Here is a 144,179-nt window from a genome sequence, read left to right as displayed (position 1 = left end):
TCGACAAGAATTATCCTTCTTTTTACCAAATTTATTATATAGAACTACATAAATCAACCATGCTTCAATACCCTCTAATACAATCATCATCAAAAGATCCAATGAAGATTATCCAACCATACATCAAAACTTCCAACTTGATAATTTAAGAAGTGATATAATTCATTCTAAGCACTCTCCTGACATCTCTGTCTGATCAGATCTTACACACACAACTCAGACTAATAACACTGTAAACCTACCATTGTAATCAAGGCTTTCCCTGTCACATCTAAGTTTGAAATTATAAAAGCCATAATCAAAGCCTTCTAAGATAATTAATAACACAATTTATTATACGTCAGTGCCTCTGCATTGCCTAATTAATTACCTGAATTCATCTATTTATGATGATCATCAAATTATTCAGAAAAATTGTACTTTCTCGCTTAATTAACTGCAAAATCAGAATCATGACCGTATGTTTAACACACAAGAAATATGAAAGTTTGTAAGTGGGACTCTTAGCTGCAATCTTTTCTGTTGAATAGGGTTAATTATATTTTCCATTAAGTTTTCATAGCATAAAAAGATGTGCAAGAATAGTTAATTTCCTTTCAGACTTGAGACTTATTTGGATTGAAGATAAAACTGGTCCTGTTAACAAGAAGAGATCTGACTGAAACCAAATGTGTACAATTATTCTCAATCTCATTATAATATAACTTCAAAATTTAAATGTACAAGAAATATAAAAAATAATAAGATAAAGATTTTGAGAAAGCTTAAGAATACTATACAAAGCGACACTTAAGTGATCATATATAGAGATGGATTATGATTACTATAGAATGATTAAGCAAATATCTGAAGAGTCTACTGATCTTTGAGAAATTTAAGAATACTATACAAAGCGACATTTAAGTGATCATATATATAGAGAGATGGATGATGATTACTATAGAATGATTAAGCAAATACCTGAAGAGTCTACTGACCTTTGAGAAGCTTAAGAATACTATACAAAGCGACACTTAAGTGATCATATATAGAGAGAGAGATGGATGATGATTACTATAGAATGATTAAGCAAATACGGGAAGAGTCTACTGACCTTTGAGTAAGCTCTGATCACTTGTTCTTGCTTTGAATTTGAACAAATCAAGATATTATTTATGGCATGTTTCTATTCATCATGCGTGAATGAATTTATCTTTAATGTTTATTGGGTATTGATTGGGTTCTAGTATGAACTCCAAAGCTCTAACTCAAATGAATTGTTGTAGTTTTAATAAAATTCTTCATTTTTAGTCGTGTCTTTTGTATTTTAAAAATATGTAAAGATTTATGGAATTTTTTATTTTAATAATTTGTTGGTATAGGAGTGAATTCTTTGATGCTATGCTAAGTATGTATCATAATAGAACCATTTTCATTAAATAAATTATTTGAGTTGAATTTTAAGGTCCAATTTCAAGGTTAAGTATGTGAGATTAAACATTTTTATGTACATCTATTTTTGTGTATTTTTAGGGTAATATTTTTGTATTTTTAACGATATTGGGAGATTCTTATTGGTTCATATTTGTTGTGGTGGTTAAGGGAATATTGTTAATAAAGATAGGTCATTATACACATTTTACGATCTCTTATAACAAGCATAATTATAACAACATATTTTTATCTCAAATTTTTTATGTATATTTTTTCTTAAATAATTTTATGATATTTGATCTTGACTATGATTATATGACAACATTTGATTTGTCAAAAGTCATCCTTAGATTATCTAATAAAAAAATATTTTTGTCATCTTGTTATACATTCAAGAACTTGGTTAGGATTTATGAACCATTTTCTTTGTCTTAATTGATTTTGGAGTTCCTTAAAGCTTACAACAATGTAATAATTCTTGGTTATGGATGCTAGGATAGAATACAAGCCTTATTATTATGCTCTATCCTTTCACATGAGTTATTTGTTATGTTGAAATTTTATTAAAAAAATATGGTTATATTATATATCTTAATGGTCTCATACCTCCTTGATAATTGAGTTGTGCTCTTTCACCTATATGGAGCTTTATTAGTTTGGAATAGTCATAGAAAATGTATTAATTTAATGATGATTTTCTAATTCTAATGGTAGTGTCTAATGTGTTTGTTCATATTTGATATCATAAATCTTGATTTAGTTGGAAAAATGGCACTAAGGACTTCATATATACTCTAGTTGATTACTATTATTCCTAAAAGAGTAATATGGCATCTCAAGTGGTGGTAATAAGGTTGTTTCTTTTTAAAGTATAGAAGGATTTCTAAATTATTTATTGTTATGGATAACATATCAACATGTGTCAACCTATAATATTAGGTGACATAGATTTATATCTAAATAGTATAATGAAATGTTTGTTTGTCAACCTATAGGTTCTCACTAAGTTTAATGAATTTAAATCTTTTGTAAAAAAGACACCAAATTATAAGATAAGGGTGTTGATATTTGACAATGGTGGCAAATATTGTTCCAAGGAATTTGATGAATTATATAAGCATGCAATCATTTCTTAAAGGTAGGAGTTGATGATTGAACTTCACAAGCTAAGAATCATCTATGAGAAAAACACCTACCACAAAAAAGAGATCAAGCAAGAATAATTTGTTCAATTTATAACCTAGGATTTATGTATTGATTGCACAAAAAGATTATGATTACAATGAATGAATGAGTGAAACCCTGGATGCAAACTCTAATGCAAGATTTAATTAGCTAGTGCCAAGTGTCACAATCATAATGAATGAGTCAACTTAAGCTATTATTAGCCTAAATAAATAAAAGAAAAAAAGCATATAAGTTTAACTTGTGAATAAAGTAATTAAATGACTTAATTAATTAAACAATTAGATATTTTTTTGTAATTACTCCAACACCCCCCCCCCCCCCCTTAATATGAATTTAGGGAGAAGCTAAAAAACTAAGGATGAATGCAAAGATGCATCATGAATGGGTCTCAACATTAAAGGCCTAATTAGGTACCCATGTACAAACCAATGCAACTCTCACAAATGGAGAAAAAGGAGAAAAACCCAATGGGAAAAAACTCCTCTCCAAAAGAGAGAAAAATAAATTTATACAAAATAGTACATGTGACTAACAATGAAGTGTTAAACACATCGAATATTGAGAGGGGGAGTGAATTAGTATTCTCAAAAAACTTAAACCCTTAAGCACAAATTAAATTCCAAACCCTTAGATAGATTAATAACAATGAAAGATATAGAAATGAACACTAATGCACAAGAGTATACAATATTTATGTGAAAAAACTCAATAAGGGAAAAACCATGGTGAGAGTTATCTCGCAATATATGAACAAAATTACAATTTTGTCTCAAGGCCCACTACCTAAGAAAGCACACTACTCCCTAAAGGACTTGTTGAGTAAGATACACGGACCTACTATCTCAAAGTAGGCTACATGAAAATTTGAATTACAATGAACAAGCTTTCAGCTCACAACTTCCTCAATCAATTATCAAACAATTCTACTCTAAAATTTCCACCACACACTTTTACCACTTCATTCTTCACAACTCACAACTCCAAAGTCTTGCAACTAACTTGACAAGTAAGAAAAATAACAAATTAGGCTGACCAAAATAGGAGACAAGCAATGACCCCAACAAGTTGACTTCAAAACATATTGTAGTGAAAGCGGTACAAGCCAAGAGAGAGAGTACACCTAAAACAACTTCTTACATTTTTCCATACATCCCCAAACATCAAACATACCAATGCACATCTTCCAAAGTCAAAAGCAGGGCAACGTGTAGATAAAATGTGTAGCAGTTTACCAATCGGCCCAAAAAAACACCATCCAAATGAATTTACATAATGTGGTTCACATTGAGACATAGTAGGTCCCAAGGACAACACGCCATAACCACTAATGCTAGCGCAAACCACTAGAAATACATATCACAAGCAAGAGAATAAGCTCTATCTACTAAACAAACCACAGAACACCTTAAAAAATCAGCTCTAGACAATATGCAACACCAAAAAGATCAACCACTGTCACATGGACCGCATAGATACATTCCTTGAATATTCATCAACATTTCCATGCCGAAATAAGCTACTGCATACAAACAAATACAACTTCATTTATACCCAAACGGCCAGAAAAACATAGTCATGAGATAGCACATTATCAAACATACATACGATACACTTTAATGCCTAAAATATAAACTAAGACATTGCACAAACAACATATAAGAACATTCACCAAGTTGTAGTAGGAGAAACAACAATGTAAATAAATGCAGAGCATTTTTCAAACTAGCCCTGACAAACAACCAAACTACCAACATATTGCATTTACCAAAAAAACATTTGTGGGAACACTACTAAGTTGAAAGAATAGGAGTTCAACATCCACAACACATACAAGCTAAATCCCAAACTACAAGTGCATATCTTGAAGAATAGAAGAATCCATAGCATTCTCCCAAAGAGTCTTCAAAACACCAACCTATATTTTCACACTTCATCAATCTACAAAGACCAAAACATCCTTGTAGCACCATTTTCTCACTCAAGAGCAACAAGAGAGATATAACAACTTGTAGCATGCACAAGTCCATAAACGTTATATGAAAACTTCATCATAATGCTTCTAATCCTCATCTTAATACTTCTAAGTCTCATCTTAATATGATATCATCATGATAACACCTTTGCTAACAACAAACAAGGCATGACATCCAATCATGAATTTCATCACCATCACTATTTTTCAACATAACACATATTCATTATCATTATAATCATCATAAAAGCGCAAGCATCAATGACACCACAACATAATGAGTGCATACATCGACGCTAAATTGAGAGTTGACATCCAATGATGGACTTCATCATAGATTAGCAACATCTCTATACACTACTACACATGAGACATCAATGAAAACACAACATTGAGTATTGACATTAATGAAAACACCTCATCATCATGTGGTACATCAATGACAACAATCTCCCACTTAGTCACTGATGGCAACCCTCACTTATAAAACAATAATCTACACTCTTTCCTTAGCATTAATTTGCACTATCTCCCCCTTTGACATGAAACACAAATGGCAAAGGTCTCTATTGACTGTCAGTGGTAACTAATTAATTACCTACTCCCCCTAAGAGGTAGCCCACATCAATCTAAGAGAAAAATATATACCTTGAATTTATCTCCCTAGATAGATACATCATCTTATGCATCTAGTTAGAAGGAGGGGCAATAACTCCTAGCTTCTACCTGAGATACTCAAATGTATCTTTTGAAGGTGCCTTTGTGAAAATAGTTGCAATCTAATATTTTGTGGGAACATATTTCAATTTGACTTCTTGTTTTGCAACTTTCTCTCTCAAAAAGTGACACCAAATAGAAATATGATTGGTCCTTGAATGCATCACCATATTTTTTGAAATATTTATAGAAGTTGTATTATCACACAAAATAGGAATAGGCTCATAATATACCACCTTGATATCCTTCAATTTTTTCTTCATCCACAACACTTGGGTGCAACAAGATGCTATAATAATGTACTCAACTTCTATTGTTGATAATGACACTGAGTCTCACTTCTTACTGAACCAAGAGATGAATCTATTTCCCAAGAAAAATGCACTATCATTGGTACTTATCCTATCACCCACACAACCAACAGAATCAGTATCAATATAGGAATTTGAAAAGAATTCATCATTTCTTTTATGCCACAAACCATAGCCTAAAGTGTCCTTCAAATATCTGAATATCCTTTTGATAGCCTTCTCATGAGTTTTTTTAGGATTGGCTTGATTTCTTGCAACCAAACATATATAATGTATATTATCACATTTGGAAGCAATCAAATACATAAGTCCTCCAAGCATATACCTATAAAGTGTCTAATCAAATTGAGGTGACTCATCATCCTTGCTCAAATTAAAACGATTAGCCATGGGAGTACTCATTGGTTTCAAATCCTCCATACCAAACTTGTTTAACATACTTAGCTTGAAAAATAAAGATACCATCATTTAACTGAGCAATTTGAAGTCTAAGGAATAAAGACAATTCATCAATCATAGGTATCTCAAATTCTTTTTATTCTCTTCTATGAACTTTTTATAGAAACCATCAACTCCACCAAAGATGATATCATCAACATATACAACAACTATCAAAAAACATTCTTCCTCGACCTTAATATATAAAGATTTTATGCTAACAACAATATTCATCTGAGTCTATCCCCTTGGAGTGCACTCATCATCCTCATTAAGAAGAAGGATGGATCTCTTCGTCTTTGTATAAACTACTAACAACTGAACAAATTCATGATTAAAAATTGGTATCCACTCCTTAGTATTGGTGATTTTTCTATCAAATCAAGGGAGCCAGCTATTCTCTAAGATTTATCTTAAGTTGGGTTATGATCATCTAAGGCTTGTTGAGTCAAATACCCATAAGAAAAATTTTAGGACACGATATGGTCACTATAATTTCACAATTTTACCCTTTGGTTTTACAAATGTCTCCACAATGTTCATGAGCCTCATGAATGGGGTATTCCACACCTTAATGTTAGATTGATTTGTCATATGTATTATAGTTTTGAGGAGACATCAAATTTATGCCAAGTTGGCTAAGTGCTCTTTCTTTCAAACAAAGATTCATTGCCCAAAGCCTATTTTAATGTTGTCCAAAATACTGAAATGAACATTGTATCCCTCCTTGATATTATTTTACAAAGAATTCCACATAATTTGATAATATCATCTAAGAAAATGAGATCCACTACTAGTGTTGTATAGGTGGTCTTGATTGACGAGAAGTGTGCAAACTTGGTTAACTTGTCTAGTATCATCATGGTGGCATCATGGCAGATAGAAGACATAGGTAAACCAACTTTAATGTCTATGGAAATGGTATCCCATTTCCACTCTAGTATATCTTGAGGATACAATAGTCCAGATGGGTGTTGATGATCTACCTTAAACCTTTAACACTCTAATCACCTAGCTATAAACTTAGCTATGTATTGACATATTCTAGCCCAGTGATATAACCATTGAAGATCTGCATGTATCTTGTTAACCCCTAGATGCATTGCATAAGGTTCTCAATGAGCCTTAGTCAAAATTGAAGTATGAATATCCCCATTAGAAGGAACATAAATACACACTCTGTGACATTATAGTCTATTAAACTGAAGCTTGTATATCCTAAAAACTTGCCCTTGAAGGCTTTGTGTGCCTAAATCTACTATTGCAGCTATTTAAAATACTCATCCTATGGTAACTACTAGATAATGTGAGATCACAAATCCATGCTCATGGGCATGGCCATCATCTCATGTCGTCATATACTCAACACATATGTGACTACGTTATATTTCCCTTTGATGTAATGAACATCAAAGCCATACTTACGTAAGAATTACATCCATCTTCACTAATGAGCATTAGTACTAGGCAAGGAAAAGAAGTATTTATTTGGTTTTGTGTAGTATTTTCCAATAACTTCCTTGAGAGAAAACATGGAGGGAGTCTTTTGTAGTTCAAGCGAATTTGTTGTAATATTTTTGAAATATTGAAAAGGTTGATTTATGAAATGATATCAAATGTTTCTTTGTAAAGTTCTAAACAGATTTGTGTTATGCCCTGCATAACGCACCCCAACTTTTTGATTCTCGAGTTGTGGGACCCCTCTGCTTTGCTTCATTTTCTTTTGTTTGTTTTTTTCCCTTTTGTTTTTATTTCCCCTTGGTGTTTTTTGTCTTGTTACTTTGGAGTTTTGGAGTCCTGAAACCCCGAAGTGTGCTTTTGTCTTTCCTTTTCTGTGCACTCTGAAATCCTAGGATCCTGGGATCTTGAAGTGCGTATGTTTGCCTTGCTTCTTTTTATTGTGGGCTTCGGATTTTCGGGTTCCCAAAACCTTGAAGTGTTTTTGTTTTCTTCTTTTTGGAATTTTGGGATTCCGGAATCCCGAAATTTTGAGGTTCCCCTTTTGTTCGTGTGATTGTGGACCTTGAAGTCTTAGAATCCCAGAACTCCAAAGTCCTCTGTGTTGTTTTGTTTTCTTTGGTTGGTGGCTTTGGAGTCTCAGGTTCTCAAGATCCCAACCCCCCCTTTTTTCATTTGCTTGTCTAAGCCCCGGGACCCCGGAATCCCAAAATACTGGGTTCTCTTTGTTGTTTTCCTTTTTTTCGTCTCTTTGGAGTTTTTGAACTCTAGAGTCTCGAAGTTAGTTCCTTTCCTCCTCCAAAACTCTAGGATCCCAGAACCCTGAGGTGTGTCATGTCTCAATTTGGCAAGTTTATGTGGCACGCTTTGTCTCCTCCCTCCTCCTTGTCTTGGTTGGTTTTCTCTTCCCCCCTTTGTGTTTTAGGTGGGTTTTCCTGTTTTTCTCCTTGTCTTGGTTTTGTTTTGTTTCTTTTTCATTTCTAGTTGAGGGTTTTTTAATAAGTCGCTTTTCGGCACAGTTGGGTCTCCCTTTTTCTTTGGTTCTTTGCCCCTCCACAACACTCGTTTGAATTTTTACTCCGGAACCTAGGTTCTTGGGATTCCAGAGAGGTGTCTTTCTCTATGTTTTCCTCCTTTGGAACCTCAAGATCCTGGGATTCCGAAGTGTATTTTGGTTTTACCTTTGTCCCACTTCAGAACCTCGGGTTTCGGAGTCTCGAACCGCCTTCTAAACTAGCCCATTCAGGCTTTTGGGACACCAAGTTCCTGGAATTTCGAAGCTTGGTCTTAAGCTATTGTACTCCCTATTGGCCCTCCAGGATCTTGGGATCCTGAGATGGAGGAATTTCTAGTAATCCCCACTTCGAAACACCTGGATTTCAAGATCCCAAAGTCACACTTAAGATTTGCGAATTTTTCATGTCTCTGGAACCCCACAACTCCGAAATCCTGAAGTCATGTTGCGTTTTTGTGAAGAGGTTATTTTGAACCCGAAACCCCTGGATTTTGGAGTTCATTTCTTTTAAAAGGAATTTCTAAGGCACTGATTATACACTTTGTTTTGGAAATTTAAAGAGTTCTTGTGGAAGCAGTAGCAACCCCAAGGAAGGGAACTGGGAATGAGATCAAGCTCAAGAAAAATCCCATCATCCACTTCCGTAAATTGCTATGTTGGAAACTACCATAGCTACAGGAAGAACAAGAAGTGAATAAATGGGCGACTCTTAATGAACTCTCAGTTGTCATGAAGAAGAAGGCGTGATCTTGGTATGAGAAGAAATTTTGAAAGGGGATCAAGTGTACACTTGTTGAGCATGCACATCATTGCAAAGCGACTGCAGCACATGTAGGAGTTGCAACAAGTGTCGCACTTGGGGTAGGCTCAATGTTCTCTTGTGTCTTGTATGATTTAATTGAGGTTCAAAAGCAATGACATGCATGTCAACTGCGACCTCTATCATTTTGTAACTAGGTCATAGGCATAGTTCATTCCTAGAATATAGGGGTCAAGACACTATAAATGTAATAAATCAGGCCATTTTAAGGGTCCAAAAATTGAAGATTGGAGGCCATGGTTAGAAACTTTGAAACTAGACTTTTTAAAATTAGGATCTTATAATTAGAAGTAGCTTAGGAGCTGGAAATTTTTTGGAAATTGGCTGATGGCCATTCCAGATAGTTTTCCATTGCATTTTTCATATTAATGTAGTTGAAAGCAATTTGATGTAAGAAAAATCACACATTCAGTGTGAAAAAATTGTTGAATAATTGTCCTCATTTGAAGGTAAATATATGAACTTTAATTCAATTTCCTATTTACTTCAGTTGTTTTCTTTCATATGATGAATATTTGATGTCCTCTTGTGTGATTTAGCTTCTTGAATCTGGAGAGAGTTATGTTTGTATTGCTTCAATTTACGTATGTATATGGTTATGGATATTAATGTCAATATGTTTTAGTCTTTCTTTCCATCGAATCTAGCTTCATTAGTATGTTAAATTGTTGATTTGCATGCTGATGTATGTTCATGTTTGAAGTTCCTCCAGGTTTAGTTGATATTGTCAGATGAAATGAATGTTGAATTTTCATCATCTCCTTGCATTCCTTCCTCTTTTTCTATTTCTTTCTCGCTTGTTAGTTTAGTTTTCTAACTTATGCAGATATATCAGAATGTTCCTATAATGGTGGAAAAATTGTGAATGATAGATAAAGAAGAAAACTACCCTTTCCCTCAAAGAGAGATGAGAGTTTCACTATTGATTACCCTTCAAACACTTTTCACCATATTACATTAGGAAGAGCTTACGATAATTCATGAGATTCAATCTCTCCACATGAAGATGGTAGATTCAATTCTAAATGAATTAGGAATGTTAAGTTGATCCCCTCTTCCTTGTTTGAAAAGGAAAGGAAATTGATTGAATTATGTAGTGCAAAAGTGACAAAGAATTGATTATAACTTGAGATCGGAATATGGGATGAAGTTGTACACCTGGATTTGGTAGTAATATGTCAAGATGAAGTCACCCTGTGAATTTGAGGAAAAGATGCCTGGATTGTGGTGGGAATGTACACGGTCCTCCGAAAAATCTGCGAAACGAAAAGGGTTTTTCCGCCTCTGCAAATGAAGCCCAAATATGAAAGTACAACTATGCACCTACAACCTACACACAAAAAAGAGAGGAAAATGGGTTGGGATTGGAGGTTTGCCTTTAGGTCAAACCCAAGTTTTGGAATTAACCAAGTAATGAAAGAAAGTACTTGCAAGTAGTTGTAAATGAAAAACTGAATTGTAAATCACCTCAAGGGAGGTTGTAGCAGTAATGTTGATAGATATGATTGGGTGGAATTGAATGTTGAAATCAATCTCCTCTTCAATGGTTGAATCTTTGACTTGAATGAAACACCTAGCCTTGAAGGGAGACTTGAGAATGCTCAATGCTGGAAAAGAATGCTTGAATGCTTGATCGCTTATGAAACATGAATCTATTCAACTTTGACCTATCCAACCTATGAAAATGAGAGGACAAATCCCGCCTTAAATACATGTTAGTGGATCTGAATTTCGTCACGGGCTGACATCGGGGGAGTTTCCCGCCCGATGCACAACCAACAATGCAACCCTAAGAAGGGTCCTGCCCCAAAATAGGGCAGGGATAGGGGCACCATGACCCTATCCTACCCCTTTATCCAAGGCAGAGTGTGGACGAGGTGATGCAAAGGCCAAGGAAGAAGTTGTTTCTCCAGGCTGAGCAATCTTCGGTCTCTGATCAGACTAGAGGATTCGAACTCGCATGCGTGAGGACCCTAATGCAGTCAAAAATTGCTAGGGTCGCAATTTTATTACACTACAGTTCCTAATCAGCGGGCCCCTTAATTGGTATAGTTACATCAAGCTACTGAGTTACCCAACATCGTCATGACCTGACTACAAAGACCTTGTAGTTGTTAGTCTTTTGAGATTGATTGTTATCCAGGAGAGGTGGTGTGTGAATTCATGTTCTACCTGCCTGTTGGTGATTGTGTCAAAACACCTATCAACATTTTTTTCCATTAAAATTAATAGTGTACTTGTTGTAGAGCAATGATATTTTGTTGCACTAAGTTGTTGGTTTAAACATTATGAAAAACATTAAATTTTAATTAAAATTTATAGAAATGTTATTCTTGTTGTCCTCATTTTTGGCTGTCACAAAAAGAGGATAACCCCTATAAATTTTGTCTAATTTGTAGTCTGTGTTCTCTAAGCACGCTTTTTAAGGTCTCATACATGATTTGGGACCCTCGATTCTTGATTCGAAAGTTCTAGTCCTTTTTTGGGTCTTTTAAGTTAGTTTTTATGTTTTGGTGTAAACCGGGTTCACAAACCTGAATTACACCTCTTTTATGCACACGTGTAAATCAGGGTTACAAACCCGAATTATGCTTCCCCTTCAAAATTTTAGTCTGGTGCAAATCAGGTTTGTAACCCTGATTTACACCACTTCATAGCCAAGTCCTGTGTTTTGGTGCAAGGCGGGTTTACAACCCTGACTTACATCAAGTCTTCCCATTTTGGTGCAAGGCGAGGTTATAACCCTAACCTGCACCAAGTCCGCCCATGCTGATGTAGATCGGGGTCATATCCCCGACCTACACCAAGTCCATTGAAAATGGTATAGATCAAGGTCGTAACCCCGACCTACACCGAGGCCTTACCCAATAGTGTAAATAGGGGCCACATCCCCAATCTAGACCGAGTTATTCCCAACGGTGCAAGTCGGAGTTATAACCCCGACCTACACCATTTCTTTTGCATTTTTCCAAAATTCCAAGTGTTAGTGCAAATCAGGGTTGTAACCCTGACTTGTGCCATGATTCTTTCTTAGGTGTAAATCGGGGTTATAACCCTAATTTTCACCAGAGACCATTTTTGTCTTTTGCATAAGTGCATTTTGGACTTATAAGCTCGATATGCACTTATATGATTGTTGACCCTTCCCAAATGCAAATCGGACTTATAAGTCTGAAATACACTTTATGACCCCCTTTTGGTTGTTTTTGTCCAACTTTGAGAATTCTTCAAATCCATTTCTACAACTCCACTCTAGATGCCAGATTCAGCACATTGGGACCAAATGATTGTGAAATATAGGTTATCTTGCAACAATATGAAGACTCCATTGGTGACGAATGTTGGAAATAAGATGAGGCTCCATACACTTAGTCATTTTTATGCATCTCTAGTCTAGTGTCATTTTGTAATCTCAATCGACACCACAAGTGTCATTTTGTATTCAAGTTTTTGCATCCAGAACTTGCACGTGTCCTTAAGTCAAATTGCACTCTACCTTTAACTTGGACACAAATTAGTTGTAACTGTCCTAGTTTCATGTTGCACCTCTCCTCTATATATATGAGGTTGCTCTTTGTAATAGGTAGCTAGGATTAGGAATTTTTTAAACCTATATGCCAAAACTCTGCCAAAGTGAAAAGAAAAAGTGAAACTTTGTGTTCCTATTGTCATTTACAAAATTGATCAAATAAGAAGAAAGATTTTGGCATCCAGACTTTGTGTTGGATTCATTTGTGGTTTATGGTGAGAGTGTTCTTATGTCATTCTTCTTGTTAATTCTTGTTTTTCTCAAGTAAAGGTGTTGTTGAGGAAATATTGTTAAAGAGTAGAAATAATTGTTGGTTTGTGGACTTTGTGTCATATTTCAACTTTTGTTTATTAGGATTAATAGAAGGAGATAATAACTTGGAGACTTTGTGCTTTTCTTTGTTATTTGAATTACACAATTATGGGTTACAAAAGTCATTTGTAAAAAGTTGATAGGATCATAGTGGTTGCAAGACTTTGATCTTGAACACTATTTTCTTGTCCCAGAGAAGCAATGGGGGACTTTGTGCCTTCATGGAAACTTTGCTTCTTTACTTATTTGTATTTGATCATTCCTACATTTTGGGTTAATTTGTAACATCGAAAGTGTAAGAATTATTGCTGCTCTATATTGTACATTCTTTCCTGAAGAAAGAGAAGAGAATAACATCATATCTGAAAAAATAGGATAGGATGATGCACCACCCAGGTTTAGATTAGAAATCGAAAGTTGTATCTTGTTCTAGAAAGATAGAGTAGTAAGTTAAAGGGGGGGGGTCTTACCTTATAAATTAGGAGAGATTCAATCTCACACACTATGCTTCAAACCTCAATTTTGTTAACTCATATGGCTTGCAAAATTTTCAACCATCAATTCTAAAATGATTATCATACAAATTCACATATAAATATTTTGTGCAGTTTTAATTTTGTCCCATAAATATTATGGTTTAATTATTTACTCATACATTTTTGAAATTAATTATGTAGTAAATGTTAGAATCAAGGAACACTGAGAGGGGGGTGAATCAATGTTGTGCAGTTTTTTAACATTCTTAATATGTCCTTTAAACCACTTAATGCAAATGAATAAAAGTAGAGTGCAGAAACATAAAGCAAATAACCACAACACCATAACACCAAGATTTTAAAGTGGAAACCCGGTTAAGGGAAAAAACACGGTGGGATTGAGACCCACAATATTAATTTACCTTGTTAGAAGTATAATAATATTGCATGAGGGGAATGTACATGCATTCAAGCACACTGCCTAGAGCTCACTACTCAAATTACAATAAGGGATACAACCCAGAAGGCTCACTGCCTTACAAAATGATTACAAATAATAATTGGAATGTCTGAACTGACAAACAACATCTAAAAATGCCAGAAACAGTTCTGGTTAAGCACAAAATACTTTATCTTATTTTGCTCTAGTACATTGCTTTGTTTTGCTATTTTGCGTTATAACGGAGCACAAATCCTTCACTTGCGCATGTGAAGCTGTGCACAATCTCTCATACACACTTTCCACACAACTACCAACATAAAAAATGATCATATCAATTGATCTTATATATCCGCAACATCAATTTAGGTCTTCTTCATGTCGACCCAAAAATGAATAGCACACAAATGAAACGTGTTACCCAAGTCCGCTCAATCCAATCCTGAAAAATCATGTGGACCAAAAAAAATTGTCCACATACTTCCCACATGTTGGCTTAACATCCTCGAACACACAAATAATCACCAAAATTACTCCACAAGATCCGCACAATGAATCTCCACACGTTACTACTGATGAACGTTGTTCTAACCAAAAACCTGTCTACCGGATCCTCCAATTACACATTCAAGAGTATAAATAAAAGGCCATAAACCTAGAATAAGGCATATTACATGTCCAAAATGCTTCTCCAAGATCCACAACATAAAATATTAAACACAAATTATCTACCAACTAGAATATTGTACACTGTCGTATACACTATTCAATCTCACCGGACCTCATTGGACCTCAATCTTTCTTCCCATATGAATAAATTATGAATTGTGGATTGAATATCTGACTCTAGTTGTCGAACAACAATGCAGTGTCTCTTGCCAACAATCTCCCCTTTTGGCATTGATGGCAACACTTAGTGAAAAATAACTGTTGGGAAAAATGGTGTCTCAACCTTGCATTTATGCGAGGTTACTATTTATAGTAAGTTTTCATTTGAGCACGAAATGGTGCAAAACTCTCCCCGAAGCTTCTGGTTGGCTAGATAAGCATTCCGGTAAAGTTGCGTCGCAAGGTCACAGCTAGTTTTGAAGATATTAATGTTTTCATCTTGGAGGGGTACAATAAAATATTTAAACTTAATTTTGGAGACTTTAGAGGCTCCGAAACACCCTGAAAAGTGGCCGTAACCAGCGAAGCGAGTTATGAGGTGATAGAGCACTTCGCGAGCTTTCCGGCGCTTCAAACGGTTCGTCAATCGGACACCCGGTTCTCAAGTTATGGCCTCTGGAAGTTTGTACTCCTGAAATAGGAAAAATAATTTGTATCGAATACACAAATGAGCTGTAAAAGGGAGCAACACGTGTTGATGTGTGCTTTAACATGTCATAGGGCATCTAGAAGGGAGATAAGGTCGGCTACACCTTATTGGGTGGTTTTAGCCCATGGTTTTGTAATACCGTTTGACGGTTTCTTGTATTGTATCTCCTATTTATGAGGTGTGTGAGATAGAGGTTGTGTGTAAGAGTCTTATGGCTATTGAGTTGCCTCTGAATCTCTGATTAGTGGTACTCCTGCGAAGAGCTTGCTCTGCAAGTATTTTGTAATCTGTTTTTGATTGCTGAATAAAATATTGAGCTGCTTTTGGAGGGTGGGGTTTTTCTCCCGAAAGGGTTTTCCCCATGTAAATCATGGTGTTGTGGTATGAATGCTATTATATCTATTTCTATTTTCTGTAACTGTTGTAATGATCTGAAAATTTTTTGCATTACCCTCCTCTCAAGGTTAGTGTAGGAAGTTGTTTCCGCTACTTAACTTCCTTACAATAACTAAGTGTCGGACCAAAACCAAAATATTGTATATTGCAACCAAAAATCTATCGAACTCCAAAAATCAACAACTCCCCCTAAGATAAATATTTTTCACTCCTCTACACTCCCACTTTAACATCAATGGAAAAGGTAGGGTCCCAAAAATAAAAAAATTCAAGACAAAAATATTATTTACATATGTACACACGGTCCTTACATACAAAAATTTGAAGATGTCTGCATAAGAATTCTTCAATGTACCCAAGTGGCTATCCCAACCCTTCTTCAGATTCTCCAACACCATTATAGGTCCACTGAAAAGGTAGGCTTGTGCTTCCGCAGTCTTTAGCTCCTCCAGATCACTATTAGCCAGAGCATCTTGAGTATCCTTGAGAGCATTGAGCATAATTATCTAACTTAGGAGTAATGCAACTGTGAAGTTCTCCAAATCTTCTGATTATTCTCTCCCTATCATGATTCAAGCTTCTAATTTTCTCAAGCAATGATATCCCTTGATCTTCATGACTACTCAAAGAAACTGACAAAGGATCAACCGACTGACATACACAGGCTAACTCATCCTCATGCTCCTTATATTTCTTCTCAATGTCTTAAGTGAACCTTTTCAAAGATAGGCATGATTTGTACATTTTCCACCTTCGGATAATGCATCCCCCATGCTCTTCACACAAGCATCTAATTTGACTCTGTGTTTTGCAATCATCTTTTTCAATGTTCAGAGCCTCTTAGTATTAAACTCATTCCACACTTTCCCCATAGCAGATTTCCCAAAAGATTCAAAGTGATTGTCCATATAGTTGATTAGACTCTTCAACTACCTGAATGGTGTGTCTGAAGTATCCTTCTAAAATGAAGGCATTAATTTCTCCAAAATACTGGATGCCTAGGTTAGCAACATGTTGTCCTTAGTTGTGACTTCAAAATATCCTCACTGGCCTTTGCTTGAGAAAATGATGCTAATTGAAGCTTTTGAATGGGGGACAGAGAGGCGAGATTAATCGAACCTTGAATAAACTCTGGATCATCTATGACTTGCTTTCCCTTCACTGGCTCTATAGTGTCTCTTGCTTTTGAAATGGATTCTTGCTTTACCTCAACCTGCACTTTATCTGCACCCTTCTCTGTAGGATTCTCAACCTCATCTGCTTTGACTACTTCATTTGCATCAACTTTACCCTTCTCTTCTACATCCTCAACTCTAAAATCTTCCAGCATATTTAATCCACTTTAATCATCATTCAGTACTTCCAAAACAGAAGTGTCATCCTTTGTCTATTCATTTTCCTAAGATGGCATGTTTTGTGCTTTTGTATGAGTATCATCTTGTCCTTTTGCCGGATTAACTTCATACTGATTTTCAAGTAACACTTTTGTCAAAATTTTCTCTATTTCTTTAATAACTTCATCAATTTTTCCAATCATTATTTTATTCACTCTATTCTTATTCCTGAACCCATGCTTAGCTAGCTTAAGTATTCTTGCAATCTCCTCTTTAGAAATCATAGAGCATAAAGTAACTAATACATATTCTTTCAATCTCTCATCTTCTTTATTTTTCATATGTCTCCTAGAATCCAAAATTTCATATAACCTCTTGGGTATGCCTAACATTAGTTCAATAGATCTTCACTATATACATTCAAGTAATCTATAGTTGCTTCTTCTAAAGTTCTTTAGTCGTTCTCATCAAAATCTTCATACCATTTTGATAATGGCTTCAAGAAGTTCAACAGTAAATTTATCTTGCTTAATGACATCATCAATTTTGGATGATTTGATTTTCTTACCAAATTTAACTCCACCGGATGGCTTCTCCTTAGAGATCTTGGTGGCCCTAGATAATTTGGCTTTAACCTCCTTGATTGCTTCATCAAATTCAATTTCCTCATCATCTACAGTCACAAATCTAACTGACTTTCTCTTCTTCTCATCACCACCAAATGGCTTGACTGAATATTTTGGTTTACTTGCGAGCTTTCTTGAAGGCTTCTGTGAACCGGAGGAGGGAGAAACACTTCTTGATTGCCTTGGCTTAGATGTAGATGCTTCCAATTTAGCCTTCTTCTCCACTTTAACAGTCTGCTCCTCAAACAAGATATTCTTCTCTCTTGCTTCCCAAATTGCTTCCTTAGTTATTCGCATGCTCTCTGCAAGAGCCTCAACTTCTTTCCTGACTTTCTTATGTATCATCGGTCTCTTGAATTGTTGATATAGCTTTAAACTATTTTCTACATTAGTCCCAAATCTTTCCCCCTTGGGATCAACCGGTTTGCTTAGCATATGTTGTGGATAAATATCCAATATTTGTTCTTCCACCTCATATCTCATAGGCATAATCCATATTGTTTGGGGCTCAACAACTTCCATTAAGCATTGATCGGTATCCACCATAAAAAAAATTATGTCTTGATATTTTTCCACTATGGACTTAGGGATTCTTTCCCTCTCATGTATTTCCTTCTCAAAATTCTTGAAGTAACCCCAGAGGTTTTCATTTCAGACTTTGTAGTCACGGGAGTTGTATAAATATTCTCGGATCTACACACCTACTGGTTTGTCAAATGCCCACTGCACTTCTCCAACACCCGGAATCTCAATCATAAAGTAGAAAAGCAAACATAGAAGCAAAGTTACATACTTGAAATGATGTTTCTTGTTCTCTTTGATCTTCTTCAAATTATTTATAAGCTCACTCCAGAGCAATTCACAAAGATCGTATTTCTTGTTTTCCCTCATCATTTCATAGGTGGCATATATGGCAGTACCAGAGATGGAATTCTCCCTGCTGGAGAAATAAATCTTGTATTTGACTACCATAGACGTAAATCTGATGGCATGCTCTAGGATGTCATTGATAGTTATCGCATGTTTGTCAAATTTTGAATCAGTTGCATTTGTCACAATATCATTCTTTGCAGCCTTCAAAGATGGCAACTCTTCGGATGCACATAGACTTGTCACAACTTGATTAACAGTCTATGTGATCTTGTGGGGCTTGTTCAACCACATAAATTTATCATGTATACTAATCAATATATATCAAATCCATTTGGGTTCATAGAACATCGTAAATCTGACAAACTGTGAGAAACCCTTATCTTCTAACCCTTGAAATTTTGGCTTTAACATTGAAATCTTATCAGACCGCTGATTGTTGTACAGATTCAACATGTGTGTGCTTCCCATTTCTTCAATGGGACAATGTATGTAAGCCCAAATGTCTTCAATATGCAAAACTCCATGTGGAACTGACAAAAACACACTCTTGGATCATCTTCCATGGAGATAAATGGATGATGCTTGAAATTCGATCATGCATTCTCAGTGATATCAACAACAAGAAGGGTAGCAGTACTAGATGCATCCATTTCTAAAATCACAAATTTCAAACTTGAAAAAGTTCTACCAATAAATACCTTGATCACTGGGTTAGGGTTTCTTGTCAAATCACTTGAGAGATATCCTTTCACGCTTCAGTCGCTGAAAACCTTGCTTGCAGAACTCTCCAAATTTCTTCTCTTCAAACGCAAAGTGAGAAATGAAGTGGTGAAATTGCTTTTTATCTTTCGTAAACCTAACTTTTCATTGTAATAAATGCACTTTTCCCTAATACTTCTGGATACTCTGCATCCTTCAAAAATCTTCTAAGGGCCTTCAAATTTGCTCGAATTCTTCTGGAAATCCATCAAGAACATATGTGATCATCACATAAACCTCTGCAACCTACCGGAATCAGGCACAGATCTCAAACAGGGGGTTTAAATGATCTTCATGATAGCTTCCCCCAAGGTCGGATGCCTTAGTTCAGTTACCAGATGTAGTTCCAGCACCAGAATCAGGTGCAGTCCCACTTCCTTCCTCTAAATCACTCTTCTTGACCCGTGTCTTCTTCATCTATTCTCTGATCTCTTCAAAAAAAAAATTCCCTTCTCATCTGGCTTCACATTCTTTTTCGTGTCTTCCAGACCTCTCCTATTCAGATTTCTGCTTCTACCAAACTTTGCAATGTGACCGGATTTGTTACAAGCATAACAAACAACATTTCCTTCAATAGGTCTGAAGTTCATCTGATTTCTTCTTGATCTGCAATGATTAACAACATTTCCAAACATACCACATGCATAGCATCCAACATTTCTCCTATTTGGAAAGTTATTTATCACACTTTTGCATTCATTTTCCTTATCATCATACTTATTGCATTTGAAACATTGACTCGAGAAAGATGGACCAGTATTATTCATCTTATTTCTGCATTGACTAGCCATATGGCCAAATTTATTGCAAACAAAATAGTTACCATTGAGCTTATGAGAATTAGGTTGTGTTGGCAATTTGGAGGAATTGATTATGTGTTGCATTGATGTTTTATCATTATTGGCAACATTGGTTGTTTTGGTTGTTTATCGATTTCTGGTTGGTTCCAGTAGAGTGGTTGGTTTATGATATTAATCTGGTATGCTTTGGTTTGTGGAATTGATTTGGATCTGTCATTCATGCTATTCAGATATGTATCACGATTAGTTGGTCAGGATTTCATCACTCAGGAGATATCATTTGTTCTAGTAAGCCTTTTGGTCACTGCTAAGGGTTTTACCGGCAGAGCCTTGTTGAAGATCTTTTGATGCATGTGATAAGTGGTGTTGGTGCGACTTCTAGATGGCTTTCAGGATGTTGTTGGTGTTGGCATTTGACATTATAAAAGATAATGGAAGATTGTTGGCATTTCAATAAGGATATTGAGAAGGTTGTTGATGATTATGGATATAACTGATTAAGGATGTTTACTGTCTTGATATTATTGTTTTGTCATTGATGTCAAGAAATTGATTTTCTAATTCAGTATAATGTTGTCATATCTTGAGAAGTATGATTTGAAGAGTATAAAGATGTCGGTAAAAGACACAGGAAAGAATATGATGAATAAGGGGATGAATAAAGTATTCAATGGGTAACTATTACCGAGTTAGACAATGATGAGATCATGATGTTTAGATTGTTTTAACATCATACATATGTTGTAAATTGTAGGGTTAATACTATACTATGTTACCGAGCAAAGAACCTAGTCGGTAAACCCTAAGGTTGTCGCTATCGGTTAATGAAGACAGAATGTCTACCGAGTGAAGTTTAGTATTTACCGAGTTATTACTGAGTTGTAACCAAGCTATAACAGAATACATTAAATGGTTACATGTGTTATTTAATGAAGGAAGCTGATGAGCTGGAACTGATTAAATGATTGGTATGTCGTACATGAGGTTTGTTAATGAATCTATGGCAAAGGAAAATCGGCATGAAGATCTACAGCTCAGATTGAACCGCAATACCCTAGCACAAGTTCCAAGATGTGTATGCAAGTTCCTAGGCGGGGTAAAACATTTTTCCGATCGAAGGATACATTGAACCTGGACAAGATTGAAGATATGATCGCTATGATTGATCATGGGAAATGTGGTCAAGGAGATTAAGTGGTTAGCTAATTGTTTATAAATAGGGAACTATTGATAAATAGTGTATGCAGGCAAATGTATGCACAAGGATGCTACATAGTGATTACCGAGCACAGAAGCTTGAAGACCTGTTTGAATAATAGAGTATAGAAGCCCAGCAGATGGACAAGATTAGTTCTATGTCTAGATTGTATTGAACAAATAAGAATCTGCTTTAGCATTTTAGATGTGAAGTTGCAGATAGATTTTTATTACTGTTATTTTGTGAAAGTGACAAAAAATCTCTTAACCGAGTGGACTTAACAGTCTTATTTGTAAAACCCTCTAGCAAGGTGACAATCTAATTGAGTGTTTGAAACCCTTTAACAAGGTCACTTCTAACAAGGTGAAGATCCTAACAGATCTGAGGGAAATCCCTTAACTGGGTCACATCTAGCAATGTGTTTGTAATCTTTAACAGGATTTGCTTTTAACCGAGCATACTCTAGAAGAGTATATTTCTTAGTGGGTCTGAAATCCCACAGTGGTTTTTCCCTATTTGGGTTTCCATGTTAAATCTGGTGTTATGAGGTTTATGATGTTTATATGCTTTTGAGTTTGTATGTTTAGCAATTTTGGTTATATTACTAAAGTATATGTTACCGAGGTTGAATCTGATGTTTTTATGGAAGATTAAGTTTGTATGATTCACCCCCCCCCCCCTTCTCATCTTGTTGGCTATTGGATCTGTACTTACATTAAGTATCAGAACTATCAATTGGTATCAAAGCATAGGACTCCGGGAAGAAAAATTTAAAGGTACTTGAGGCAAAGATCCAAAGATGTATAAGAGGGATGCACCGAAGCTAAACAAGTCAAGTTTCTCTACATGGTAGAAAAGGATGAAGTTGCACCTATCAGGAGTTGGAGAATATGTTGTATATTATCTGGAGAATGATTTCATCACACTGAGCACCTATCCATTGACTATGGAAGAGATAAAGGCAAAGCAAGAACATATCCAAGCAATGATTGAAATAACATCTGCATTGACTAACTCAGAGTTTAATGATCTAGAAGGCTGCAATGATGCAAAGGCTATGTGGAATAAGCTCATATCAGTATATGGAGGAGATGAACATGTTCAAAGAGAAAAAGTAGATAGTCTAAGAGGACAACTTGAATCTATGAGGATGAATGAAGGTGAGAACATAACTCAGTACAGTACAAGACTAAAGGAGATTGTCAATCAAATCAAAGGAGCAGGTGGAATTATTGAAGAAAATGATATAACAAGTAAGTTGTTAAGAACCCTTCTACTGGCTTATGCAATCCGAGTCTCTGCAATCAATGAATTGAGGTATGTACCTAATATGCCAGTTTCTTTAGATGCTACTATTGGTAAGCTACATGCATTTGAGTTAAGTAACTTTGATAATAGTGGATCTTCGGTAAATAAAGTTGAATCTGCATTTAGTTCTTTTCATCTTGATGAATCTAATGATTACAATGAAAGAAAGTATAAGTACTTTGAAGGAGATCACAGTGGAGCAAGTGAAAGATTTCATAAGAACATGGAAGAAGTACACAAATTGTATGAGGAAATCAGAAAGCAGGAAGAGTTTGAAGCACTATTAGCCAAAAGGTTACCGAGAGGCAAAGGTAAGTATAAAGGAAAACTACCTTTGAAATGTTTCAATTGTGATAAGATAGGACATATGGCTTCTAACTATCCTGACAAAGATTCTACTGAAAAGAGAGATTACCGAGATGATAGACAGAAAGACAATCATTATAGAGGACATTGAGACTTCAGAAGAAGAGATAGAAAGACATGCTTAATAGCTGATGAGGAATCCAATGATGACAAATCAGATGAAACTGATACAGAGGAAGTAGTTTATGTGGCTATCAAAGATGGATTAGATGAAGAAAGGTATGAAGAAAAAGCCTTAATATCTCACATAAATACTAATGATTCTTGGATCATAGATAGTGGATGCTCACATCATATGACAGGTGATAAACACAAGTTTGTTATGTTAGAAGATTATGATGGAGGCTATGTAAGATTTGGTAATGATGCACCATGTCCAGTGAAAGGTGAAGGATCTATAACACTTCTTGACAATGCAAAATGCAATGATGTTTATTGGGTTGAAGGTTTGAAATACAATTTGTTGAGTGTAGCACAGCTAAACAATACAGGTTACCGAATAGAATTTCAAAAAGGAGTTGTCAAAGTTCATGACAAGAATGGAAAGTTAGCTGCTACTGGGACACAAACAAAAGGTAACACATTTCACCTTGACTCAACTCGGAACAAGTGTCTGTATGCAAAGATAGATGATACCTGGTTATGGCATAAAATGTTTTGTCATGTAAATTTTGATAATCTGATCAAAATAAGTAAAAAGCACCAAGTAAGAGGTCTACCGAGTCTTGAAAAACCTAAGAATGCTATGTGTCGAGGATGCTAGATGGGTAAGATGACAAGATCAAGCTTTACAAGTAAGTCTTACACTTCTAAGGGAATTTTAGATCTTGTGCACATTGATCTTTATGGTCCTATGAAAGTTCAAAGTCATTATGGTGATAAATATTTCATATTATTTGTGGATGACTATTCAAGGATGATGTCAGTAATGTTTTTAAAAGAAAAATCAGAAGCTTTTCAAATGTTTAAATGGTATAACGCAAGAGTTGAAAATGAAACAGGAAGACAACTGAAATTTCTTAGATCAAATAGAGGAGGAGAGTTCACATCTGATGAGTTCAACTTATTCTGCAATGATCATGGTATTAAAAGACAAGTCTCTGCACCGAGAACTCCATAGCAGAATGGAATAGCTGAGAGAAGAAACAGATCTATTGTGGATTGTGCTAGAACCCTGATGATTGAAAAGAAAGTGCCACAAACATTTTGGAGAGAAGCAATAAGCACTACAGTTTACACTCTGAATCGAGTACAACTGAAGAAAGGTACTTTGAAGACACCATATGAAATCTGGTATGACAAGAAACCTAATGTAAGTTATTTTAAAATCTTTGGAAGTAGATGCTATGTACACAAAGATGATAGAAATGGCAAGTTTGATCAGAAAACTGAAGAAGGAACATTTCTAGGTTATTCTTCTAGAAGCAAAGCATTTAAGTGTCTGATCAAATCATCTAACAAAATAGTAGAAAGTGCAAATGTGAAAATTGATGAATTTGCGGAAAAAAATGATGAAGGAAATTTCAAAGAACCAGAAGATTATGATGAATTTGTCTATGTTCAACCGACAAGTCCTACCGAGAGAACTGTTGAAGAAAATGAAGAAAATATCCAGTTACTGAGTGATGAAGAAGATCATACAGAGCCTACCAAGCTTGTATTAGCCAAGTATGTCAGAAGACATCATGCACCAAGTCAGATTATAGGAGATAAGGTTGATCCAGTGATGACAAGGAACAAACTGAGACAGAACACATGTTTGATATCTGAATTTGAACCGAGAATAGTGAAAGAGGCATTTAACAGTGAAGATTGGATAAATGCTATGACAGAAGAGATTGATTGAATCAAGAAGAATGACACATGGACACTAATCCCAAGACCAAAGGACAAAAATGTAACCGGTACAAAGTGGATTTTCAAAAACAAGCTAAATGAAAAAGGAGAGGTCATTCGTAATAAAGCACGACTAGTTTGCAAAGATTATGCTCAAGAAGAAGGAATTGATTATGGTGAAACTTTTGCACCTGTGGCTAGACTTGAAAGAGTAAGATCATTGCTAGCATATGCTGCTTTCAAAAACTTCAAGGTATATCAAATGGATGTCAAATCTACATTTCTAAATGGAATATTAGAAGAGGTTTTTATTGAACAACTTGAAGGATTTGTTGAAGACAATAATAAAGATCAGGTATGTAAATTGAATAAAGCATTATATGGTCTGAAACAAGCACCTAGAGCATGGTATGAAAGATTGCACTCTTATTTGATTAAGATTGGTTTTATAAGGACAAGTGAGAACATCAATATATACATGATGAATGATGAAAATGGAATACTGATCTCAGCCATATTTGTTGATGATATTATATTTTGTGGAAATGACTCTCTATGCAAGAACTTTGGAAATTAAATGAGCAAAGAATTTGAGATGTCATTAATCGGTGAGATAAAGTATTTTATAGGTTTACAGATACTGCAAATGAAAAATGAGATTTTCATTACTCAATCCAAATACATAAAGGAAATCTTGAAGAAATTTGGAATGGAGGATTCAAAACCAGTAAGTACTCCTATGACTACCAACTGTAAATTATCAAAGAATGATGAAGTTGCATCTGTTGATGAGACACTTTACCGATCCATGATTGGAAAGCTACAATATGTTGTTCACAGTAGACCAGACATAGCACATGCAGTAGATATAGTTGCAAGATTCTCTACAGATCCTAAGGAAACACACATGACAGCAATCAAAAGAATTTTTAGATACTTGAAAGGCACAAAGGATTATGGTTTAGTATATCAGAAAGGAAATGATTTTGGTTTAAAAGTTTATACTGATGTTGATTGGGCAGGCAAAATTGATGACAGAAAAAGCACAAGTGGAGGAGCTTTCTTTTTAGGAGAAAGACTAGTGAGTTGGCTTAGCAAAAAACAAGGATGTGTTTCACAGTCAACAATAGAAGTTGAATACATTGTTGCAGCATTGAATTGTACCAACATTGCATGGATCAAACAATTGTTGGAAGGAATAAATGAGAAAGTTACCGAACCAGTAACTATATTCTGTGACAATACTAGTGCCATTAACATTTCAAAGAATCCTAGTATGCACTCTAAGACAAAGCACATCTCTATCAAATATCATTATCTTAGAGAAGAAGCTCAAGAGAAGAAAGTGGTGTTGGAATATGTTAGCACAAAGGAACAAATAGCAGATATCTTCACCAAGCCACTACCAAGGGACACTTTTGAATATCTCAGAAGTAAGTTAGGGGTCCTACCCCTATCTTCTACTCACTGACCGAGTTCGGTGAAAGCATCAATTCAATGACTCTATCGAATATCTTTTTAGAGTTGATATCGATTTACACACTTTAGGATGTTTTCTAAAGGTGTACAGGAAATAATACAAGAAACAATACAAGGAACGGGAATTGAAGACAAAATGCTCTGACTGAGACTCAGTTGATACACAACAGCAGGAAATCACTTCATACAGGAAGAAATTATGTTTTAGTTCTTTACTTTTTGGCATTGTTGTTAAAGGGGGAGAAGACTGATTGAAAAGACTGGAGAAAATTTGTTGACAGCAAGAGAGCAATTCAGCATTTCAGAATCACAGCAATCTGAATCCTTTTAAGGTCAAATCAATGGGTTTTTCCATCAATGCCAAAGGGGGAGATTGTTGGCATTTGACATTATAAAAGACAATGGAAGATTGTTATATTGAGAAGGTTGTTGATGATTATGGATATAACTGATTAAGGATGTTTACTGTCTTGATATTATTATTTTGTCATTGATGTCAAGAAATTGATTTTCTAATTCAGTATAATGTTGTCACATCTTGAGAAGTATGATTTGAAGAGTATAAAGATGTTGGTAAAAGACACAGGAAAGAATATGATGAATAAGGTATTCAATGGGTAACTATTACCGAGTTAGACAATGATGAGATCATGATGTTTAGATTGTTTTAACATCATACATATGTTGTAAATTGTAAGGTTAATACTATACTATGTTACCGAGCAAAGAACCTAGTCGGTAAACCCTAAAGAACCTAGTCGGTAAACCCTAAGGTTATCGCTATCAGTTAATGAAGGCAGAATGTCTACCGAGTGAAGTTTAGTATTTACCAAGTTATTATCGAGTTGTAACCGAGCTATAACAGAATACATTAAATGGTTACATGTGTTATTTAATGAAGGAAGCTGATGAGATGGAACTGATTAAATGATTGGTATGTCGTGCATGAAGTTTGTTAATAAATCTATGGCAAAGGAAATTCGGCATGAAGATCTACAGCTCAGATTGAACCGCAATACCCTAGCACAAGTTCCAAGAAATGTACACAAGTTCCTAGGAGGGGTAAAACATTTTTCCGATCGAAGGATACATTGAACCTGGACAAGATTGAAGATCTGATGGCTATGATTGATCAAGGAGATTAAGCAGTTAGCTAATTGTTTATAAATAGGGAACTATTGATAAACAGTGTATGTGGGCAAATGTATGCACAAGGATGCTACATAGTGATTACAGAGCACAGAAGCTTGAAGACCTGTTTGAATAACAGAGTATAGAAGGCCAACAGATGGACAAGACTAGTTCTATGTCTAGATTGTATTGAACAAATAAGAATCTGCTTTAGCATTTTAGATGTGAAGTTGCAGATAGATTTTTATTACTGTTATTTTGTGAAAGTGATAGAAAATCTCTTAATCGAGTGGACTTAACAGTCTTATTTGTAAAACCCTCTAGCAAGGTGACATTCTGATTGAGTGTTTGAAATCCTTTAACAAGGTCACTTCTAACAAGGTGAAGATCCTAACAGATCTGAGGGAAATCCCTTAATCGGGTCACATCTAGCAATGTGTTTGTAATCTTTAACAGGATTTTCTTTTAACTGAGCATACTCTAGAAGAGTATATTTCTTAGTGGGTCTGAAATCCCACAGTGGTTTTTCCCTATTTGGGTTTCCATGTTAAATCTGGTGTTATGAGGTTTATGATGTTTATATGCTTTTGAGTTTGCATGTTTAGCAGTTTTGGTTATATTACTAAAGTATATGTTACCGAGGTTGAACCTGATGTTTTTATGGAAGATTAAGTTTGTATGATTCACCCCCCCCCCTCTCATCTTGTTGGCTATTGGATTTGTACTTACATTAAGTATCAGAACTATCAGTTGGTTATCTTGTCTGTGCTCCAGTTCATCGATGGTGTTGGATTTGGTTTATGATGACCTATTTTGGGTCCGGTGTTATCTAGGTTATGGATCGGTTTATGTAACGTGTTGGAGGATGTTCCTGATGTGTTACCGACTGGATTTAATGATTGGCTTACAGTATTTTTGACCTAAGATGACTTGGTTGATCATTGGATTGTGGTTTTATGTTATGAATTTATTGTATTATCTTTTTGGTGGCCCACCTAAATGTTTAGGTCCCGGGTTGGTATAAATATGATGTAAGATCTCTTTGTAGATAGAAGGTAAAGGTTATGGGATTATCTATGTGCAAATAATGTTGTAATCATATGCAGAAGGTTTGGTCAATCATAGGTGATCGAATTGGGTTTGTGGAAGAGTTTTAAGACCTTCGGTATTGAGCTTAACCGGAACTGTACTCGGGCATAGGAGATGTTAAACTTGCAGTTCAATTTTCATTTTAGATTGTAGTCTGGATTTATTTTATAGTTAGTGAGGCTCCTTTTTCTGATGAGCAGTGCGCTCTAGGTTGTTGGCCTTCCTGCATGTGTAGGCCCCTCATATTGTAATCACATACTTACTGAAGAAGTATTATTTGACTGTGGGTAGGCTTCCCACCATGGTTTTTCCCTTTACCGAGTTTTCCACGTACAAATATTAGTGGCATGCGTTATGGATGGATGGTAACTGTTCTATGATTTATGTTTATGTTTAATTGCTATATCTGTCATTTTGGTATTTGGTTTATGCATTCCAGTATTGAGTTTATGTGTTCCAGTAATAAGGATTTGAATGCTTAACGTTTTTTAATCTGGTGACAACTGATTCTCCCCCCCCCCCCCCCCCCTCCTCAGTTTTCCTCTAGTTATTTGAGTTGTCTAACAGGTTGCCTTACCGAAGGCCTTCTAGAATTGTTCTTTTGTTGTGATGATTTAGAGCTTTCCCCTTTCTCAAATCCAAGACCTTGAGTATCATGAGGATTCTTCTAGCTTGCAATAATTTCATCAAGTCTGGTTGAGCTAATTCTAAACTTCTCCTTATACTCATTTTCTACTTCAAGATTAAATTTAAGAAGTACCTGCTTTCCAAGATCTTCCTCATGTTCTTTGGCTTCTTGTAAGTCAAGCTTCAGTTGTCCATTCTCATTCTCAAGTCTGCAACATTATTCAATTTTAGATCTTTGGGAATCCTAATAGTTCCTTTGTACGGACTAGGGAAAAAACAAAATTGTTCCTGTGCAAAACTCTAGGACTGCTACATAACTACTTTCACCAAAATAGCAACTTTCACAAATTTTAATGAAAATTGGTGCCATAAAAATAAAAATGAAAAAGACTCAATCAAATTTCATTTCCCATTGGTCTCACACAATAAAAAGACCATATAGGTTCGTACCACATTAAAGAACAACATTGAAAAACCCAGATTTGCAAAAACAGAGATGTCTTTATTGAATTTCACTTCAAAAATGTAAGTTCCACACCCGTCTCCAATCACCTCCAACCCTACAATTCGATTTTGAAGACATATTTAATCTTTTTCCAACCTACAATCATTAATAACAAAACATGACAAAATGTACTCAAACCAACCCCATGAGACTTATTACATATAAAATAGTCTAAATAAACCTTATTACATCTAGAAAAACTTAAAACACCTAAAAACCCAACTTGTATGATCATATTTACAAAAATTGACTAAGTGCTCCTGCACCACTCATCTTAATACTTCTAAACTTTCCCATCTTAATATGATATCATCATGATAACACTTCTGCTAACAACAAACAAGGCATGACATCCAATCATGAATTTCATCATCACTATTCTTCAATATAACACAATCATTATCATTATAATCATCATAAAAGTGCAATCATCAATGACACCAGAACATAATGAGTGTAGACATCAACGCTAAATTAAGATTTGACATCCAACGATGGACTTCATTATATATTAACAACATCTCTATACACTACTACACATGAGACATCAATGACAACACAACATTGAGTATTGACATCGATGACACCTCATCATCATGTGAGACATCAATGACAATAATCTCCCACTTAGTCATTGATGGCAACACTCACTTATATAACAATCATCTACACTCTTTCCTTAGCATTAATTTGCACTCTCTCCCCCTTTGACATCAAGGACAAATGGAAAAGGTCTCTACTGATTGTCAGCAGTAACTAATTAATTACCTACTCCCCCTGAAAGGTAGCCCACATCAAACTAAGTGAAAAATATGTATCTTGAATTTCTCTCAATCGATAGATACATCATCTTATGCATCTAGTTAGAAGGAGGGCCAATAACTCCTAGCTTCTACTTGAGATACTCAAATGTATCTTTTGAAAGTGCCTTTGTGAAAATAGCTACAATCTAATCTTATGTGGTAACATATTCCAATCTGACTTCTTGTTTTGCAACCTTCTCTCTCAAAAAATGATACCAAATAGAAATATGCTTGGTCCTTGAATCCATCACCATATTTTTTGAAATTATATTTATAGAACTTGTATTATCACACAAAATATGAATTAATTTGTTGTAATATTTTGGAAATATTAAAAAGGTTGATTTAGGAAATGATATCAAATGTTTCTTTGTAAAGTTCTAAAAAGATTTGTTCCATTGAAATTAATAGTGTACGTGTTGTCGAACAATGATATTTTGTTGTACTAATTTGATGGTTTAAACATTATGGAAAACATTAAATTTTAATTAAAATTGCTAGAAATGTTATTCTGAAATGATTATACGTACAAATTTATATATAAATATTTTGTGTAGTTTTAATTTTGTCCCAGAAATATTATGATTTAATTATTTACTTACATGTGTGAAATTAATTATGTAGTAAATTTGTTCTTTATAATTGCAAGAATTGTATTATTTAAATGAAGTGTTGGAAATATTTGACAGGGTAAATCATTCACAAACCATTTTTTGTTATAGGATTCAACTCTTACCTGGTAAACTCCTTCATTGAACTTGCACATGAAAATGAAAATAAATAAGATAGTAGAAGGAAATAAAATCTTAAACAAGAGGGAAATTGTTGAAATGGATTGTATAAAAAAGATCAAGCATTTCTCACTCGAGAGATTATTTATTCTTAAATACATCCATCTTTTACTTGGAAGAACAAAGGAAGACAAAAATGCCTTGTAGGAAACTTTCTTGTTGAGCATTTAAGGATATTTAGAGCAAATAGAAGAGCCCGAAAAATCAAGGGTAGAGATAGAGTCAATCGAAGGGCCCTCATGAATAGCCTTTATCATTAGCATTAAAGTCTTCAAATAATCTGAAATATTTTATTTTATTTAGTTTTTCTTAATGAATTGACGGTAGTCTCTATTAGTAAACACTGATAAATTTAATTATTTAAAAAAAATAAGTGGATAAGTTTGGGTATTTAAATTATTTAATTATTTCTCCAATTATTGGAATATTATTTATAAACAATTTGAAAGTGAATTAATTATTAATAAGGTAAATGATTAATCGGTGTCTTATTTAGTTATATATAACATCTATTAATTATGTATAAATGTTATTTATTATTCAATAAAATGAGTGCGATTCAAAATTGCTAATGAACTTGTGTTCTAAATTATAATATATAGTATATAAATGTCAAATGATTTTTATCATAAAGATATTGTTAATTGTTAATTATTATTTAAATAAATAATTTTGGAGTTTACTTTTAGTAGGAAATATAGTTCTCTTAAGTTATTTTAAATTAAGTATATTTGTTAGTTTTAACCTAATTAATTTAGGCTTTAACTTAATTGGGTTACTTAAGAAGTGAGTCTATAACAATATTTAATATTAATTTTAGTGTGTTTATTTAAGTATAAGATTGATCTCATCATTGTGATCGAAAAACCCAATTTCGTACAGCTGGCCTTGGGAATTAAGAATTTAATATTCACTTAAAGGTAATCTAATGTTACCCAACCTCCTTAGGTATTCTACCATCACTAGGGTATGAGAACAAAAGATCTCATGTCTGCATTGATTGAAACTCCCTTTTCCTTCCTATTGGGTGGTGTGCTAATGGCAACACCTACTTAGAGCCACTAAGTTCACATTTATTAATGAATTGTTTTATTCCATTGTAATATTACATTGTTAATTTTTTAAAAATTCAAAAAAATTGGGGTTTGTGTTATGTTCACTTTATAATAGTGAGCATGACAAGTGAAGCGTGTGATAATTCTCTAGGCCCCCAACCAAAATAACTTCTTACTACTAATATTACTCTTGTAGATTACCATCTAGAAATTTTTATTCATGGTCACTATTGAGGTCACCAAGTTCTTTAAACTATGAAAGTTAAATATTATTTCGAGAAGATTCCTCTCAACATTCGCATATACTCTAGTAGCATGTATAGCTCCATTAATCCACAAGTCACCAAACAAGCTAAATTCTTTAAGTATCTGCACTCCATCTTTGATGTTATGATTTCTAAAGGAGGAACTTTATCGAGTAAAGGTAAATGCTAAAATGTTTGAATTACTATGGAGGAATATATTCTTTGTTTGGATACATTTATCCTACTAGTTGGTAGTCTGATGTAGTTCTTGGGGCTCACTGATTGTGTACCCTCAAACCTATGGGATTATTCTAAACTTTGGATGCAATTCTACACTAATGGGTAGAAGTACATATTCAAGGGTTTTCACTTTAGGTCTCCTAGCATTATTAGCTCACATCAAATGGATTAACTTCTAAAGAAAACTCTCATGCGATCATTACTCAACTATGTTCCATTAAGTTTCACCCACTTTATTGTGGTCAATCTACAAAATATAAACTAATTTTAGATAAGCATGTTATAGTGTTTTATGATCTTTCTATGTTACTACCTCATTGTTTAGTAGACCATCTATTTCAAAACAATTTAGGGAGTGTTCCCCCTAACCTTCTCCTTTATAAGTGTGCAATCCTTCCTAAACCAAAATTAAAAGGTTGATCTAAGAACTCCTAAAGACCAAGGTCATTTGCCCCAACCCTCACACATCCTCAAAACTATTTTTTGTCATTCTAAAAAAAGTTGGATTTTAGTAACATTGCATTGACTTATGCTAGTTATTTCTTAGTTATTTGATGAGCTTCATGGTGTACATTTTTTCTTTATGCTATGACTATCACCAAATTCCTCTCAACATAGAAAATAGTTTGCAAGCAATCTTTCACATTCATGAGGATCATGTAAACTTCTTTAATAGAATGTTCCTATAATTTATAAGCTATAAATCCCACCTACCTATGATGCTCATTCTAGCTTCCATGTCTCTTACTTCAAGAACATTCTTGGCCAATAGGTCACCATTTGCATTGTACCTTATAAGATCAATGCTAAAGGATTTATTATTCTCCAATTGTAAGAAATCCTAGATACAGTCTTACACTCGCTTTGCTATTGCATGATCACTAGTCATAATCTAGTGTAATGGTATGCACCTTGAAGATGTTACTTAGGAACCATTTCACTAATTTTCCAATAGTTTTGTTGCCTAACACTGAGGGAAAAGAGTTTTAGGGGAGATGTTAAGGCCCATTAGTCCTAAATTTCTTTATTGTAATAAAGTCTTTTCTTGCATATGATTTGTAAGTCATCTCTTGAGTTATTGTGAATAATCCCATATGCCTAAGAAATACTAGTTAGCTTGAATAGAATTATTATAAATATAATCATAGACTATTATTTAAGCATAATTAAATCATATTATACTGAGAATTGCACCTTTGAAGAGACCCATGATATTTGTATCAAAAAATTTCTATTCAATACAATAATATTTTGTGTTTTAGCTAATCTATTCTAGAAGGATCATTACACTTTAATAAAATATGAAAACATGTGGAACAATCAAATTATCAATATAAACAATATAATCTCCAAATAATTTATTTTTAATTCAAACAATAACTAATTTTTTATATTTAAACATTTAAATAATTTTAAAATTACAAAACTATTAAAACATATTTTTGTATGTAATTTCTTTTGGTTGAGTTACTACTAAAGATAAAGATGACAATGATAAAGAAGGCAATGACAATTGTGACCCTCCATAGACATTTCGGACCTCACTGATGTAGGGGACAAATCTGATGACTAAGACCCACCTCCTCCTCCCACTGCTCTTGCTCTTGCTCTTGCTCTTGCCTTCTAGCAGCTTGTTATTAATTGTGTTGTTTTCTTCTATACTATATACTCATTTGAACTTTCAAAATATGACTATTTCTATCAAATTTTCTTTAAATGCATCAATCACTTCATCTTACATCTCCTTGAACTATCTTTCATCTTAATGATGTACAACAAAATCTAATCCGAAACTTTGATGATTATAACTTTTACATAAAATTAAAACCAGAAACCACAAACAATATTCATATAGATCGTAGAAATCTAATAACATCATATCACTATATTTAAACACTATACTGAATATATGAAACCCACTCTTTGACTTCTCTCCTTTATCCTCCAATTGCTTGTCTTTTCGACTACTTTTGAAGATGAATATATTTGTGACTAATTTAATCATTTAGTATTTTATTTTGCTGAAGCAATTCTATGCTGCTGTATGTGTAAGCAAAACAGAAACATCAATAGCAGAGTTTTTCTGTGTAAACAAAACAGAAACATCAATAGCAGAGTTTTTCCCTACTTCTGTAGATATAGCCAATGATAAAACCACGTAAATATTATGTTCCCAATTCTTTTTGTTTTGTCTTGTATGTTTAATTCTGATTTTGCAAGCTATTTATGTGCATTTCGTATTCAACAACTTTCATCTACTAGTAGTTAGATGAGTGTATATAATCAACAACGCTATTATGATCTTGAAGGCCTATTCAAATAGTGGTCCATAGAAAAACATAAAGCCTTAAACAACGGGCATGCCCCAGAATAACAAACAAGGCGTCAGAATTTACTTTTCAAAAAAGAAAAATCGTACACCTGCCATGGTTTGTCCATTTTGCAAAGTGCCCAGCAGCCCCCTTAATCAGCTGCAATTGCATATGATGTGGTGGCCATGAAAAGCTGTTTCTATTGCTCTTATTATGGAGACAATGAAGGCCCTACAATCATGTGCTTTCTGAATGCATCCTCCTGTCTTTTCTCACAACTATATCACCAACACCCTTGTCTGCTACAAACCCAGGTACCTGGATAGAACCTATGTACACTAGATTAAGCTTGGGTGGTGTCTTAAATGACAACTGTTTTTTTCCTCCTCACTGTGAATTGGCATTTGGGACAGATGAGATCTGAGTTGATTGGTTCATTCATGATAGACTGATTGACATTAATTTATATGGGGACTCATGGTTTCATATAAAATGATATATTTGACCCAATGTACTCACTGTTTATAAACAGATAATGAAATCATTTAATAAATTTGAAGTCATAGATATCATGTTCAGGAAAATGATATTTAAATTGGTTGACAATAAAATTGTGTATTTTTTATTATTATTTTATCTTAATGATGGATTGTAGAGTAATCATACTCAGAAACATATGAAACTAATCAACCTAAATAATAAGTCCATGAAAATGATATTTTAGTTGATTGATAATGAAATCGTGTACTTTTCTCTGACTATCTTATCTTAATGATAGATTATAGTATACAATCTAAAACATCAATAAAAATGTTTACATAAATATCCAAAACTAATCCTATACTAAATTTAAAACCACATATATCATGCCCATGTGAATACTGAGAATAGACTGGATTTACTGCTTTGAGATGGTGGGTTTGTAGTACTGTATACAATTATGTAGTGGGGTGGACGATATAATAAGCTCTGGACCACTTTTGTCACAATTATTGTTTCATCCAATTCAATCTAACTTACTTAAAACTAATGTGCAATTGAATGCATAATTTATTAATGTTAAAGAATCACTAGATATGGACATATATTTAATGTCATCCACAAACAGAAGCTAACAATTATCCGTTTGACATAAGTCTGTGAGTTAGGTGAATCATGGGAGCGCTTAGATTCTCCAGCAGAAACAGCAGTGAAGTGGAAAGGCAAAAAGGTGAAAATCTACTGGAAATAATGTGAGTACAATACATGATAAAACTATAATCAGGGAGAAATGAAAAGCATTACTTATTGAGAGAAAAGTAAGTATTAGAAGATTCCAGGCTAGTTGATTGTTATTATATTATATTATTTAATGGAAAGACACACAGTATAGATTGAGTTGAGCTACAAGATATGACAATAATGAGAGCAAAAATAATGGCATGCAACTCCAATAATATCAAGAAAATATTATAAAGAAGCTTCTCCTTCCTGCAAAAGATATGACAAAAAAAGAATAGGAATCCAAAACTTTTAAATGTGTCAGAGTAGAGGACAGTCACCTTTTGCCTCTGCTATGGAGAATTTGATTGCAGTATAAACACTTTAAATCTGTAGAGTGGAATCCAACACACTTTTTCACTCATTTTAAATTCTAGTCTCAATGAAACTTGAAATGGCGTGGGCAATTATTGAAGGAATATTTAGAAAATAAAACCTGAAAGATCTGGTTTTTTCAAGCCAGTTTATTTCTCCACTCCACTCTCTTGATATGGGGAGATTTGTATCATTTGCCTTTCTTAAGGCAATAATTACTTGCAATTTCATAAGCAAGTAGTTCAAGCTTTATAAAATTCATGTACTATAGTAACCTAATAATAATATTATTATTTATGTTTATTATTATATAAATGTAAATGTTCTTGTATTTTCTAGTATCATATTAAAACAAGAATTGTTCATGTATTTATAAAATACTAATAATGGTTATTTAATATCTATTTGGTGGTCGATGAGGAGAATGTAGTGTTGTCTTACTCTAAATGTGTAGTGATTTGTGACCAACAATGCATTAGAATAAGATGTCGAAAATTTATTCTATTCAATGACAACATATAAACAAAGTGCCTCCCCTTTTTCTTTTTGTCTTGCTATAAACACTACGAGGATAAATAGATTGCAAGGGAGGAAATAATATAAGCAAATCCCTCTCGTGATGTACAAATGTGTGACCTATGCTCTACACTTTCAGTTGTTTTCACTATTTTTTAATGACTCTAATGATGTGAGCATTGTAAGCACTCCCTAAGGTGTTATGAGTTTCACTCTACATTAAGTTTGACCAACAAATATGATAATTACAATCCTAAATATCGTACATCGTCAATTTTGTTATTAAGATATGTTCCCTACAATTTTAGTTGTCCTCTATCAATCAATTGGAGTTGTTGTATTTGAAATTGTACTATAATAGATTGTATCCCTTTAAAATTTCACACTTTATTTGGGTCCCTACTTTAGTTTTCTTTTTTCCTAGACTATTTCAAGTCAATTTGGGTCCTATCTTACATCAAATCTTTACTATTAATCCCACAATTTAGCTACACCAAATACTTAAACTAGAAATTGATACAACATCACAAACCCCAACACTCATGACTCCCTTTCGAAGGCCCTTTTCTGATGGGACCAAGGCACCCTCCAATCATGTTTGGCCGAAATTTCTCAAAATTGTAGCTAGTGCAAGTGTTGGCCTTCATAATTTGAATTGTGGTCTCAATTTTTGCACTTGACCATTTTATTTGGCCTAAACTCAAAAATACCTTGTGAACCCTATATAAAGCACATCTTCCATCATTCACAAAGTTAAGTTCTAAGATCAAGCATTATCCAATTCAATTCAATCAAGAGAATTCAAGAAGAAGCAAACTACAACATTCTACATTCAAGTATGATTTCATGTTTATTATGTTTTCTGATCATGTTCTTGCATTAACATTTGAAGGACTTGTCTATAAAGCATTGCATCACCACCATTTCCATCTCTAAGGTATAATCATTTCAATTCAGCATTTTCGTCATTGTTTAACCTCTAGTCAATAGAGGATAAGTTCTCTTTTTTATGAATCATAAGTATTGTTGAGATGGGAACACTAACACAGAGTTTGACTTAGGCAAACCCCTACGCAACATAACCAGTTTTCCCCATTTTTGTGTGTATAGATTTAGATCCAACAATAGCGAGGGTTACAGAAATGTAGAGTAGATAGTCATTAATTCTAGATTTTGAATAGGCAAAAACACCAAGAGTAAGATACCCAACAATCATGCCCAACACTTTTTAACTATATTTTTGGGAGATGGACCTACAAAACCTCCTGATTGCAATACATCCCCTCTTTGTCAATTTGGAATAGAGCACCCTCCAACTATGTCTAGCACTTTTAACTCTAGATTGCAGCTACAAGTTCCTTTAAGTGTCCTCCCTTTAGATCTGACTTATTGCATTGGTTTTCTATTTTGTGATTTACTATTTATGTTGAAAGTCATCATTTTCCTTTCATTTGACCTAGTTCATTCACACACACTTCATTATTTCAAATGCATTGCAACAAAGGAAAATAATTCAAGTTCCTAGCTCTCCAATTAAGACTAAAGTTGGGCCTATTCATGTTCCAACTTTATGTAATAGATATTTGAGATCTTAGTTTGCATCCATACGTCTAGGATAATCATGTCTTCACCTAGGTCCACATAATACTTATCACTTAAGTTTACTTAGTGACCACTTTAGGAACATTCCCACTATGAGTGGAAGTTCCACCTTTAGTGGACTTATCACAATGTCACTTATCCACCTTATGTGGGTGATACATCATTTGCTTAGAACTATGACACTTTTCAACATCTTGTCTAATTCTTCATTTCAACTTGCCTTTATATGCAAGGCCTCTTATGTACATTCTCGTGTCCATTCTAGCAATATTCATCAATCTAGCATTGTTGAAGCAATATTTCTTGCCATTCTCTCTTTGGAAGTTATTTTGGCCTTTAGAGATCTTGTGGGTGTTGTAGAGTCACCAAATACTTGAAAATGGTATCAAAGCACTCTATATTTGAGGATTCCTCTTGAGAGGTTATTTTTGCTTGAAACTATTGTTGGGTGCAATTTTAGGCTGAACGGGCATCACCATTGCGTCTAAGAGGTCATTCCAATGAATTTATGCTACAAATATACCTATGCCCAAGTAAATTTGTTTTTGAAGAAAAAAAAACTCAAAGAGGTCATTCGACCCCTCCCAAGCTTATAGGTTACAAAAAAAAATTCTTTTTTTTCAATCTTTTTTTTTGGGGAAAAAATTATATTGTCTAAGCAATCTTTCTTGCCATTCTCTCTTATAGAATTTATATTGGTCTTTAGAATCTTTCTTGCCATTCTCTCTTATAGAATTTATATTGGTCTTTAGAAATATTGGAGGTGTTGTAGAGTCACCAAATACTCTAACATGGTATTAGAGTGCTCCAGATTTAGAGATTCCTATTGAGAGGTGTATTTTGGCTTGAAGCTATTGTTGGATGCAATTTGAAGTTAAATGGACATCATCATTATGTTCGGGAGGTCATTTTGATGAATTTAAACTACAAATATGCCTATGTCTGAGTAAAGTTGTTTCTAAAGCCCAAAAAAAATAAACATTCTGTCTTCCCAAGCTTGCAAGGTTAAAAAAAAAAAAAAAAAAAATCTTGTCTTTTTTCCGCAATCTATTGTTATGGGCAAAAATTATATTGTTCGAGCAAAAATCTCTTTGTATTAGCCCGTAGTCAGATCTAGCCCTTTTATAAGGGACGTCGAAGGTTTTATTACGGACTTTATATTGTCTTGGCACAGCTTCAGTATTGCAAGCATTGTCATATTTTTATTCATAGGTTTCACTTTTGTTTTGGATCTTCATTCTGATCTACCCACACTCGTATCTTTTGTTGGTAATTCAACTTTTAAATCATGTTCGCTTCATCTATGAAGCCCACGTAATACTTTTTTCTGGCGAAGTTATTTCCTTGAGCGACTTTGCTTGGCGCTCTTCATGTTGTGAATTAACCCGATCTGCTAAGTTAAGCAGCCCGTATCTCCATTAGTGGCCTGTATTATTTGTTGTTCGAGTGATCTATATGCTTAATCTAGATTTTCATAGTGGAACTCATTTTTTTTTTGGGGCTATCATCGTTGTATTTCCTCTAGAAGGCATTCCTTCTGGAAGATTCGTCCATTCATTATCGGCCCTAATGCCTATTGCATTGAGTCAACACCTTTTTCAAGATTTGCATCAAATTTTGGCTTGACAACTCCACTTGTACGTTGGTCAGCTTTCTATTTTAGCAAGAAGTTTATGTATTTGGCAAGCCGTGGTGATTTGCTCGGGTTCTTTGTTGTTCTTCTCAGCACTTATATTATTTATGTTTGATCAACCCACTGTATTGGCTTAAGTGTTGGGCGAGCCCATTTTTTGGGGCAGCATTATCTTGCTGGAGGATTTTCTTTTGTGGTTGTATTGTTCTTTGGCTCGTTGATTGGTGGCCTATTTTATTTTCATCTTCGACGAGGCCTGTATGCAATCTTTTGCTTCGACACAGTTTTATATGCCTAATGCATCCTTAAATTGATTGGACAGTTTGTATCCTTCGTGCACAAGTCATAGATTGATTTGTGCCCTTATTTTCATGGGTGCATTCACTCAAAGTACCAATGCACATTGTTTGGAGTTTTGTGGCTATAGAGGTGTCACATTGACCTAATCGACCCCTCTAATAGGCTATGAACTATTCCTATAGACCCATATATCCATTTTGCAAGAGGGCATTATTTTGAAGTTTACAAACTACTTGCTGAGGTTGGCCTGAGAGGCTTCCATTTTGGGGAGTCATGGTACTTGGTTCATTGGTCTGATTCATTGGTAGATTAAAATTGTAGGTTTTGTTTGATTTGCCTCTCATTGGATCACTGGCACATTACCTTGACAGCCAAGGGTTTCTATTGGTGTTTGGAGCCTGTACTTATTTATCCCACATTTACAATGTGGGGTCTTCTACAGTTATTTATTAGTTGATCAAGGTGAGATTATCAAAATAGACATTGTTTGTGGGCTTTTGACTTCTGGTTAATATTTTTTGACATAGGTTACTTGTCGGTCTATTTTTCTTGCTTTCGGATGGTTAATGGTGGCACCGCACTAAAAGCACCCACCATAAGCTCCTTTATTTTGCCCCTCTAACGAGTCCATGGTCATGTGAGTGACAACTTGTTACTCCATGGGATATGTGGGTGAATTAATACATGCATCTGATATTCTAGGCAAAAATATTAATTAGTTGTTATTGATGAAAATAGTAATTACATTTGCTTCATAAAATAAAACTGTTGACAAATTCAAATGCATTTGATCGATAATTCATAATTTTTTACAATTTGACCATCCTATGGTGAGCAATATATTTTCCAATTTCAATATGACCAATACAAACTATTCATCAATTGACAAATATTCACCACTAAAATAATCCCTGATGAGAAACCATAAATTTTCAATGATTTGTACTCAATGATACCCCAAATTACATTAAAGAAAGATTAGGATTTCAACTAATAAATTTCAAATTTAAATGATTAGGCCAAATGGAAAAATTAGATTTCCTCAATGTACACACTATTAATATGCTATTAGGCCCATCAATCAATGCTAAGTAGAAAAACCTCTCAAACTTCTCACTTAAAATAAATATAAATTACATTCATCAACAACAAATTTCCTAACCCCATGCAACTAATTTTACATTTGACTCAAATATAACAAAAACCCGAAAAAATTCCTTAACTTACACATAACACTATGACCCAAATTATAAATTGAACTCACAAGGATGCAAGACAAAAAAACAAGGTGCTTCTTATATTAATTTTTCTAAAATACATTACAATGTTGCAACATAACTATTCAAACACTAGTACCCAAAACGACGTCTACTAAGGCTTCAATTTGGAGAATAATGCATTAATATCCTTCAAATAAATGTGTTCACTCTTGATATCCTTGAAATCCTCAATCATTGCCTTGGGGTCGTCAGCATTAATGGTGTCTTTTGTTTTGAGTATGCAAGGCAAAGAAGAGACTGAAAACCGTTGAAATGGTGACCAACCCTCAACAACCACATTAATAAAAATGGTCTTCATCGTCCAATACCACATGTACATATAAAATTCAAACCCTTACGTTCAACAATGTTTCTTGATACGAAACCACTTTTGGAGAAGTTGCACAATCCAAACTAACACTATTACATATAAATACAAACCCTTTAGTTCAACAATGTTTCTTGATAGGAAACCACTTTTGGAGAAGTTGCACAATCAAATCTAGCACTGCTACATATAAATTCAAACCCTTCAAGTTCAACTATGTTTCTTGATAGGAAACCACTTTTGGAGAAATTGCACAATCAAATCTTGCATCAATGGTGCTTATGTCATGTCAAGAGGTAGGTGAGATGAACGGTGTAAATAGATGAGAATGTCAAATTTTGGGGGTCGGGGATGGTGCATGATGCATGCCATAGGTTGGGAGTTGAGTCGAAGGAAGGCATATGGAAAAGCTCGAAACTGTAATAATGGTTAACGAGAGAGCAGGGTTTGATGGACAGGTATCAAGATGGCAAAGTCTGAAACCTCGACAAAATGCCCACACATATTTGAACACAAAAACTTCTTCACTGTTCACTTGAGACCTAAGAGGTTAGGTTCCATCAATATTATTTGTTCACCAAAAGAGACGGGAAATGCGCTTCTGGTCCACAAACTTGAATTTATCGAAAATGAGACATTACATTTATAGATTATAAAGACCGTTTATGCAAAAACTAAAAACTTATTTCTACACATTTTTATGAGAAAACTAACCTCCTGGGTTATAGTGCATAATAATGGCTAACTACCTTACATAGCCAAAGTTCTTACAAAAAGATTGGCTACCTACTTTACATAGCCAAAGTTCTCCGAAAAAAACCATAAAATTGGCAAGCTTGCAAGTAAATGCATAGATTCATTCTTCTCCTATAAACTAGGTAACAACATAAACATTCTTGTTTTATCTAATTATGAACACAATAAAATGAGCATGAGACAAGGATTAACAGCAAAATGGGATTTATGATTGTATAATTATTTAAGAAGAAAGAATGAACTAATATATATTAAGTGGAGACAGAAACAATGCGCTACTCTATATCTCGATTCTCAATCAATCACAATTAGGTTGCATTTTTGTTTTTCTTTGAGAGCGTCAGCAGATTTAACTGCTGGTGTTTCTCAAGGTAAATCTGTCATCAACATATAGGATCTAAAAATGGCCAAATGTTGACGATGTTAGTGAAACACCTCCATAATGGAATCAAGAAGAAAGCTGCAGTCAATTTTGGTCAGAGGAAAGCATCGCTCCAAAGATACCTCACTTCTTGTCTTCTGGTACTAAATGGCTCCATTTTGTCTTATTGAATAATTGTGACAAAGTACATAGCGGAAAGCCAACCGTATTGGTAATTATTCATATAAATGTTTCTATCAGACAGAATGATGTTGAGAGCTGCAATTTAACTGCAACTAATGGGTATTTTTGTAGGCCAGCCAAATTTTTCTAGTAGTGCCAGAACCACACCATTTGACCACCCAAAACCCGTCTGCACCAATAGGATGAGAATGAAGATAACAACATAAATGTTCTATTCCATAAAAATATATGACAAGACACCTTGTTCAATTTGAAAAAATGGAAAACTAACATATATAGGGAAAATTTTGTATTCCATAAAAATATAAGATAAGGTCACCTCATTCAATTTGTGCAAATGGAAAATTAACATACCTGAGGTGTATATTCTCCACCATTTCCAATACTTCCACAAGCTTCTACATCATACTTTTCGTGCATTTGTTTTGTACTTTTAAAAGCTGCATAATTGGTCCTAAGCCACCTCCGAGCTATGTCTTCTGCTAGTTCTTTTCCTTCTTTGGAGGAATGTTTTTCTATACCTTCAATAATAATATGCTGTACTGGGGCCCATCCATTTGGAAAGTCCCTGCAGATAAAATAGTTAAATATACAACAACAAAAAAAAATAGTTTGATAGTTAACATTGACAATATCTAGTTTGCTGAAGGCTGCAATATCTAATGGAGTTGACAAAAGAAACCCACCACTGTTGCCCTGTATTCAACAACGATGTTGAGATTCCTGCCGGTTGAAGAAGTCCAGAGGTTCGGAATTTCTGAATCACCTTTTCTACTCTTGTAGGATCTTCAACATTTTAAATAATTAAAATCAGATCAATCTCAAACTGGTCAGAGAAATTTTAATTTACAAACTTTCCATGAATTCTAGCACCATCAATATGTCTCATGTTTGTAACTCAAAATTCCCATTACATTTAGTTGATATTCAAACGGCATATTATAATCCTGTTACTTTATCAACTCAGAAATCGCCCCTAAAATTGAAACATTGTAAGATGAAAATCAAAATTAGACCTCAGATATCACTACAGTAATTTAATTAGCATTAGTTGATTGGTTTCTCATGTTCTTCAATGATAGCCTTTTTGTTTATGTTAAAGTTAACAGTGTAGATTTTAAAAAAACAAATAAAATTGTGTTATTTGATTGATTCAAAATAATGCAGAAAAGCACGGCAAATATTTTTATTTTTAGCTTACAACCTGATATTACAAGTGTCTAATAGATTCTTTATTAGTTACAAGTCTGCAAAGCACTTTTCCACATTAGCATATATCCATAAAATTCAAGCAAACTCATACACCTTAGCAAGGTGGATGAATTGTAATTCCTTCTCGTTATGGCCTACTAGTTCATAAGTTAATCAGTCATTCAAAAAATGATGCTTGCAGACACCATGAACTGTGTGGGTGTGAGTGAATGTGTGTGTGTGTGTGCCTGTGCATGCGAGCATGAGAGAGAGAGAGAGAGAGAGAGAGAGAGAGAGAGAGAGAACCTGAATGAAAAACCTCTACCCATAATGGGAAAAAGTTGGAAGCAAAACTGTTTTTGTTTTGATTTTTTGTATCCCATGTGTAGATTTCCTGCATGGAATTAGGTCCATGATGCATAAGCAGCACAGTACATAACTCATAAAACTAAGATTAAGAGTGTTTTTTACTTTATTCTTAATGCTTTAACATATGCACTCTGCAAACCTCAGACTGCCGTTCAGTGATTTGAATGTTTTCACATTTGTGTTGGTCAAGCCAATAATCAAGCCACTGGCCCATGTCATTGTTCCAAAAGATAGCATCAATTGCAAGTTGCCGAGCAATAGAAGCTTGAGTGAAATCTTTAGCAACTGAATTTTTACCAAGAGCTTTGGCAAAAAAAGCTATATTCAACTCCATCTAGAGCACAGAAAAGATTAATAAAAACTAAGAGCATATCAGATTCTAAATAAAATGCCTTCTCTAGGAATGTAGACAATTTAAGATTGAAATACTAATTAGACTAGAAACATATCAAGATGATAAAGAAATAACTGAAGTGATGTTAAAATTCTGTGTTAATATTTAAGCTAGTTATTACATTCTTGTCATAAATTAATAAAATTGCATGTTCTTTGAACTCTATCAGATGTCTTTTCAAGAAAGGAAATACTTTGAAGTGGTGTGCTCAAACAAATATACCTGCAATAAATAAGTATTCAGATCTACAGGTATGATAGAAGTGGTATGCAATGTTGTAAGATTCTTCTGATTACTGCAAAATGATCAATATTTTCTCATTGAGATAAATCATGAGATACAACAGTAATTCAAAAATATTAGATCAAAGTAAAATTGAAATTAGTCACATGAAACCTTGCGAAAGTTAGTTGAATTTTGAAAAAAAGAAAAACTGAGAACAGATATATTTTATTATTTTTAATCTTTTGGACATAATATTATTTTTCCAATAAGGACAAGCGCCCAAATCTATGCAAACGTCTATGAAATAGAAGATCAGTATCTTTCACAACATACACCACTTAACATCTGAATCAAAGACTAGTACTTGTTTGAGATGGCACCATTAGATAGTACTAATATTGAGACACTATGGGTCTATCATCCTTCCAGATTGTGACTATGGGTCTATCATCCTTCCAAATTATGTTCTACTGTGAACTGAATCTAGTCCACAACTCTCATACTTCCAAGTATTTTCTCTTTCCAACTAAGTTTTTTCCACATCTCTCATCCTTCCATGCCATGCTCTACCACTAATTGATATTAATCCACATTAGATAAGAAATGGATTTTCAAATTCTAGTGTTTCTGTCATGATACAATTTCCAATTAAATTTATGTCATGATACAATTTCAAACTAAATTTCAATCCTCCAAAAGGTCTTGGCATAAGAAAATATTGAAAAAAAAAACAGGTTATTATTTTCCCCTCTATCACAGAGTCTGCACAAAGAATTTGTAACACCATCTCTACATGAAAAACTATACCAAGCCTTGATACTTGAAAGACAAATGAGACTTCCAAATAGATTGACATCTTATTGGCTGGATTTTATGATCCCTGTATAACCATGGAGCAAGTTTAAAAGTGTCTCAAATCATAGAGATCCTTCACAAAATATAATAGAAAGCTTTTCCATTACTCCATCTTCAATCTCTCCAAAAAGGACCTGATGCTTGGAGCTGCATTTTAGTAGACACCTTTCAAGTATTACACTACAAAGTTATTGGTATGAATATTTATCTGTTGTATTTAACTTTTGGGATCTATTCATATTGTTACTGTTACAGTGCCATTTTCTAAGCTCACAATTCAAAAGATATACCTGAAAACAAGTGTAGGCCCAGAAATATAATGCAGGAAAGACTGACAAATGAAATGGACAGGAATTAAACAACATGAAAAATGTTCGATGAAGCTCTTAAATTCATCCATTGATCAAAATATGATACAGTGTATGTATTTATCAATATGAAATGACTGTTTAATCTTCTAGATGACTATAGAACTTCTAGTGTGTCTAGGAAATATAGTTTATATAATATTATTCTACTACAACTAGGATTATATACAACAATGTTGCATTCCCACCTTATTCTACAAGGGTAGTGGTAAAAACATTGTTTGTGTTGTACATTGGACAACTTCTTGTTTATGGTGCATCATTTGCTTAATACGAAGCTCAAGTCTTTTGCAAAAGATTTTCATTGAGTGATAGCTTGATCCCTTTCACAGTTTTAGAATTTTCAAGAACCAAGATATGACTTAAGCTTACTTAGGGTACACATGGGAATTCTTCTAGAAATCTCCAGGTGTCATGTGATCTTATTTTATCTCATCACTTTATGTCACATATCATAAGATTTATACACTTGCCATAATCTTATGCTATCCTATGTCTCACCTTGGTCAATATAACCAAGCATACTGTAGTGACATTTTCACACATCGCCCCATTGCAAATGGGAAGCCCCACTTTTTTTCTCGTAGGTTAGTTCATTTGCTTAGTTTGCTTAGCTTGGCAAAAGTTTCTTTAGTCTTTAACCTTTTTCTTGTGAGAGGATGCAATGCCTTGATTGTCAGGATGTGATCAAGACAGCATGTCCATGTCTTGGACTAAGATGAGCAAACAAACTCCAGCTTCTTTTTGTCAAAAATGCTTAAGTATTGGATAGGAGTCAAGGACTTCATTGAGCAAGGATTCACAATGCAACTCATAGGTTAAGTCATGAGATAGGTTTAATGAATGATGAACAACTCTCAAACAAATGGAAGCGCTTCAAGGACTGGATGAGGAAGAGAGGAATCAATCAAGACTTGAGTGGATGAAAAATGGATATCAAAAATCTTACAAGTGTGGATGAAAGTTAAATTCCTTGACCTAAAGGAATCCCCAACTTGACTTCTCAAATTCCTTGACCTCAAAGAATGCCCGACTTGGCTTCTCAAATTCCTTGGCCTCAAGGAATCCCCCACCTCACATCTCAATTTCCTTGACCCCAAGGAATCCACAACTTGGAAGCCTTGAAGAGGTAAGGTCAAGTGGAGGTCACATTATCAAGATTGATGAGGGTTGATGAATGCATTCATCCATGTCTCCATGATTGAATGCAAAGATATAAAACTTGAGAGAAGACTTTTGAAGTTCTCCATGAGTTTCCCAAATCAATGATGATCAATCTTCCAAGTGTTAGCCGAAAGACATAAGTGTTGGTGAAGCTTTCAATGATTTCAACAAGTATGATCATCTCTGACCAAACTTGCAAGCAACTACCTTTTACTTGGAGAAATCAACGGTAATGAAGTGAATTTTTTTCCTTGACTCCAAGGAATCACCGACCTTCTCAATTTCCTTGACCCCAAGGAATCCACAATTTGGGGAGTATTGAAAGAGATAAGAGATGAAACTTGCATTGATTAAACTTATCCTTGGATTTTCAAAGTTGCAAGCAAAAATGATTTCAAAGATGAAAAGAGATTGAGCACCTCAATGAAGCAAGATCAAAAAGATCAAGGAGAAGAACGATTGAGGACAATAAAGTGAAATTTATCCTTGAAGTGGAGAAATCCACGACCTAGGTTCTCACTTTCCTTGACCTTAAGTTATCCACGAAGTAGCATATCACTTTCCTTGACTCCAAGGAATCCACGCCCAAGACATGAAGGTGAGGTGAGGCGAAAGTTATATTATCCAAGTTCATCCTTGAGAATTTTCAAGAAATTTGCAAATAAAATGTCTTTGATTGAAGTGAAGAAAGGCTGGAATGATCAACAAAATGGAGGGATGAAGATAAAATGTCATGCTAATTTTATCCTTGAGGTGGAGAAATCCACGACCCAACATCTCATTTTCCTTGGACTTGTTGTGACCTTTTCCACACATCACCCCGTTGAGAATGGGGACCCTCTCCTTTCCTACTTTCTAGGGTTTTTGTTAGTGTCTTGTGGCCTTCCGCTTCAGTTTTGTCAAGTTTTGAAGGGTTTGAGTCTTAAAGATTGAAAGTCAGTTTTTGCAAGCCAAGTGATAAAAGAGTCTGGACACCGTCAAAGTGCCCAGAAACGCCGAAGGATGAAGAACGTAATTGATTTGAGCGAATTCAAACAACTTTCTATTTTTGGAAAGTTCGCTTTTTTGCTTTTTCCTATTTTTTAGGAAGTTTCGTTTTTGGCATTTTTAGCTCGATCCCCGGGATGGCTATTTTTAGAAAGTTTTCCCTATTTTTTTAGGGATATCTGTTTTTTGCTTTTTCAAAGTGGGGACCTAGGGTTTGCACCAGCACCACTGACCTGCATCGAATGCAACCGAAAATTTACAGTTTTGACCCAAAAAGCTAAGTTCCTATATTTTAGGGGTCATGACGCTTCGGATGGATTACCTAAGTGTGGATTTCAAATATCATGTTAATCTGACGAAAATGGAAGAAGTTATTAAATTTTTAAGTTTTCCAAATATTTCTAAGTCTAGCTAATGGTGTTTAATGTTGTGACAGGAGCTTCTCAAAGTCCGCCCTCAAGGAAGGGAAGCATGGCCATGATCTTCATGAAGTCCGCGCCCCCCTTGGTGCCATAAAGATAGAAAAGTCCGCCCAAGGTGCAACTCCAAAAGTCTGCCATGAAGGTGAACTCCAAAAGTCCACCAAAGGTGCAAATGCACCAAGCATTGGAGCATGTTTGAAAAAGTCTGCCCAAGGTGAAGGTGCATAAGTCTCACAAAGTCCGCCACCCCAAGATGATGGAGAGGGAGCCCAAGAAAGTCCATCTTGAGGAAGGTTTGAAGGCCAAGAGCATAAGGCAAGTAAAGTCCACCCTTCAACTTATGGGAGCAACACTCAAAAGTCCGCCCTCATGGTGTATACTAAAGGTGTCAAGTCTTAAGAAATCCGCCTTGAGGCAAAGTATAATCAACTCCTCCAAAGTCCGCCTTAGATAGAAAGGTTTTGAGGTGCACAAGATGATAAAGTCTGCCTGAGGAGATGGCAAGTGATGTGTGAACATGAGAAAGTCTGCCCTCTTGCAAAGACCAAGTGCATGAGACAAGGAAAGTCCGCCTAAGACTAGTGTGCATTGGAGAGTGAAAGGCTTGAAGTCCGCCTTCCTACTTGGAGATAAATCAAGCAAAGTCCGCCCAAGGTGGAAAACATATGAGGTGCCTAAGACAAGTAAAGTCCGCCTTAGGAAGAAAGAAATTCCTAAATGCTACAAAAGTCCGCCTTGCAATGAAAGATTAAGAACTTCGCCCAAAGTAATTAATGATGAGACAAACTCAACAAAGTCCGCCTTGCTCATAATGGAGGTCAAAATAGGTCAAAGGTTGCTGACTAAGTTTTAAAAAATGGAATATTCTTCAAGTGATGTCAGCAGATTCATGAAAAATTCGAACTATTAACCAAATTAGAAAGTTTTTGTGGAAGATTAAGTTCGAATATGAACTCAAAGTTGAAATAGAAACTCGATATTTGAAGATCAAGTTCGAATATGAGCTGGAAAATCAAATTAGAAACTTACATTTGTGAGAGATTCGAACTAGATGAGGATGACATTGCAACTCAAAATTAAATTAGAAACTTTCTCCATGAGTATCTAAGACTGAAATCAAATTAGAAACATGAATTGGAAGAGGATCTGCATGTTTCTAATTATGAAATCCAACTTCAATACAAATAAGACATTCTTTCCTTCATTTTTACACACAAGAGTTCGAATTTCGAAGTGTTGAGAGCAGGTTGAAGAAGTTATCTAGCAGGTTTGAAGACATTTTCAGAAGCTTTTTGCAGGTTGGGCATATTTTTGGTGAAGATCTAAGTTTAACTGTCATTTTAAACTTGAGCATTCTCAGATTTTTGGGAGTCAAACCAGCTGATAGGAGGCAGATTCATCACGTTTTCTGAGTTTTCATCGCATTCATTTTATCTTCTTGTCTTTTTCTTCTCATTATATCGAAGGTGAAGTTGGTTTTGAAGGCAGATTTGTTAGATTTTCTGAGTTTTCTAAGTTTGTTGGAGGTGATTTTAACAGATTTGTCCAAAATTTCAATAAGAAAGATCAAGTTGGACTGAATATTCATACCTTCTTTCTGATTTCCCGCCTTTCAAAACAAGTTTGGATGAGATTGATGTTATTGCAGACCTAGTTTTCGGATTAAAATCAGAATTTAGAGTATGGAGTTTTATTATCATTTTCAAAATTCCTACATGTGAAAACTCCATTTTAATGACTAAGTATGAAAAATGAAGGAAACAACTTCAACCACTTGGTCATTCAAAACCTCAAATTTAAAATTGAAATTCTGATTTCTAACTTAGACTTCATGTGTTTCGCAGATTTCAGTCGCGATGAAGTTTCAAGTAGACAAGGATGCTCCTCCTTGTTGGTGTTTGTTTTATCATCTACCAAACATTAGAATAGGATACCCGAAGGTATTCTATCCTCTCCTGAAAAATCACTACTGATTCCAAGGTCTATATGTGTGAACAAGCAACTTTAGTGGAATAGCTTCTTGGGTGGTGTATGCTGAAATTTCAAGGGGGACTTACGTTTAACAAGTATCTTGAACTGCTGGACTTAGATGGATTTGGCAATTTTAGGCTCTTCTTTTTTTTGGATTTTATGGGGATTTAGACTTTCAAAAAAAGGGAAAAAGGATAGGGTTTAGGGAGGCTAATCTAATCCTACGAACTCCAGAGACGGTATCAATTGGGTGCTCTCGAGAAACCAAACCTTGCTTTGCCACACTAGGGACAACTACACAAAGTCGGTGCAATCTTCGATGGGTTGTGCTTGTGATCGTGATGTTGGGATGCACAGAGGACGGGCTCAAACTAACTTTGCACGATAAGATGGAAATCATCCATTTACCAAAAGTATGAGCGGAGATACACCATCAATTGACACTTATCAAATCCTTCATTCAAATTAACAATAATGAAAGCAAATCTAAATTAATTCTAACTAAGTGTTGAGGCAATTGAAACCATGCAAATCATTCAAATAATAGAGATTACAAAGCAGCGCACATGCAATATATTATCTAGAAATGACCTTAAGCAACAATACATCAAAAACGTCACACTCTCCAAATGAGAGGAGGTGGCCTTATATAGTTTTCAAGAATAAATGAACGGCCGAGATCAAACAGTGATCAAGGGCCCAGATTGAAAGCTACAAACCTTAATTAGGGTTTCCTAAAACTAACTACCCCTGACCAATGAGAAAATTACATTTGGGACGCTTGTCCTTCTTGCTAAATATGAACCATCAATGAAAATAGAAGGTTGTTGCATTGTGAAGTGTGCCCTTCTAGAAGCTTCTGGATAAGTCAGGTTCATCGAACCTGGACATGCTGACTTGGAGCGATCTGATTGGTTGGAAAATGACGAGGCACCACCTCAACGTGTTGGATGTCTTCCTTGAATTCTCCAATTTGTGTCAAGAATTCGTCTAAGTATGGAAATTTGATTCCTTCTTGTCGCCATTTGATTTTGCTTGGGAGCTTGTCTTTTTCAATTCCTTTCGGAGATGAAATCCTTCAAGAAGTTGGAAGTTTATTTAACTTTTCCCTATTTTCACTAAGTCTGGGAACTTTTCTTTCTTAATACCTTGAGATTCTTTCAAGTGCCTTGAATTTGGAGAAGAAATCTCTTCACGAAGTATTTCTCATACTTAGCCAAATTTTGGCCCTATCTATGCTCGAACGAACCTTGCTCGTGGTCCCGTCTTCAATTCTGAATTTGGCTTGAAACTCCATTTGTGTTTTCTGTGACGATCCTACCTTCAGCTGCCAATTTATGTTGCGTGGGAGGAGGGTAAAAGCTCTACATAACATCTTGCAAATATAAAATGATGGGATCAAGCTATTCAGACATTCCCTGCAATCATGCCCTCCTTCTTGATACCCTGAAATTTGGAGTAGGATTTCTCCTTGCCTTCATCATAATTGAGGAAATTGGAATTTTCTCTATGAAACATTTCCCATACTTAGCCAAATTTTGGCCATCTTCACGCTCGGATGAACCTTGCCCGTGAACTTGTCCTCAATCTTTCGTTTGGCTTGAAACTCCAGCTGCGATCTCTATGATGATCCCGCTTCTATTTCCTCTTGCAACCTGTGAAACCAAAGGAAACTAAGTTAGAAATCTATCTTGGATTAAAGAAAATCGAGGCTGCGAACGGCTAAGTGTTTGGAAATTTTATTTCATTTTCATACTTAGCCATGAGAATGGGATTTTCACATGTAAATTCTCCAACCTTTTAAAACTTCAAAACTTTCATTCCATTTAGTCAACAAAATGATTATTCTCACTAAAAAACTTGAACAAGTCCACAAAAATCATCTCTAACGGATTTTGAAAACTCAGAGAATGTAATAAATCTGTACTCAACCAACTTCACCTTCGATGGGGAGAGAAGAAAAAGACAAGAAGATAGAAAGATCTTTAGAAAAACTCAGAAAATCTGAAAGATCTGCCTCCTATTAGCTGGTTATACTCCCAAAATCTGCGGATTCTTTGACAAGAAGCTCACCCAGCTGCGAGCAATATCAAGATTTTCTCCAGATTTTCTCCAATCTGCAAACACTTCACTATGCTTTCCTTAAGAATTTCGAACTTCTTGGTGTAAAAATGAAGTTACAACGAAGTATTTGTAAATAAAGTTAAATCCTCAATCAAAAACCCTTAAAATCTTCCAACTAATGTTTCCAATTTTAACTTCATTCTTTAGGAAAGTGTTGTCATGTTTCCAAATTCGAAGAATATATCTTCCAAAAGTTTCCAATTTGGCTATAAGTTCGAAATATTTATTAATCTTCCAATATTCTCTTTTAAAAACTTTCCATTTTGGATTTAAGTTCGAAATCCTTATCAATCTTCAAATATTCTCTTTCAAAGAACTTTCTATTTTGGTCTCTAAGTTCAAAATCCTTATCAATCTTCCCATATTCTCCTTTTGAAAACTTTCTATTTTGGATTTAAGTTCGAAATCTTGAAGGATTTTCATGACATCACTTGTATTTTCGTTGATTTTGTTTGACTTTTATGTTTAGGCGGACTTTTGAAGACTCACCTTCATATTCATCAAACTTTGGCGGACTTTCCTGACCTCTCCAAGGCATGGCGGACTTTTAAGACATGGTTACGAAGGGCGGAGTTTGAAGACTTCTCCTTCAAGCATAGGATGGACCTTTTAACTAAGGCATGGCAGACTTTGAGAAGGCCTTCACATGGCCTAGAGCGGAGTTTTGAAGGTCTTCTTTGATGCTTTCCCTTTGCATGGCGGAGTTTTGAAGGGTCCCTTCAACATGGAGGGCGGACTTTGAGCAAAGCTCAATCAAGGTGAATTTTTGGCTAAGGCATAGGGTGGACTTTGGAACACACCCCCTAGGCGGACTTCTAAGACATCTCCAACATGGGCGGACTTCTAGACATCTCCAACATGGGCGGACTTCCAGACCTTTGCTCTTCAAGGCGGAGTTTAGAGGGTCTTCAACTTCACATGCCTTCCTTCTAAGGTGTTTGATGAGGCTTCCACACTTTCTTTCCCTACTCCACAAGTCATAGGGCGGACTTTGGTGTTAACTTTTCCTAGAGCGGACTTTGGTGAGTCCTCTAGCTTGGTGCTAGGGTAGGGCGGACTTCTAAGGATTCTCCTCATGGGCGGACTTCTAGACCTCTCCATCATTTTGCTATGGTAGGGTGGACTTTAGAGGTGGCACCAAAGATATGGTGGAGTTTAGACTTCCCTCCCCTTAGTCTTCCTAAACTATGGCGGACTTTGGAGGGTTGGCCACCAAGGTGCTAGGAGAGGGCGGAGTTTCAAGACCATTCACTCAGCAGCACCTTGGGCGGAGTTTTGGATGACTAGCACCATGGGCGGAGTTTTCGGAGGTGTTCTCCTTGGGCGGACTTCTGGGTGACCTTAACCACGGTGGACTTTGAAGGTCTTCCTCATGCATGGCGGACTTTGGTGTTCCCTCCCAACATGGCGGACTTTGAGCACCTCTCCATCATGGGGCGGAGTTTAGAGCTCTCTCTTCAAGGCAGACTTTTGGAGGCTCTCAAGAGGGCGGACTATATATGAAATATAACATTTAAGTATAAGTGGTTATACTTTAAGTTATATTTCATATATATTGTTAGGATGTTTGAGAGTGGTTTCGGACCTCTAGGACTAATAATGCAAAATCTAGTTTTTTGAGGATTCTCCAATTTTCCAAACTTAGTCAAATTTCAGGATCAGGATGACATTCCAGACAGCCAAATTTCTTAGAAAAAATTCAAAATTTCACAGCTTAATCAAATTTAACCGGATTAACTTGAAATTTGAAATCCATGCCTAGGTGGATCATCTGAGGCATCACGCCCCCTAAAATCTAGGGATTTGGCTTTTTAGGTCAAAACTTGGAATTTTTGAGTTCCAGTCGAAGCTGGTCAGTGGTGCAAGTGTGAACCCTAGGTTCGCATCCCGAAAAAGCAAAAAGCCTAAAATCTAGGGATTTAGCTTTTTTAGGTCAAAACTTGGAATTTTCGAGTTCCGGTCGAAGCTGGTCAGTGGTGCAAGTGTAAACCCTAGGTTCGCATCCCAAAAAAGCAAAAAAGCAAGCATCCCTAAAAAATAGGAAAAACTTTCTAAAAATAGCCATATCGAGGATCGAGCTGAAAATGCCAAAAACGAAACTTCCTAAAAAATAGGAAAAAGCAAAAAAGCAAACTTTCTAAAAACAGAAAGTTGTTCAAATTCGTCCAAATCAATTGCAATCTTTGTCCTTTGGCCTTTCTAGGCACTTTGACAACATTCAGACTCTGGTATCACTTGGCTTGCAAAAACTAGCTTTCAATCTCTAGGACTTGAACCGTTCAAAACTGAGAAAGGCTTGGCAAAAAATGAAGCGGAAGGCCACGGGACACTAACAACAACCCTAGAAAGCAGGAAAAGAGAGGGTCCCCATTTGCAATGGGGCGATGTGTGAAAAAGGTCACAACACTCTTGAATTAAGGATGAACTCGAAATGGAAGAATGTCAGTGATACAAACCTTGGACATATCAATCTGAGGGAGTTTAAGAAAAGGATGTTCGGCTTGGACAACCTTGTGCCTACTGTGACCACGCGTAAGATGATGAAGAGTGGCATCGTACATGTTGCTGGCTTTCTCCCTACTATGCAGTGCACAAAGTTGGTAGTTGAGTGTGCTAGGCACTATAACCCTGACAGTAAAGATGTTGTAGCACCAGACGGAAGAGTGTTGGCTAATATCAGTGATGTAGCCATAAGGGAGGCATTTAGAATCCCAGAATATCATAATGATGTATATGTGACCAAGGATGAGGCCAATCAAATGTATCAAGGCCACATGAAGGAGTACGAGGCCACCATCAATCATTCATGGCTAGATAAACCAAGAAAGGGGGCCTCTAAGCTATCAAAGAAGAACTTGGTGAGGGCATATTTTAAAGAAGATATTGGAGACATGATTGTCCTTTTAAACCGAATAATGGGTAATCCCCAAAGCGCTCCATTTGAGCCTTGGATGTATTACTTCATTAATGAGATGATGAATGGAGTCAAGATGATTGACTGGGCTCAGATGATAAGCAACAATTTGGACAGCCAGTTGAAAAATTTGGAGGGAGATAAAATCTTCTACATGAGTTTATATTTGTTCTATTCCCTTGCTAGAACTTACAGATACAGAGGCCTCACCTGCAAAGGAGAGGTGGGAAACAAGGAGAATCAGTTTCCTGTTTACGATTGTTACCCCCAAATGCATATGGAAGAAAAATTACATTTCAAGAAGGTGAATGATGCATTTCTGATGCATATCATGTGAACACTACAAGGTGGGTTACATCAGAGACTCTCTCAAGAGTCAAAAGACCTCATAAGCAGATTCAGGTATTGGTATATCCAATACCCAAAATTCACCTTATCAGAATTCAAGGATATACTGGATCTCCCTACAAGCTCCCAATTTATCCCACCAACCGAGTTGTGCTGCTAGAAGTTGTGAGGCAACTGGAGAGCTTCATGACGGTTCAGAGAGAGAAGCAGAAGAAGGCAGGAACATCTTCTCTTACTATTGGAAATGGATTGGAGACGTGTCCATCAGCACAAGTTGTTGTCACTGCTGAAAAGGAGTTGGCATGGTACCCCTTCTACCAATACAAGGCAAGAAGGAACTTTGATCCATTCCGTAAGATGAAAAGGGTAGAAGGAATTGTATTTGAACATGGGACTAATTTAGAGGATTATTGGGCTAATGCAGCTGATAGTTTTGAAATCAGAAGAAGATTTTGGTCAAGAATTCCCCTAGGCATGGTAAGAGCAACAGAAGTATTCAAGGTCGCTGATCAAGTGGAAGACAGTCCTGAACTTGAACAGTCGGGTTTCGAGAAAATAAGAAATGAGCCACTTGCCTTGATTGATTTGGCAGACGGGGAAAGATAGGATTTGGCATACCTTATGAAGATAGTGGTCGAATACTCTAAGTGGTGGACATCTGAGAAGACAAAGCAGCTAAAGTCCAAAGGCGTTGCCTTGACTTATGATTTGATGGGAATGGATGATTCTATGTCTTCCAACCATGGTATCTCTTCAGGCAATGCTCGGAATCCAAAAAGTGTTGGGTCCTGGAAGAGAAAAGAACCTGCTGGAAATTCTGGAAAGGCCAAGGGAAAGAAAATTATTGGGGAAAGGCGTGAATCAAATGAGGTTCATTCGACCTTGAGTGTTGCATCTGTTGTGCCTGACCAGAATACAATTGAAGAATGGGAGATGCACACAGATATGGAGGATAATGAAGTAAGAGTGCCTTCTCCTTCAGTTGAAAAGATAATGAGAGAGGTTGTCCAAAATCCAGCCAAGGAACAAGTTGAACCTCCAGCGGTTTTTCTTGATGGTATAGTTACTAGCCCTGGAGAAATAGATGGTGAATTTGATTAAAATACTGAGGAGCAATCAACCATTCCTGATTGGTTGAGAGAAAGGATAAGGGCTAAGGTTCCTAATGAGACCCACTCAGAAGAGAATACTGTAGCATTTTTGGCGAAGGTGAAAGAACTAGTTGTGATTAAACCACCTTAGCCAGCTAGAAAATTCTCTTTGATTCAGAGGGATAGTGCAAGGTTTAGAACGGTTCAAATAATTGTACCGAAGGAAAGACCCAGAGTGATGTTGCTTCGGAAGATTATAAGATCACTACAGTAGACTTGGGTAAGCCTACTCAGGCTCAAGAGATCCAATATTTTGATGATTCTTGCAACGCCCTCAAAGAAAGACTAGCCAAGGAAAAGGAGAAAAGAATTAAGGTTGAGGAAGAGAATCAGCAATGGAGAAAATATGTTCTCCATCTAACTAAGCCACTTAATCATGAGATACCAGTTACCCTTTCGCAGCCTCTTCCGCAAGAGTCGATGAAAGATTATGAAGACATCAAGGGCACATTCCAGCAAGTTAAGGAATGGACCTTAGATGCTTCGACACGGGCTAACATACTTGTGGAAAATTTGGTATCAGCACATGAGTCGGCTTCTTCATTAGTCAACAGAATTCAGGACTTGGCTACAAATTGGGAGGATATTGAGGAAATCCAAATGAAATACTTCCACAATTGAGGATTATCCGAGGTCTGTCAAAGCAAGACTTGATAGATGCAGGTGTCATCCAGGCTGGGGATAAGTGTGATTTTAACACTTGGTATTGCGCTTTGGTGAGGTCCTGAAGAAATCTGAGACTAAGCGTTTTAAGAATGAGAAGAATGTCAGAGAAATTTTAAGTAAAGTGTTTCATGTGGCATCAAAAATTTGAAAAAGAGAGGGCATGCGAGAAAAACACCTGCAGGCAAAGAACCTAAGAGCCAAAATTCAATCGAGCTTTTTCAAAGTCTTAGGGATGATTGATAAAGGGGATCTCTCAAGAATTGCAAGTTTTCTCCTCATTGACGAAAACTTTCTTGCCTAGGTAGTTGAGTGGGAGTGCATCCTCGCCACGTGTACTAATGATGTGGAAGTCGTCGACCTCCATATTGGTAACTTGCCAAGTGTCACTATGGAAGAGGTTCGACTCATTGTGTCCAGATACATTGAATCTGCAAAACGGGAAACTGGACACTCACCTCAATGATAATAGCAATTGTGTCGCATGTCACTCTTTAGTTTGTCTAAACTGATAGAGTTTTGAGAAACCCTAATTAGGTTTTGTAGCTTTCAATCTGGGCCCTTGATCACTATTTGATCTCGGTCGTTCATTATTTTCCGAAAAACTATATAAGGCTACCTCCTCTCATTTGGAGGGTGTGAGGTTTTTGATATATTGTTGCGTGAAGGTCATTTTTTCAAATAATACATTGCATGTGTGCTTTCTCTTAAGGCTTTGTAATCTCTGTTATTTGAGTGATTAGCATGGTTTCAATTTCCTCAACACATTAATTAGAAGTTAATTTAGATTTGCTTTCAAAGTTGTTAGAGTTGAATGAAGGATTTGATAAGTATTAATTAACGGTGCATCTCTGCTCATACTTTTGGTGAATGGATGATTTCCATTTCACTGTGCAAAGTTAGTCTGAGCCTATCCCTTGTGTATGCCAAAACTTCGATCATAAGGACAACCCATTGAAGATTGCACCCACTTTGTGTAGTTGTCCTTAGCGTGGCGAAGCAAAGTGCGGTCTCCCGAGAACACCTAGTTAATACCATCTCCAGAATTCGTAGGTTTAGATCAGCTTTCTTAAACCCTGCCCCCTTTTTCCCCTTTTAGAAAATCTAAATCCCGAAAAATCCAAAAAAAGAGAGAGCCTGAAATTGATAAATTTATCTAAGTCCAGAAGCTTGAAAGACATTTGTAAACGTAAGTCCCCCTTGAGATTTTCAGCATACACTACTATTGTGACCTTTTCACACATCGCCCCATTGCTAACAAGGACCCCCCCTTTTTTGGGCTTGTTGTGTTGTTAGGTTAGTGTTTTGGCTACTTAGTGAGCAATTTTGTGTTTCCCATGCCCGAGTCTCAAAGTTTTGATCATGCCTAGTGTCGTCTAGGGTTTTTTAAGTTATAGGATCAAGTTGCAAACGTTGATATTATAATGATCCTAAATTTTGTCTAAGTGTTAACCTTCTTGAGCATTAACGTGTTTTTAAACATGCGCATCAGTGATTTTAAAGTGCCAAGGTATTCCCAGACCTTTTGGAGTTGTTTTCTCGCTCCTAAGGTATTATTTAAATTGATTTCGCACTTTATCCCAATAATTTCCTAGCGTTTCACTCAATGTTTTGGAAAATTTGCCTAAGTCCAATCTAATTTTGAAGTTTCTAAGCGATTTTGAGTGGTTAAAACGTCAAATTCCTAAGGGAAATCCATATTCGAAGGGTTAGAAGGTCAAATTCCATGCTAGAGATGCTTTTTCCCTCATATTCCAAACTACCCACCCTTTTCCCCCACTCAAAATCCACACTACACATGGGTTTCCCCTGAAATCCATACTGGCTATGAATTTCCACCACTGTTTATCCATGCCTGGATCGATTTTCCCCTGGAAGTGCTAAAATTTAGCTAAGTGTCAGGATTTTTCCAGACTGCCATCGATTTTCCAACAGGAGTGCGGACTACAGTGCGGACAACGTTGAGGATGATTCCATGCCTGGGTCGATTTTCCACCAGAATGTTTTGTGACAAGTTAATGCGCATTTTTGTGCAGACTCTAAGTCCATACCCAAGTCGATTTTCCACTGAGAGCATTTTGATGAGTTTTAAGTCCGGATTTTCATCCAGACTGAGGTTGATTTTCCACCAGGGAGTGTTTTTTTGCAAGTAAAGTGAATTTGGAGTGTGGATTCCTTGTCCAGACTGCCATCGATTTTCCCCTAGGGTGTTTTGTATGCATTTTAATGAAATTTTGCATGGATTTTTATCCAAGCTAAGATCGATTTTCCCTTGTGGGGAATTTTTGACGTTTTAAATGATTTTTTTAATGGGATTTTTTAATCCCTACCCAAATCGATTTTCCCCTGGAGGCTCAATTTTGACTGACTTAAAATTGAAATATTTAATAAGTGAGCCCCATTTTAATTGTTTTTAAATGATGATTAATGATTATTTAAAATTTTTAAAGCAAAAATTAAATAACTTGCAATAAGCATTTAATGTTTTTACCCTTCTAGAAGCAAGTTGGTTTTTACCAAACAAGTATATAAGCAAGTGTTTTATCCCAAATTGCTTGTGTGGTGAAAGTGAGAGGCAAAAGCAAGTATAAGAGAGGAGTCTCCAGCAATATTGAAAGGCGATTTTTCTCTCTTATTGGCGAATTTTGGCGAAGTGTTGAAGTGAAGTGTTGGATTGAGGATTTCTTTCCTCCTCCATTTTTTCCAGCTTGGCAATCCATCCCCATTGCTGCCATTGAAGACCATTTCCAGATTTTTCGATTTTTCCAAGTTTGGCGATTTTTGGTGAAAGATGGCGATTTTTGGTGTTTGGTGACTTTGGCGTTTTTCTCCTCCATTGCTACTTGCTGTTCCAAACCTCCATTGTTGCAGATCTGAGCTACATTGAAGACATTTTCAGGATTCCAAAAATGGTGCTATAGCTGGGAAAGTTTGATTTTTTATTTTGCAAGTGTTGGGAGTTTACTTTGGCGAATTCCATGAATGTTTGATGCTACCTTTGCCTCCCTACTTGCTTTCATTTGCTTCAGATCTGAGTTTGCTTCAGATTTAGACCTCCATTTTTGGTTGTGCATTCAATTTTCAGACTTAACTTTTATTGCCCAGCCAGCTGCAACTTTAGCAATTTACATTTGGAGAAATTTTGGAGGTATTTTGGAATCATTTTCAGACCATTAGAAGGTTGTCTTAAGGTCTGCGACTGTGCTGGCTGCTTGTCCTCAGAAATTTATCTTTTACCAGCCATAACTATGTTTCCAAAATTAATTATTTTCATCAAGACTGATTTTTATCAAGTTTGTGCATATTTTTGAAGGATTGCAACATGTTTTTTGAAGTTAATTTATTAGTTGCAGGTTGTCTTCAGATTTGTTGACCGCGGAAGGTGTCTTCAAACATACCTTGTGTGAAAACACAACCTTTCACACCTTTCCTTAGTCATCGTTGATCCGGTATACTCCTTTGCATTTTAGTTTGCATATTTTCTAAGCATCAGGAGGTATTAATGAATTTTTTAGAGGGTTTCCATGCCCTAGCGTTGTCACACTTTGAATCTAATTGTCGAAATCTACCAAGAGTATGGATTATTTTCCTGACTTTATCCTCTAATTAGCTAAGATCTTTAGAAAGTCAGGAATTTTATCAAGAGCATTATTTATTTTCCTAAGTCTAACTTCAAGCTTCATACAGGTACGATGTCGAAGTTCGGATTTAAGGAAAAGAAAGAACTATTGAAGATGTTGGAGACTGGATTCTATCCAAAGCTCAAGATTTCATCCAGATGGAAGAAAATCACAGATACAAACATGCATTTCCTAAAGTTGGACCGGATGCGACAACGGATGTTCGGAGTCGGAAATCAAGTTCCTTCCCCAACATATGCGAACATTATGAAGAGTGGTATTTTTCATGCCGTTGGATTTCCACAATCCATACAATGCAGTAAACTTATCCTGGAGTGTGCATGATGTTATGATCCGCTCACGCGAATGATCAAGACTCCTAAGGGCATTGTTATTGCCTACCTTGCTAAGGATGCTATTGCTGAGGTGTTCGGAATTCCACACGGAACAGATATGAAGGATGTGACCAAGGATGAATATACAAAAAGATACACGAAGAAGATGGGTGCATGCAAGAATATGATAAACAAAGAGTGGATGATTGAGCCTAGGTCTCATCATTCTAAGGCTCCCAAGACACTCATGTGCATAGACTTCAAAGAGGAGTATAGCGACTTAATATTCCTACTCAACAGAGTGATGGGGATGTCGCAGGGAGCAATATTCGATGGATGGATGTTCTATTTCATCCAGGATTGTCTTAGAGGAAGATTAGTAAATTGGTCTAAGATTATAAATGGCATTGTGGACTTTCAGTTGATGAATGTAGAGTGGTCCAAGTCATTCGCCATGACTTCTTACCTGGTATACCTGCTTGCACGGTTTGTTTCATACAGAGGATTGCTATGCAAAGGTGAAGTTGGGAATTGGCAAGGACAATTCAGGAGTCATGAATGCTACCCCCAGCTGAACATGTACAGAATTGAAGACTAAAGGAGAGTGAATGATGCATTCACTATGTACATCACATGGATGTTGCAAGGCGGAATCCACAAAAGATTGTCCAAGGAGACAACAGAGCTAATAGAGAAATACGGATCGTGGTATATTCAGTTTCCCCCTTTCACGTACCTTAGGATTCATGGGTTTCAATCCGAACCCTACAGGCTTCCTAAGTATCCATCCGACAGAATGATCTTGTTGGAAGTGGTGAGACAGCTTCTAGAGTTCCATGTCATTCAAATAGAGAAGCATAGGACAGGCATGACATTCCCTATTTCAGTTGGGAAGACGTCAGAGGTTTGCCAGTCTGCCATAGCCTCTAGCACTGCAAGTCAGGAGCTTGCATTCTATCGATTTGCTACATATAAGAAAAGAGAAAGATTTGATCCAGATAAGAAAGTTGGAAGGATCAGGGGAGAGAAGTTCATTCACAAAGTTGACACAGAAGATTATTGGGCCAACCTGATGGTCGAGCAAGCAGTGAAGAGAAGATTGTGGTCGAGAATGTCAGTGGATTTCATGAGGAAGTGTGGACTTTTCTTCATTCCTAATCAAGTGTTAGATAATAGAGATCACACGCATCCGCAGAATGAGAGTGAAATGAAGAAGGCAATCTTATTGCCAAATTGGTCAGAGTCAGAAGAGATTGACCTGAGTGTATTGATGAGAGAGGTCTTGAGTTTCTCCCGTGCATGGGTAGATATACAAATGAATAAGTTAGTTGATATGGGTGTTCCCTTCACTTATGAAAGGATGGAGCCGGAAGAGTCTACTTCCGAGGATGATCAAAGGACTATCAATGATGTCAAGATTCATACAGACGAAGAGAGTCAAGCTCCCAAGAGAAGGAAGAACACGCCAGGAGAAATCAAGGCTAGAGGGAAGAAGATTAAGGAGGTGAGGAAGAAACAGAAGACTATCATTCCTCCACCTATCATTCCTTCACCACCTCTCAGTGTCTCATCAATCAAAGTGATTGAAGTAACAGAACAAAACAAGGAGACTCCGCAATGTTCCAACATAGTGATACTACCAGGAAATATTCAGGAGTTACATGCCACAGCAACATCTGCACCTCCAAATGAGAATGATGATCAGTCGGGATCCCCTACTGTCTTTTTGGAAGTTAGTTTGGGAAATGAGATATACGATTTGACCAGGAATAATCCTGATGATGAAGATGATGTTATCTCGGCATTGAGAGGACTTGATCGAGAAATGTGTCTCGATGATGCCATGGAGATGGTCGTTGTTCCTGATTGGCTAATGAGAAGTATGGAGAAAAGTAAGAAAATGATAGAGGCACACCTATTGATGACATTGATGACTACCTAGCTAGGAGTGCTAAGGAGAAGGAACCCAAGAGAGCTGAGATTTTGTCGCACATAGCTAGAGATGAGACAAGAATGCGCATTGCGCAGATTGTTGTTCCTATTGCAGGCATGACAGAGGACATTGCTACTCCTATGGATTTCCAAATCACTTCAGTTGCCCTTCGTCGTACATCCAAAAAGCAAGAATTTCAGGAGGTTGGTGAAAACCTCAAGGCAATCGATGCAAGGTTAGACAAAGAGATTGTGAAGAAAGAAAGGTAAAGAGAAGAGAATATCAGACTTAGAGAGTATATTGCAGGGATAAGGCGTGAAAATCCCACCCTTATTTCCCCTATTACAGTTGACCATGGAATGCATTCACACTATGAGGCAGCGAGAGATACACTCTCGAAGGTGGAAAAGTGGATTGAGAATACAAGAAAGCAGGCAGATGATTTCCTTACTCAGTTTGTCCATGCTTATTATAGGACAACAGGGCTCACATTTAGAATCCAGTATTTGGAGGGAGTTTGGGAAGAATTTCGGCCTATTCAAGAGAAGACTATTTTACGCCTCCAGGCTTTGAAGAAAATTCCTAATTCCACCTTGGTCAGCGAGAACATTGTGCACAGTGGAGATAGATATGATTTCTATGGTTGGTATTACTCATTAGCCGTGAAGAAATCAACTTATGAGAACACCCAGTCAAGTTGTATGGAGATGGAGGGATTGATTCAGGACATTCAAATGAAGATCCTTGCCTCGATTGAGGAATTATTGGGTGTTGATGTTAGTGATGCTAGTGGTTTACACTTAGTCGAATTAAGAGATAAGATGAAATTTATGTATTTTTGCCAGTTAGACTCTTTGAAGAAGAGTTAGATAGACGACTTGGTCTCTTTGTTGATTCATGTTCATAGTTCGCAGAAGCTCATGCAAGATTGAGAGAACACTTTGGATGCTTGCTCGGATTCACTGGACGTGATTGATTTATAGCAAGATACCTTGCCTAGCATTTCCATGGAGGAGTTAGATTCAGTATTGGCTAGATTCTTGGAGTATGCTAAGAGAGAGAGATATGCATGGAGGAATCTTCTAGAAGATTCTCTATTTGATAACTACGTATCTTTTTATTGGGCCATATGTAGGTGGCACCATTTTTAATGTAAACCCTAATTAGGGCAATTCTAGGGTTTTGTTGGCATGATCTCGGTCATTGATCTTGGATCAATCTTGGCCATCCATTTTGTAAGAGACTCTATATATGCCTCCTTGTCTCTCATTTGTAAGAGAGAGTTTTTGTAGAATTGTTGGTATATGCTACAGCTATTTGAATCATAATCATTGTTCAATTGTTGGTGATTTTGCTCTTCAAGTATTGTCTTTGCATTCATGGTTCTCAATTCCTCCAAGTTTGATTAGAATTTTAGTTTAGAATTTATTTTCATAGATTGAGTGAAAGATTTGTTGGATATACTTGTGTGGAATCTTTAATCCATACCACTAGCCTCTTGCCGCTAGTAAGTGTGCCTTGTGTGGTCAACTAAAAATTTGAGTAAGCTTAACTTCAACTATTACGCGTCCCTTGACAAGCATCAACTTGGATGGTGTCAACGTTTGATGGTGATAGTCTGAAAATCCTTAAGTATACCTTAGACGATTGCACTAAGTTTGTGTCAATACCTATTTGTGAGACCTCGCCTAGTTTGATTCCACTAGATTTGTTCATCATTTCCTACATTCCTAGGCTTAGAATATATTTCCTGAGCCCTATTCCTTTTGTCCATTTTTTAGTAAGAAGTAAATCCAGAGCCCTATTGATAAATCTTAAGTTGTCAACACACCTACTCCGTATCTTCATGATAATCCAAACATTTGCGTAAGTCCCCAAGTGAACACAGCAATTCACATCAACCATTGAGTTACCCACTCGTCAAGACCTGACATGTAGAAACCTTGAAATCATTTTAGTTGATCTCATTCTTAGCATCTGAGGTGATTTTGTTCAAGAGAGGGTAAATTACCTTTGGTATTTTATTTTGTAATGTTATGTGCCTAAAACACACATCAACAACTACCCAAGTAGCTATCCCACTAAAGTCGCTTGTTCGCACATATAGACCTTGGAATCAACAGTGATTTTTCAGGAGAGGATAGAATACCTTTGGGTATCTTATCCTAATGTTTGGTAGATGATAAAACATACACCAACAGGACTCAAGGAATCCCCCCCCCCCATCTCATTTTCCTTGACTCCAAGGAATCCGCGACCTAGGGTAGCATGGCAACAATGATGCTTGGATAGCACTAGCTAATGCAAATAAAAAATGTCAGCCTTTGAAGGAAAACATTTCAAATTAAATTTGAAAACGCAAAAACAAGTCGGCTTCCCCTTGGAAATTGAAAACAATGCAAATCATTAAAATGAAAGGTCGTCCTTTTAGGGGAATGCCAAGGGTCACATCTCAAGATGAAGCGCTTATATATGATTGATTGAGCATTTCATTTGCCCAACAGTCCAATCGAATTACCTTCAGCAAGCAACGAATTACCATCAATCAGCAATAAGCAAATTTGATCAGCATAAGCTTGAAGCGAATTCATCACATCAACTTGAAGGAAAATTCCATGTTGTTGCAGCGATTGTGATGAGCAACAAAGGCAATTTTCAGATTGATTCTCAAAAAATTTCCAGCATAGCAAGGGTGAAATCAGAGGTTATTCAAGCAAATTTAAGGCAGAGATAAGATGAATTACAAGCAGTAATAAGACAAATTCAAGCGAAATTAAAAGAGCAGATTTTGAAATCAGACCTGAAGGAGGAAGGTCCAAAGACTCCAAACAGAAACAAAGGATAAAATCAGATCCTCTAAAGGACCATCAGACCTAATCATAGGGTGCAAGCCTAAACAGATTTTACTGATTCAAATGAATTTTGTGTGCAAAATGTATTTTTCAGATCTGAATCGATCTTTAATTTATTACTCGATTGATCTTTGATTCATGTTTTCTTTTCAGGTTTTGAAGTCAGTGGAGAGATCAACATATTCACAAGTATGAAGATGTGACCTGAGGAAATAACTTCAAGGAGGATTTAAGACAGTGAAGGCTACATTGTAAAGATCTAAATTCGAAGGAGGTATCAAAGAAAGAGCTCAACAACATCTAGGATGAAAGGCTCAAGGTTTCAAACAAGAAGGCTTCTATCACACCAAATCTCATCAAGGTTAGAGCTTCAAGTGAAGCTGGAGTAAAGGCAAATCAACATCAAAATGAAAGATTCAAGGCATTGCAACTTCTACGTGGAAATAGCCCTACAAAAATCAAGGTCACAGGTTCAAGAAAAGATATCAACATAGCCAGTGAAGAGGTGCAGCTCACGCTCGGATGCAAGACTCAACAAGGTAGTGAAGGGGTCAAGATTCACAAGCTTGAAGGATGAGACGTGCAAGATACAACATCATCTATCTTCACAGACAGCAGGGAGAGAACTTCACAATGATACAATGGAAGACTCGCCACATCAGGATAGAGGAATTCCAAAGGAGGAAAAGAACAGCTCGTTGGAGGATTTACAATATCAAGATTCACACTACATCAAGGCTCATGAAGAGCAATGAATACTTCAACATGAAGACTCATCAACACAAAGGGAATACTTCAAGATCAAAGAAGCGGATGGAGGGGAAGCTCTCTACAACACTTCAGCAAGGCAAGGAAGATCAATCACCAATACAAGGAGAAGGTCAAGTACACCAAACGTAGACGTCATAAAGTCTTCATCAAATGTAACACAAAGGCAAAATTCCCAAGTATGAAGAAGGATAGGTGAAAGTGATCAAATCAAAGATGGATGTGTGTCCTAAAATGTAAAGTGATCACACCATCATTACCACTTTGTAATGATCTACAAGATGAGCAAGTTGAGGTGGCGCCTAGTCATCATCAACCCAATCACATCATTCTAAGTCAAAGTGTCCAAACTCAATGTACTTGACTCATCCAACGTGGAGGATAACTACCCCATGTGGAGGAACAAAGTTCAATGTACCTGACCTCATCATTCATTGGTGCACATTCAAAGATGGATGTGTGTCCTAAAATGTAATCAAATCATAGGTCAAGTATTAAATGTGATGCAATGTTGTAAGAATTACTTTTACCAAATCTTTTACTCATTGCCCCCTTTTCATGGAAGTGTCTACTTCTAGGGGGCCTTGGATAATCAAGAATGGTTGCAGAATGCTTTGGCATAAAATTCAGTTGCCCACAATTAGTTTTCTGTGGAAGACAATGTGTATGACAAAATTTCAGCAACAGAGCTCCTCTCTCAGTTTAGAGGAGATGAGGCAGTTCAGGCAGATATGGCCATGTTTGTCAAACCCAAGTTTAGTAAGCTTCATGAGGATGTTGATTCTTCCTCTTTGAGTGAAAGGTCAGATGTAATATTTTTAATCTTTTATAAGTAAGATTTTCCTTGTTTCATGGCATTGTGCTGATGTGATTCTCATGTTTTAAGAAGTACTATAAGATGTTATTTCTTTCAGAAACAAAAAATCACATCAACAAATATCCCATTACTTTTTGGTCCCTCTGTGTAAACCATTGTCTAGACTTCATGTTAGAGCATTTTGTAAAGACTTGATAGAGTGATATCAATTGCGGAAGAGGTAAAATCCATAACCAAATAAATGTCTGGCCACGCATGGATCTTATGGTCAAGGAGGACATAAATAGTATACAATGAATTTGTCTGGCCTAGAACTACTGACTATCCCACACATTCAGTACGGGTGCATACACTTAATACTTAAAGCCCAAATGTTTGCTAGTAATGAGTGAGCACAATCATGCTATAAGGCAGGCAGGAAAATGACATTAAATTTGTGGGAAATATATTTTATAAACCTTTTTGTCAAGTTTCTCTAAAGGTTGTGAGACAACTGGTGACTGATGTTTGCATGGTGGATGGAACGTAACCCTCATTGGATTGAATCTACAAGGGGATATTTAGGACCCCAAAAACCTTCTGTTGTCTGTGGCAATAAGGAAAATAAAAACATTCAACTGCTTTACAAGCAACTCGCTAATGCCTTAGCTGAACTTTCTTTCATAATAAGTACTTCATAGCTGATCTGAAGGTAGTGAAAGCCCTATCTCTGGAAATCAGAACAATATTCCTCTTTTCTGGGATAAAACGTAATTGCTGTTTAAAAAGCATAAGAATGTTAAGCGCATCCAGATTTCTTCACGTGATAATTGTTTCAACAAAGACTCTATAACATTATTGTTGTGACCTAATCACACATCACCCAATTCCAAATGGGGACCCCCTACTTTTTAGGACCTCTTGGTCTTTTGGTTTTGGTTCTTTGGGTCTTCTTGCAGCAATCCCTTAGGTCTCCCTGGTTTGCAAGTGTTTTGGTGAAATTTGATTAAGTTTACAAGTCATTTGAGCAAATTTGACTAAGTCTAGAACTAGTTTTGTCTATTTTAGGGTTTTGCCCTTCAGATTTAGGTTTGAGGTGTTTTCCTTATGGTTTTGGAAAAATCTGGACGTTGCAATTAAGTCAGAGCCCTTCAAGGAAGCTACCAATGAAATTTGAGTGATTTCTGAGCACTTACTAGTTTTAGTAAGTTTCTATTTTTAGTAAGTTTCACTACATCCCGGATTGGCTTTATTTCGCCAAAAATCAAACTTGCTATTTTTAGCAGTTTCTATTTTTAGTAAGTCTATTTTTAGTAGGTGTCGTCCTATCCCTGTTTGCCCTAATTTTGATGTTTTTGAAGTACTTAATATTTTAGTAAATCTATTTTTGGCAAGTCCACCTTAGACAAGGGTCATGACACTGAAGGCAGAGCATTCCTGAAAATCTATTGAGTTCTTAGATTAGAATAGTTTCCTTGAACCCTATCCAAAGCATTGCTATCTACTAAGTTCTTAGATTAAAATAGTTTCCTTGAACCCTTGCTATTTTACTTTCAGCATTATCCAATTGAAAAGTCCCAAAAAATACTACCATTCATTGCCAAATCATTCGTGAGAATATCCTTGAATTTACAAATTTGCTGAAATCTTCTTTAAGTGTGCATAAGTCCCCTTGGATTACCAGCATTTCACATCGAGCCAGCTAAGTTCACATCCATTGCATAATCAGAACCTTGGAGTCTATTGTTTGAGCTTGTCGCAATCTTAGCATGCATTAGACTTTGATCAAGGGAGGATAAAGTGACTGTTGGAAAACTTTATTCTATGTTGGTGTGGTCACAAAATGCATGTCAACAATTATTAAATTTTAAAATTTACAATCGTATTTATATCTTTGATTATTTCCAATAGTAATTTTTATTTGACTATTTATTTATTATCTGACAGCTCTAGTGTCCAAAATGAGCTCTAGGAGCTTGTTGAATGTTGACCAAACAATAAGTGCTTCTAGATGTGAGCATAATTCTATCACTGAATGCACTCAAAGACCAAAAAAAATAGCCCCAAAGCAGATGAATGAATCACTGCCTTCACTTTGAAATAAGCAATTGAAAGGAAATAGGACCATGGAGGCCATATGTTAAGTTGATTCATCATGAACGTGAATCATGGACGCAAAGAGAGCTTCAGTTGGCTAAATGTCAAGCCATAAAAAGAATCTAAAAGCAAATAAGGATGCTCAGGCATGAAAGGGTTTTCTAATTCTTGAATATGGTTTATGGAAATTGGAGATTCTACATAAAATTATTGGACCTTTACACAAATTTCTGTCTGTTCTGGTTTCTATACAGTTTGTTGTAGAATGAAAAATTCTTTTTTTTGTGAAATTCCAGTATTTTTTTTTTTTTTAATTTGTCAAGTTTTGCAGAGTGTTGAATCAACTCTCATTCTTTGGCCTAACAAGTTGTATGTAACCCAAATTGGGAACCATGATAACAAGCTCTCATTAAAAGGGAATGTTGTTACAGATATATTTCAAATACATGAATTCTCCACTCTTCATGATCCGATTTTGTAAATGGATACGATATAGTGACAGCAGATGAAAGTAGACTCCCAGGAGTCAAATATGACTCAATTCTGGGTTTATATATTTAACTTTTGTCAACATAATGGGTATCTGAAGTGTCTTAGGACTAGATGATAAGAACACACAGAACAAAACCTGAATTGGAAAACATTTTTTAATTCTAACCCTACAAATTTTACCTTGGGATTGATTCATGTTCCAATCACTGCAATAAAAAATGGAATGAGTCTGTAATATCCCTAATCTGAAACTGCCACTTTTCCCTTAAGGCACTAATGATTTTCTGGAATTGAATACTGTTGTTTGGGTTCTTAGTTTCAGTTTTTATTGAGTGTTTGCAGACTTAACACACAATGTGAAAAATATATGAGAGACATAAATAAATCGTTTTAGAGATGTTCAGATTGGAACTTAACCAAAAGGAAATAGCAGCAAAACCCGACCTTGCACAACTGTTACCAGAATTTAGATTGTATTAGTGTATTGATGAAGCTTACAACAATATGTCCTTGGCATTGGAAGTCACCAAGCTGGAAGATAATTAATTCCACAGCAATAGCGGTATCTGGCAATGTTTGAATACTTGAGCTCAATCAACACCCCTGCAATGGAGAATCCACACACTCAATTATCTCTTTGGAAGCCATGGTCTGGTTCAGGAGACTCGCGCACAGCAAACAGAAAATTCAAGATGCCGCCAACAGCCTTTGCCAAGATTACCGTGATTCAGAACTGTAATCTCCAGATTATATGCCACCTGAAAATGGAGTCTGCTTGAATCCGGAGATGGTGAAGCCGTTGCAGAAAATACCCCACTTTAAGCAAATAATGCAAACATCACTCTTGCATGAGAGAAAGACTCAGCTGACCATATTAATGTTTTCTTCTTGTTTGATAATCAAATAATATTCTCCTATTTTCCTTATGGCAACCTTAGGAAATGGTAGAATAAATAAATCGCACCTTATATGCTCATACAGCCCGATAATTTTAAAACTTGTGACCTTTTGAGAATTACCGCTTACTCCAATATTGATTCACCCAGTCTTACTTCCACCTAGTAACTATATTATTCACCAATCTTTATAATAGCCTCAACAAAATGATTAAGCTCTCAGCTTTGCCAAATCTATCGCTAGTATTGAAATAGCGATTAAAAATAATAGCCTCAACAAAATGATTAAGCTCTCAGCTTTGCCAAATCTATCGCTAGTATTGAAATAGCGATTAAAAATAAAACTTCAAACCATAGTTGGAAGACTCTGTGGACTCACCACAGACTCACCAAGACTCACAAGTCCGTTGATGGGCCAAGTCAACTCACCACAGACTCACAAGCCAAGTCTGGGAAAGTCCAAGCCAAAGACTCCAGAGTTTTTCCTAATGGCTTGCGCAAGTCTGATGTCAGGACTCCCAAATCCTGATGAAGGACTCTCGCCGTTTACTAAGAACACCCAATGACGGTTAAAACATGCTATTTTTTTTCACTTTTCCTCATTTTTGTCATTTTGTTATTGCTGTTTAGTTTGCTGTTTTTCACAATTGGACATATTAGTATATGTAATTTTGTAAACGTATGTTGTTGTTACACATTTTAAAGTTTGAAACTACGAGTATGAATGATGAAATTTCAAATATTTCGTTGTAAGAACCCTGCTGGTTCTAACTCTCCTAAAATACTATTGCTAATGTGTTTTTGGATTTTCAAGGTTTTTGAACAATTTTAAAGCAAAAACAAGTGTGCCAAGCAAGAATTGCAGATAAAACTTAATAGAAACGGAATTGAGAGCAACTGCAACTAAATTATGAATAAGATAACAGATACAATTAATTCTACTGCTAATAGCATACCCGTAGGTCCTCAGTTTATTTTAAATGAAGAATTTTGGATTTTGCCAACCAAAACTAGGAAACTAACCAAAATGAGTGTACAAATCCAGAATGTGATTTCTTTGAGCCAGAAAGTTGATGAAATAGCTTGAATAGGCTAGGCGTTGGGAACTGTGCACTCTGAATGCAAATTGGGTAGGCATTCCAGCCTCCCAGGAAAAACGCCCTCTTCCTGGAGCCCACGTGCCAAGTCTGATTGGTACGGCCAGCAAATGGGATTTGTACAGCCTACTTATTTGATGCTAACTACTATTGATTGGGGCGTCTAAGTCTGAAAGCCCTTTCCTTATTGTAAAATCTGCAAATAACTGAAATTAAGAAACTCAGATGAAGCACAGTAAGACTCCAAGATGAAGCCCTCTCAGTTTGCAATAATTCAGTTGTTCTTTCACAACCTCAGAATCACATATCCATGAAGAATGCACGTTCTTCAATAGAAAACCCTCTGAAACCCTTGTCTCAGACAATCCACAGAGCAAAATCAAGCAATGTCAAATAATCAATAATCAATAATAGAGGTTGAATTGCTTGATTTGCCTTTATAAACCCAAAAAAATATAATTCTCCAAAAAATGTGATTTTCTCTTGAAGGGAGTTAAATACATTTAAAATGTATTTAATATACTTTATGCACCATTTGAATTAATTCCCCACTTGGATGTACCCTTTTGATATTCACTTTATATTATTTAGGTGGACTACTTTTTAATAAAGTTAATAATATAACTTTATAATAACTCCAAATGGCATGTTTCCCAAGAAAGTACACCCAAAGTCATTTAAATACATTTAAATGTATTTAATTTACCCTCCATAGTTTAATTTTCTTTTGGGCGTCTAAATTCACTTAAGTGATTTAATAAAAATCACTTTATAATATTTAAGTGGCTTCTAATTTTAATAAAGTCACTTTATGCCTTTATAGTATCCATATAAGTTAATTTAATAACTTAACCACTAAAATATTAATATCTCCCTCAATATTCAGTCTTTTGACGTGTCATCTAAAGCTAGAGTCAACACTGAATAACCCCCATGTCTCCAAGTGCCCTGACTAAAGATAAAACTACTGTCAGATTGACATACTATAAATAGTAAGTCCCTCAACTAAGTCCACACACTAACTACAAAGGCCCTAGAACTGAACCCAAGATTGACTAAAGAAGTGGAACTGCCATTGAGACTCTATCCAAACATGTTAGCCTACAAGAGTCAAAATAATAGGCTAATCCCTCAAACTCTCATGCTCACGAAAATGGGGACATTATAGTCCGCCCTCCCTGAAATTGCTTGTCCTCAAGCAATCTCTACTACGAAGCAACTCCACTCCACCAAAGGTCCAAAAGATGAACTGTGAAATGTCCCACTCATCTCCCACCAACTCCTATAGCACCAACATAAACACAACTGCACAGGGACAAACATCATGCCAACTATCCAACCCCTACGCACAAGAATAGTGCATCAAAATCAAAACATGTTCAAGAAGGCCAAGGATGAACCGGTATACTCTCAGCACATTGAACATGTTGCAATGCTCAACTGTAAACCCTATCTGGAATCTCGATGTACCCAAAGAATCCCAAACTCTATACTCAAAGCTCGGCTGAATGCCAGGATCCCAAATCACTCTGTACAGTACTCCATACAAATCATGATGCATCAAGATGATACCATTGTATAGTGCAACTACGTCAACCCCATCAGAAGGAAGAAGCAATCCACCAGATGAAACAATCCCTGGATCTCATAGCCAGCATGGAAGTCTACCATGAAAAACACTCCCAGACCTCCGCTCCTCGAAATTGATCTCAACTTCACCTTGCCAGAAGTGGTGAAGCCAACAAATGGAACTCATCCTAACAGTAGTGCCAACCTTGTCAACACCCAAGTCCCAATGCAAACAATACACACATCCATCTGCTCTATGGAGATAGGAATAACTGAGAGTACCCACAACACAACAACAATCTCCACCCTCTGCTGAATTGTCATGGATGTGTTAAATGCCCCCCATAGGTGTCGAATAACATGTAATCTCCCCTCTTATGTTGCTGATGTGAAACCAAACAGCACCCTCAAAACTGCAAGACCGACCCGAGGGGATGCTAAGGATACCAAGAGGGACATAGGATGATAGAGTAGCATCCCCATGCTACTCTCGCATGACGAGGAAATGATCTAACTCTTTCCCAGCCTCATGTGTAGCAATGACATTAGTGGCTGATCCAATAAGTGTGTATTCAACGTGGTCACACATCTCTAAGGCTTGAGCATTTAATGGCCTCCCAACCAAAGATAACTCATGGGTCTCAAGATGCAAGTTATGTGTACCCATAAAATTTTCTGAATCATACCTCTTCTCTTGTCCACATATAATTGCATATTCTTCATGCTTGCTTACCTGAAGAAGCTCCTCCTTTGCATGCTCAACTTTAATATGTTCTTCCCTTGGAAAAATTAGAGATCTAAGGTGTGACTCCCCTTGCTTCTTTGCTTGATCTAGCTGGTTGCAGCATTCTTCGATTTCTTGCAAATGCTGTTTTGCTTGGGCAGCCAATAACCTTGCCTTTTTAGCTCTTTGCAACCATCCATTACACATGACCTGTGTCTTGTTCACCTCTTCCAAAGTCATATACAAAATCAGACTTGTTGTGAATTGAATTTTTAACGCATAAATCATTTTTAACACCCAAATCTTGAGTGTTATTGCTAGGAATCTTTATACAACCCTCTTCCACACGTGGAATGGCTGTTACCTCATGATAGTGCAAAGAATTGTGACTGCTGCTACAAAAATCAGAACTGTTAGAGCTTGTATCCTTTGCACATTTCTCATCTTTGACACTTCCAACTCGTGTGCCAACATTGGTAGATCCTTCCGCAACATTTTCGTCATTTAATAACAAATCTACATCATGATTATGCTCAATAGTTTGGCTACAGTTGCAAAAATCAGAATTATTGTCATACCTTTGTGTCATGTTTTCAACATCTCCAAGGACTTCCTCCTTACCTAATGCATCTTTTGTATTGGTAAAATCATTTGCATTAGCATGTGTTTTCCTTTCTTTTGCAAACAGAGGATCCAGTATCTCTGGATGTTGTAGAAGCCTTGTTAGATTCTTATAATAGTTTTGAAAAGCCTGCATGATCTCTGGCATGAGATCCTATATAGACTTCATTTTACCTATACTGAAACAATGCAAGAGTGCTGGTCACTCAAATGTCAACCGTGTGAGCTCAATAATACCCAATGGAATCTCTACAAATTGATCTTGGTTTCACTATAAAACAGCCTCCTGCGTGTGTAAAAACCTATGAGGCCCAAACTGACGCTGATGAATAAGTACTTCTAACCCTCCAAGAAGGCAGGATCAGAGATCTGATACCACTGTAATAACCCTGAAGGTTCTAACTCTCCTGAAATACTATTGCTGATGTGTTTTTGGATTTTCAAGGTTTTTGAACAATTTTAAAGCAAAAACATAACAAGTGTGTCAGGCAAGAATTGCACATAAAACTTCATAGAAACGGAATTGAGAGCAACTCCAACTAAATTATGAATAAGATAACAGACAATTAATTCTACTGCTAATAGCTGTAAAGTTTATTCAATTGCAATAATAGAACATATTATATATGTGAGAATTTTATATGATTATATTGTCTAATAATCTTATTGTTTTGTTGCAGGCAGAAGGAGAGAGATCATTAATATATTTTATATATGTCTTCTCCAAATGATTCATGTCGGGCTTTATATGTTTAGAAGACCGGTCAATAGATGTCTTGACCGGTCATGTCTTTTAGACATGACCGATGAAGGCACCTATTGATCGGTGCACATCCCAATTTCGGTTATGTTTGTTAACTGACATTTAATACTTAACACTCAGTTGAAACGGTGTTAGTTATGATGCTTTGTTAATGGCCCGAATAAATGTTTATCCCGATAACAATAAGCATTACATATGCTATCGGGTTAATACCCCGATAGCATATTAATGCTGATTCATAAATGAATCGACATTAATATGCTATCGGATTACTAGCCCGATAGCATTCAGATCGATGCTTAACTATGTTAAGCAAGTCGTCAATCTTTATCCAATGTCAATATCATATCATGATCAATGTTATAATCTGATAAACATATTCAGTTCGGAAAGCATAAATCAGATAATCTAATAACATAGATGAGTAAACCAAAACAGAATAGAGGAGATTAAAGGGTTAGGAAAGTCTTATCTTGCAGAAGCTACTAATGCATTAACACTCCCTCTTAGCTTTGGAAGATAGATAAAGGAACCTGCATCACATTTCTTTTCCATAGTGTCAGTCTCCAAGAATATATATCATGTATACATATGATATGAAGTACCATCAGGACATAAGATACAAATATAAAACATCACTCTAAGTATGTGACATAGAGTACCACCTAACCATGTGATATAAAAGATTCATCATTTTATTATGACAAGATATCACCTGAACATGTGATATCAGTATTGCCGAACACGTGATATCAGTATTGCCTAACACGCAATACAAAGGATAAACATACGAGGATGGTTAGATTCTCATCTTATCCAGGTTGTGATATGTGCACAAACATTTTATACAAATGTTTTATCACAACACCATCATGGCACATCCATGACATACCAGAGATCCAACATGATAACTGGTTTAGAGAATCATAAGATCGTCACCTTATGATGTCTGCATACAAGTGTTCATAATCTGAGAGATCGTCACCTCTTAGATATGAACATAGGGGGTGAAACCCAAAATGTCCCAACATGACAAAAGAAGTTTACACATTAAACATCTTATTTACAAAGCAGATTACCTTTCTATCATACCTAAACCTTTTCTAAAGTGATCAACCTTCACTCTGGAAAGTGGTTTGGTCAGAATATTTGCAGTCTAATCTCCTGTACTAACATATTCCAATTTGATCACATTTTTGTCTACCATGTCTCGTACATAATGGTATGGAATCTCAATATGCTTAGATCTATCATGAAATACTGGATTTATAGAAAGCTTTATGCAGCTCTGGTTGTCACTGTGGATGACAGTGGGTTTCATGGGTTCACCAAATAGTCCCACAAGCAACTTCCTAAGCCATACTGCCTCTCGAGCAGCCATGGAAGTTGCAATGTACTCGGCCTCGATGGAACTTTGTGCTACAGAAAACTGTTTTCTGCTGATCCAAGATATCATGGCTGATCATAAATTGAAGCAACACCCTGAAGTACTTTTCCTGTCAGTCACACTCCCAACCCAATCTGAGTGTGTAAATCCGTGTAGGTCAAGATTAACTTTCTCATATTTGAGACCAAGGTTTAGAGTACCTTGTAAACATCTCATAATGTGTTTTACTGCAATCAAGTGAATTTCCTTAGGCTCACACATAAACTAACTTAAGGCATTGACTGCATAACAGATATCTAGCCTTGTATTCACCAGATGCATCAAGGACCCAATCATCTGTCTGGAGAGAGTAGGGTCAGTGGATTTTGACTCTACTGATGCTTCCTTAAGTTTATGTAAATTTGTTTCCATGGGAGAGGTCATAGGTCTGCAGTTATGCATTCCGAATCTCTTCAAAATATCCAAGGTATACTTTCCTTGGTTTAATATAATATTTTTAGAATTTTGCCATATTTCCAAACCTAGGAAGTAATGAAGGAGTCCCAAGTCCTTCATATCAAATTCTTTAGATAAATCTTTCTTACATTGATCTATGAGGTGATCTTCTCTTGTGATTAGTAAGTCATCAACATATAGAATCAATATTAACATATCACCTTTATTTTGTTTGTAGTAGAGATTTGGATCTGCATCACTTTTAGAGAAGCCTAGTTTAGAGAGATAGGTGTCAATTCTTTCATACCAGGCCCTGGGAGCCTGTTTAAGCCCATAGAGAGCTTTCTTGAGTCTGCACACATGAGACTCTGCACCCTGAATTTCAAATCCTTCAGGTTGCTCTAGGTAGACTTCTTCTGAGATCTCACCATTAAGAAATGTTGTCTTAACATCCATCTAGTGCACCTTCCACCCTTTTGTTGCTGCAATGGCTAGTATTGTTCTTACTGAGGTATATCTGGCTACAGGTGCAAAGGTTTCTTCATAATCTATTCCTTCCCTTTGAGAGAACCCTCTAGCTACAAATCTGGCCTTGTGCTTTTCAATACTGCCATCTACAGCATGTTTGATTTTAAAAAGTCATTTAGATGAAACAACAGATTTCTTAGTAGGCCTAGGAACGATCTCCCAAACATCATTCTTCATAATGGACTGATCCTTCCATACTTGATGTTTAAGTGCATCTAATACATTGTTTGGTTCAGCTTTAGAGAGATCATTCATAAGAGCAATATAGCTAGTGAATTTATTAGGTCTTTTGCTTTCCTTGAAGGTTCCTGAAGGAGCAGCAAACTTCTGAGCTTCTGCTACAATCTTGGTGGCCCATAGAGGTCTTTTCTTGAGGTTTTCTCTAGGTGAGATTGGAGTTTCACCTATAGTTTCCTCAAGATTCTCCCTCTGAAGCTCAGGAGTAGGATCTTCTTCTATGTTAGGGGTGGGGATATAGATTTCAGGCTCTGTTGTACTTAGGGCTCTTTTGAAGGCTAAACCTTCTTCAAAGATTACATCCCTACTAAGTTCAATATTTCTTTGACCATGTATATATATTCTATAGGCCTTGGATGTTTCACTATATCCTACAAGTATTCCCCTTTTTCCAGAAGGTTCTAGTTTTAGTCTTTTCTCTTTAGGTACATGTATATAGACAGGACACCCAAATATCCTAAGGTGGCTGATATCTGGCTTTAGTTTGGTAAATACTTCCTCAGGAGTTTTATCTTCAAGATGTGAGTGAGGACATCTATTTTGTATATACACAGCAGTGTTAGTTGCTTCTGCCCAAAGATTGATATTTAGATTCTGGTCAAGAATCATGGCTTTGGCAGCTTCTACAATTGTCCTATTTTTCCTTTCAGCTACCCCATTTTGTTGAGGATTATAAGGTATTGTTAGCTCCCTCTTAATCCCTGAGTTTTTAAAAAAATCTCTAAATAATTCTAATGTGTATTCCCCCCCATTATCAGTCCTTAGGATTTTAATTTTATTTCCTGAGTAGTTCTCCGTCAGAGATTTAAACTCTTTAAACCTACTAAGGATCTCTTCTAATTCTTTACACTTCAGAAAGTAGATCCAAGTTTTCCTAGAGTAGTCATCAACAAATATTACATAATACAAACATCCTCCTAAAGAGGGAACGAACATGGGTCCACATACATCAGAATGAACTAATTCTAAAACTTTGCTTGTCTTCCTAGTACTATTATGGAAGGCACCCTTGACATTTTTACCTAGGGCACATCCCTTGCATGCCTCTGAATGATATTGCTGCAACTTAGGTAAACCTGTGACACGGTTTCCCATAGATGATAAAGCTCTATAATCCAGGTGGCCTAGTCTTCTATGCCAGACCTCATTTGCATTTGTTGCTTCATGAATTAGGGTTAGGTTGGGCTCTGTGCACAGCTCATACAAATAGCCTTGTTTTTGACCAATGACTTTAGCTTTTTTAATGGAAGAATTTCTTGGCCAAGCCAACACCTTGTTCTCCATGAAGGTTACTCTGTATCCGTTATCTTCTAGGGCTGATATGGAGACTAGATTTCTCTTGATGTCGGGGACATATAGTACTTCTTCGAGTTGCAATGATATGCCTGTCTTCAGTTTGATGGTGCAGGAACCAATTCCTTTAACTGGATGTGAGGAATCATCTCCGATAGTTACTTCCTCATCATTATCCTCTGTCATGGAGTCTAGCACTTCTCTAAACCCTGTAATGTGTCTGGATGAGCCACTGTCGATCACCCAGGAGTTAGACTTATTTGATGCATGGCTTGTAAGTGCTAAGTAGAGGACATAGTTCTGGGAGTCATCTTCTCTTTTAGATTTTCCTGCTCTGGCAAATGTGGCTTGTTTGGCTCTCTCTGGACATTTTGCAACAAAGTGCCCGAACTTATCACACCTATAGCATTGAATATGTGATAGGTTTCTCTTTGAAGTGTTCTTGCCTTGATGACCCTTCTTCTTCCTAAATTGCTTCTTCTTAGTTGTCTTATTTGTGTTAGTATTTAGAACTTGAAGGTCTTAGTCTATGTTCTTTTGTTTTATTCCCATCTTGTTCAATCTTGATTCTTCTTGGAGACACTCGTCCCTTAATCTTTCAAACTTAGGATACTTGGACCTTGCACTGATGCCTTGGACGAATCTACTCCATCCACTAGGCAACCCATCTAGAGCAATGAGTGTTAACTCTTTGCTTTGGATCTCGTAATCCAAAGTTGCTAGTTCATCTCTTAGAATTGATATCCGCATAAAGTAGGCGTTGATTGTCTCCCCTTTGTTCATGGTGATATGATTTATTTCTCGTTTTAATGCCAGAGTTCGACTTGCATTTGATATCTCAAATGTGCTTTCAAGTGTTCTGAACATTTTATAAGTTGTCTGATGTTTTCTTATGATGGGCATTATGTTGTTTCTCACCCCATCAACTATTATTTTGATGGCCTTCTCATTTCCCTCAATCCATGTTGTTTTGTCAGGTTCATTTTCAGGTTGATCATTTTTAGTTTGAACAAATGAATCCACTTTGTTCTCCTTTAAGATAATCTGGATTCTGAACTTCCAGGCTGAAAAATCATCGCCACCTCCGAGTCTGTCTTCAAATCTGATAGCGCTGGCCATTGGAGAAATGTGATGTAGTAAATAACCTTGTTCTTAAATTATTCACAAAATTGAATAGCCTCAAGTTCGATCAACCTGGCTCTGATACCATGTAAAGTTTATTCAATTGCAATAATAGAACATATTATATATGTGAGAATTTTATATGATTATATTGTCTAATAATCTTATTGTTTTGTAGCAAGCAGAAGGAGAGAGATCATTAATATATTTTATATGTCTTCTCCAAATGATTCATGTCGAGCTTTATATGTTTAGAAGACCGGTCAATAGATGTCTTGACCGGTCATGTCTTAGACATGACCGACCAAGGCACCTATTGATCGGTGCACATCCCGATTTCGGTTATGTTTGTTAACTGACATTTAATACTTAACACTCGGTTGAAACAGTGTTAGTTATGATGCTTTGTTAATGGCCCGAATAAATGTTTATCCCAATAACAATAAGCATTACATATGCTATCGGGTTAATACCCCGATGGCATATTAATGTTGATTCATAAATGAATCGACATTAATATGCTATCGGGTTACTAGCCCGATAGCATTCAGATCAACGCTTAACTATGTTAAGCAAGTCATCAATCTTTATCCAATGTCAATATCATAATCATGATCAACGTTATAATCTGATAAACATATTCAGTTCGGAAAGCATAAATCAGATAATCTAATAACATAGATGAGTAAACCAAAACAGAATAGAGGAGATTAAAGGGTTAGAAAAGTCTTATCTTGCAGAAGCTACTAATGCATTAACAATAGCATACCCGTAGGTCCTCTACTTATTTTAAATGAAGAATTCTGGAGTTTGCCAACCAAAACTGGGAAACTAACCAAAATGAGTGTACAAATCCAGAATGTGATTTCTCTAAGCCAGAAAGTTGATGGAATAACCTGAATAGGCTAGGCGTTGGGAACTGTGCACTCAGAATGCAAATTGGGTAGGCGTTCCAACCTCCCACGCAAAACACCCTCTTCCTAGAGCCCACGTGCCAAGTCTGATTGGTACGGCAAGCAAATGGGATTCATACGGCCTGCTTATTTGATGCTAACTACTGCTGATTGGGGCGTCTAAGTCTGAAAGCCCTTTCCTTATTGTAAAAATCTACAAATAACTGAAATTAAGAAACCCAGATGAAGCACAGTAAGACTCCAAGATGAAGCCCTCTCAGTTTGCAATAATTCAGTTGATCTTTCACAACCTCAGAATCACATATCCATGAAAAATGCACGTTTTTCAATAGCAAACCTGTTGAAGTTCTTTCATATTGCAATCGTATATTATTCATTTTTATTCAATTGATTATTACACGCTTAAATGAGATCACATATCTCATAAAATGTATATGCAAGAGGTGCCCCTTTCACCAAGGGACACCACTCTTATTAATTAATATAATTATATATATTTATATTAATTAAATATAATGTTAAATATAATATCAATATATTATTATATTATCAATAATTATAAGTATAATTATATTCTCACAATTATAATATAATTATATCATCTCATAATAATAATAATTATATAATATATTATCTCACAATAATAATATAATAATTATATTATCAATATAATTATTATATTATCAATCACAATATAATCACAACCTTTGTGTTATGAAGGCATGTGGATTCTGACCACAGCTACAATAAAATCAACACTCCCTCTTAGCTAGGAAGGAATCCTACTTGACATCTTTTGGTTCGTCCTCCCGACGCTATCTTCAACACTCCCTCTTAGCTAGGGAGGAATTCTACATGAGTCACATAGTGACATCCACCATGGATATGCCCAAAGGGTGGATTCATCATGGCTGCACCCATGAGTGAAGTAAAAATGAACATGTCACCATGGCTACACCCATGGATGGTAAAAGAATAGACATCACCTCATCGTGATATCAACCATTATGGCATATCCATAGATATCACTTCCGGTGACATCCACCATTATGGTTTATCCATAGATATCACCTCACGTGATATCAACCATTATGGCATATCCATAGATATCACTTCCCGTGACATCCACCATTATGGTTTATACATAGATATCAACTCACATAATATCCACCATTATGGCTTATCCATAGATATCACCTCACGTGATATCCACCATTATGGCTTATCCATGGATATCACCTCACGAGATATCAACCATTATTATGAGATCGTCACCTCACAATGATGGTAAGATGCACAGGTGTTCATCATTGTGAGATCGTCACCTCACAATGATACTCACCATGGCTCATCCAAAGGTAAACACACAAGTACAAGAAAATTACCACGGACTCTCTCACATGGTGTTGTCATGGCATCACACACATGACATCCACCATGAACCATATCAACGGGTGGAGTTAAGGGCTTACACCTCAAGTCTCTCTCAAAGAGAAATACGTTATCAAATCACAAAAGATCACTGATGTTGAGCCTCCCTCTCAGTTAAGGCTTCATTTTCCATATCTCTAAGCTTGTCTCGAAGGTTTGCATCATTCTTGGTGAATCCCAAGCTCACCAAATATCCATCTATCCAGGGATATCGCATTGAACTCTATCTCATTAATCATATATTTCTCTAACTGCTACATTTTCTTAATCACTGGAGAAACCATCTCGACATGGTTTACTCCCCCTGAATTAATATGACCAAGATCCTTGGAAATCAAATAAAGCAGATTCTCTAGCTGCTCCCTCTGTCACGGAAGCATACCCTGCTCATATAGTCCCGATTAAGGAAGGTATCTTGCTCCAGGAATGCAATCAAGTCTGAGTTGTCTCCAATGACTCCAATGACAGGTGAATCAACCTACTCTATTGCTGCTGAGAGTTTAGGACTTTCCTTTATTCTAGATCACTTTATTTGATTCGTCTTGCAGATTCTCAGTCAAGGTAAAGGACAAAGGTCTAGTCCATCGAGTTCCAAATTTTGTCCAGAACTGAGTGTCCTCTCTCAATTCCTTCTGCGACAATTCTTCAGTTTGGATGAGCAATTCTGTTGCAGGATGCAATAGAGCTGAATCTGTTGTAATCAAACTTTAATTTATTGATGATGAAATCACTGCCTTCGTATTAGTCACTAATTTGAAATATAAATCATTGTCTTCAAAAACATTTACGCTGCATTCTTTGAGAAGTCGTTGTGCATAATCACGTCACAATTGAGTCTCTAATAAGCTTTGCGCACCATACACTCATGAATCTTTTAACGTTAGCATAATCGTTCCTTATGATCGCTTATTTTTGTTCATAATGATAATTGCTTTCTCCATCATTAATCACTTCTTTGTTCTTAACTTGATTCTCAACTTCGAATTATTATTGTTGTTCTTTTATTGCTGATCGAGACGTACTATCATAGATTGAAGAAGTCGATCAATATATCAACAGGGTCTTCTATAATTATTGATGAATTTGAGCATCTTAAAATATTCAAGTAGATCGCTGCATTTTATTGAATCATAGTAATTCCTTTACTCTTTAAACCGACCAAATGTAATAAGAAGTTGCATCTCCATAACAGTCATTGAATCGAGTGGCATGGTACTCTTGTGTGTTGTCGATTACCTTGTTTGATCTTGCACATGTGTTGATCATCAAAAGACATGATAAACAAGTCGCTGCTCGCCAAATCTTATTTCACCGGTGTCTTTAATCTACCGATTGTTGTTCCATTATCATCTGCGTATGTATCCCACGCTGGACATAAAATTTTATTTCCAACTTCCACCATTGGGCTTATCATAGTTGTTTTATTCATTTATGGTCAACTTTAGACAATATCAACTCCTTTATATTACTCTTGTGACTTTGACTTCCTTTCCAACTCAACCCGATGATTGTTGTGCGAAGTGTTAATAGGAAATCTACAGGACCTTTCCCGGATTTCGTACCTACTCTGATACCATGTTCAAGTTCTTTCATATTGCAATCATATATTATTCACTTTTATTCAATAGATTATTACATGCTTAAATGAGATCACATATCTCATAAAATATATATGCAAGAGGTGCCCCTTTCACCAAGGGACACCACTCTTATTAATTATTATAATTATATTAATATAATATAATGTTAAATATAATATCAAAACCCTTTAAAACCCTTGTCTCAAACAATCCACAGTGCAAAATCAAGAAATGTCAAATAATCAATAATTAATAATTGAGGTTGAATTGCTTGCTTTGCCTTTATAAACCCAAAAGAGCATAATTCTCCAAAAAGTGTGATTTCCTCTTGAAGGTAGTTAAATACATTTAAAATGTATTTAATATACTTTATGCAACATTTGAATTAATTCCCCACTTGGATGCACCCTTTTGAATTATTGAATTAATCAATAATCAATAAATGTATTTAAGTGAACCACTTTTTAATAAAGTTAATAATATAAGTTTACAATAACTCCAAATGGCACGTTTCCCAAGAAAGTACGCCCAAAGTAATTTAAATACATTTACATGTATATAATTTACTCTCCATAGTTTAATTTTCTTTTGGGCGTCCAAATTCACTTAAGTGATTTAATAAAAATCACTTTATAATGTTTAAGTGGCTTTTAATTTTAATAACGTCACTTTATGACTTTATAATATCCATATAAGTTAATTTAATAACTTAACCACTAAAATATTAATATCTCCCTCAATATTCAGTCTTTTGATGTGTCGTCTGAAGCTGGAGTCAACACTGAATAACCCCCATGTCTCCAGGTGCCCTAACTAAAGATAAAACTAATGCCAGATTAACTTACTATAAATAGTAAGTCTCTCAACTAAGTCCACACACTGACTGCAAAGGCCTTGGAACTGAACCCAAGACTGAACTGAAGAAGTGGAACTGCCACTAAGACTCTCTATCCAAACATGTTAGCCTACAAGAGTCAAAATAATAGGCTAATCCCTTGAACTCTGATGCTCACGAAAATAGGGACATTACATTAGTGTTTGGAGATCATATGACGTGTAATGTTTCAATTATGGCTCTTATTTTCTCTAAATGCATTAATTTATTTTTGTTTTTTTGTAAAACTACAGTTTTCTTTTTTGCCAAGTGCTTGCCAAGTCCTTTCTCGAGTTTTTGCCAGTCCGAGTCCAATTTTTGGGCTGCCGAGTTTGCGGCAAGTCTGAGTTTTCCAACTATGCTTCAAACAATAGCAATAACATCATACCTCAAAAATTTAGCCGTCCAACCCTAAATATAACCGTCTAATAAAATATCCATCCCTTTATTTTGAAAAAACTTAATTCTACAAATTTGTCTCCAATGGAGACTTCACAAATTTGTCTCAGATGTAGACTCTGTCACGAATCCACCTTTCTTGGAAGAGCTAGGGTTCCATCCAACTCTCTTGTCAGCTCCTAAAGGTTTTCATCCCCAAAAATCCTATGTTACCCCGAGTTTCTCAGATGGGGATGGCAAGGGACAGGGCTACGGGTTTTCGAGATAGTGATTATTTTTGCCAGTTTTGGAGACAGCTAGGGGACAGCTGTATAAAAATAGGGAAAATTAAAATATATAAGGAAATTTCAAATATTCATGTGAAAAAATGGATAAAGCATGCACATATACATTATAGAACCTTACATATAAGAACTAGCAGAGTTCTTATGCCAAATTTGTGTTAAATTGAGAGTCAAAGTCAAATTGCTTATAGAATTCATTGTAAAAATTCACTGCCAATAAGCAAAATTTATGCGGACGTCCCCTAGGAGTCCCCTATCCCCGGGATGAGGACACCTGAAAAATAAAAACCGGGGACACATCCCCGAGTAACGTAGCAAAAATCATTTGTCGTTATCAAATCCAAAAAGCATGCCCTTACTACAACCCCAAGACCTTGTAAAGCCCTCGAAGAAACATCTAGGAGATCAAGCCAACTAGAGAACTTTATTAAATAGGCCTTATAATAATATTTTATTGTTATTTAATTAAATTATTTTATATTAAGTCATCGTATGAATATTTTATTTATATTTTGATAACTTAATAAAAAATCAATTTAATTAAATGTCGCCTTAAAAATTGGGGACATTACAGAGTCTCAAACATGGATGATGGATCTTATATATAACAAAAAAACTGCTAGAAATCACTTGCATGCAAAGCAGGTTACACAAACTTAGAGCCGCATCATCATGTGCAAGTAAAACAATTCAACTCTAACACATGGATCTTATATACGAGCAAAAAACTGCTAGAAAACTCTTGCATGCAAAGCAGTTTAAAAAAGCATAGAGCCACATTATGTGTAAGTATCACAACTCAACTGCAAGATGCACTAAAAAAAATCTCTATTATCCACTAAAGCCAAACGAGCATGGGGAAACAGGTTAGTTGGAAAAGATTTCCAGCAACTGCCACATTATGTGTAAGTATCACAACTCAATTGCAAGATGCACTAAAACAAATCTCCATTGTCCTCTGAAGCCAAACAAGCATTGGAAAAATATTTTATGTATTTTTTAATTTGTCAAGTTTTGCAGGGTGTTGGGCCAACTCTCATTCTTTGGCCTAACAAGTTGTATCTAACTGAAATCGGGAACCATGATAACAAGCTCTCATTAAAAGGGAATGATGTTACAGATATATATGTCAAATATATGAATTTTCCACTATTCATGATCAGATTTTGTAAATGGATATGACATAGTGACAGCAGATGTTCTGGGTTTACATATTTAACTTTTGTTAACAGAATGGGTATCTGAAGTGTCTGAGGACTAGATAATAAGACCACACAGAACAAAACCTTAATTGGAAAACATTTTTTTAATTCAAACCCCACACATTTACCTTGGGATTGATTCATGTTCCAATCACTGGAATAAAAAATGGAATAAGTTTCAGACATGGATGATGGATCTTATATATAACCAAAAAACTGCTAGAAAGCTCTTGCATGCAAAGCAGGTTACACCGTTACACAAACTTAAAGCCACATGATGTGCAAGTATCACAACTCAACTTTAACACAAAGATCCTATATACAAGCGAAAAAAGTGCTAGAAAACTCTTGCATGAAAAGCAATTTAAACAAGCATAGACCAACATTATATGTAAGTATCACAACTCAACTACAAGATGCACTGAAAAAAATCTCTATTATCCTCTAAAGCCAAACAAACATGGGGGAAATAGGTTAATTGGAAAAGATTTCCAGCAACTGCCACATTATGTGTAAGTATCACAACTCAATTGCATGATGCACTAAAAAGAATCTCCATTGTCCTCTGAAGCCAAACAAGCATGGGAAAAACAGGTTGATTGGAAAAGATTGCCAGATACTGCATGCACTCAATAATTTATGTTTGCATACTAAAACATGCTATAAAACAATTTGTAACATTTTTACCATACATCACCTCATCCATCGTGAACTGAAGTCCCATCCAGTTTCAGCAGTTGTAGCAATCTCGCGGTAAAGAAGTTTCCTTTTGGCTTGTGTCAACCCATCGGCAGTTTCCTTATCCTGTATGTCAGAATAACATGGCAAATTTAGATTTAAAGAATCTGCATTTTTATTGGAGAATAAATATAAGGCATCCACTTGAGTTGACAAATGACATGAAATATTAATTGTTAGAAGAATACTAAAGTTCATTACACATAAGTATGATATAGTATGCAAAGACTAACAATCCATAGTTGGGAGTTGAGTAGCACGACACAATCTTAACTAGCTATACATTTCTCTTAACTGTTAAGACTGGAGCACTTTGGAGATTGCGATGTGGTTCAAAATGTAGGTAAACAGATTTGTCGTCATGATGTTTGTTGAAAACCAGTTATTTGCCCAATGGGCAGCAACATTTGTCCAAAACAATTAGAGAATTTGCCATTGAATGGGGGAATTTCCTTCGCATGTGAGAGGTGCAGCACCCTTGTAAAATGGAGGTATTTTGAGATTTCCATGTGCTTTAACCAGAAAGTACAAAAGAGCACAAAAACAGGAAATAGGGAACACACATAGTGAAACCCTAGATGAGAAACATAAGAAAATAACCTATGGGTTCCTTGAAAAAAGGAGAAAATAATAAATGAAAAGGAGAGGTTATGTAGAGTTAAATAGAAAACAAAGTTTAACCCTAGACTTAGACCAACAATGTAGTCAGCTTACAATGACTACTATTATGTTTCAATAAACTGGTAATCCAACTATGTATTAATTGTTTGTCAGCTTCAAGTAGTTATGAGCATCAGTTGGTTGATGATTGTGTTCCTCTTGGCAATTATCGAGTCTTTTAAATTGATTGTGTATCAATAAGGACGGTAGTATGATCTAGTCGGATTGACATCGATCTATGGTTAGCCATCTCTGGTCTTCTTATATAATAAATTCTTGTAAGAATAAAAAAACATTTTACTCATTTATCTAGTATGCATTGTCATATCTATTTTCAGTTTATGTATTTGTTTTATCAAAAAGAGTTGTAATCATTTGGTGTCGTTGCCTTAAAAGAGAACGAGTCAAATTTAAGCAATTCAAGTCCTTAGATTCTAATAAAGGCAAGAAGAGGCCACAAGGTGGTCAAGACCATGAGATCAAACAATCTTTAAGCATCATTGAGCAAAGGAACCAAAGGAGAAGATTATGAGAAACACTTGATGAAAATACAACCGTATGATTCCCAAGTCAAAGCCCTTCCCAAGAACACAATCAAGTTGAAAAGTCAAGACAACATTCTCTAGATGAGGGAAGTTGGAAGCCAAAGTCATGTTCCTTCGTAGAATTGTACAAGTGTAGCCTTTGAGGCATTAAACGGTTGTTAATTGAAGGAGAAGAAGTCGAGTCAAGGATGTATGAAAGAAAACTTGAAGGTGAAACAAGTGCGTGGAAGACCAAAGTTGAGGAAAGAGTAGAGGATTCCTATGTGGCCAAGAGTGCGCGAGAAGCATCGAAACATTCAAATCAAAACTGCCTAGTAAGCAAATTCCAGGTGCAAAGTTTGCATTACAATAAAATCATGGTAAGCCCTAGTGGAGAAAAGCAAAAGTTGTCCATGTGACTTGTGAAACAATTTGGATCAAATGGGCAAGATGATAAAGCAATTTGGCTATGAACTTTTCCAACCACCTCGTGAGGTGTAGCAATTGACTGGTATACAAAAATTGACCAAACCTCCTAAAATACACGGGAGAGATTAAAGAGGACCTTCAAAGAAGAGTTTAAATTGCTTCGTGATGACAATGAAAAAGTGGTAGAAATTTATGATACAAAACAAGGTAAGCACAAAAATGTACAAGCTTAATTGTAGACATAGAGAATTGCTGCTAAAATTGGAAACAGAACTAACTAACAATCTAAAAAAGAAGTTGTTCATTGAAGGTCTACTTTTGTCATTAAAAAAAAAGATGAAGGTAATACCACTCTCATCCTATTCCAGAGCCTACAATCAAGAAATGGACAAATAAAGTAAAGATAAAATGTCCTCGCTCAATAGTCTTCGGACATGTAGTGCCGCGGTTAAAACACTTTGTTGGTGAAGCGGCCACCATGGTTCAAATCCTTGCTGGGCGTTGCGCTCGTGGATTTGAACAAGTGAAGTGTGGGGATGAGGTCCCCCGTTTGTGGCTTCACTGGTTCATAGCTCCAGGTCAAAAGCGTTTACCCCTTATTTTAAAAAATGTCCTCGCTCAATAAAATAAAGAGTTAACTAGAAGTTTGGACGACAACAATGACAAAGAATCGAGAATGGTACAAGCATTTCGGAGGGACATGCTATGAATGATGAAAGAATTGAAGGGAAAAAAGAAACTAACGAACCATGGTGTACTAAGTGCAAAACTAAGAAAAGGTTATTGTCCTAGAAAGATGTTTTGTGAGATTTGTCTAGTTATGGGTCATTCAATAAAGGAGTGCCCATACAATTTAAAGACTAGGAGTACACAAATTATCTTTACATAGGGAGAGCAGTCACTCCATCAAAGCCACAGAATGCATCTCTAATTGGTTTTCAAAATCAAAGAGGAGGTCAAAGTCAAATATAGTACAACCCCAAACAAAATTCAATCATACAATGTCAACAATATGAATGGGGACATTTTGCAGGAGACTACCAAAACAAGCAGGGCAAAGTGCAATTATTGTGCAAATGGTGTGGACCTGGAGACCATGAAGACACGAGATGTCTGAAACAAAAGGCTAGCATCAACCTAATTGATGCTAATAGGCAAAATGAAGTATTGGCCATTACTCATGCCCAAGCAAAGAAGGCTATGTACCTGGATCCACACATAGAAAAAGGAAGGCTTCATGAAGAAGGGTTGAAGTGGAGAATGCTATAGATAATGAAAGCCACCGCTCAAATGAAAACACAAGTATGGTAACAAATCAATTGCAATCCAATAAAAATATTACAAGGCAAGTACTTCAAACTATCATACTCGTTAAAGTAGTGGATTTCTTAAAAAGTATTCCTAAACTTTGAAATTCTATCGTATCAGGGCAAAATGAGACGATGCATGTTATGGCTCTATTGGAATCTAGTGAAAATGAAGATCCAATAACCGAACCTCCACTATCAAGGGACTGAGCGATTGATCAAATGTTACTAGCAGTCAACACAACAAAGAAATTAGCGTGGTGAATATAGAGATCCTTGGAATGAATCTCGCCAATACAATTGTTGATGTCACGTCTAGCGTGAACATAATGCTGGAAGACACTTGGAGAAGTCTTGACAAGCCGACCATTTGGCCCCCAACTTTTCAACTAGTGTGTGTATATTAGCAAGGTATCAAGGTACTTGGAATTTTAACGGGACAAAAGGTAATTATTGGAACCCAAGCATTTTTGTTGAACTTTGTGGTCATTTCATTAAGGAAAAAAAAATATGATGCATTGTTGAGTTGAGGTTGGCTAGTAGTAGCCAAAGCCAATCACAATTGAAAAGAGAATACAATCTCCATTGAAAACAAGGGTTGAAAGTGTAGCATAATAAATTGTGTACCCATCATAATTCACGTGGTGTTTAGCACCATTGTAATTAATCATTTGAAAATGTGCATGTCTCGAGAACCAATTAGCAAACTTGATAACAACCTACAATGCCTAGCCCTTTGAACTGTAAAATTGGGTAGGACACTAGCACCAACGCGAGGGTCCTATCAATTTGGACCTTTGAATTGCCAAAAAGGGTTCTCTCAATTTGACCCTTGTTGATGTGTTTTTTATGCACCTCAAACACAGAACAAAATACCAAGGTATCTTATCCTGTATTGAACAAAATCTTCCCAAATACTAAACTATGTGATCAATTGGAAGACTCCCAGGTTTCTACTGTCGGGTCTCGACGTATGGATAAGCTCAATGGTTTGATGTGATAATGCTGGAATCACAAGGGGACTTACGTTGAATGCTTGGATGTTTGAACGTTACTAGAACTTGGGACTAACTCATTTAACAAAGAAAGAACAAAAGGAAAGGGTTTAGAGAGTCTAATCTAATCCTAGGAATGTAAGAGGCAATGAATGATTAGGTGAAACTCTACTAGACTTTGCTTTGACATCAATGAACAACTCCACAATGCTAGTGCAATCTTCTAAGGTAAATATATGATGTTCAAACTACCAACAACAACAAAGACACCATCAAGAAAATGCATATCAATGTGTGAATAGCAATTGAAGTTAAGCTTGAATAAGGATTTTAGTTGACCACGCAAGGCAAGTTTACAATCAGCAAACTGCTAGTAGTATGGATATGCGAATTTCAGCATTAATCATCCACAAAATCTTTCATTCATCTAATTAACATTAAAGCAAATGAGAAGTAGAAACCATGCGACTTGTTGAAACAACACATTTCACCATATCTTCAATGAAAAGTGTATATTTATTTCCAAGTTTAGCAACAATTTCTTCTTCTCCTACTCTACTCTACTCTAACTTCTAATTCCCAATTGCCTTAGCAACTATTCTTCTACTCTTCTAACATTAACCTTTACAAATGAGAGCATTGAGACTTGTATAGAGGTCTCATTACAATGAACGGCTCAGATTGATTCAAGATCAATGACCAAGAGTACAAGATAAAACCCTAATTAGGGTTTGTTACAACCACCATTACATTGGCCAATGAGAGATGAGGGTAGGTAAGATAAATAATGTTTGATGTAGCGTCACGTGTCACTTGTTCCATCCTTGAATGAATGCTGACTTGATACCTTTTGATTAGACGAATGGTGACTATGATGCCACCTCAGCTTGCCTTGTAGACTTAATCAATTTGCCTTGAACATTCTTCATGATGTTTGGAATTCCTTATGATATTTTGGATTTCATCCTTATGTTAGGGAATTCCTTGAACTATTCCCATCTTAAAGTTCTTTGACTTTGAGATTCCTTGATGTAGTTCCTAATTTCTTGATGTGAAATCCTTTGTGGTCATGTCTTGGATTTGTATTTCCTTCATTTGTTCACCATCATGATGAAGTTTTCTTCATGTTTGATCTAGTCCACATCCCTACTTTTGGAATCTCTGTCTTGAAATCCTCTTCCAATCCTTGAAATGTTGATCTTCCTCCTCAAAAAACATCTTTGTCAAGTCTCCTCCCTACCTTGGGCAATCCTCTTTCACCTCAAGCCCTAATCATCATGCGTCCCTTCCTTGTAGCAAACCTGCAAAACAAACAAATATTGAATCAAACACCTATGGGATAAACCTTGTTTCAACCTTGGTGGGAAATCGATCATCATAAGGACAGATCAATTCCTAAAACATCTGCATTAACTTTGTCCATTCCTTCAATCGATGGAAATTTGATGCCTATAAGGACTACTTTGTTATTGATCTTCATTTGAAATGATTTGATCACCATTTGATCGAGTAGAAATTCAAACCCCATCAAAACACTTCAAAGTTCCTCACTTTGTCCTCACAAATAATTTTCCAGAATTAATTAAGGTTCTAATTTCAAATAGTTTTTAGAGCTGTAAGCTCGTGAAAATAAGAAATTCAACATTAGATAACACAAATTCTGGAAAATACAAGAGATTTGACCAAAATCAGGAAAATTTATCCTCAGAAAACCTGATTTTCGAGTCTGATTTTGATGTGTAAGTCTGAAAACACCCTTCCAAACTTAGAAAATGAATGATGTTTCAACCCATCTCGCTGTCCAAGTCTGATTTTTGAGTATAAAAAGTCTGAAAATGCTCAGATACCAGTTCTTCCCTAAAATACCCAGGTCCCGGTCCTAGTTCATGCCCGATCCTGGTCCGAGCCTGGTTCGACCTGGGTCCCACCCGAGTCCTGCCTAGCCGCTTGGGCAGGAACCGGATGGGACCCAGGTCGAACCTAGGAGGACCCAGGTGAACCAACGCCCGTGGGTTCCCAAAAACGGGGCCCACGGGTAAGAAAACAAATAAAAACAATTAAAAATCAGTTTTTTTAATCCTATTTTAACATATAAACCCTAATCCGCCCCCCTTTGATGCATGCATTCATTCAACTCATTCTACTTGCATTTTTGAAGATTTTTTCTCTACAGTCAGGTTTCTTAGTTTTCGTATTTTTCTTCGAAGGTGACGACTACGAAAGTGTGAGACACACATCAAAGGCGTAGGAATCACTGGAGAAGGAAGATTTAGCCATCAAAGGTAAGTGAATCTGAATTTTTTTCAAGTTTTCAAGAATTTTTCCAAGTTTTTTTAATTTTTTTTAAAGAAGTCTTGTATATTTTTTTACACTTTGTATGCATAGCATGGGGTCATAATGCCGAAATTTTAATATTTTTTTTCAATAATGTTGTGCTTTCTCTTTTTATTTTTGGTGCATTATTCATATAATCATACATAATGATTGGAACTAGAAGTGCAAGTGCAAGCTCTAGTTCAGTTGCAAATGTCCGAACTGAAAATAACCCCTTTAAAATTGATCAAGATTCACCACTTTGGTATTATACAACAATGATCAAGCAAATGTCTGGTGGTGGGGGTTTTGTTTGGCACTGCAACCATTGTGGCACTGAGTATACCAGCTCATACTTTCAAGTGAAAGGCCACCTTTGTTTCATCCCTGGGCGTGGAATAAAATTTTGTACGGAATCAAATGGCAGGGGGCTGCCAAAAGCTCTAGTTTTGGGATATATTAGAGAACAAGAGGAAGCTGATAGGAGAAGTAGCAAAGCAAAGACTGATCATCCTCTTGTCCATCCAAGCTCGACGTCTAAGAGGCCTTCTAGTAGCATTGGCTCCACAAGACCAGCTAGTTCACATCCTTTCATGCAAAACCCACCAGTTATTGCAGTAGAGAATTAGAATGTTGTGGCTTCACGGAAAAGAGGCCCATTGGATTTTGCCTTCAACAATGAACTGAGAGAGATTGCAGATTCCAAAATTAGACATTGCCTTTATGGCAATGGGCTTCCTTTCAACCTTGTTAGATCACCTTACTTTCGGGACATGGTGCATACTCTTTGCAATACACCTTCTGATTACGTTTGTCCAGGGTATGAAAAGGTGAGAACCACCTTATTGGCAAAGGAGAAAGCATTCATAGAGTCACAGTTGAAGGTCATCAAAGATACATGGCAGGAAACAGGTGTGACCGTTGTTTCTAATGGATGGAAAGATTGTAAAAATAAGCCATTGATCAATGTTATAGCAATGTGTCCTAAAAGGGCAATGCTTTTGAAAGCAATGGATTGTGAGGGGCAAGTGAAAGATGCAAGTTTCATTGCCAATATCTTGATAGAATGCATTGACATGGTGGGGCCTCAAAATGTTGTCCAAGTTGTAATGGACAATGCTAAAAATTGTAGGGCAGCACGAACTATTGTCTTCTTATTTTTTCCTTTCTAGTTGTAAATTTGTGTATATGTTTATTTTGCCCCAAAAGTCGGTTTTGTGAGAAAGATTTTCCCCTTTGTAAAGCAATTTGTGAATTGCATTGTTCTTCCCCATTTTCCCTCTTTACTTGTATTTGGGATTATCCCGATTACAAGTTGGATGAAAATAATTGTTCTTCCCTTATGGTTATAAGAATTTAACCATCTTTTGTTGAAATTCCAAGTCGCAAAGATAAAAATTCCCATCCTTACAAATTCGGGTTTTTAGAACCGGATTGCATGTCCAAAGTTCTTCCCATTTTCTTGAAAATGACATTCCCAAAACTTTCCTATTTTTATCCATCTATATTGCTTATATCCGTACTTTCCGTTCACGTCATTTCCCGCAAGTCTAATTCTCATTTTTCACTCATTTCTCAATTTTCCGTTTTACAAGTATACTTGCATTCGGGATTTAAAAATCCAATTGCATGTGCACTCTTCCCAACTTGTATACTTGTAAAATTTTCCCCAAGATCTGAAATTGATCAAAGTCAAATTTCCACCATTCCCACTTATTTCCCATCTTTCTCTCACAAAATCATGAAGTGCAAGGGTTGGAGTTCTTCCCATTTTAAGAAGGAAAAATGTTAGTTGCAACTGATTATGATGTTGCGCTAACACTTTTAAGTCTTCATCGCCGTATACCAAGTTGTCCTTCAATGTCAGATTTACCATCCTCTCCTATTCCGAAGAAGATGAAGTATAAATATGACAAGTACCAGGATGAAGTTTCACCTTCGCGAGTTTCCTCTCTTTTGGATCGCATAAAAGATACGGAAATAGGGCATGTGGACATATCAGAATTTGTCAAGAGAGTGGAGGATCCGCAGGATAGTAATATGCAGCAGTTGTTGGACAGCCACATTCATCACGCATCCTCTTTTCCAGTGGCTGCCCTAGAACCTGAATTTGTTCTCGCTTGTGCCCATCGCTTTGACAAGGAGACAAGAACCATTAAAAATGATGATGGTGAGGCAATAATCCGCTTTGATGCAGATACAATTGAGAAAGTCTTCAGAATACCACCAACACCTGTTTATATGGAAATTTCAAAGGATAGTGCAGCCGAGTACTATGTCAAGAGGGAAAAGGACTGTAAGCGTCATATTAACAGGTGGATTCATGAGCCATGAGCCGCCTTCTCAAGGTGGACTAAGTTGTACCGTTGTGACTTTAAGTGGGAAATTGGAGACATCATAACTCTCCTCAGCAGGATGATGGGTCTTGAACACTCTAATGTTTTTGAACCCTGGATGTATCAATTTACCATGTTCATAAGGCAATTCCATCATATATCATGGAGAGAGACTATCGACGATGCTTTATGCGAGCAACTTGCAGCAGTCCCTACCACCATGACGTTTTACATGAATTCATACTTAGTGTATTTGGCAGCATCACTCAGACATTTCCCAGGTCTTTCTACCAAGGGTGATCGCTCGCTTATACCTGTGTGGGAATATTATGATCAGCTACCTTTGAGACCCAGCAGATTACATTTCAGAAGAGTTCAAGATGCATTATTTGGTTACTTCATGTGCCAGTTTGACAAGACTTTGAAGAACAAAAGGGTGTTAGATGAGGCATGGGAAAGTGGGAAAGAGTGAATGAATATGGGTGCTTGTTTCTTCAATTCCTAACCTTTACCTATATGAGAGTCGGATGCTATAGTGGGCAGCCATACATGCTTCCTAAATACCCGACCGATAAGATCATTCTTATGAAGTTGGGAAGACAGATCATGGTTGTGCACACTCATCAGTCTGTCAGACATAAGGTCGAAATGGGGATTTCTACAACAAACCCATTGAAGATTGGCCTGTATTCTCTTGTCACATCCGTCAAAGCCAAAGCTATGGAGACTGAGATGCAAGAAATTAAACTCAAAAGGTTCAAGTCTAGGGCAGATTTTGATTACCGGGGTATGAAGGAAAACATCAAAAAGTCCTTCGTGCACGTACATCGTATTGAGGATATCTGGGTAGATCTCCGTACAGAAATGGAGGTTCTCAAGATGGACTACTGCAGGCTTACCGTTGAGCAGGTTATTGATCTGAACTTGGTGGACATTCCGCAAGGAATGATTGATGACGGTCATGTGCTCGATCCAGAGTACGTCTCACGAAGGGTTGAGGAAGCCCCACTTCCTTTAATCCAATGGTCGCATAAAGATTGCATGTCCATTCTTGAAAGATTTCAGCCTATCCTGGCTAACACCAACACTTGGCTCAAAGGTAATGGTGTTAGACTCATCAAGATCAAGGTTGGGAAAGACGATGACTCTACGGGGCCTCTTGGACGTAAGTCTGAGATTCAAATTGACAACAAAGAAGGTGCATCATCTTCAAGCACCAAGATCAAATTGCGGGTTAGTCGGGCAGTAGTGCTTCCTCCTGAGGAAGCGACGGTTCGTGGAAAGGAAATGTCCCGGTTTCATGTTCATGTGATCAATCCTGATAATCCAGAAGAAGGACAGCAATCCGATGATGCTCCTAAGTCTCTAGCTTCGGACTCACCTCATGAGATTCCTTCCTCAGTTTCCATCGAGACGCCTCTTTCTCCTCCTAACATAATAGTGGAAGAGTCTCCTCAGAATGTCGTTCCTATTTCAGCAATTGAGCCGCCTCCTAATCATCTACAAGAGAGTTCGCTGGAAATTCCTGAGGATACTCCTGCATGTATCCAATTGTCAGAGATTGATACCTCTACTTCTGGCTTTGAAGAATTTATGAGGCAATCTTCATGCCCATTGGTTACTGAGCAAACCATGGTCGCCATCCAAAAAGACACTCCTCCCAAGGTGACCACGGTTGTTCAAACAAAAACTGCTTCTCCTTCGCCTTCAGCAGCTAATAGAGGAGAACTAGCCATTTTACCTCCATGGCTTAGTTCTTTTACCCCAAAGAGGAAGAAGCAAGAAATCTCCCTTGATGTCTTTGACTATCAGCAACTCAAACAGTCTAGGCCCAAGGTTGATAAAAAGGCCAAGACAATCTCAAGAGTAACTGTTGATAGCAATAAGATGAAAGTGGCAGAAGTTGTTGAGCCCCTTGCGGATAAGCCACGTGAGGAAATGCGAGCTGCTGATTACAGGGTTACAAGAATTGAACTGGGTAAACAAATGCATGAAGTGGTCAAACATGATGCCCAGCAATCCATAGCCTCACTAGTACAGCGGTATGATGAACTTCTAGCAAAGAAAGACAAGCTAGAAGAGGAGAACCGGCAACTTGTTGCAGCTGTTCACAAAATTACAAGACCTGCTGGTGAAGGGAGTAATCCTACAAGTTTTTCTGGTACCCAAGAATCAATTCGGGGAGTTGAAAGAGCTGCTCAGAAAGTACAAGTGTTGGATTCTTGGGTGGATCAGCTTCATGATCTATGTGCACAAGTGATAAAAGACATTTTCCAAATGATGTCTAAGTTGGAGGCCATTGAAGAGAAATTGAATCATACCACCCACACTTTCAAACAGAATCAAGAAAGTGTTGAAGGTAGTTTGACAATCTGGCACACCATGCCCCAACAACAGTTGAGTGTTCTTCAGGATCATGCCATTATTTCTTCTAGGGTCATGTACTTGGAATTTAAAGAACTTCTGGAGAATAAAGCCCTTGTTCTCAAATCCCTCATTGAGGAAATTGGTGATGCAATAAGATTGCGGGGTGAAGTATTTCAAGATCTACAGATGAGGATTCATAATGAATGGAGGAGCGAACAATTCTCAGCTGCTTCAATTCAGGTTCTGATGAAACATCAAATCTTTTTGCACGAAATCCAGTCCATCTTGGAGAAGAACGACTCTATGCTTCTTCGATGTCATGATACCATTGTGAAGACCATGGTTGTTACCAAGAACACCCACGAACCGAATCCCGCTGAGCTACGAATGATCATCTAGAAGTTCAAAGGATTCATGTCTTCACATGTTGCAGCCTTTTGTAATCTCTTAGTTGTAGTTTTTCTTTTGACAAGTTACATGTAAAAGCCTTTTGTAAATTGCAAGTTAAATCTTTACTTGCACTTTTGCAATTACATGTAAGGCAATTACAAGTTGTGTTCAGTTAGGACTGTAATTGGAATAAGTCTTAGTTAGTTATTGAATAAGTCTTGGTGATTGAGAGAATCTCTCAAGTTAGTTAGGATCCTTCCACCTTTTTCTCAAGACTCCTCTTCTATAAATACTTGAGGGGTCTATTGTAATCTTTATCTTTTGAAAGCAAGCAAAAACTCTGTCAAATTTACAACAAAGAAGTCTTTGAGCTTTCATGTGTGAATTCAAGAATTGAAAGGAATAGAAGGAAATTGCTCAAGCTTTGAGTCTTTGTGCTACATACTTGAGTTCGTGTTCTATATTATCTTTCTTGCAAGTGTTACTGCAAAGAACTTAATCGAATTTGATTTGCAGTCTTTGTGCTGCAAGTATTTGAGGTTAATATAAATTAGAATAAATATTCTTTCAAGAGGAGTTGTAAGTCTTTGTGCTTGCACTTATTCTTACTAGAATTTAGGAGCAGATTTTGTGAGGAATAGTTGTGAGTCTTTGAGGTTATACTACTTCCCATTGTTTTATGTAGAAAAGAATAAGATATTGCAGTCTTTGAGCTGTTGTAATTTGTTTTTGATAGCGTTAGTATAGAAAAGGGTAGATAGGGCTTCATATAATCAAGACTTTGAGCTTGATATTGTTGTCCCGTCCCGAAGGAAGTGACGGAAGTCTTTGAGCTTTCAAGAAACTTCATTTCCTTTTTCTCATTTCATTTCAAAAGTTGTTACCGCTGTTTTATGTTAAATTGCTATCACTTTTCTGTGAAGAGAAAAGGATATTGACTTTCATGAAAGAAGAAGAAAGACTGTTGTCCCATCCTATTTTATTTTTAAAGTTGTAGTTAGATAGGGGGGAGCCTTCCCTTAATTAGGAGAGTTTTACTCACACACTGTGGTTGAAACCACAATTTTGTATATTTCCCCAAGTGTACAAGATTTTCAACCAACAACTCTCAAACTCGCGAAGTTTCCTCCTGAGCCGAAAGTGATAAGAGGCTCTCGAAATCCCCTCCACAGGCAAAAAAAAAAGTAAGTTTCAAAACTCTTCAATAGCCCAAAGTCTGTTAAAGATCGCATTTTTAAGAAGCGATAAGGACAACCTCGCAATGATCCATAAGCCGAAAAAGGAAAACGGAGCAAGCTTCGAGTTTGCAAAATCGGCTTCATAGCTGGAAATTCCAAGTTTTAAAATAGCGCATTCCAAGGCACAAGTTAAACCCTAAGTCACGAAGTCTATCTCCAAGCTGAATTGCGCAAAAGAGACATAAGTTCGAATATCGGCTAGGTAAGCTGAAAATATCAAATGACAAGGTCTCACAATCAGCTCAAGTATCCCGAAAATGTTTTATAAGTTACAAATCGCACAAAGTGAACACTCAGGCCGAAAATGCCAAAATGAGGAAACGTTTAACTTTAAAACTTTTCAAAATGCCTCTCCCAGCTGAAAAATCGTGTGAACTTTTCAAAGGCGTTAACTTAAAAAACTTTGCAAAAACCCCTTTTAGCCCGAAAATGGAAAATTAGTGAAAGCCGAAATTTATAAACTTTGCGAAATGGCCTTTCAACCCGAAAAACACCAAAATCGTGAAAAGTCTACTCATCTAGCCAAAAGTGTTAAGTTCGCATTTTATTCTTTCAACCCGAAAATTTCCAAACTCGCGCAAAACCCTTAGAAGCCTCGAAATTCAAAAAACGTTAGAGCAAAATCGGCCTAAAAGGCCTAAATGAGAAATCGCGTCTCCTTCATAGGTCGAAGTTGGCTTTGAAAGTTCCTATTTAAGCAGAAAAAATTAGAGAAATTTGAAAATCGCAAAGTCTGGCAAAAGGGGCTAAAAAGGCGAAAATGAAAACAAGTGTTGAGTCGCGTAATATAACCTTGCAGGACAAAATAAAGTTCGCTTAACTCTCATTTTGGTTCAAAGGGCCGAACTTTGTCAGGTAAAAGGAAAAAGTATTTTAAAAGCATTCGCAATTTTGGCTAAAGAGCCGAGTTTTGCAAGGGGTCAACCAAGTGAGAACTCGCGCATTTTAATCTTAAAGCCCTAATGAATTCAAAAGGAGTGGCCTTAACTCAAAACGAAATCTCTCAACTTGCCCAAAGGTCCTGAATTCCCAGAGGAGAAAGGGAAAACATTCAAAAGATACATCTCACAAAGAGCTTCTTGAGCCAGACGTTAAAATTTAATGTTTGTTAAATTAATTTAATTAATTTTTCAAATTGATTTATTAAATTGAGATTAATTATTCGTAGGTCGAAGGCTTCATCCCGAAGAACCAGGAGAAAGCCTGAAACGCAAATCGAAGAAGGATTGCAATCAAGGCCAAGCATTGGAAGCTAGAAAAGAAGAAGATGCAGGAACGCGCTGCAAGAGCGCGAGAGCAACCGAGCATTGGGAAGTGTGCCGCTGAACAACAAGCTAAAGTTCACCATCGGGACCAAAGACCAAATAACACTCTGAATGCAGCAAGTCTATGCATTCTCGAGAAATACACAACTGGATTTAATTCCAGAAGTTCAGTTTCTGAAAACTGAAACTGTTTTATTGTAAAACTGTCTATGGATCCCACGCAAGATATTTTAAAACAGAGGGCACACGAATCAGTTATGTCCAACTACCGGATAGACCCAAATTAGAGCCCAAATAGTGGTAGGCAGTTGAGATAGTGGTTGGATAGATGAGTGAGAGTTTAATGGGCATGGGTTAGGGCTGCCAGCTTCTGGAAGGCAGGTCAAGACCCTTGGATGCAGTCCATCCTAGCCTCTGATTCATATTGTAAATTCTGTAAAAGGCAGAGGCCTTTCTTTTGTAAAGGATTAGTTAGTTAGATTTTAGAGTTAGAACAGGTTAGATTTTAGGAATAGCATAGAGATACTGCAGAAATTGTTGTAATGGCAGCTGAAGCAAATATATGAACATTGAAATATGATGTTTGTTGTCTTTGTTTTAGTCTGTTTGCATGGTTTCTTTCAGCTGGTTAATTTTAGAGTGCAGGGATTTTAATGGTGAAGTATAGAGGGGTATTTGATGCATTTCTGGTTCATACCATTGGGGGTCCGCTGATTGTAGGTCACCGTGCATGGTTAGTCTGAACCCAAACTGTACTTAGTTCAACTACAGGTGTTCGTCTTAGGCTGCGTCGGAATTGGGTGCTTAAAACGAGTGTCTCCGGTCTGAAAATCCTTCATCCCTTGGAGCTTGCATCGTTTTTGTCTAGTTGTGAGGGTATCTCTGGCGAAACAAGAACTGGTTTATCGAAATCTGTCTACCCACTGCATCAGCTGTTATCATCCTTGTCCTTAGGCTTCCTGAACCCTTCCCTTTTGATTTTATTTCGTAATCTGAAAATCGTAGCAGACCATCTTGTTGCAAAACGTAAGTCTCCTTGTGCTCCCAACAAATCACATCAGTCACTGAGTAATCCTACAGTCAAGACCTGACAATCGAAACCTTGAGGTAGTCCCCATTGATCAATTGAAACAGCATTAGGGATTTCCTTATCTCAAGAGAGGATAGGATGCTCGGTGAGATCATTCTATTCTATGTTGGTCGGATGGAGTCGTAGCAATGCGATTTTAGCCACGTCAACAGTATGCAGTTGGAACCTCAGAGTCAATGTATGATCTTCCTACAATCTTAGCATACATCTGATTTTGATCAAGAGAGGATAAGGTGACTGTTGGAAAACTTTATTCTATGTTGGTGTGGTCACAAAACACCCATCAACAAGTCCATTAGTGACTCTCACAAAACCAACTTAGCTTACACTTTCAATTACTCTGATTCATTTGCATCGCATTCAAATTTAATTGCATTGATCTGATTTCTTGATAAATTGATAAGATAGTTGCATTGATTACTTGATTAGACATTCCTATTGCATATGTTGCATATGTTGTATGTCTAGAAAACATAAAGATCTTAAACCAGAGATCGGAAAATCGCCCCGGACTCGCCAAACTCTGTGAGTCTGAGTCCGATTTATGCCCCCCGAGTCTGGCGAGCTCGGACTCGGACTCGTCCGAGTCCAGGGGGCGAACTCGAAAAACTTGTCAAGTTGGCGAGTTTGGCATAAACTCGCCAAACTCAACGAGTCCCATGCCTGGGATTCGACCGGCGGCAAGGCCAAAAAAAATGCATTTTTTAAAGTTTTTTTAATTTCTTTTTTTGATGTTATTTATCCTCCAACCCTAAAAGTGAACTTCATTTCATTCATTTGGAAAAATAGAAGGAGAAAAGTGAGTTGTGAAGAAAAACAAGGGTGCATTGAAGAAAAACCAGCAAGGAGGAAGCTCAAGATTTCTTCCATTTATCACATTGGGGCTGCATTGTGTTTGGATTTGGTGCATCAAGAGTTGGATAGGAAGAGTTTGCAGCTCATTTCAAGCTTGTTGTAAAAGGTAAGATTGTTTTTTTGAAGATTTTTTGGTTTCTTGTATGCAAAAATTCCATTTTCTATTCATTTATTTTGAAAGTTTTACATTTTCTTCCAAAATCTTTTGTATGTTTGTAAATTTATTATGTTTTATTGCAGCAAGCTTCACTTTATTATTTGCCTCAACTTCACGTTTCACAAAACTATCCTACAATGTCTACTTCATCTTCTAGACCCCCCATTAGAAAGGACCCTACTTGGAAATATCATGAGGATTTTCCAAGGCAAGGAAAGGGGCAAACAAAATGTACATTTTGCAAAACAATATTCCATGGAGGTATATATAGACTGAAATACCATATTTCTGGTGTGCGTGGACATGATGCTGAACCATGCCTAAAAGCACTCCCTGAGACCATATGTGATTGTTATGTAATGGTTGAGAAAATTAAAAGGAAAAAGAAACAAAAGGAGGATCGAGCGGCCATTGGGAGAGAGGCAACTTTAGGAAGAGGGACACAGTTAGGTTGTGTTGGAGGCCCTTCTTCCTTACCTCCATATCATCCCACTCAGTTTGCTACTGTTGGTGCTGGTGCTTCCACTTCTTCTTTTGTAAGTGGCAGTGCCACTGCCACTTCTCATTTTCCTAGCACTAGTAATAGTAGTGGGAGTGTTAGCATTGGACCTAGGATTTGTAAATCTAGGTTGGATACCTTCTTTGTGCCTCGCACTACTCCTAGGTCCCAACAGTCGCTTGAGAGCATGGGTTGGAACAAGGAGATCCATGATGCCGCTAAAATGGCAATTGGTAGGTTTTGGGTCTACGACAGTGTTCCATTCTTTACAGCCAGGTGAATGTTTTATGTTTGATTGTTTTAATTTTTATGCTTTGATTTTTCGTTTTATTTTTTCTCGTACATAGTACATACTTAACTTATCTCATTGAATTTATTTGTGACAGGTCTCCTTATTGGCAAGAAATGGTTGATGCCCTTACCATATGTGGGGCGGGGTTCAAAGCCCCTTCTGAGTCTGATTTGAGGGGACCCATTTTGACTCAATTGGTGAATGATGTGAAGAAGGAATTAGGTGAACAACGCCAGATATGGAGCACTAAAGGTTGCACCATCATGATTGATGGTTGGACGGATAGGAGAAATAGAACTCTCCTTAATTTTCTCGTTTCTTCCGCAGGTGATTGATTAATTTTAGTTTCATTTAGTCTTTAATTTTTTATTTTTTATTTAATGGTTTATTGAATGATCATTTATCTTGCTTTATTTTTTTATTTCAAGGGGCACCGTTTTCATCAAGTCCATTGATGCCTCCGCCCATTGCAAGAATGCCACCTACCTATGTGAGCAAATAGAGGAGGTGATTGATGAGGTGGGCGAGGAGAACGTGGTACAGGGGGTGACCGATAATGCAGCAAATTATGTTGATGCGGGTAAACTTTTGATTACAAACTAATTTTGTTTGCAAATTAATTACTATTTTGTAACTTCATTAATTACAATGCAACAAATTATGTTTTTGCAGGTAGACTATTGATGGAGAGGCACCCATCTATAGTTTGGACTCCATGTGCTACCCATTGCATTGACCTCATGTTGGAGGATATTGGAAAACTCCCATGGGTCAAGAGATGTGTAGAAAGGGCGAGAAATGTGTGCAAATTTGTATATAATCATTCATGGGTGTTGGCTCTTATGAGACAATACACAAAGCAGAAGGAGTTAGCTTGTCCAGGAATCACAAGATTTGCCACAAACTTCATCACATTGCAATCCATGCTTCGCTCTAAGTCGGCCTTGAGACGTATGATTGTTGGTGAGGAGTGGTCTTCCTCATCCTATGCTGCCACCCCTACAGGGAAAGATATGTCAGACTGCATTTTTGATGAGCGAGACTTTTGGGTCCCTTGTGATGAGATAGTGAAGGTAAATTTTTTATAAATTCTACAATTTAACTTTTTGTTTTATAACTTATTATATATATTCTCTTATTCGCTCATTTTTCTAAATTACACAATATTTTCAATTTTGCAGTTTGTTGAGCCCTTTGTGGTTTTGATGCAAGTTGCAGATGGAGAAAAGCCCGCAATGGGCTACATATATGAGGGCATGGATAGGGCAAAGGAGGGCATCAAATCCGTCTATGCAGGAGATGAGAGCAAGTATGGTCCCATTTGATAGGAGATGGCATCATCAGCTTCATAGGCCCATCCATGCAGCAGCCTATCATCTGAATCCGGCATTCCATTTTACCCCTTCTTTCAAGGCTGATGTGGAGGTCCTTAATGGGCTATACTCGATCATGGAGAAGATGGCACCTGTTGGTACTACTCAGATAGAGCTTATTCGAGAGCTACAGTTGTTCTCAAATGCACAAGGGGAGACCTTTTCTCGTCCTATCGCCAAAGACGGGAGGACAACTATGATGCCAGGTAAAAATAAATTGTAAGGCTTAATTTTAGTTTTATTGTATATTGTTAAATGAGTTCATGAGTGAGATTCATTTTATTTATTTTTCTCATTTCAAACTCTGATAATTGGTGGAGCTTTTTTGGCCCAATGACACCAAATGTTCAGAAGTTGGCCATTCGCATCTTGAGCCAAACATGCAGCGCATCTGGTTGTGAGTGCAATTGGAGTATGTTTGAGCACATACACTCCAAGAGGCGCAATAGATTATCTGTGGAGAAGATGAATGATCTCGTTTTTGTTCACAACAACCTTCGCGTGAGAATGAGAAAGAATGCATTAGTTCACACCTCTCTTATCATTCTAGATGAGGTTGATCCTGATGCAGAGTGGGCCACTGAGACAGATCTTGCGGCTATCTTTAGTGATGATGACATTGATTGGATTGACCAGGTAGATATAGAGGCTGAGTCTGTAGCCGTGGCAAAGTAGGAGCGGAGAGCACGAGCAGAGATAGGAGATTCAGAGGCAGATATTGATAGTGACACAAATGTTCCTGATGTTGGTGAGCATGGCATGGTGTCACAGGGAGCGCCTATGGCTGTCGAATCATCCAGGACCTACCTTAAACGCCTTCGCAAGGGGCCGGAGCAAGAGGGTGCACGCTCCTTTGAGCCATAGGCTAAAAGATCCCTAATGGATCCCCTTGCTGATCTGTTGTAGTTTTTACATTAATAAACTATATTTTCCTGTGTTTCCTTTGATGGTTTTAGAGAATAGACAGAAGTTGCAAAAGGTTTGTTTATTTATGTGTTTTTGATAGTTTTTCAGCAAGTAATAATTGAAGAACAAGTACATGAAAAGAGTACTGGAAATAAATGTTCATACACAGCCAAATCAGAATCGTACCAAGCAGATTTCTGATTTATTTAAATCAAATAATTGTCCAGATAGTGATTCCAAGCAATTCCGAGAAGATTACAATAAGCAATGAGTCCAACCTGAATGAAGAGTGAATATTGAAATCAAGAAGGAAGCTGCGGCAAACATCCAAAGCTCTTACATAGCTCCACGTGGGAAGAGAAATGGCTGCAAAGTACAGTCGTACGGCTGTTAGGTGATGCCAAGCTAGAAACCCCAATCTCCACGCTGAACCCTAACTCTGTTCACTGAATCCTCCAGAAAAGATGTCGTACCAACTCTAAGGCACTGAAAACTGAATGCAAGAACCAAATAACCACTGTGCTGGGGGCTACGTCCCAGACAGGCAAGACCATGGGGTTTTCATCCCAGATGCTGAATCGCTCTCCAGAGCAAATTCTCCAAATCAAAGATGAAATGTGTAAAAGATACTTGATATTTAGGTTACCATCTCCTTATAACTCCTTCCCTCTAGCTCGAACCCTAAAAGTGTATGAAAAGTGCGCTTAGGCTTATAAAGTCTTATTTCTCATTTTTAGTCGCCAAGTATAGAGAAAACGCCACTTTTTTAATATAAAAGAATTTCGTTCATCAAAAGGGTCCCTGACAAATGGGAAACATTTAGAAAAGTTCAAGACCTTTCCAACGAGCTATAACACATGGGCATATGCATCCAGATGAAGCCAAAAACCCCTTATTACTCCAAAATGGCTATAAACATAGCCTTATTTAATTAATTAAACGCTAACTTAGAAAATATTTAAATATATTAAAAATATAACCCAAATAGCTGCAAAAGGCTCAAATGACTCAAAAAGTCTGAAACGGAACCTGTCACCTGTCTGTGACTGATGTCGGAAATCATGGATCAACTGGCAGTCTCATCCCTAAAATCTAGGGATGCTCCTAGAAACTAGGAAACACACCCAAATCTCCTGAAACCGAAACCAAGGAATGGTCTCATGGAACCCCAACCCTGGACGCTGTCACAACCTCCTAAAAAGTAGGAACTGCCTCCTAAAATGTAGGAACTACCTCCTAAAATCAAGGAACTGCTCCAAACTGGTCTACTACTGCCAGAAACACCAAATCTAAACACTAAATATCCTGACTGAGTCTCTATCCACCATTGCCAACCTACAAGACTCCATAATAGGCTAACTCGCATGTCTCTACTAGACAGAGCTAAAGAGGGGACATGACATAGGCTTGTAGTTGTATTTACCTTTGGTATTTGTGTGGAACATTTGATGATGATCATATGATGACATGGATTTTTTATTCCATGAGTTTTGTAATATTGTATACATTTGACAATATTTATATATCTATGTTTGTTATTTCCTTCAGCTACAATTTGCGTTTATGCTTATGTAATTGATGTATACTTGTGTATGTTATCAAATGAGTCAAGTTTGATGATGTTATTGTGTCTTTAAGGTGTATTCAATAAAGGGTGCATGAAACAAGTTTTAAATCTTTAAAAATCTCTAAATTTCTTGAGTTTTTCACTTTCCGGAGTCCAGCCGAGTCTAACTCCGAGTCCCGAGTCCGAGGCTGGGTCAGCCTTGCCGAGTCTGAGTCCCGTTTCTTTGTCTTAAACAGGTTTTTCTTTTCTTTTAGATTAAAAAATCAAACTTTAAACAAGTCTTCCTATATCTCCTAATCAACATATCTATCTTGTCATCATCTTCTTTGATATGGCTCATGCTTGTCACTCTCCCAAAATTAATCCTACTCATGAGGATATTTTAGTGCAAGCGCAATGATATCATTAGCACTTTACCCAATGCTCTCCCTTCTAGAGATGAAGCATTGATGAATCATGCTTGTCCCTCTCCCAAAATTAGTCCTACTCAAGAGGATATTTTGGTGCAAGAGGATGATATCATTAGCACTTTTCCCAATGCTCTCCCTTCTAGAGATGAAGCATTGGTGAACAAAGAGCCCAATCAAAGTCTAGTGAATACAATTTACATTTCCGATCATAAAAATTAACTTGTGAAACCACCAACTATTGTGAATCTTCACCAAGATGTTCCCAAACCACAAACTAAACCTATTTACTATTAGAGGTGTTAAAAATCCACCTCGGCCTCAAGGTTACATTGTAAACTTTGTCGAACTTACTCAAAACAATAAAATTATGTGTCGCAACCTCCTTACCATGATCACTCACACATAGAACACTCATAGTGACAATCAAAATAAACAAACACAAATGTTCTTCCCCCTTACAATATTTTCTTCCTCTCAACCACCACCCCACTCCCCCCCCCCACCTTCCCATCCTTCACAACATGTCGGTAAAGAGTGTAATCTTGTTAAGCAGCTTTGTGCTAGTCCATACCACAGAATGCTCCAAGAGGCCTTGCAAAGCATAGATGTCTCTACTAGGCCAAATGATGTAGCAGCTTTGTTACATTGTATCTATGCGACAAATGTGGACATTATCTCACAACATGAGTTACCTTTCCCAGCAGTTCAACAACAATATGATCATCTTACGATTATGGTTGTCATTAATCGAAATGAAATAAAGCATACTCGAATCGATAATGGATTAGACCTTAATGTTTGTAGCATAGATCTATTACATAAGAATGATGTAGATATATCCCTCGTTAAACCTAAATCTCTTTCTACTCATGGTTTTGATAATATGGGTAGGCATCATTAGGTACAATCACACAACCAATTAAGGTAGTACCCATGACTTTACCTACGCTCTTCCATGTCATGCCCAATGTTCTCTCATAAAATTTTCTTCCTGGTAGGCCATGGATCCATGTCATGGGGGCAATCCTATCTACCCTTCATTGAAAAATAAAGTTCATATATAATAACAAGATTCATACAATTGAAGCTAATATTTGAGAATTTGCTTACAAGTAGAGGCTAATTATCAACCTCCTATATCCACATCTCTTAGCACTTTGATTCCTTCTTCAACAAAAGCTAATCCACTATTCTCTACTACTAACAATAGTGAAGATCAGAATAGTGCTTTGCCTTCGAGTGTGCTCTTTGGTGATGATTAGTGCTCGTTAGACTTTATTGGAGAAAATAAAGTCTCACAATCAAAACCAAATACCCCGATGGTGGCATTTGTTTCGTTTAAACAAATCAAATCTGCTATTCCTAAAAAATCGTCATCCCATGATGATGTGCCTTCTTGTAACACATGCCTTCATGATGATTGTCATTCTCTAGAATGCACCCCTCAAGGACCAGTTGAATCTAAGATTGACCCTTCTCGTCTCAACATCTCAACACCCAATAAGGATTTGCATTCTTGCAAAAGCATCGATCCTTCTACTCATGTCAATGCTGCTACTGGTTCAAAACGCAATTATAATCCTCATTTAGACAAGGTTAGTAATGTGGCCTCTCCTCCTCAATGTGAGTTAGAGATATGTTATGGACCTAAACTTGGATACAATGGAAATCGTTTAGGGTGCATGGAACAAGAATATAAGGCTCTTGTGAAACCTACACCATACCTTTATAAAAGAGGTTTAGATGTTTACCTTCTCCTTTGTCTACATCCCTTCCTCCATTGTCTATGTCTTCTTGTAAAAAAGAGCAAATCTATTGAGGCTCCTCAAAGCCCGCTTGAATACTCTTCCTCCTCCAAAATATAAGAAATTTCATTAGCATAATAAAAACAAATCATTATTTCTCTCATATCATCAAGTTCTTGGCCATTCCACTAGTGAATGTTGAGACTTAAGGGATAAAGTACAGCAACTCCTTGATTTTGGTGATATCACTCCCCCATTGCTTGATCTACGTGTTTGTTCTTCACATGATAAGCGACATTGGGTTTCTCTTTTGTCCTATCCCTCATAATTGATAAACTTTTTTCTAGTATGTTGCTCCACATTATGTGGCATTCATAGCCATATATGGGGGCTCATTGTCATTCATGGTGTACAATCTCAAGTGCAACCATCCTTTGTCTATGGTAGCATAGTCTATGATATGGTTATCCTCACCTATACATTAAAGGGAAAGGATAACTGGTTTTTGGAGGTTTGTGTCCTTCTTATGCATCCCCTTCTCTTCTCTCTCATATGCCTTAAAATACCAACATAGCAATATGCTAACATTTTGGTGGAGATGGGGGTGGGGATGGGGTTGTCAGTGGGGCGGGGAGGGCATGGGGGCAAATGGCCTCCTTATCTTTGATCTCATTGACGTGTCTCCTTTTATGGTGATGTTGTTTTCATGATGCCCCTAATGTGAAAGATCCCAAATGGATCCTTTTGCTGTTGCTGCTGTAAATTCTTAATTAAACATACTATATTTTTTGTAATTTTCCGGTGATCTTATAGAATAGACAGAAGTTGCAGAAAGGGATTGTTTCTTTTTGGGTTTTGATGTTATAAGTAAAGTAATTGATAAATAGCAACAATTGTGAAATAAAACAGTAAACATTGTTCATATGTAAGAACACTTAAGCAATCTGAAAATACTGCAAATCATACCAGGCAAATAACCTAGTTTTGTATTCAGCAAGAATCCATACATTTATTTGGAGCTGTTCTCAATCTGGATTGATGCCAGATGGAGGAATATTACTGGCAACGAACAAGGAAGACCAAATAAGCTGAATACAACCCTTCAAGCCAACATACAAACAAGGCGTGGTTGCAAAGGAGGCGTGGAAGCTGCTACAAATCATGTGCCAACTGAAATAGACCAGCCACCCTGTTGAAACCCCCAATATGCACGCTGAATCTTCAGGCCAAGAAAATGTGTCTTCTACCTCTGACAATCTCTGTGCAATCCTGGATAAATCCACTGTCAACTCCTGCTGAGGACTACGTCCCAGCAAGTTCAGACCTGGGGTTTACGTCCCAGACCAAAATCACTCTTCCAAAGCAATTCCCAAATTTGCAAGTTTCAAAATGATCAAAGATGCTATCAATTAGGTTTTCATCTCCTTGTAACTCCTTTCCCTTTGCAAGTCGAACCCTAAAGAATAATAAAGCTTGCGCTTTATAATTAAAGTGACACTTTCCCAATTATGGCATCAAACTATAGAAAAATATCACTTTATTGCGAATAAATAGCTTCAAGCATCCAAAAAGACTTCGGGAGGTGAGAATCATGTAGCGAAGTTCAAGACCTCTCCAACGAGCTATAACACATAGCCATATCAAACCAGATGAAGCCAAAAACCCCTTATTACTCCGAAATGGCTATATACATAGCCTTATTTTAATTTATTTAATCGCTAACTTATGAAATATTTAAATATATTAAAATATTACCATAGATCCAATAATAGCCCAAAATAACCAACCAAACATGAATCTGACTTTGTCACCTGCCTGTGACTGATGCCGGACAAGATGGGCCAACTGGCAGTCCCATCCCTAAAATCTAGGGATGCTCCTAGAAACTAGGAAACACACCCAATCTTCCTGAAACTGAAACCATGGTATGGTCCCATGGAACCTCAAATATGGAAACTGCCACAACCTCCTAAAAAGTAGGGAATATCCCTAAAATCAAGGAACTACTCCCAACGGCCCACAAACTGCCTGAAACACCAACTCCGGATATTGAATACCCTATGTGAGTCTCTATCCACCACTGCCAGCCTAAGAGACCCCCATAATAGGCTAACTCACATGTCTCTACTAGACAAACTAAAGAGGGGACATGACATGATGTGTGGTTATCAACCTATCTCTTGTAATTTGGTGTTCTATAAATCACCCAACATAACACAGCTTGCTAGCTAGTGGTATTCAGATGATTCACCTTGATCACCTAGCATAACATAGCTTGCTAGTTTGTGATCTCTTGTTGTTGCCACTCCCTAAGGCATTGGTGGTCTACGAATCACCCAACATAACACAACTTGTTGGCCAATGGAATTCATATGACTTAGAAATACACATTCACCTAGCATAATGCAGCTTGCTAGTTTGTGAATCCGTGTACCTTTTGATCACCTAGCATAACACACCTTGCTAGTTTGTGATCCTTGTTTACGCTCCCTAAGGCATTGGTCATCCATAGTAATCTAGCATAATGCAGCTTGCTAGGCCCATGGGGGCTTTTGCAATGTGCATGATCCCTAGTGATAGAGCAAGCTAGTGCCAGAGCCATGTACCCTTGTGTGTTTGCACTAACAGAGTTCTTGTATGTGTTTTATTGAATTCCTGCATACGTTCTTGTATTAAGTTCTTGCATGTATTTGTTATATATATTCATTAATCTATTTGTACGTGTTTGTTATATTTTGTGGATGATGCTTGATATTGAGACAATTTTTCATACCAAGGTCTCCTTACCTCACTAACTTGGAATCTTTGTTTGCTTTAGTGTAACAATTGTCATTGTATGCTTCATAATTGCCTTGCATGTTTGTGTTGCTCTGTGCCTTATGTATTGAGTGAATCTACCTAATGTCTAGCATGTATGCTTTGTGTCTTCTATGTCTTCTATGTTTCTTGCATGAATGCTTTGTGTCTTGAATGTCTTCTATGTGTCTTGCATGTATGTGTTATGCCTTGTGTGTTTTCAATTCATGTTTACTTTGTGTTTTCTTTTTGTTTAATACATGTTTGCTTCATGTTGTGTATGCTTGATAAGTGCCTTGACCTGGGCTTCTCTCTACCTTACCGTTATGTGCATGAGCTAATACCCTCGCTAAATTGGGGGCTAGATATAGTCTCCTAAATTATGTACCCCTCATAATTTCATGTCGTGTATAGCACTCAATTTGGCCCTTGTGATTGATCATATGAAAATGTCCATGTCTTGAGACCCAATTAGCAAACTTGTTAACATCCTACAATGCATAGCCCTTTGAACTGTCAAATTGAGCAGGACACTAGTGTCATCTCAGTTTGGACCTTTGAATTGTCAAAAAGGGCTGGACGCTAGCATTGATCTCACATGATGAGTGGTGGGATCATGTGGAATATGTTCTGAATTTCACTAAACCCATCATGAGCATGATTAGGTATGCTGATACCAATCGCCCATTTTTGGATGAAATTTATGATGGCATTCACTCCATGGTGGAGAAAATAAGAACAATTATAGAGGCCAAAGAAGATGACCCAACAGAAATGTTTTTCAAAAGTGTGCAACAAATTATCGTTGATCCTTGGAACAAGATGACCACCCTCTTACATCTCTTAGCATTTGCTTTGTCAGCAAAGTATTATAGCGAAGAGGTACTTGCATTGCCAAGGAAGTTGGCACCATATAGAGATGGGGAGGTTGCTACTGGCTATAAGGCTGCATTTAGAAAGATATATACAAATGATGAAATTCAAAATATTGTCTTGAGCGAGTTTGGCCAATTCATATCTTCAAAAAATCATGATGTTTTCACTCTTCATGACAATATAGGATAAATGCTTATGAGTGGTGGTCTCTACATGGTCGAGGCTCCATTTTCTTGCAACCTCTTGCAATTAACATTCTATCCCAAATATGTATCATTTTCTTTTTTATTTTTATCATTTTTCATTTGATGCTATCATGCTATATATTATATTAAAATATTTTTATTTTATAATTTAAGTTTTAAGTTTTGATTCTTGAATTGTAAAATTAGATACTCAATGTTGTATGCAAACTCAACAAGTTGCAATTTCTTTTTCAGATAAGCAGAATTGGAGTACATATACTCCATCCACTTGGTCAAGCGCAACTGTTTGGGTGCAAAAAAAGTAGAGGATTTGGTCTATATACAGTCCAACCTTTGTCTATTGTCACATAAGAAACCTGAATACAAAGAAGGTGTGACAAAGAATTGGGATCTAGCCTGAGTGTGCTGATTTAGATGTTACAGTTGCACAGCTTCCCCAAATATAGATGAGGCAGCTCTCACACTTGACACAGCTAGTAGATTGTAGTTCAAATGAAGTTGAACCAAATATTCAACTTGATCCTTCTGATGAAGAAGAATATGAATATTAAATATTTATTGTAATTTGAATTATCATTGTGTGATGACATTTTGGGACTTGAGTATTATCATTTTTGCAAATTATGAATATGATATTATGAGGTATTTAAAGTTTGTATTTATTAGCAATTATGGATTTATGAGTATCACTCTCCTTATACTTCATAACTTTGAAGTTTGGACATACATACATAAAATTGCCATACCCATACCCATACCCAAGGAAAAAAAAAATGTCATACCACCGTACCTGCACCCGTACCCAAACCGGCAACTTAGCATTTCCAATGCCCAGGGCAGAATGGGCTGCTGTCTATGTAGATGTTATTTTCTGTTTGGGTTGTGCTTTTTAATGGAGCTTTGTGTTTCTGTTGCTCTTTGTTAGTATGCAATTGGATACTTAACAGTAAGCTTATTTCAAGGCTCTGGGCCCTAAAAAATCAATTCTACTAAATCTAAAAAAATAATAGATCATATGCAGCCACATCTCAAAAATCATGAAGAACCTAAAGAGATCTAAAAACTTACAATTGTTGCAGATTCTGGTCTAGGAGTGTTCCACATTGCATAGTATCTGCTTAAAGAGTGTTTGATGCCATGCACATCACGTACGGTAACTTTATGGAAACCTGTTTCAAATATTATTCATATTTTCCCTCGGCAGCTATGTATAGCCTCAGTAATATGAGGCAAGCATTCCAATATTAATGTGATACAAATCTTGGATAGGATTTAAATATTTTTCATTTGCAACAATCAAATATACAAGACATATAATTGAATTGAAATATTGATCAAATTCAATAATGTGCAACATGAAATTTTAGTCAACTTTATTCTAAAAAATAATAGATACATCTAATCTACAAGACTATGAATGCAATGTACTTAGCCAGTTAAAAGAAAGCCATAGCTTGATTTTAGATTACCTGAGTTCCAAAATTTGTGTTCCTGCAACAAAGTAGGAAATGTCTTTTTTAAGAAAGTCAGGTCCCCTGTTTTCATGTAAATGGCCCGTACCATTGCACTAAGGAGAGGAGGTTGACTGCAAAACATGCAAAATAAATGTATTTGTAAGAATGTAGCCATTCAACTATTTTTCATTCAATGTGCACAAGGTTACCCTGAATGTGACAGTCAATAAGAAAAAAACGAACTTCAACTCCTCTGTAATATTCTAAGTCTCTAAAGCCCTTGAATGTGAACAATATTTATGCTAAGTTAAACTCCTTAATAGCCATGCAATAAAATAAGGAATAAAAGTGAGAAATTTAACCCTTGACAAAAAAAGAATACAAAGCTACGTAAATTGAGCAAAACCCAGAAATGGGATAGTCTCTTTGGAAAATACATGTAATGCCTAAATGCTCTCCAGAAGTTTAACAATTTGCTTCTGATATGAAGGGATATTCTCCTTTGAGTCAAACTGACTGCCAAAGCTCTTTCTCAAAGGAAAAGAGTTGAACATAATATTATAAATGTGGCAGTTAGAAATGTAAGAAAGAGATCATTCTAGAGTTTGAATTTTTCATAAATCCTCAATACTAGCAAAACTACATCAGAATTAGGACCTAAAATTAATGGGTATCCATTGTTTTAAATCATGCAATAAAATAGCCTTATTGAACAGCCAACAATTGACCACATGATAATTTGTTGGATAGTGATGTCATTGGTGTCAAAGCATAATTCATAGAGGTCAACTTGATGCCTAAGGAAATCGTTGGTCCAAGAAGGAATTGTCAAAAGCCAACGGCCACTAATCAATTATCAAAGGATAGCCAACTTCACTTATTGCAGCGCTGATATTACATATAAATTATTGTTTTTGTACAGGACAAATTAATTATCAATGTTGTTCGCCCAAAATAGAGGATATAAATTTTATTTAAAAGTGTTAATTATATAATATATGCTGAAAGGGGACGACCTCACCTTAATCAAGGCTGCGCCAAACTTCATCTAGTCTATCTTACTCATGCTGGCTGACCTCCACGATAAGCGCCCAAGCATTGGAAATTAAGATTGCTGCCCAAGTCAAATTAGAGATAAATGAAAACTAAATAAAGAGGTTGACCTTCATTTAGGAATCGCATCTTTTAGGAATGTCTCCTCCCTTCAAAAGAGTTTGCACCCTTTATGAGCGGACATACTATGGTATAAAAAGAATAAAAGGTGGTAGAAAGTAAGCAACAAATGTAATAAAAGCAGATTTCTAATGAAGAGTGTGGGTGTGGAGTAAAAGATATCTCAGATATACACCAGCAGATCTGCATATCAAAATATAATTAAAGATAATTAAGGTGAATTTCAAAGCATAACAGCAGATTTATGGCAGATTTATGAAGGGTAGTGCATGAAGATTTGAGAAACGAAGTTTATAAAAGCAGATTTATCATCCAAGAACAGATATGTGAAAAAAAGATTATGTACAATGAGATTTTATTAAGGCTTTTTCATCCATTGAAGAAGAAATATTTTGAGAAGGAGAATACTTACTCGTTTGGAAGTTGGTGCATCCCAAAAAGATGAGATTGGTGTCTCTTGCTGAGTTGGTACTCAGTTGTGGGGATGGGTGTCTACAGTGGATTGGTACCTACAAATTCTACAAGTAGGCATTGGTGTCTCCAATGGGTTAGTGCCTACAAATCATTTAAGAGGGAATTAATGTCTCCTGTGGGTTAGTGCCTACAAAACTTGTAATGAGAATATTATAAAGGCAATATTTTTTCATGGTTTTCTCCTGAAAGAGTTTCCACGTAAATCTTGAGTTTTCTTGTGTTGCATAAATGTTAGATCTTGTGTGATTGATAATCTTATGGTTGTTAAGTTTTAAAAAAGTAAAAGTTAGTCCTAGACTAATTCAGCTTCCCCACCCCCCCCCCAATTCTCAGTATAAGCTTGTGCTCATCATAATTAACACCAACAATAAATAATAAGCAAATAAAAGCAATGTTACATGCCAGGATGTTCACATATTAAGTTATATAATTTGTCTTGACCTTACTATGCACAATTTCCTTCTTTTGATCTTGCAGTTGCCTCACAGAACAATATTTCACTGAAACGTACCAATACTGCCACAAGAAAACTTGTACAGGGAATATACAGTGAAAAGCACCACAGACCAACAGAAATCTTTATTAATCACCACTAATTTGCCATGAAAGAAAATATTTTAGGCCTCATGGATCATTAAAATACAGAAGCAGAGAGCATGAAAAAATAAATTGTGTCCTTAAGGAAGCCAGCAAGCTCTCTGTTGCTACACATAGTTGATAACTTCCGCAGGAACATGCATTGAACCCAAATACTCCATGACTAATTGAGAGAGAGAAGCAGCAGCTACTTCTCTAATGCAAATTACCTGAATCCATGTTTGTCAGATATAATACAAGACCATGGAAAAATTATGCCTCTTGTTTATATACGATTACAATGGAAGAGGACAACATAAGGCCATCCACACCTTATTCAAATGATGAGCTTTGTTAAGATACTAGAGGAACCCGTAGTCCAGGGCAGGATATATAAAGTAACAAGACAGAGGCTTCATTATCTAAAACCTAAGTTAAGAATCACTTCAGCTTCTTAGTTAAATTTTGCTGACTAGTTTTTTCAGGCTGTCAGAGTTCTCTCTGGCCTTTTCCTTCATTTGCATGCCTTAATTGGGATTCTTTTATTCTTATCCTGGATAATGTATTTTCTTTTGGTTTCTCTCTGCAACTTCATTCTTTTGGTTAATAAATTTCACATTCAAGGGAGGGATGATTATTTAAAGGCAAGAAAGGAATTCACTAGTTTGAAAAGAATGGTCTACTCAACAAAATCCATAATATCGAGTCATTTTAAAATTGGAAAGGGAAACACAATACTTCTATCAGTGTAATAATTCCTAACACTATACCCAATATCCATAATATCAAGTCATCAATAAAATAGAAAGGAAAACGTGTTACCTTCTATTAGTGTAGTAAGTTCTAGCACCATTCAGAACAAATCCATAGGTGTGTATAAGTGACATCAGATTGTTGACAATTCCCTTGGCCGTCTCATACATTTTGCTGGCAAGAAGGCCCCTGCAAGTACTCAAATTTTGTTTTAAACGAAACTGTCACAACATAAATTTAAATGTTAAAACAAAGTAAAGTCTCTTAATCTAATGAGCCTCTTAAACATCAATCACATACATTAGTCATACACATTCATAACAGAGAGAATTTACATAATAAAACTTTATAACTGTAAAGATAAAACAATGGTTAAATTGCATAGACTGCGTGCAAAATTGAGCACATCATCCAAGTTTCCAATGAGTGAAGGTCTTAATATAAGCCAACATTTGATTATTTTAAATCACAAGGTTTGACTTTTCTCAGGTGCCTTCATAATTATAATAGCCAGCTGCTTGTCCAGCATTTTTGCCTCATGGTGATGGCCGATTTATTTCGTATGCAATCAGCTATAGTCTGACTCTGTATGAATAATCATTATTCTTAACCAATGCAGACTTCACATAGCCTTGATTCAAACCAGAAATTTGAATTATAGAAAATATACTAAACCAGTTCACTGTGGGAGAAGAAAAGTACACAACATGGAAATATAGAGAAAATGTATGAAGTACTGAGAACACAAAGAATAGAGAAAAATGAAAGAATATAGGAAATATATATATGTAGTCTAAAAATTGCTAGGCTTGATTCAAACCATAAATTTCAATTATAGAAAATATGCTAAGCCAGTTCACTGTGGGAAAAGAAAAGTACACAACATGGAAATATAGAGAAAATGTATAAGTACTGAGAACACAAAGAATAGAGAAAAATGGAAAAACATACATATGAGTCTAAAAATTGCTGAAGCAGCTTCAGTCTTCCTAGTAGATATGTTAGTGTAGGTTTTGAGCTCGCCTCTTCATTTGCCCTTTTAACACGACATTAATCAGTGTTTCTTGTGCTCTTCCTTTTCTTATACATTTTTGTTTCCCTTTCTGTTCGAGAATTAATCAACAGCAATATGTTACATTATTTTTTTTCATATTGCATTTCAATAAGTTGCAAGTATTTCAGCAGCTCCACAGATTTTATTTGTCCCACGGTATCAACAACAGATCCTCACCATTGGTCATTTTAAAGATCAACGACCAATGCAACAGGAAGATCATAAAGAAAGCCCTACACAGTTGACATAACAGAACCTTGACCATACCCAGAGGATCAAAGGATCAAACTATCGGTGCAACATTTCAATGTTGTTAGTCTGACAACTTGGAACTGCTACGCTATTGGATGTAACTTAAAGTTTCAGCCAAACCGATGGGCCCAATTTTATTAACATCCTTTCATAAAAACAGGGAAATAAAAAATTGACAACCAGCGTTGTTCGATGTGTCAATTTGACACTCCTTAAAATCAGTGTCAGACTGACACCTCATTCTAGGTGTGCCATTGACCAAAGATGACATGACGGATAAAGTGGGTGCCCCATTTTGATAAAAGGTATGAAGTATGAGTTATAGTCTCAAGGAAGTGCAACTATCGATCAACCCCATAATTGACAATGTGCACACTATTTCATGAGTATCAATTTGAGAACTCGTACCTAGCACCATTGATCAAAAATGAACACATCGACTAGTGGTGGAGCCCATGCTCAAGAGAATGTTCTTAAAGAATATTTTGCTACGAAACAGACACATGGCACCTCAACACTTGCCAAAAACATTATCAAAACTAACACATACTTTCTGTTGCAACATTGGTGGAAGATGAACATGGTACAAGGTAGCTGGATTCCCTGGATTCGTCCAATATGATAAAAGGACTCATTTAACAGAGAAATAAAGAAAACTTAAAGAAGGAAATACATGCCAAGTATTTCATCCAAAATCACTGTCTCGAAGGCTGATTTGAGCCCCATCACGCAGATTCCTAGAATGCAGCCTCCCAATTTTAAAATTTTGTCACACTTTCTCCAAAGGAAGCAATATAAGTTATGTAGCACTAAAAAAAAGAGAGAAGGTTTTCTTTGAGGGGAGAAGAGGAGAGAAACACTGATCTTTCTAATACTCAAGCCTTCAAGACAAGAGATTGTATTTCGTGTTCAGTTAATGGAGTCAAGTACAACTGTGCAAGTTTCGCCTTTCATATTTTTTGTAAAGAAAACTGATACATATATAACTTATCTCTCCTTTTGTCTATCTATGATTTTTCTTCAACTCTTTTATCATTGTTCAATTGTTATGCCATTTGAAGCCTTAGTTTGTTCATATGAAATTATGTAATTTGTAAATGAGATTGAAATCATGCATAATAATGCCCTTTTCTTTTCACTGAAAGTGGTTGATATTGAATGATACGAACTATGTACAAATGTCAAATGGCAGAAATAAAATCTCTTTCTTAACACTGCACCTAGTAGTTTAATACCTTATTTTGAACATTATATTTCCCTTTCTTCTCAAGTCCAATCAAGAATTCATTGAAGATCACAAGAAGAACCGGCTTCTCAATCCAAAGGTTATCTTGTAAATAATATCCCACATTTACAAGATTTCCCATGCTGGTACAAAGGTGCATGAAAATGCAAATTTATCACTATTTTTGACAGGCCGATGGGACCTGAAGAAAAACTAGCACAATTAAGATTAGTCAGCAGATCTTCCATTTGTGGGAACTCGTATTTTTATAATCTTTTACAACTGACCACCCCTATCTCCTAGTTATTCCTCCAAGAAAAAGAATTGTCAACATAATCCCTCTATCACTTCCATTCCCTTCAATGGAAAACCCAGGAGCTCAAAGAAATTTCATAAATTGGATTAATGGCAGCCCTTTGATTCCACCAACTCTCCTAGCCACATGAGACCCCATCCTTGTAAATACACTCAAATCTTTACCAAAGTTCATGAGAGAGAACTTCAAAACTCCTCTGAAACATCTATAAGATGTCGCAACTATCTACACTCTATATTACATCACCCAACAAGATATTGTGTTAAGGTTGCTCACCACTTTCAAGGGAAAAGCATTAGATTGGTATAGGTCTCTGACTCAAAATCCCATAGTCACTTGGGATGAACTCAAAGATGCTTACTTTGAATGCCTCGAGCAAAAAAAAAAAAAATCCTTGTTTCTGCAACAACTAATCACAATTAAAAGGGCTATTCTACATTACATCACCCAACAAGATATTGTGTTAAGGTTGCTCACCACTTCTTTCAAGGGAAATGCATTAGATTGGTATAGGTCTCTGACTCAAAATCCCATAGTCACTTGGGAATCCGGGATGAACTCAAAGATGCTTACTTTGAATGCCTCAAGCAAAAAAAAAACAAATCCTTGTTTCTGCAACAACTAATCACAATTAAAAGGGCTATGCAAGAGGCAATTATAGACTTCAATACCAAGTTCCTCAAAACTTGAGAAAGGATACCCATTTCAGTCCACCTTCCAATAGATGTGGCCTTTGTTTTCCATCTCAAAGAATTCAAATTAGACATATCTACATAGTTCCCAAGAGACTAGTACTAACATTGGTATCAGAGATGGGTACTGGTACTAGTACATCATTTTTCAAAAAGGTTGAAGATAAACACTTGGAGATGCCAATATATATTGAAAGTTCGAATATACATCAAGTTTAATGAGAGGTTAATTGAGAAGACTAATTGTTTGCTATTTCAATTTCTTTTACAATCAATAACATAGGTCATGACATTTAACTTTCAAGTTTAAACAGACGACTAATATACTAATTTAAATATAGTGTCAACATTCAAAACTCTTGATTCGAGAGTTCATACTACATATAAAAATATTGATCCAAATTTAAAAAACAAAAATCAGAACTATAAATTATAATAGTGTCATTCAATGGATGAAATTCCACTCCTATATCAACTATGTTGTCAATTTCGATGTCCTTCACTATACTCTCCAAATACTCATCACTCTCAAGCTCAAGTTCCTTTGTAGGCAATAGAATTGGGGGAAAATATCGAGGCCATCTAGATCAACCACTTCATCTTCCACGGGTACAATTGCTCCATCCGGTGGAATTCGGTCCTATTTTGTTAAAGGGCCCCCCTGTTACTGAGGGTGTACATGAGAGAGAAGGCAAAGTAAGCTATAAATGTAGACTAGGTTATCTGCTTTATTCAACCCTAATCAGTTCCACTTACATGAATGAATAAGCCACACACTCTTATTCCTCTCACAAGATAAAAAGTTGGCTACTTATGAGAGCAATCTAATTGCAAATGATTGCAATTTAGGTTTTCACTTCCATGGTTCCACCACCACTCTATAGGATATTTTTTTGCACAAATATCATATATGGCTTCCACAGAAGAAAAATCACATTGCCCACATGAAAACTTATTCCACTGAGTCCCAATAATTGAAGCATTCTCAACTCACCCATAAATCTGTTTTACTGCAACCCAAAATCCCTTCATTACCTCTCTATTCTCATATGGAGACCTCTTCTTGGTCAATTTTGTATCATTACACTTTAGATTCAAGGCATAAGCAGCAGAATAAAGGGGTGTGTTAAGTTTGTTCCATCTTCCATGTAACTTTTCTTCTATCAAAAGATATGGAGAAAGATTTCTAACACCTATCATTTTCTTAATTCTTTCACACATAGAATGCATTTCTTCATAAATTCTTCCAAACATGGCTTGTCTAAATCAATAAATTTGATCACCCCACATATGGGCTAAATAAAGTCAACTACAAATTTAACATCAGCCCAAAAATGGTCATCAAGGACCACACTTCTCACCTCAAATGCATTATCTGATATAGATTGTCTCCATGATGCCCATGCTTCACTAACTAACATAACAAAGCTCATTTGAATACATAAAGATGCTCAAGGAGCATTAAATAAGAAGAAAACCATGTATCAGTAGGTTTGAGGAGTTCCACCTTGGTAAATTTTCAACAAATAACTTGGGTGTTGTGATGATTACACATGAACATTTGTATTTTTCTATCATTTTCAAGGAGATCTAAAATCCATTGAAACTTGCCAATATCTTTGAATACATTATTCAACAAATGCACACACAACATGGTGTCCAAAAGATATGTTTGTACCTTTTCTATAGCAACAAGCTTGCTCCTTTACAAACAAAGGAAACACCTATAACAATTTGGACTACATGAGAAGCCCATTGCCTCCTCGATGGCATCACATAGCGGGTTTTGAAGAAACTTTGCACTTTTTCTTGTTTTGAACAGACTATTTCCTTAAAAAATAAGGGCCTTTGCTGCATGTTTCCATGATATTAAGAAGTGAACGATTTCTAGCATTTGTCCTGTTGATGTGTAGCTAGGTCGGATCCTTCTAGGGCCGACCTAGCAAACCTAATGGCTAATTGGCATGTCAACCTTAGCCATGTTGATAATTCACTTTGTCATATTTACCCTTGTTTGGGTCGGCCCTATTTGGGCGATTTATGTAACTTGTAATTATGTAATAGGGCTGACCCTATATTGGGCACCAAGTTTAGAGCACTATATTATTATTAATTGTCATCTTTGCAAGGCTGACCTGAGGTATCCAATAAGGTCTAGGCACATATAAATACAAGGTTCATTCACACGTTCATACACACCTTCATTCAGCGATCAATCACCTTCAGCAGAGAAGCGAAATACTTCTTCTGATCAGCGAGTATATCCCAAGAGCAGCGAACTCATTTCTAAGAGCAGTGAATTCATTCCCAAGGACAGTGAACCAGTTCTGAGCAGCGAATCTCAACCATGGTAGCAGCAAATATATACCTTCAGCAAGAGAACTGATCTAAGGCCAGCAAATCATTCTCAGACCAAGCAAAGTATCTCCTTATCAAGCAAATGGCCTACATCTGATTGGTGAATCACCTGCAGCAAGGATCATGCAGATAAGTTGCCCTAAGTGCAGATTTGGTTACTGCTGTTCATACCCTAGATTTGGAATTACTGTGCTGATATATTGCTTCAAGTGTTGAAGCAAAACTTATAAGATACATACTGTTTAATCTAATACAACTGAGATTTTGATTGCTGGGTTTTTCACCTCCAAGAGGGACGTTTTCCCAGGGTACAGCTGTGTTCTATGTGTTCTTGTTTTATTTTCTGTTTGCTGCTTTCAGTCTGATCTATAAAATCAACATGTCCACCCATCAATCAGAATGTTGCATCCTTCTACAAACCACACTCAAATTTGCTCTAGATTTGCTCTCGAAGTTTCACATGGTTGATTGCAAACTTGCTTCGACTCCCTTCCTTTTTGAAGTCAAACTTGAGGCTCAATGTTCACCCTTGATTGATGTTACTTTGTATCGACATCTTGTTAGGAGCCTCATTTATCTAACTCAAACAAGACCCAACATTTCATGTGTTGTCGGCATGGTCCCCCCATTTATGCAAGAGCTGAATGAGCTACGCTAGAAGTTAGTCAAGTGGATTCTCTATTACATTCAGGGTACTTACGGTTTTGAGATTCCCTAAACAGCAGGCACTGATATCGATTTGGTGGGCTACACAAATTCAAATTGGGCACATGATTCTTAGGATCGCAAGTGCACTCCATGTTACAGCTTATTTCATTTCCATTTGTTTGGTTGGTTGGTTTCTAACTTTCTCTATATTTTGTGCTAGACAAGTTCAAAGTCCTATTAAGGCTTTAGAGTACCTGTCTAATGCTTTCTTGTCTGCCTACACTGTTCCAAGTTGGCAATCCAGAATCCATACACACTTAGAGACACTGTTGTAATTGTTCGTTTGTAGGTTTAGATTTTTTTTTATAGGACAAATGAAGATCGAATAACGTACAAAGAGTCTTCATCTTCTTTTATGGCTAATTAATATGCAAACGGTAATTTTCTTTGCTTTGAGCAATTTTTTCCTTCAAAATTCTAATCTCAAAGATGCTATTAGAACTTCTGAATCTCTGATTTGGTATCCAAACCCTTTTGCTGGGAATGCAGAACTAGTCCTTCTGTGATTAGCTATTCCTGAGTTATGAAGATTGGCTGGCCTTCGCAATGCTGTCTGTCACCTTGCTGGAAAAATTATGCACAACCAAAATTTGAACTCTAGCCTCAAACATGAGAAGAGTTTGAAAACTAAGTTTCACAAGCTCAAACTCAAAAGTTCAAGGATCCTTCTCAACATAAATACCACCTTAAACATTTGTCTTGCATTAGGTGAAGTAGATACTACCTAATGTGCATCTTCACACCTCTGGCAAAAGAGTGTCACTAAATGAACTTCACCAGTCCAAATTTTGAACGGATGAAATGCATTTTACTCAACCCATCATAACCCATGTTCCAAGATCATGCAGCCTACAGGGGCCTTCAGGAACTCTTACGTTGGTGTCTTTGGAGCCCCACATTGACCGAATTACTACATTACACATTACATAGTCCAGGGCATGAATCACACTACTCTTCCATTAATATTTTTGCCGGTGGGTATTATGACACAACCTACAGTGAACTTGTTTTTAGCAATCTTTGTCTCCTCAAAAAACTCCAAATTTGCATAATTCCAGAAAATCATGTGTAATTCTTAATTGTCAATTCGCTAGCCATCTACTTACTATCTTGTAGACCATATTCAGTTAATAAGATGTAGCAATTGTAGACATATGATTTCCACAGTCCCTGATATTATTATACATAGCTTCTGGAATCAATTGTGTGAGTTTTTTTCTTTCATGTTTCAGATCGAACTCCATGATCTATCGTCGAGAAGAAGAGAGCAAGACAAGAGAAAAGAATGGATCATGGAGTTTGATCCAAACCATCGAAAAAAAACTCACACAATTGATTCCAGAAGCTCTGTATGATAAGATGTAACAATGTCCTGACAATGGCATGTTTGCAATACCCAGACCAATAGCTAGAGGACTTCTTGGCCTAACAATATTTCGAACTTGCTACTAAACTTCCAATGGTTTGGATGTTTACCAATTCACTGGGCTAAATTTTGAGGATGGAAACGTTTACTTATTGTGTGCACTTGTTGACCAATTTATTGAAAAACCATGTGACTCTCCATAAAACAATTGCGGTCGCCTGTGGTTATCAACTTGCTAACAAGTAGTGAATGTCAGTGTTTGTCGACTTACCGATTGATTGTGGCTGTGAAATTTTATCAAGTTACCGAGTAAAAGAAAGTTATGGGTGTCTATTAACTTACTGATTAAAAAAAATATTGGTTATCAATTAACTGTTTAAAAAAAAAATAGTGTGGGTATAAATGATATCAATTTACGGACTTAATAAAAACTTATAGTTATGCATTACAGATGACAGATGTATAGAAATTTCAGACTTACCTGATAATCCAGTAACTGTCCCAATAATAAACTTCTCTGAAGCGTGAGCCAGGGATAATGAGAGCCTCAGGTAAAGGAAGAAGGGTATGGTCATCAGGCTCTTCACCCACACTTTTATTAACTTTCCTGCTCAGTACTTTCCACAGAGAATGCACCTGTAAAGCCCATTTTCTTACCTCCTGATTTTTAACACCGGGTAAAAATCTCTTCGGCTCTGTGACAAAATCCGGTGGAGAATGAACACCCACATCATCTCCTGCCTCCCCAAAATACTTGCCGATAAAATCAGAGAGTACTTTTGAAGGCAAGGGCTGAGGCAAGGCTGAAAAAGCCTGTGTAGCGACGGACAAATTATAGCGGAGAGGCAAATCGACATAACGCTTGGGATCAAAATCAGAGGAGCCAAATGTTTGCAATGCAGATTGCTGCACTTGCTGTAAAAATATTAAGAGATTAGAAGAGTTTGCCACTGGGCCATTTTTTACAGGGCAGCTACCCTCCCCTCCTGTGGGACTCAGAGCAAGTGCACAAAAAACAATAATAGCAATGTATCTGGCGGAAATTTTAGCCGCTTTTTCAGCGTGGTGCTTGGCTGCTTCATCCATTTGGCTTTGAACTTGGGTTTAGCAGATGGAGGAGACATTTGTAAGCTGCTCTGCGTTTTTATAGTCTTTTCGTTCTTGCTTTGAATCATTGCAGACGACATATTGTGGAAAAATGGTTGGATTGTATCGTCGACTTGCTAGCGTCAACGCGAGAGAGTTCCAAAAAGAAGAGTACAAGAATGAAAGAACATCCATAAAAGCATTGAATTGACTTCCAATTTTCTTACTTCTATTGCTCTGTGGGGACAGAACTTCAAGAATTGTATTGGTAGTTTTTGCCCAACGGATATTGGATGAGTGCACGAAAATCTATGGACTGGCGTGAAAGCCAACATTCTAGATTCTAAGAACTGTAACATGTCCACTTTCTAGATTGGATGAATCCCTTGCCCATTCACAATTCAATCTGGATGATTGAAATTTCTTATCATTAGGTAAACTCATTCATGAGTCAAAAAGTAATGGAAAAATTTGAGGTTTTTTAAAAAGTGTTTGTTTGGTTTTTTTTAAATAATGAAATAAATATTTATATTGTTTAATTATTAAAACAAGAGACTCAAAGCGTCATGTTTCTCTCGAGAGGAGAATAGAAAATGTATGGGTGGTAGAGGGGAGTTCGAAAAGGTTAATGTACATGCTAGGTATAATGGTAAAGAACAACAAAACTTAGGTGTCTATAAGATTGAAATAAAGTGGGTTTAATTTTTATCAAGATTCTAATAGTTTTTTACAAATTTTAAAGAGTGCAATCTTTAGATTTCAGTGCCAAATGCATTTCATGATTACTAATAATTATAAAAATGTAGATGACTACAATATTATAAATAAATTAGCTGATTAAACTAATTTATAAATTTTACCTTTCATATTCAAAATTTAAAATTCATACTTTGTAATTATTATTTTTTTAAATAATTATCTTTAGTAAATTATCTTCAAAATATTCTAGTTAATTACTATATTGAAAAATATAATATTAATATAAAAAAAATTATATGTATTAAAATTTTATTTAATATTGAATTTACATAAGATATTTTAATATAAAAATATTTATATTATTATAACTAATATTAATGAACAGTTATCTAAATTAATTTATATTTATATAAAAAATTAATTATTATTATCTTTTAACTTTACAACTACAATTTAATAAATAAAACAACAAATCCTCTTAATCCTAAACGCATCAAACTACCAATACATTTACGGTCATTGTTTCCTCAAACCCTGAACATAATCATAGCCGTTTCTCCACTTCTTCGCCATTTTCACAGCCGTTTTCTTTTAATTCTCTTGTAATAACACCTACTATTTCAACACCCTATGTTCCAAAATCCGGCGAGTATTCCGTCGTTTTAACAAAGCCTAGAGCGTTTTACCCATTTTAACCAAGCACGTCAAAGTCTCCGCCATTCAAACCGGCAGCCGAGCATTTTATTCCCCCCGCTACTCCTCTTCTCCTCTCACCAAACCTCATCTTGAAACCCTAGCCAAAACAAATAAACAACCTCCCTTCCACAGATCGTGCCCTAGAAACCAAATCCGAAGCCCATACGACCTCACCCCAAAAACTCCACATAATCCACTCCTCTTCCGCCCTCTGGCGCCATCATGTGACCAGCCGCAAAGAAAATAAATATCACCTCTCTGCAACTTCATCTATGAAATACAAGCTCTAACGTTTAATGGAAAAGGAAAAACCTGTGAAAATGCTACCCCCAACTCCTCCGTAGAAACGCCTAAAACTTTCGCATAACAATAGAAGCCTTTGCCTTTGGTCTTTGCCTTCACTTTTGGTTTTCTCTTGCATCGTCGCAAAATCTTCTCATGTTGTGGCAGGCAGGTTCAGAAAATTGATGACTTTAACCGACAAAATAAAATGGCAATAAAAGACAGTGAAAAATGGATCGAAGTCTTTTCTGTGTATTATACATCATAGTCATAATAATGTAGCTGGGAGGTGACAATTTAAAATTTAAAATAAAATAAGAAAAATTAATTATGCAGTAGCAATTACCAATAAAATTGTTGATAAATAACTTTTTTGTTATTATAAAAATATGGAAAAAATCAAAACTATAGAAGTGCAACCAAATATTCTTAAATACTATAAAATGATTGGTCAGTTTATAAAATTAATTGAATCTAACGAATGCGTTAGTTACCTGCCTGTCGGCAGGAACTAATAATAAATAGGTAAGTGGAGATGCCCACATTTTAATTGGGAGGAGGAGAATAGGATAGTGGTATTGACAATCATACAAGAAGTATTGTTTCAATGATTCAAAAGATCTTGTAAGTGGATCATTTTAAGTGTAACTTTTTTTTTTGGTTGTATTTGAATTTGTATTAACATATTAATATATGTAAATAATATTTAGCATATGTTATTAATGAGTTTTCAAAAGAAGTGTTAAGTGTCTCTTTTGTAAACTTTGTTAAATATAATGTTGGGTAGACGTGGCCAATATAGCATAGGTTAAGAATATAATGAGAAATGGTTGTCAATAATACAATTAGCATTTGCATCTAAAGGAGGTGTTGTAAAATTCCTTACTAGGACTGACTGCAAATAGATGTGTTTGTCCAGATTATACAGAAATGTAGTAAAATGCCTATGGATTTCATTAATAATATAACCCATACAATCCCAAATTAACTTTCAGGTTTAATTGAGAACACAACGTTTATTGATAGTCATTATTCAACATTCAATAGAGTATCACACGGTGCACCTGTTAATTTGCAGGGGTTGCTTGTGCCCATTCTCGTGGTTGTCGGCTAACTGGAAGTCTTTATCCATCCTTCGTAGATGGCCCTCCATTAATGAATGCAATAAGATTTTAGTTCCTCGATATATGTTTACCCGCTTCTCTCACGGCACCTGCTACGCCTGCTTTGGTTTTTCGTGTCTATAGGAACATGTCCTGGACACACCCGTTGTCGGGTTTACTAGTTCACGCGAGCAGAAAGGAACCGGCATACAAGACCACACCCGATATCGGGTTTCTGTGAATGAATGAAGTTGTGTGTCGTTTATGAACACGCGGGCAAGGATGAAGTTTGTGTGTCGTCTGTATAACAAAAACCACACCCGATATCGGGTTTTCTGAGGATGAATGGAGTTGCGTGTCGTTCTGAACACGCGGGAAGGAATGGAGTTGCGTGTCGTTCCACCAAGCTCTGATAGGTTTCTCCTAACTCGTATTACGAACAGTACTCACGCCAATAGGTCATTCTGCAGGGATTCGTCACTTCGTAGTTCCAATAGGCTAGTTAAGGCTGGCGAAAGGAATTATTCAACTGGTATTGATATTACACGGATAGTTAATTTCTCTTCCAAGCATTGTATTTTATAAAAATCCGATGCTCTCCTTATTTGCCAATCCTTATTTAAAAGACAATAGCGGGTAAAATTCCCGTAGGAAAACCAACTCCCGCAAGACTAAATAATCAAATAATAGTTAAGCAAAGTATTTAAGCAAACTAATATTTAACTTTTGATCTTTATTGAAAAATCAAATATTGAACTCTTATTATAATATATTAGTCAAAATTCGAACTAATATAAAATAAGGAAAGTTCATTTTATTCATAATTAATACCAAATAGTATTAATTTGATGGGGACATCACAGTCTCCCCTGCCTCATGTTGCTTGCCCTCAAGCAACTCCAAAACTCTTTCATTTTCACAGGTGGCATCATCCTGAGGCAGATTTTTTCATTTGATGAGATATTCCCTGATAGTTATGTTCCACAGTTGCCTGTCCCGTGTTTCCAAAATTACTTCTGGAATAATTTTGAGCTTCCCTTCATCATTCAAAGGAGGTAAATCTTCAGAAACTGACACCTGCTACCCCAAAGCTTTCTTGAGACGAGATACATGAAATACATTGTGTATCTTGCTATCCACTAGTAAATCAAGTTCATAAGCTACCGCACCAACCTTCTGAACTACCTGATAGGGGCCATAAAACTGAGGTTTTAATTTTTCAGACCCACTACGTTTGAGAGAAGATTGCTGATAAGGTTGCAACCTAAGAAACACCAAATCTCCCACTTCGAAATGGCATTCAACTCGCTTTTTATCTGCATAGATTTTCTATTGATTCTGAGCACATTGCAAATTCTCCTTAAGGGCTAACAAAATATCTTGGCTTTCTTGAAGCCAATCATGAGATTTAGGTACATTACTCTGCTCAAAAGCAAGGTCAAGAAAAGAGAGTACATCATAGCCATATAATGCTTTGAAAGGAGACATACCAATTGACATATGAAAGGTAGTATTATAGCAATATTCACCCAAGTATAACCAATGAACCCAAGCCTTCTGATGCCCGACTACATAGTTACGAAGATAACCTTCGATCCCCTTGTTTACTATTTATGTTTGTCCATTAGTTTGTGGATGATAGCTGGTACTATGATTCAACTTTGTACCTATCAATCTAAAAAGCTCCCCCCAAAATATGCTCAAAAATATGCTATCTCTATCATTGATTATAGTCTTTGGTAAACCATGTAAATGGAAAACCTCTCTGAAGAATAACTCTACAATCTGAATTGTTGTAAATTTTGTAGTGATAGAAAAAAAAGTGTGCAAATTTAGTTAACCTGTCAACCACAACAAAAATACAATCTTTGCCTTGGGATCTCGGTAAACCTATGATGAAATCCATTGATATACTTTCCCATTTCTAATCTGGTATAGGTAGTGGTTGTAATAAACCTGCAGGATAAGTTTGCACTGCTTTATTTTGCCGGCAAGTGGTGCATTCCTTGACATAGCGTAGGACATCATTTTTTAATCCTTTCCAAGTGAACCTTTCTCTTACCTGATGATACGTTTTGAAGTATCCTGGATGCCCTGCTAGAGGAATATCATGCATAGATTGGAGGATTTTTTCTTTCAACTTCGATCCTGGAATTAAATAAATCATGTCCTTGTAATAGATAACATCATTAACTACTTTATATTTATCATCTTGTATATTACCATCTAGCAAATCACATGCAAAGAATCCTTTGAATATTCGACCAGCAATAAAGATTTCCAATCAGTTGTTACTACAGATATCGCATTGATTTCAGGCCTTCTAGATAAAGCATCTGCAACAACATTATTTTACCCTTTACATATTCAATCTCAAAGTCATAAGCTTGAATCTTACTGATCCATTTTTGTTGCCTGTCATTTAAATCTTTTTGTCCCAAGAAATATCTCAGACTGTTATGGTCAGTTTTCACTACAAATCTGCTACCCACCAAATATTGTCTAAATTTTGTCAATGCATGCATGATTGCCAACATTTCTTTATCATAGATAGAATACAATTTCTCAAGGTTATTAAGTTTCCTGCTTTCATAAACTATAGGATGTTTGTTTTGCATTAAAACTTCCCTTATTCCATCACCAGAAGCATCACATTCCAACACAAAACGCTGATTAAAATCTGGAAGAGCAAGTACTGGGCAAGAACTCATTGCCTCTTTAAGTTTCTCAAATACCTGTTGGGCTTCCTTAGTCCATCGGAATGCCCCTTTTTTGGTAAGATCTGTCAAGGGTGCCCCAAGCTGTGAAAAATCTCTGACAACCCTCCTGTAATAACTACATAAATCAAAGAATCCCCTTAATTCTGTAAGGTTCCGTGGTGGTGACCAATCCAAAATGGCTCTTATCTTTTCTTGATGAACCTGTACCCCTGTTGCACTGATCATATGCCCTAAATACAAAATTAGATGCCTTTGCATACAGTGATTGAGATTCCATAATACCAAGAATTATATCAATATGTTTCAAATGCTCTTCCCAAGTTTTTTTATAAATCAATATATCATAAAAGAACACTAGCAAAACTTTCCTTAACTGGATGTTAAAGATATGATTCATACAGGACTGAAATGTTGTCGGAGCATTTGTTAGACCAAACGGCATAACCAAGAATTCATAATGACCATAATGACAGCGAAAAGTAGTTTTATGAATATCTTGTTATCTTAACTTAATTTGATGATACCCTAATCTCAAATCAATTTTAGAAAAATAAATAGCACCATGCAATTCATCTAACAATTCATCAATTCGAGGAATTGGATACTTGTTTTTTATTGTTTTCTTGTTAAGAGCTTTGTAATCAATACACATACGAAGAGTTCCATCCTTCTTTTTAACCAACACTACAGATGATGCAAAAGGACTAGAAATAGGTCTGATATGCCCCATATCCAATAATTCCTTAATTGTCTTTTCTATTTCATTCTTGAATGTTTAGGGTGTCTATAAGGAGTAGTGATAACTGGTTTAGCACCTTCTTATAATTCAATAGTATGTTCAAATCCTCTATCAGGTGGAACTCCTAGAGGAATATCACTAAAAACCAATTGATGTGAATCTAATACTTTTAACAAATCATCTTGATAAGATTTAGATTCAAAGCCTAACACCTTGTTGGAGATTAAACATTGTTCTGACCATGCCACATCTCCATGTCTGAAAATAGCCTCCATTCTTTTAGCACTAACGATCCTGGGACCACTATTAGACATACCACAAAGGACTACCTTCTTATCATCGATTTTAAAAGAAAATTCCAATCTTTTAAAACTCTGTGTATATTCATCTAATGTTTCCATCCACTGTATACTCAAGACAACATTAGTGTCAGCCAAATCAATCACATAAAAATCATCAGTAACAATGTAATTGCCAAGAGTAATATTCAATTTAGGGACTTTATGAGTACTAGATAAATTAGTTCCACCCGCTACTCTAACATCAAATCCCTCATGTTTTTCAGTCTGCAAACCATGTCTTTCCACAAGTGTTGCATCTGTAAAATTATGACTAGAACCACTATCAAGCATAACAATCACACGATGTTCATTCAAAACTCCTCTAACTCTGAAAATATTATAATGTGGAGTTCCTGTCATAGATGTTATTACTCCTCCTTGTTTAGTACCTGTTTCTGACTCTATGTTCTATGATGCTTGTTCTATGTTAGGATCAACATTCTCTTCATCCTCACAGTCAAACATAACCTCAATATAATGAATTTTCCCCTTCCCTAAACATCTATGTCCAGGTTGTCATGCTTCTCTACAACTAAAACATAGTTTTTTCCTTCTGAGTTCTTCCCTTTCTTCTTTATCTAACCTGTTTTTAGGGAAATTATCTTTATTGAAAGGTTGTTTGTCTTTTTCTGGTTTAGGTGGTGGTCCTTTATTTAAAAAAAATCCTTTTGAAGATGGTTATAATTCTCTTGCTCTTTTGACAACTGTTTGTAAGGTAAGAGGGTTTAAGGACTTAACCCAACCTTTGAGGGAATCAGACAATCCATCTATAAACATTACAGTCTTGTGTCTTTCTGAAATTTCAGTAACTAAAATTGCCAATTTTTTAAATTCAAAAATATATTGTTCAACAGTTCCAGTTTGCTTAAGCTAAGTCAAATCTTTAAGATGTAATTCGGGATCTTTAGAATCAAACCTGTCAATAAGTTTCTCAATGAACTCAACATAAGTACCTATCAAATTATGACCCAAGGTTACTTGCCCATGATGCCACCATTCATGTGCTACACCTTCAAGGTGTAATGCAACATATTTAATTGCCTCATCTTCCAACATAGGATTTAATTGGAAGTATGTGTCTAATTTTTGCACCCATGCCCGAGCAGTTGTTTTACCTGTTCCATCAAAATAAGGAATGGTCATTTTCTCAATTTTCCTTTGAAATTCATTGTTGTTTCCTCGTTGTCCTCTTGGCCTATGTTTCATTCGGACATCTAAATATTCTCTAAATGTCATTGTTGATATGAATTCTTCTCCAGAACCTAACCAATCCTAATGTATTTCTTCCTATATTTCTCTTATCATAGGTTCATTTTCAGGCGACTGGTTTCTAGTAGTAAATGTACGCATAAAAGGTCTAGTTGTTCCTGTTCTTTCTGGCTGATTATTGACAGATTGTTCATCTCTACCCCCATTGTTTCCCCCATTATTTTTATGTTTATTATTCTGTCTTCCACTATTTTGGTGCTGGTTTATATTATTAGCCATAAATTGGGTCATCAAGTTGGACATTCTGTTAACATTATCTTGCATATCTTGCTGATTTCTGATTAATGCAGCCAATAGGTCCCTATTGTTATCATGTTCTCCCATGTTGGGTTCAAAAATAAATTCCTCGTTAGTTTCGGTGTGGCTATCCTCAATTTCAAACGAAATAGATGAACTACTATGTGCTAAAGGAGAGTTGTGAAATCTATTTTGTTAGGCCCTAGTACTTCGAAAATTATAATTTCCCTGGTGAATACTCAAATGTGCATTAAGTTTTCAAGAATTTTCAATCACCCTACAGGCTGGCAAGATTCAAGAGCTCTGATACCACTGTAAAATTCCAAACTAGGACTGACTGCAAATAGATGTGTTTGTCCAGATTATACAGAAATGTAGTAAAATGCCTATGGATTTCATTAATAATATAACCCATACAATCCCAAATTAACTTTTATGTTTAATTAAGAACACAACGTTTATTGATAGTCATTATTCAACATTCAATAGAGTATCACACAGTGCACCTGTTAATTTGCAGGAGTTGTTTGTGCCCATTCTCGTGGTTGTCGGCTAACTGGAAGTCTTTATGCATCCTCTGTGAAACACAATAGCAGATGGCCCTCCATTAATGAATGCAATAAGATTTTAGTTCCTCGGTATATGTTTACTCGCCTCCCTCACGGCACCTACTACGCCTGCTTTGGTTTTTCATGTCTGTAGGAACACGTCCTAGACACACATGTTGTCGGGTTTACTAGTTCACGTGAGCAGAAAGGAACTGACATACAAGACCACACCCGAAATTGGGTTTTTGTGAATGAATGAAGTTGTGTGTCGTTTCTAAACACACGGGCAGGAATGAAGTTTGCGCGTCGTCTGTATAACAAAGGCCACACCCGATATCGAGTTTTCTGAGGATGAATGGAGTTGTGTGTCGCTCTGAACACGTGAGAAGGAATGAAGTTCGCACGCCGTATGTACACAAGAAATGAATGAAGTCTGCGTAACCCTCCACCAAGCTCTGATAGGTTTCTCCTAACTCGTATTACGAACAATACTCACGCCAATAGGTCATTTTGTAGGGATTCATCACTTCGCAGTTCCAATAGGCCAGTTAAGGTTGGCAAAAGGAATTATTCAATTGGTATTGATATCACATGGATAGTCAATTTCTCTTCCAAGCATTGTATTTTATAAAAATCCGATGCTCTCCTTATTTGCCAATCCTTATTTAAAAGACAATAGCGAGTAAAATTCCCATATGAAAACCAACTCCCGCAAGATTAAATAATCAAATAATAGTTAGGCAAAGTATTTAAGAAAACTAATATTTAACTTTTAATCTTTATTGAAAAATCAAATATTGAACTCTTATTATAATATAGTATTAATTTGATGGGGACATCACAGGTGCAATGGTGATGCCTATAGTAAAATATGTTTTAAATAATATATTGGAGAGTATAAATCTTAAAGAAATGTTTATAAATAGACGTGAATACCACATTTAATATTATTTAAACATTTAATTTATTTAAGATTCATATAGACCCCTGTGTTTATAAATATATGTGAATAACACATTTAATGTTATTTAATCATTTCATTTATTTATCCAATATCGCAATTTTTTATTTAAAACTATTTAGTTTTAAATACTAAATATATTTATTTACAAGGGAAATTGAACTCCACGATACAACATAATTTAATACATATTCACCTTTTATAAAAAGAAAACTAAGTTCTTTTTAGTATGTTAAATGTGTGGACACGTTGAAACTTCTAAGACTTACCCCTAAGGAACATAAGCAAATAAAATTGAACGAAATGAAGATAAATATTTTTGTATGTGATTTTTTAAATTTACAAAATTAATAATATATTGTATATTTATATGGTAATATATAATTAGAATAATATAATAAAATAGTAGGATAAGATTATTATATTATATTATACTTGTGTAATTTTTATTACTAATTATTTATTATTTATTATTATATTGTAGACACCAAAATTATCTTTAATTAAATAATTAATTATTAATTATTAATTTTTATCATAATATTCTCTATAATAAAATAAATATTTATAATTATTTAATTAATTTATTAGTTTTTCTCTATTAATTAAATAAATATTTTTATTTAATTAATTAATTCATTAGCTTTTCTTTCTAAAATTAAATAAATATTTATTATTTATTTAATTGAACTAAACCCCACATTTTCCCTCTATTAATTAAATAAATATTTTTATTTAATTAATTAATTTAGTACCCTCTTCCATCTAATCTTAGCCCTCCAATTTGTTCACATGGATCATAATTTGAATTTGTAGACACGTGACAAGTGTCATATTCTTCTTCATTCACTTTGTCCTTTCTCCAATGCCCATATTCATTGAACCAAAAAGTCAAACCACCTCTTAATTTTAGCCCTTAATTTCAAATTAGCCTCTTAATCTTATCCACTCGTACCTTCCACTCATTCTCATCCCTTATCTTTACCTACCCTTCAATCCTATTGATTCTCTTCTAACTGTGTGATCATGGTCATTCATCTCTTAACCTCTTAATCTAAACCTTTGTTTCTCTTTGAGATTTTTATAAAAGAGACTTGTTACCTTTCACATTCAATCAATCAATCATTAATATACTTTTATTTTTATATTATATGCCCTAATGCATAACATTCATTTATATATTAAAATAAGGTTACTCTTCATATGACAACTTAACAAAGCAATCTCAATATCTATTTCTCAATGTATCATTTTTCATTTTTATTATTTTCTCCATTGAATTTATTTTTCACTCATCATGTTCTTCTATCATTCTTCATCTTTCACCTAATTTTTTTGTTGTCATTCTTTTTTGAGAGACCACTCATGTAGCTTTTACACAAATGACCTTTTAAGGGGACATCATCATCTTACTATCGAATCTTTCATTATTTCCTCCACATGACTAGTGCATATCATCACTTTCTTCATATCTTCTAATTCATTTATTTCTAGCTGCTTTTATTTTCTTTGAAACAAAGATACTTTGAATATGACAAAATGTAGACACTAAAATAATACTTCATTATCTATTGTCAATGTTTTATTATTTGTTTATCGCCTAGTATGTGATCCTTTAATTAAACAATCCATATTATTTAATTAAATTGACATATTCATTAATATTAATAAATTAAATCCTATTTATCCAATAATTGTTTAATAATCATTCATTTTATTTTCATATATTATCCATTAATAATTAATAAATATAATTTCTGTTGGTGTAAATAATTATTCATCATGGATATTATTACACTTTACTTAAGTTTACTTAGGAAATGCATTTCATAGTAGTTTGGGTATGAGACACTTGGGTGTTTGTGCCACATTGGGATAGTGTGTGTAGGAGAATTTCCACCTTTTATGGTGTTGATCTTGTTGTTACACTCCACATTCAGTGGGTGATCCACCTCATGTGGAATATTATATTATTTCTTCTACCTACCCACACCTATTTCCTACCTACCCTTGTTTCTTATTGAGCCACATGTCATGTTTGTGTGCTCACATATCCATGTAGCCTTGCCTATATAAGAAGGCTTATATTCATTGTATGTAATGCTTAATGATCCAATTGATCATATTTTTCATCTTGATAGAATACAGTTTATTTCTATCATCTATTTTGTTCTCTCTTATTTGTGCTTTCCATTGCCTCTTGATCTTGACAAAATCTCACATGGTATCAGAGCCATTAGAGTGTCATTGGTTTGCTAATTGAGAGAAATTTGATGCTATTTGGAGTTTGCATTTTGGATCTTTCTATTGCAGGTTTTTATTGAAACTTGATGGGTCAAATCTGAGTTTATCATTGGATTGAGGAGGTCCAAGAAAGTTAATTTTTCATTTTGTTTCATCCAAATCAGACTTCGGAGGCCAAATCTAGAGGCATTTGAAGTTTGACGCTGCGGCGGAAATTTTTCAGAAATTATAATTTTGTAGACATTTTTCAAATAGCAATATCTCACTCATCCGGGCTTGTTTTTTCGAGCAATTTTTTTTGTTTTGGGGTAGAATTTCATGATCTGTACAGTGGTGTAGAAGTTTTCTAATTTTTGGATACAGGTTTTTTAGAAATCGTGAAATCCCAATTTTTACAACATTGGAGGCTTCGTTTGGGCTCATATGGACTCCTTTTCAGGTGCTATTTTTTTTCAAGTACATATTTTTTCATCTACTTTCATAATCTATCATTTGTTTGCAGTGATTTTATGTAGAAATTGTACTCTCAGTATTTGGCCATTTTTGGCATATTTGGTACTTGCATTTTGCTTGGATCTCAGTTTAGATCACTAGCAGTATTTGTTGAAGTCTCTTAGATCTCATTTTGAGAAGTCATAAATTGAAATCAGAAGTCCAGTTTGCCTTGTTTTGCAAGTGGCCCATTATATATGCACTAAGTATAAAGTGCCAAAATCACCATTTTGGGGGGTTTCTTGATTGAGTGAATTTGGGGGGGTGTATCTTGTGCTTTTGTGCTCTTGTGTTCCTTCCTTTCTATTGTTATGGGTTCTTCTAAGTTTCCTCTATTAACTCATCATAATTATGCTACTTGGAAAATTTATGCATGGAGTTGATGGAACTATTGTTGCTCCCGCTGATCCTAAGGTTGATCCAGTTGGTCACTTGGATTGGCTCACTAAAAATATCATGGAAATTGGTACCTTAAGAAAGTATGTATCAAAGGATATCATTTTTCATATTGAGAAGTGTAATCTAATCAAGGATGCTTGGCAAAAGTTTCAAGACTTGTATGGTCAAGTTGATGAGATTAGGGGATATCAAATTGATAGTGATCTCACCATGTTAGATCCCAAGAACTTTGATACTATACAAGATTATGTCACTAAGGCAAATGAGTTGAGGGCACAACTTGAAGATTGTGGCATTGATAAGAAGGATACTCAATTGATCTTCAACTTGATAGGCAAGCTTCCACAAGAATATGCAGTATTTGTTTCTAGTTTTCAAACCCATAGGATGACAATGGGTTCAAGCTATGCAATGCCTACATTTGATGCTTTCAATGAAATGTTGATGATGGAACAAACTAAGTTGATAAGCATGGGCATTCTTAAGGCTTCTAAGTCTCAAGCATTAGTGGCAAATCAAGGGAACAAAGGAAATCAAGGAAATGACAACTCAAACAAAAAGAAATGGCAATCAAAGCCTAAGGACAAAGCATCATCCTCTCCACAACAAGGAGATACATCCTCTTCCAAGAGGGATAATTCGCCAAAGAGGGAGAGACCTACTTGTGCCTATTGTAAAAAGTTTGGTCATGAGGAGCATCGTTGCCATTCTAAGAAGATTGATGAGCTCACACATATCCTCAAAAAGCATAACATTGAGTTACCTAATGTCTACAAAAAGGATGATTCGTCAACTTCCACTTCCTCACATTCAAAAGGAAAAGGGCAAACATTCATGGCTTCTACAAGTGGGAAGACTCACTTTTTTGGGACAAGAAAAGGAAAAGCTCTATGTGCTACTATCAGTCATGATTCAAAGAGATGGCTTCTAGATTCAGGGGCTTCTCATCATATGACATCTTCGCAGTCTATGTTCTCTACATTTGAGCCTTGCACCATGCCGCAGATTTTGATGGGAAATCATACATACATGGATGTGATTGGGAAAGGATCTATTGACATTGGGGATAACTTCTTCAATGATGTGTTGTGTGTACCCCACTTGACAAACAATCTCCTTTCCATCTATCAAATCACACATGGCGCAACTAAGAGAGTTGTGGAGTTCACACTTGAGTCGGTTTTAATTAGAGACTTGGAGACTAGAGCTATCATTGCGACTGGGGTGGTTGATCATGCATCTTGGTTATACTCCTTTTCAGATTTTGTTGATGATGATGATTTCACATTTGATGATTCTACACATGATGATCACACTTCTTGTGATGGTTCAGATTTTGAGGAGAACTTTGGGCACTTGAACATGGGGATTCTCACATGTGAACCCGTTCTTGAGTCTTGTATTTCATCTCCTCATATTGATATCACATCACCTATTGCACCTGATGATGTGGATAGTGCGATAGTTTTGCCTTCATGTGATTCAGTGCAGCAGGATATTCATTGTCTTCCAGCTTCAGA

The 144,179-nt window shown here is 36.2% G+C and overlaps 1 protein-coding gene across 1 annotated transcript; it reads right to left on the bottom strand.

Annotated features, from left to right (window-relative positions):
- Positions 1-43,335: 43,335 nt before the first annotated feature.
- Positions 43,336-130,208, bottom strand: LOC131038143 (probable trehalase). Its single transcript, XM_057970475.2, has 11 exons — positions 129,325-130,208; positions 120,942-121,061; positions 117,912-118,027; positions 117,511-117,611; positions 89,806-89,912; positions 45,890-45,962; positions 45,413-45,607; positions 45,211-45,298; positions 44,400-44,499; positions 44,068-44,281; positions 43,336-43,882 (listed from the first exon to the last, which is right to left on the bottom strand). The coding sequence occupies exons 1-11, from the start codon at positions 129,927-129,929 to the stop codon at positions 43,796-43,798; spliced, it is 1,806 nt and encodes a 601-aa protein (XP_057826458.1). The 5' UTR covers positions 129,930-130,208; the 3' UTR covers positions 43,336-43,795.
- Positions 130,209-144,179: the final 13,971 nt, after the last annotated feature.

The sequence above is a fragment of the Cryptomeria japonica genome, chromosome 11, assembly GCF_030272615.1.
Source record: "Cryptomeria japonica chromosome 11, Sugi_1.0, whole genome shotgun sequence".
Classification (NCBI taxonomy): domain Eukaryota; kingdom Viridiplantae; phylum Streptophyta; class Pinopsida; order Cupressales; family Cupressaceae; genus Cryptomeria; species Cryptomeria japonica.
The sequence above is the reverse complement of the archived record's forward strand: the minus strand, read 5'-3'. Positions and strand labels throughout refer to the sequence as shown.

What these genes read in the sequence shown, in the direction of transcription:
- LOC131038143 (XM_057970475.2), bottom strand. Translation starts at nt 129,929, where the DNA reads ATGGATGAAGCAGCCAAGCACCACGCTGAAAAAGCGGCTAAAATTTCC. An exon ending in TCACTGAACGGCAGTCTGAG is followed by an intron (nt 45,299 to 45,412) that starts GTTTGCAGAGTG and finishes AATTCCATGCAG; the next exon opens with GAAATCTACACATGGGATAC. An exon ending in TTGAATACAGGGCAACAGTG is followed by an intron (nt 44,282 to 44,399) that starts GTGGGTTTCTTT and finishes TTTTATCTGCAG; the next exon opens with GGACTTTCCAAATGGATGGG.